Source organism: Filicampus tigris, chromosome 1, assembly GCF_054856515.1.
Source record: "Filicampus tigris isolate MCC_2025a chromosome 1, RoL_Ftig_1.0, whole genome shotgun sequence".
Taxonomy (NCBI): domain Eukaryota; kingdom Metazoa; phylum Chordata; class Actinopteri; order Syngnathiformes; family Syngnathidae; genus Filicampus; species Filicampus tigris.
The window spans coordinates 26,079,756-26,223,934 of NC_141217.1; the positions used below are offsets into that span (position 1 = coordinate 26,079,756).

The following is a 144,179-nucleotide window of genomic DNA, read 5'->3' on the forward strand; positions in this document are numbered from 1 at the left end:
GTAACAAATTGGTGCATTTTGCTGCTTAACTTATATTGCACAAACACAATATTAATCAGAATGTCATATTTCAACTAGTGGGCCTGGAAAAAAAGATATGTTATATGTTTGGGTTGACTTTCCCATGAATATACACTTCTACGCTACATCACGCACATCAAGTAACCTCCCAACATTATGCTCTTCACATCTTATGGTTTCTTAAAATCACAACACATTGACCAGAAAGGGCCTACTGCGCAAAAGCATCTCAGGCAGCAAATTTAGCCCCGTGTATGTGTGCTTGCTGCATCAAGATGGTTTGTTTACCATGAACACAAGTACCTACCAAATAATGTTTAATTATAATCATCCTGGAATTTTCAATATGTTGCAACATGACTGGCTCAGAGTTCAAGCATCCGAGCCAACACGGCTTGTGTCGAATGGTTCCAAAAAGTAAAGGATAATGATGTTAAAAATGTTTGTTTCTTCACACTTCCTGTGATTTCAAGAGTGACAACATATGTTTTCTGGTATTCCAGTGTTTTTTTAAAGATCCAACATAGTCTTCATTGGCGCATACGACATGCATTGTATTACAGAGCTCTTATTTTGCATGAGGCAACAATTTCACATATTTCACCACAGGCGGTGTTTTTCTTCAAAGGGATTAAGTGTTTTTCATATTTAAAAAAAAGTCTCACTCTTTAGCAGTTATTCTTAAACCATTCGAACCGCTGACTACATTGGAGAGCAGCACAACAGAACGGCGAAACACACTCAAAGCTTTTGAGAGATTAATAGAAGGGGATCATAAAACCGCCTTTTGTGCCTCCATTTATATTAAGACCTAAAAAGCCCATTGGCTGATTAAAAGCATTATTTTAACTGGCAGGACTCCACACATGCACGCAACCATAGGGACACACACACACACACACAAACTCGCAACCTCCCCACAACCGTGGACAGGTCACTTGTTCAGAACAGTGATAAAGCTTGACTTTCAGGCTGGCGTATACGTGGACACACCAACAAATTTAGTCAAATTTTCTTTCCATTTTACCTTTCAACCAAATTTCTATGATTGTGAAATCTGAAAAGGTTTTCACCTCTGCAATATTTTGAACGGCATCTATCATTATTTAAAGTACTGGCACATTAGCAGAATAAATTGGAGAAATGCAATTTAATTAAAAAATAATTTCATATCAGAATCTGTCTTGAAAAATGATCTCAAAGGCCAAAATACTCATACAGAGACATGCACTAGCACACACACACCCCAACCCCCCCACCACACACACATCCCTGGCTATGATTCACTGCCCTTGCTACACGTCTGTGACATGTCCACAGTTGCACTCAGTTCCAGGACTCCTCATCTCCCAAATGGCGCCTTCTGCTCTCTTCGGATTTTTCATGAAACGATGGCAGCTAATTTGCTCCACAAAGGTGACCAGGTTGAAACAAAGAAAAACTGACACTCAAAAAAATACCCAAAAGATTTCCCCCAAAAATTGAGCTTTTCACATTTGGTTGTTACATTTAAATAAACCTTACAGAGTGAATTTAAGTGGGTCAACTACATAAGTTGTTCATTTCCTAAAACCACATGCTCGGGATCTTTCCTCACTGAATTCGAATAGCATACATTGTAAAAGCAGCCAACTCTGAATCCAGAGGCAGTGCATTGTTATTAGAATCTACTTAAAAGAATAAAAAACAAAAATGATCTCACATCCACTCCAGTGAACTTGCCATGCTCTTGAGTATTAAGTTTGACTCATTAACTGGAATTCATGGTTCCACACCTTAGAAAGAGACTGGATGCACCTGAGTGAATAACAGCTACTATATTTTCACCCGTCCACAACATAGTCAAGGTCCATTTATCAGGGCTCCAGACCGCCCTGAAATGGTGGAATTTTGCTTCTAAAATTTGAGACAGTGCAACTGCAGTTTTCATCCACTCGCGCCAGTGCAACCAGTAAATTTAGTGACGATTTTTTAGTTGTTCTTATAATTACTAATCTTAATATGTTTTGTTGCTGACAAACATTAATATTTACTTTGCAAGAAAATTTACAGTGTGTGCCACTAAATCTACTTGCACCCCTAAAATTACAGGTTAGAGGCCACTGTGCTCAGAGAAAGAAAAAAAAAAGTAAGTCTGGAGCCCTGCCTTTTATATTGGATTATTGGATTTTTTTGATTCTTAAAAGTAGCTTGAGGCTCACTCCAGTTCCACACTTGACAATGGCAGTATTTATATCTACACAATATTCCAGTGTGGGACTTTAGGGGTACACTTGTCTGTCACAGGAAATCATTTCCTCAAATTATGTTTTTTTTTTAATAATCTTAGTACTTGTGTTTTCATCTTGAGAACATTTTGGTACCTTTAAATGGTACAAATTGTTACCTTGAAGTCCATGCTTTTATAATACATGTGGCCCTTTTGGCAACCCAATGTGCCCTTGTCCAACCCCCCAGCTCCTCATATTGTCACCAACAGCCTTGCACTACACGTATCATGAGAACCGACATCATGTTTATTTGATGACAACAACATAGTTTGGTCAATATAGTGCAAGAAGTGCAAAGCAATCCAAAACATAGACTCGATAAGGGATAGAGATTCTGCCATTGCTTGTATAAAAATAGGTGTTACATAGATTAAAATAGCAACATTACACAACAAAATCAAAACTTCAAATATCATTTAGGATGTTTTGCTTGGATAAATCTATATATATTAAGAATCAATACCCCAATTGAGTTTCATATAATAATCTTTTATATGAGAGCTTGTGAACTTGCCTTCTAATTCCCAAAAAGTGCTGAACGCATACAAAGATACTTTTTTTTTCTTCTTCCTCAACAATTGGCACAGTCTTTTTTTTTTTTTTTTCATATTAGGGGTGCGCCACTTCCCTCAAAACTAGAAAGCCACTTTACAATGCCAAGCTGCAGGAAGTGAAACTATAAAACAAAAGCCTTTTTTTCTGCCTCCAGAAAATGGTGATGTATGATGACACATGTAATGTTGATGTAGAATCAAAAGTTTGATACTGAAAAGACATGGCAGGTTATATCAATAAATACTTACTTACAGACTACAGCAGGAAATAATCCTACACAGTTTTATCATCTGCTGTACAGTGTTTTTGTTTTTTTGTTTTCTGTTGTTGTTGATGTTTTGTCCAGGGGTGATTGTATTCTTTTTTTTTTTTCCTTTTCTCATTCGGACAATACACCCTATGCACGGTTATATTCCTGAATTTGAAACTGGGCATACTTACTTACATACACTTCAAATTTGTGAACATTGCTATATAAAAATAAAATTTGCATCATTAGTTAGCAATTGCGTTCATCCCCCATTCTTGTCACGTCATGTTGCACAAATAAGAAGAAGATTGTTCGGCACACACCGCAGGACTCATCCACTTTCCTCCTGCTTGTCCTTGTTTGTGTCAAGGCACCCAAGAAACGGAGTTTCCCTAAGGGTTAAAATGGGACAAAATGCTCCATAGCATGAACAACTCTGTGGCTCAGAACTGGCTGAAGGTGGTCTGTTTCTCAAGAACTTCGAGGTAATCAGGCTCAGACTGCAGTTTTGCTTTTAGCTCCAAGTATTCGTTTCTGTTGGGTTCCACATAAACAGTACTGGGTGACGTGCCGTAGAGCACCGTTTCTCTTATCCTGTCCGGGTGCAAGAACTGACGCCTGACATCAAAATTGGGATTATAAGTATATGACACTGGGCCTGTGTACTTGTACTCTAAATTTGCACCCACTGGGAGGGATGGGATGGACTGATGAGGGGACTGCTTATCAGCCTCAAGGATGCCCCTGAAGAAATGGTCTGCATCCTGGACTGGGGAGGGGTTGTCCATTGGTTCAATAGTGCTAACACTGTACGCAGGGCTCCTCATCATGCTGCGATTCCTCTCCTCATCTGGGGTATTTCTGTAAGTCACCTTGAGCTCGTGAAGGTCACGGTAATCCTCCACGGCATTTCCTTCTCTCGATCTGTAAATGGGGTTTTTGCACATGTGGCCCATCGGATGTGGAATGTATTCATAGACGTGACCGGCTGGTGCCTTCACTTTCGTGCCCGAACGGTTGCTGTAGAGGCTGTACTGCAAGTTGAAGGAGCTAACGTCAGAGTTGTTGGTGCTAGTGCGGTCGCTCTGGGATTTTTTGCGCTTCTTCATCACTACAACAAATAGACCGGCGGCCACAAAGACTGACATTATGAAGACAAGCAAGAGGCTCAGGATGAGGACTGATAGGGGGACGGTGCTGCTGGAGGGGTTGAACTTGTGTGGGGTATCCGTGGGGATGATCCGGTCGTCTAACGGCCCCTCGGTAGGAGGGGTCGGTGAGATGTAGGTGTCAGAGTAGTCAGGGCACAGCTGCTCCGATGAAATAGAGCGAAGGTCCATTTTTGCGTGACGTTTGGGTGTTTCGCACATGATCTCGTTGACCACTGTGCCTGCACTGAGCTGCTCAAGCCATATCTTCATACCCACTATGTCACAGGAGCAGTCCCAGGGGTTTTCAAAGAGATCTATCTGCAACAGAAGTTTGATCTGATCCAAAACACCACTCACGGGCAGGTTTTGGAACTGGTTGTTGCGCAGATTAAGTCGTGACAAGGAGAGGCTGGAGAAAACGCCCACAGGTAGTGTTTTCAGGAGGTTATTATTCAGAAACAGAAGCTGGAGATTGGTAAGGTGACGAAATGTGCCCACATCAACCTCCTTGATTTTATTGTACTCTAAATAAAGATATTGCAAGTTCTGCAACCCAAAAAACATTTCCCCCGTGAGCCTGTCCATGAGATTACCATTTAAATACAACCTACGCAGATTTGTTAAATCCCCAAAAGCCTTGTCATGGATCACAGTTATCCTGTTGTTTCCCAGGTGAAGCAAATCCAATCCAATGGCGTCTACAAAATCTGATCTTCGTACCACGGGGATATAATTTCCAGTGAGATACATTTTTTTCGGATTGTATGGCTTGGGTTTTAGGTCAGAGATGCTTTCGATCTTTCTCTCTTGGCAATTTACATTCAATCCAATTTCAGATATCTGCAGGTTGCATGTGCAGGCAGTGGGGCAGTCCAAAGGCACAGGCGATTTGGTCTGAAAAGCAATGATGGGGCCGTAGTTGTAAGGGCTACCACCTGGGAGTCGAGAAGTGGGCTTTAACCGAGTTCGGTTAAATTGTCGCGTGCCCTTGGTAGGTCTGGAGGAGGATCGAAAGACAGCAGATGAGGTGGCCGAGGCTGTGACAGCAGCCGGTGTGGTATGGTAATATCCGTTGGTGCTGCTAGGGGGCGCAGGCCTTACCGAGTCCTCTTGAGGCCTCCTTGGGCATAGTTCCTGCTTGGACACCTCATCCAGGTCCCTCCCGTGCAGCCTGAAGGGTGTCTCACACACTACCTCTCCCACCAGAGCCGTGTAGGCAATACTCTCCAGCCAGGCCTTAAGCGCAATCAGCTCGCATGAGCAGTTCCATGGATTCTCTTCCAGCTGTAATTCCACAACCTTGTCCATGTGCTCTAGGAGGCCAACGTATGGAAACATTTTTAACCGGTTCCCCCGCAGGTCCAAATGCGTAAGGGGGACATTGCGAAAGATGTTGGGGGGAAGGAAAGAGAGCAGGTTGTCATTCAGAATCATCACTGTCAGTTGGTGCAGTTTGCTCAAGGTGTTGGGCTCAATGTTGCTGATGTAATTGTAATCAATTTGTAGATATTCCAAACTCTCCAGTCCTGCAAAAGTGTCATCTCTCAGAATGTCAATTTTGTTGTTATTCAGGTGCAACCGCTTTAATCCTTGGAGTCCGTTGAAGGCACCTGTTTCTATCTCTGAGATGTCATTGTTCCCCAAGTGAAGGATGGTCACTCCAGTGTAATTGATGAAATCATTGAAGGACAGTTTTTTCAGCAGGTTTCCCGTCAGCAGTAGGTGGTATGTGGAGAATTGAACCGGGCTGATCTCCGTCACTCTAATGATTCCACGGTTCTCGCAGCTGACGGTGAGGATGCTTTCCTTCTCCTCACATGTGCACAGGTTACGGCAGATTTCCCCGTAATTGTCATACATCTCACCCAGCCTCAGAGATGACGCAATCACAAGGATTATATTCAAGGCCCAGAAATGCATGTTTCCTGGGAGAAGGAGCCCCAGCTCACTCAAGTGTGGTGTCAGTATGAGGTGTCATCTAGGGAAGGAAAGAGAAAGGATGGGTGCTGTTTTACACATGTACAACTGTCATGGAAAAAAGCACAAATTGCCCAAAATAAATATCGATGACCAGTGTTTGAACAAGCAAATTTACGCAGGCCTACTAACAGCAGCTAATTATGCAGACAAGGCATGTCATTTTATTTTAAGGGTACCATAAAAAACAACAAAGCACATATGCACAATTTCAATACACGGAACGATGGCCTGGCAACTAGCTCAGGGTGTACCCCACCTGCTAGGCGGTTCGTAAAATGGATGGATGGAACATATTAAATAAGAGTAAAAAACTTGTTACATCGTGCATTTATTGATAAACTCTAGCGGATAGGAGGGCACAATAACACGTCAGCTAAAATGCCAGGTTATATGAGGACTGCTTGTCTGAGCATCTATCCGTCCATACATAGATATGTTTGATTATATGCATATCATATATTTATTTGAGTTTTCAAACAAACACCGCAATCCACCCATCTCATCACCATAGGATTTATCAGTCATCCCACATACCAGACGTCAATTGGGGGGGTCCAACATAAAATAATTTGTGCACCAATGAACAAATCGGCTGAGATGACTATCTTAAAAAAAACCCCATCAGAGATGGAAACGTCACCAGCCGCTTGGTATTAAAACAAAAGTCAATCAAAAGGCAAATCATTGATCCCACTGCATTTTATTAAGGGGGTACATTTTCCAATCATGTTATCTATCTGGCATTTGCTTTCGAAGCCTAGATAGTTTCCTTCTCCTTTGCGCCTTCTCTCTCGTTCACACACGCGCAATTATACACGCACAGTCACACACACAAACACGCGCATACACCACCTTCCCCTCCTTAAAAGACCACAAAAGCTTACACACCGGCGCAGAAAACATCCCCAAATCTGCCCCGCCGTCTAACACATCAGCAACATGCACTTGCCATTTATGGGCTACCCGTCGATGAGGATTTTAAATCCAGTAAATCTTGCCGTCCTTGTGCATTGTGTGCGTGTATGCGCGTACGAATTTGCAATGCGTAAAACTGCCGTGGGCATAACACAGAGACGAATTTTTCTATGGCACACACCTATATTAACAGAAAAAACATCAACTTCGGTGACGTCAAAAACATTTCAGAACCATGGATAGCTCAGGCTTATTTTAAAGCGCATGTCTCGTTGGGTTAATAATGATCCGCTTACCGTGCAGATGCCTGTAAACGCCAACGCATCCCGCAACAACAACAAAAATTAAAATGAAAAACACATCACGCCCATAGCCCTTCTTTTGGGCTCCGGTCTTGGTGCAAACATGGATTTTGGTACACCCCCGGTGTCGGCTGCAGGAGAATCCTCAAGATTCAAGTCTGCTCTGCGTTTAGCTCCATAACACAGTCTCATTGACGAGTCAGCTGGCGCGCCGATATTGGCTCCAGTCTTCTTCCAGCAAATGAATTTAGCAGTGTCATTTTAAAGAAAGCCGCAGCCAAAGTTGTGAGGGGGAAAAAAACAAAACAAACGAAAAACAAACAAACAAACAAACAAATAAAAAAGGAGGTCGTATGAAGGGGGGTCTGGGGGCGTAGGAAAAAGGATCAATAATCCCACATTAGATGAGACTTTCATCCGCCGTGACTTTCATTCATGTGCACGGAGGGAGAAGCACGAATCGCCCCCTCCCTCCTCCCTTCCTCCGCGTTCGCTGCCACTGGTGCTGCGGCGTGCACCAGCCCGTGTCTTGGTGTGCACTTTCCCCCCCTCACGCCAAGCATAAGGCGTCTAATTCAGTGCATGCGTCCGTGTAAGAATGAGCAAATCCTCTTCCTCCAGCGGCGGCAACACAAAAGCTTTCCGCTCCTCGGCAACGTTGCAACTAGTGGAACTTGATTTTGGTTGATTGGTTGGTCGTTTCAAACTGGTGGTGCTCATCAACATCTAAAGCGCCAAACGCTTCATGGAACAATTACCGTCGTGTGGCTGCACCAAAATACATAAATCCTCCAATTCGCACGGCTGCCATTGCAAGGGAATGAAAAGCGATTTAATGCAATAGTCTATAAGGGGGCACGTTGAAGGAGGAGGCGAGATACTGGGGAAGGGAGGGAGAAAGAAAAGGAGGGGGCCTCTCAAAGACGACCCATAGGGGGCGATACAGTTATGAAGTAAAAGAAATTCCCCGTTCCTTTTGGTGTTAAAATTAGCTTGCTTTAATGCAGTGTTTGCTTCTTAATTTTAAGCCTCATCCCCAGCTTGTAGAGGCCAAGGACGCTCTTCATTTCACAGGCCGTAATTCTGTGAATTATTTTCTTCAAGAAAAAGAGGACAGCACAGAGGCAGTTCACAGCAAGGAGGTTGCAGGTGTGAAACTCACCTAAAGTGTTTTCTGAAAGCACAGTAAGTGGGTATGTTCTCCATTTTCTGCCTTCATCCATACTTTCAGGTTCATTGAAGTATTGATTTATTATTATAAGTATCATTATTATTATTATTATTATTATTATTATTATTATTATTATTATTATTATATTCTTATTTAGATGTATCATGATTCTCATAGCAGCCATGACTGTTTTGGTTAAATTTCAGAATTGGTAAACCACCAGACAGAATATTAAAGATATACTAGCACAGTGCAATTTGTAGATTGAAAAATCAATATTAATGTTGGGAAATATTTCAAATGAGCTAGAAAGCATTAAATGGTTGTTGGATAGTGGAATTCGTTGCATGCATGCAAACATATTCAACTTTTTTCACCTCTCGAAACATCAATTCAATTATATACACACATTACACTATTAATTTAAAATAAGCATAATTATATGTGTCTATTGTTAAAATAAGCATAATAAAATGTGTTTATTGTGTCCTTTAAAACCAATAAGAATACATTATTACATAATTTATTACTCTAGAACAGTTGTCACAAATTCACATTGTTATTCAACTTTTATTTCGCTTTTCCATGTTGGTGTGACAGCTAAAATTCCAATTTTATTATTGATAACTCGATAAGGCTGGATTTACACTAGACAGTTCAAGAGACACAATTACAATGTTCTGCTCTCAAGTGGCATATATTTGAATTATTCATTCATTATTGTTTAACTCTAGAATGCCCAGAAGGCGGTCATTTGACTATTTCTGCTTTACATTTGACTAAGTGTCCCCGCCATACCACCTGCTATTTTGGCAGGGAATGGCCAATTTACAAATCAAAGTCATCTACTTGAGTCATTTATCACCCAGATTTGTTACATATATTTCCACCTTGTTGATGATTGTCTAGTCTTTTACGTGCAATTTTGCATGCAGCATATTGCCACTTATATTGCTGATTTTGCATGCAGCATATTGCCACTTTTATTGCTTGGATGTGCAACAATCTGCATACTTTCTTACAACGTCTTTTGTTCACATGAGTGTATTTAATTTATTTTCCAACCCTCTGCATAGCTAAGCTCATAATGCGACATGAGCTACATGAATTTTGACGAGTCAATAGAACGGTGGTGTCCTATACTTTCAGCCACCCCTGGGCTCCACCCACCCACCACCATCCTCATCTGCTGGGAGCTCAGTATGCTAACCGCTAGGCTAAAAGCCTAAAAATTGCCGCGTTAGTGAGGTTCACCAACATACTCGCACAGCAGTCTCTATCCACCGTTACACTAACATCCGATTAGACATCAAAGGTGTGATCCGACTTTGGTCAAGAAAATAACCATTTATGTACCTCTTCTCTTGACAAGGATGTTAGCAAATGCACGGATTAATCTTATATTATCACACACTTACAAGAGATATGCTTTGAAAGAAACACATTTTCTGAAGGATTATGCTTAATCCACTTTTGCATCAAATACTCAGTCGCAACGCTGAGAAGCACGACCAAAGTGCAGCTTATTTGTCCCATGGTGAAAATGTTACCCTGTTACCCCTTTTGGTGCAGAACAAGAAATGTTTAAGTACTTAACAAGAACCGTAGAGGAAAATCAAATTAAAGCAAGCATATTTTGGCCTACCCTGTCCAAGAGATTTCCCACTTAGTTGGTATTGTGTGGAAATAAATAAACTCTTCCGGCCTTTTTTTAGCATATATGTAGAATGGCAATAATCGGATGTGGCATACTGTTCATGCCACCCCTCAAAATTTAGCCATGTAGATGTGTGGGCTTATATTAAAGTCTTAGGCACTGTAATCGTATTAAGAGTGGACTATCCCATGGAAATGGGCAGGCCCGAATCCGAGTAATTCTGTCTGGGATACCACAACAAAGAACTTGCAGGGTTCTTGCCCCAGTATCAAGCAGCACACAAGCACACTGTATGTGTGTGTGTGTGTTAAAAGACTTGCAGCAGCATGACTTAATAAAAGCTAATAGGTTCAGGCAAACTCTAACACTATTATCATAAATCAACTTCATAAAGCATCCTATGATAATTAGGTCTGGGGTTAAGTCATTAATGCAAATGAAGGTTCACGCTAAATTTAACAAAATTATTGTATGCATGAACTCCACTTTCTGTTTTATTTTTGCAAATGCTTTGGAACTGTAATTATTTATTTAGTTTGTCTGGAAAAGATGGAAAGTACTTGCATAATGGAAAAACACTGTGTCTAAATCACAGTCATTTCTTCAAATATTTTGATATGCTAATGAGTTCCAAAGGAATAAGTAAATAGTCTGCCCATGAGATTGATTTGACACTGCTATTGATTATGTATGGAACCCATTACAAAGTGATGAATATGGGTAATATCCAGTGGTGGGCACATCGGTAAATTTCTCCGGTCCATCTTTCACCAGTGGCCAGCAAGCCAGTCTGTCATAATCAGTCCGTCATTGTTTCAGGCCAGCCAAGTCCGTCAATCGTCAGTCCGTCACTCCATCATCGTTATTTTAACTGCACTTCCGTCACCGCTATATGTTAGGACAGTCAGTATAACACTGTGTACAAGAGTAACTAACAACACGCAATTGTATTTATTTAGGAACAGTTTGGACCACTTTACACACACACACACACACACACACAAATCCAAATTCTTATACTATTCCTGCTTTGCCTCCCCAAGCTGCCCCTTCTAGGATGGGTATCCCAACATGTTCCCCTTGAGGAACACCAGCTTCTGGAAGTTGGCGCTGGCCAAAGATCGTCTTTGCTTTCGGGTAAGTGATGGTTCGGGTAACAGCCAAAATTCGCTCTTGTCTGAGCTTATTCCGTCAATGTTTCAAAGTTTCTGTCAGTTATCAGTCCGCCAGTGAAACGGGAGTCCATCAGTGATGGACTGACAGACTTTCTGTCGTTACTTGAGGACTGCCCACCACTGGCGAAGTCACAGGTCACATATTTTGTCATTCAGAATCAAAATTTTAATACATTACAGGAATTTTGTTTTTGTTATAACAATTACTAATTAACAATAATAACGACAACAACGATAATAAAAAATAGTAATCATTATTATTATAAGTGCTCTTTTGTAGTGTGCATGTGTAGTTGATCAAAACGAAAACTTTAAAGTTTTGAATTAACCAGGAAATGCGAGTGGTTAGCTGTGTTTTCCAGGTTCACGGTCAACTGTGGGTACATAGACAGCGGCGGATTTATTTGTACAGTGAGTACATACACACAGAAGAATGGCAAGAGGGTAAAAGTGATTGGAAGTGTCCTTCACAGTTATTTATTCATGAGTTAAGTTGATTACATTTTAAATTATTATCAGTGTTTATATAAATGACTGTAGTTTAAATACATTGTAAATCTTGGGTAAAAGATGTTTTTTGACGTGCTCGGTAGTGTCGTTTTGCTCTAGGCGTGCTCTCTCTCTCTCTCTCTCTCTCTCTCTCTCTCTCTCTGTGTTAGTTGCAGCCCAGCTGGAGTGGGGGGCGTTCCCTTCAGCTGCGCACCTGTGGCGTATCATAATCTGCTAGGTTTAAAAGGACACTGTTCACCACCGCATCTTGTCGGATTAGTGACCTTGCTGGCTTCACAGCCCAAGCTCTGTTTTCTAGACGTCACGTTCTCGTATCTTGTTCTCGATTTTTCCGGTAAGGTTTTGTGATATAAAGTTTTTGTTCCTCGTCACTTTGACTGAGCGCTTTGTGTTTTGTGTTATTGCAGTTTTTTGCAATCTCATTTTGTTTTTCGGTTGTCAATATTTCCTTGCCTTTTGCGAGCGTTTTGTGTTCCCTATTTGATGTTCCCTGTCCTTGTTTTCGGCAGCGTCCTTTGTTCATACTTTGTCTGTCATTTTGGGATTTTGTAATTAAAGATTTTTCTGTTCGACGCTTTTGTCTCATTCTGCATTTTTGGGATCCACATTTTTTCCTGGTCGCTTTTGTCAGACTTGACAGATAGTACCGACCCAAATAGCTCCATAACCAAAAAAATACCGTCTTCTGTACCCATCCCTAATCTGGGTTGAGAATCTTAAATTCAGGAGGAGCAAGCAGCGTGGTTTTTGTTCTGGCCTTGGAACAGTGGACTAGCTCTATACCCTCTGCAAGGTCCTGGAGAGTGCATAGGAGTTCATCCAGCAAGTCTACATGTGCTTTGTCTACATAGAGAAGACATTTATGTCCGTCAGCGAGCCCCGTGGAGAGTGTTCCAAGACCTCCAAATACGGCCAGGTTGATCTTTGTACAACCGGTGTCCGAGTTAGTCCACATTGCCGCCAGAATGTCGGAATCGATTCCTGTGATGGTTAGAGTCCACCAAAGCTGTGCTTTGTCACCGATTCTGTTCATAGCTTTATGGACAGATATGCTAGGCGCAGCTGAGGCATTGAAATGGTCTGCTCCGTTGCCCGCAGTATTGCATTTTGCTTTATCCAGGTGATGCAGATGAAAGCTCTCAATTTAATGGTCGACCTACTCGCCCAATATCACCTATTGTTACAAGCTATCAGGCCAAACTGAATTTCCTACACCGGGGATCCAGGCTCTCCCTTAGAGAGGGGAAAAAACTTTATTATCCAGCAAAGGCTAAGAGTAGAGTTTCCACTTCTCAGCCTCAACAGTAGTCAGATGAGGATACTCATGGATGCCTCCTTGTTGAGTTGTTCTGGGTTGGCGTGTTTGGAGGGCGGGGCCAACAGGTCGAGAATCGGCCTGGAGGGGCACCCAGAGCCCCCTCCACACTCACTCATCAACATAAATGTAATTAGGTGCACGTGTCGCCGATCAATAATACATTATTGTGCATGTTGAAAGCTATCCTACAAGGATAGAGTGGCCACATACTTAGAGAAAGGTCCGTCCCCACCCAGTGCCCCTCGCCACCCGTCGACAAATAAAATATTCGGGGGCATTAAAACCGGTAGCCCACACCGAGCATCAACTCTGCTTCACACGGCCCTGGTTCTGGGCATAACCTACGGGGAGGAGGCCTCGGGGAAGACCCATGGCACAACGGAGACCGTATGTCTCTCAGCTGGCCTCTCTAATTATCTATGTTTTGATTTGAATGTTTTAAAGCACTTTGAGTTGCATTTTTATGTATGAAGGTTGATTGGACACTCTGAATTGCCCCTAGGTGTTACTGTGGGTGTGAATGTTTATCTATTTGTGCCCTGCGATTGGCTGGCAACCAATTCAGGGTGTCCCCTGCCAACTGCCCAAACACAGCTGGGATAGGCTCCAGCACACCCGTGACGGCGGACTGGTTAATGGATGGATGGATGGATGGATGGATAGGGCGAGAGGCAGTGTAAACCCTGGACTGGTTACCAGTCAATTGCAGGGCATATACAAACAACAACTATTCACACTAATATTCAAACACATACACCATTTAAGTCCTCAATGATCCTGCCATGTTGTGTCTTGAATGTGGGAGGAGTATCCAGCAAAAACTCACACCAGCACGGCAAGAACATGCAAACTCCATCCAGGCGGCCTTGAGTCGAGATCCTATTTTCATCCTCAGGTTTAACCAGAATTTTCAAAACACAAGACATCAACACATTTGGGCATCAGGGTTGAATGTTCCAATTCCTACATATTTGTCAGAATGTTCTAATTTTTCAGCACATGGGATGTAAAAGATGGGCTGCCGATTTGCATGGGCGGTCGCTACACAGAATGTAATGAATCCAATTCAAAATTTGATAATATTCATTTGCATTCAAACTACTGTATACTGAAAGATTGAATGCTCTGTGGGACAAGCATTGTATTGTATACAATGATCTAAAAAGGTACCATTTGGCCATCTGGCATGGTGAGCCATTTCTGCCAGACTCCAGCAGGTCTACACTCAACCTAGGAGGTTGGAATGCATTCAAATGAATATGGAAATAGAAAGCACTGACAGTGTGACAGCATAATGTCAACAAGATATGGTGACAAATTGGAAACACTTGTATCAAGCAAAAATTACTCTACATAAACAATGAATGGGCCAAGAATGCATGAAAGCTAATGAGACAAGTGAGGATGGATGGGAGGGGAAAGTGGAAATGGTCTGTTGTGCCACACTGGTGTCACTCCAGTAATCATGCTAGAAATTGGTTTAGCCCTTGCTCTGCACATTTTCGCACACATGCACATTAGCTGTATTTCATTCTGACAGCTGTTTAGCATGTACAAATAAATATTAACTCTAATAATGTGTGATGTTCACAGAATGCCTGAGTGTCTGCTAGTAAATATCTGCTCATTGTCTCCCTATGAATGTGGTTTGCTTCGATGAAAAGAAACAGAGCGGCATTCACATTGTGACTGACAACAAGGGAAACAAGTGAAAAACAAAAAGCTACAGAAATCAGTGTGGCATGAGTATCTCACAACATGAGAGTTGGATATTTGCCAACAATAAAGCTAAAAAATGCTGCAAAGCCGCACCGTTATGTAAGCAGCACCCACTCTATTTTTAGAATATTTGGGAAAAAAATTAAATAAGGTGACCTTTTATACAAGCCGCACCTATTTATGTTGAAAACTTTTATATTTACTGCATTTACAGAATGATTATGAACTGTAAATGTACATGTATGTACCTGAGCAGATTCTTTCCTAACAGTGCCTTTTAACACTGCAGCAACGTTGCTGATTAAAACAGAAGAGAACCAAGAGAAAATAAGCAGTACTCTTAATTTCACTGCCGACTGCCGCTGCAGTTTGTCAGTTAATGTCCACCGGACTCCACCATCTATTGTTCTACTACATTCTACATGTGCACCTGTCTTGTTTTATGTTTGTTTTTATTAAAGTCAGCCAATCTAACACACGACGTGCTAAATCAACAATAGCATTTCACATCGAAACAACAGAAGAGACGTAACATCAGTCAATCGCATTCATGTGCACTTCACGGACCTCTAGGAAAACATAGAATCAAAGCATTACAGCACCTAATGCTAGTCTATGGTGCCCCCGCCTGTTGAACTCCTCCACCTGCAGTTACATACAGTTAATGGGAAATGTATTGTATTGAATTGTACTGTCATTCCGGTTGGAGCGCCCCGAGCGGTGGAGGAAAAATTCACCGAATGGCTGCACCAGACTATAAGCCGCATGGCTCAAAATCTAGGAAAAAAGGTGCGGCTTATAGTCTGGAAAATACGGTATATATATAAAAAAATATACCGAACCAAAGTTTCCAAAAAAACGAACCGAAATGTGATTTAGCGTACCGTTACACCCCTAATATATATATATATATATAACGGTACGCTAAATCACATTTCTGTTCAGTTCGGTTTTTTGGAAACTTTGGTTCGGTATATTTTCGGTGCAAAAAAAACAGATTTTTTTCTTTAAATATGTTTTTTTTAAAAGATGACAAGTAAATGGTACATTTTTTTAGAAAAAATAAGTAATAGCAAACCATTCGGGTGATATTTTAAGAAATTACACCAGAATAAAAAATACACTAACAATAAAGGTCTCTTGATTTTGTAAATTATTAAGACAATAAAATCTTTAATCACTCAGCAGCAATAGCCTATGACACACCTAAGTATTCAAGTTAAACACAAGTTGTCATAACAGTACATGTATACACTTTTTGTGATGAAAAAAAATACATACAATAACAGTTACAACTATTGCTAACTATATTAAGACTCTTTTTATAATGAAAAAATACAGTAACTTTAAAAAGTTTTTATGAAATTGTGTACACTTTTTAGGCATTGAAATCTTTGAATTTTCAACAGCATATTTTAACGAATTGGGTTATCTGTGTTGTGGTTAGATTTGTGTCTTGCTGAGTTGTGATCTTTCCGAGGTTCATGAATGCACCGTATGGCAAGCGGTGGGGCAGCGGAGAAAGAAGAGCGCGAGCAGTTGTACTTGGATTAGTAAAAACGTGATTATTAAACTACGTCTGACGGCGTGTGCCTGCCTGATAAATCTCGCTGTTTAAATGTAACGTTTTTGCTCCCTTGTCTAAGAAACATTCACAGTCGGATGATGCCGTGCATGATTGACATGCTTGCAGTATCTGCAACAGAGCCGCCAATCTCATGTAGCAATGTCGGCACACAACTTTGGAACTCCTCCACGTACCTTTCCCCATCGGCGATTTTAACAGGATAGCTAGAATGTTCCCAAACAGGAGACCGCAGTGTACGTGGGGACCTTCAAGCTCTTTTCTGGCTCTCTGTTTCGTGCCACCACTCTCGTTTCCCGCATGCAACAGTCAGCGTCCGTGCGTAAGGTCGCGCTAGTGGACCTAACCGAACGCAAGTGGACCGAACCGAACATGCCATACCGAAATGTATTAATATACCAGAGTGTACCTTAACACCCCTAATATATATATATATATAGATCGTTAAGCGGTTCAACGTGTTGTTTACTTTTTTCAGTGTATGGGCGTATGAAAACAACATTAACACCATTGAAGGCATAATTTAATCATCTTTTTAACCAAATTATAACATACCATTGACATGAAACTAATTTCTACCCTTTTCATTTACCCTTGCTGACGTTGAAGTTTTCCCCTTAGCCCTACTGGTAGCTAATCTCACGTGACCAAGCTCCCTTTGAAATGGGAATCAGCCCGTGTGACGACATCACCGGCGTGTGTAAGTGCCTCGCAACCCCCAACTTCATGGTTGGCTTCATCTTGGGTGAGTAGCCTGAAGAGTTGTCAGCAAAGCGTGCTAACTTATTTTTAATGTACCCGTAGCTAACGTCTACAGTTGTTGGAAGAAAATAACAGACACTAATAGCCAGCCAGCCATACAGTTTTACAGAAAATCGGAGCTTCCAGTATTTCTTCAACATCTTGAAACTCAGGTACAAAATACCAAATATCTTTTTAGTGTTTTAATCTTTTTTCTGTTTTTAATTTCTCATGATAGCCAAAGCCAAATATATTTAATGTATCAGATCGCTGGTAATGTTTCGAACTACATATCGTATCAGCAAGAGACCAGAAATGCACAACCGTAAAATATAGTATAGCAATATCCTTTTTTTATCCTGCCCCAATTTGACCTTGATACTAACCCATGCGCACTTTTCAGCACATTACTAGTCAAAAATTCTGCTGTCCAAGCAAGAGTTCAATGAATTAGGAATTTTGAATGTAGATTGTGGCAAATGTCCATCCATCCATCTTATCCATCCATTAAATGATACCCCTGGTCAAGACTTCAATTAACTGAGCATGCATGATTTTGTTGCGTGGGAATGAAGCAGAGTACCCGTAGAAAATCCATGTGAAAGCATAGGGAGACATTCAAACTCAACACGGAAATGTCCACACCAAGATTTGTACTCTTGGCTGTGAAACAGATGTGGCCACCACACTGCCATGGCAAAGTCACATCAGTGAGTCTTTTCTCTCCATCAAAAATAATGTGATATTTTACAATACATTCCCATTATTCAGCTTCTGTTTCAGTGACTTGATTGTCGCTGATGCCTGCAAATACATCAATCACATCTCCGGTTGCTGCAGAGTTTCGCAACTGGTCCAGACGTGCACAGAGTGAACGTGCTGTCTCCCAGACAGCGAATGATTGATGGCGGAAGAAGGGCGACAGGCCCTTCACTTTTGTTTTCCCGATGGCTCTGCTCGTGTGTTAAACGTTGATTCGGGGAAACGCAAACTTAACCGGGGAGCTTCGATGAAACAAGCTGCTGATAATGCGACAAGTGTATCTTGGTCGTATCGGGGAGTGGATAGGATTGACTTATGGAGCTCTCCCCGCACGGAAGAACAAAAGCGACCAACCATGGCCAAGTCAAGTGCACTCATTTACACTGCAGTTGCTGATGTTGAAGGCTCTTAAGGTTAGTAGTGCAGAAAGAAATTTAACTCACCCATCTATCAATATTTCTCTCTGCCAAGCATTAGCTGAGTAAATGAAAGCTGGGCTTTTAGGGCTATTTTCTCATTACCTGAAAGATGATCATTATAAAAGGACGCCCTGGATAATTGCATATAGAGTAGCTGTGTTCAATATGAATAACTGCGTGAGTGCACATTATCCTTAAGGTTCAACAAAGGGGAGGAAGTGGAAAGACAGTCTGGGTTGGATGCACTCTGGGCAACCTGAGTCACCTCATCAGCACAGAGTCTCTCAATCCATTCACAAAGTGCAACGGTCCACTTCTGGTTCATGTGCACTTGTCTGAAAAGCGTCCACTAAATCCAAACCGAGCGCCACCAGCTGCCTTTTCATGGAACCCCTCCGGGGCAAAAACAACAACAGGTTGGATGTGAGTTTGCGAGGTGGATCTATGCAAACTGACAGGCTGTTTTCTCCAAAATATGCAGCAGCTGCCATGCACAATCCCCTGCATATCAAGATGCCTAAACATGCATAGAAGTGTCCTTAAATACTCACGTTTCCTGTTAATTCCAACAACTGCATGTACTTTTTGTTAAGGCTCATTACTTAGATTGCACTGTCTTCCATTTGCAAATTAAAGAATCACCGGATTTTAATCTTTGCGCGAACAAGCAAGGAGAAGAGGGGGCGAGGCTTGCCAAGCCAATTAGGCAGGCAATAATGGATTTGCAAGCCACTGGAGGAACCATTTGCCCTCTATTTAAACAGTCAAGATAATTAAAGAATATTCAAAAAATAGAAATGGGAGCGTGTACAAATCAATCCAGTTAGTGGCTCTCTTTGATATTTCAGACTCAATCTTAAATCAGACAGAGACGTCTTTTTTTCTGAGAATGTGTCAGCACCCTTGCGGCTTTAAACATTTTTATCAAAGCTGAACACCAGCGACTGCTCAAAGACGACGACATGCGCAATTAAACATTTTCCACGATTAACCAATACAAACAAAAGGAAAGATTGTTTTGTACACAATAAGTACTGGTAATAGTAACTAACCTGATAAAACTTCAGCGATGCATTTATGATGTAGCGTTTGTCCAATTTGACACAGTTGGTGTGTGTTTTCCATTTTCTTTTCTTCCTTTCATTTTCAGTGCATCAATTGTGTGGGAAAACCTCATAAGGGCTGAAAAGATTGGGAAGCAGCCGGCCAGTGGTTGACTGTCTGGGCACTGGATCATTCAGAGGATTTGGATGCAGTGGGATGGGCCCAAAGGGCTGCTGGCTGAAAACGTCCCCATGAGGTCCACTGACAGAGCAACTTGCTCTATGCACACTTTGAGCTTGTATGTGGATGAATGTGTGTGCACCAATGTGGCTAATTTTACCAACTCCATTGGACTCTCAGATTATCAGGGTCTAAACAAACTGCAGGATTAACCAAGAAAAAAAAACATATTCATTACATGATCTAAGAATTAGTCAGCATTTGGAACTTTTTTTTTCAAAGGTACTTATTTATGCACATTTTAATTTTGATTCATATAGAAACTAGCATATCTTGACATGACTTTTGACTCAAATGTCAACTTTGCAGGGATTGAACTCCTTCTTTAATGTTAAAGCATGTGAATTAGAGCCTGATTGAGCGCTACAGTGCCCATTTAACCTAATTAGTATAACAAGTGTGGTGCAAGTTCATGCTGAAAATCTGCCAAAATGAACAAAATAGATGTATAAGCGACTCAAAAATAAAATAAAAGAATACCTGAATCATAAACAAAGATGTAACACTATTTGATTGGTAATTTCTGTCATATCTGTGTAATATGGAACAGACACATAATCAGAAAACCCTCTTATAAATATGGGGCATGTAGACTGTCCCCATCATTACATTTTTAATCGGAAAATTCAGTTTCATTCATTTAGACAGTTTAACGGTAAAATGGAACTTTCCACTCCAGTCTACATTTCCATACTTCCTAGAGTAGCTTATTCTTTGATGAATATTAATTATAGAACACCGATAGTCAACTGGGGACTGCGTCATCTTGGACACACTACAAAGTATGCCTCCTCTCCAGACACCAGTGACAGGGCACAATCGGACAACAGCAGCTGTTTGTTCTGGACAGCAAGTGAACGTCTGGGCTGTCTGTGTTTCACGAGCTGGTTCGAATTTTCTTGCACAAAATGCTTGTTGAAATAAAGCGACATCAGTAACCTCTGTACTGCTGCATGGTGGTGTTTGAAGTCGGCTAATTGAATTTTGGTGTTTTTCCTGCTTTCCCTCCAGAGCTTTCCTCCCATCTTGTGTTTTGTTTTATGTAAGAGCAAGCACCCATCATACTTGTATTCTGAATGGTAACTCAACACGTATGTGTTGAACCATCACAATCCACTACCACTATTAAAAAAAAATAAATGTGTCAAAGCATGAGCCAAGTGATTCTTATCAGACATTTGGGTACAAGGTGAAATGGAACACATTCATTGTTACCGTTTACCAGACATGACAAACCACATATTTTACAGATATGGTAGGCAACCTCTATCCATGCAACACCTTGACCTGTATGTCCTAGCATCTGCTTTTAACCTCACCGGCAAGCAGACATTGTTATCCACCTGTAATCGATCCATTGTATTACAAGTATTACAAAACACAAATTGCCCTTTGACACTTTTAAATGAATTCACGCAGAATAAATACAAATGTTGTTGCCTGATTTGGAAACTAGTTGTCTCTATCACTGCCTAGCCTTCTCACTGGAAATAAAACGGGGTTAAAGAGAGAGTTAAGAGATGGCAAGAGAAGGCCTCCCAGAGGTAATTACATATTGATCCACGTCACAGAAGATCTAAAGTGTGACACCACGTTTAGTTTTATCTTTGAACGGAACGTGTCAATGTGTTCCTGACTTCTCTTCCATTAAATTCAACTGCGGCCAAATGATATTTGGCTAATTACATTTTCATGGAGCTGTCCCTCTTTGCTTGTCTCCCACTCCGGTCTCACTTGTTATGGACTTTACTTAATAATTAAATGATGGAGGGTCTTTCAGCTCTACTGTTGTCAAAATCCTTTCATTCCTTCTCTGACTTTTTAAATTAGTCAGCCTCCTTAATTTCTATCTAGCGCTAGTCGCTCTCTTCCTGCCTTTTATACTACAGGCGTCGTCTGACCAATGATCCAGAACAGCCTTCAATGTGACCAAAACCTCAGTGCTGATAAATTAAGCGTGTTCCTTTTGCATTTGCCTGGCAGAAGATTCAAAGGCAGTAAGCATATTCGGAAAATCAATGAGAAATCGTTGCACTATACTTTGCTTTTACCATTACTTAATGTGAGGGAGGCAGTGACATTTCAGGGACGCTACCATTTAAGTCAAAAAGCTCTTAAAAAGGCCCTGAATAGTGGAAGAAAAAAACAATAAAGCTGTCAAGCTCTTGAAGCGAATAGTTGCTGACAGTATTCATGGTCATATCACTCAAACAAGGACCAGCCAAATTCATGTTATTTTTTCAATTCATATTTTTTCTTATTCAGAGTCCTTCCAACCGATTCAACGCCGGTTGACTTAGTAATTTCAATTGTGCGTTTTATCCTGGATATTTTCTTTTCTTCAAAACTCCCCAGGCTTTGTTTCTGAATCATAGGCTGCATCACAAAGCCATGGGTGTCTGGTAAACCATTTGTCTACAGTGTTATAAAATCCAGCGCCAATGGGAGTTTGAGTGGGTGAGGCCAGCACTATTAAATCTTTCGGATTTCATCAAACAGTGACCTCGACTCTGATACATGCCATGTCTCAATTAATCTGTGGGTGTGCCTCTCCACAAAAACACACCTACATTTTCCCAATTTTCTGCTAGTCGTACCGCCCTGTGTAGTTTTTAAGATTGTTTTTACGTTATGTGGAGATGGTGTGGAGGTGAATAAGGCTCCACTTGCATCTATTCTGGCACCGGAATGTTGTGTGCATTCCTTCTTAAGATCTGGGTAGCCAAGTGTCTCTTAATTTTGTTGGTGACTGAGACTAGCAGCAAAGAGTAAAATACAAATAAAGAGACTGAAATCTACATTATATAAAATAAATTCCAGAGAATGTAATTATGCTACATCTTACTATCCAAAGGTCTATATTTACACTTTATCATCGATGCTCTATTTTGTATTTAAAATGGTTTAATTTCAAATTTTGTAGTCCTTTTTTTTTTAAATAACCATCAGGAATAGTGAAAATGCACTGATTACATTGGCCACACGCAAGAAATCTTTTATTTTCCCCTAATAACATCACAGGACGCATAGACACAGGAAGAAAAAAACATGCAGGAAAAAAGAATACTCTGACAAGCACTTAAAAGAACAAAGTTAGCTAGGGTCCCAAGGTGTGCTCGTTTTGGGTGGAAGTTAGGGCCAGGGGGGTTTCCTTGGCCACTGGGAACATAATGTAAATTTAGCATAAACTGTAAGGTTAAAATGAAAAAAAGAAGTCAAAGTGCAAAATACTACAAGTTTTTAATGAAAAACTATGTAATAATGTGGCAAAGTCTGTTAAAGCTGAGTCCTGAGATGAAGAGACCGAAAAAAAAAAATGTTGCTCAGATGAGAGTTGCTAATCCCTGGAAAAGGTCAATTTGCAATTAATGTTTTCGCAGTTTTTTTTAAAAATGAAAATACAAAGGATAAATGAGATAAAGCATCACCTCAGTAAACAGTAATTTAATCAACAATAATTCTAGCTAATGAATACAATAATCATTTTTGATTGATTGATTCTCAATGAAGAAAAGGTCCAACAGCTGCCTCAACTTACTTCATCATAACACCTGTCAGAGTACAAATGTATACTTAGATCCCCTCTTGCTCTTTTCTGACATGAACAACCTTACAGTCACATTGTAATCACTGCATTTTTTTTTTTAATATAAACGCAATTTCAACTTGGCCTGAATCAAGGATCTTGCAGAGCTACTTTATGCATGTGAGAAAAGCAATTCGATAGAGAAGAGAGAGAGAGAGAGAGAGAGAGAGAGAGAGAGAGAGAGAGAGAGAGAGAGAGAGAGAGAGAGACCCTCTCTTGCCATAATTTCTTCCTTTGAGGACAATAATGACATCTCTGAAGTTGAAATGACATCTTTATCAAAGAAGGCAATTTGCACCACTTTTGGAGCTTCTTAAGACATGAAAAAAACCTGCAGCGATGAAGAGGAGAAGCAGCACAAGGGTGTCAAAAACATTGTATTCACTTGTTAAGCACACTCCAAAATGATACACCTTCAGGCGAGTACAAGAGGATGAACATATTTAAAGGCTGTGCTACTTTAACCCAGACAGTGGCTCATGATTGCAAGACGCTGAGCATGAAGAGCCCTTTAATCAACTCCGCAAAGACACCAAATGCAGAAAAAGGAGATAGCCTTCTTGGACCCATCGTTGGTAGGGCAATAACAGAACAAGAACAAAACATTATAAATCAGCATTATAGCAGCTTCGCAAGACGCAGACGACATTTAACTATTGTGGTAGTGTGCAGTTACTGTTGATTGGGTTGTGTATTTTTGGAACTGATTACATTTCAGGCAATTTAATCTGGCAAGCATATGTGAGCTACATGGGCAGACCATGTCTTTGTATTCACAGAGATGGGCACTTTACCCTTTTTTGCCGGTCCCTTCTCCGTCCGCAACCTAGATACTCTTCCATCCTCGTCCATCCATCCTTGTTCATAAAAATAATCGTCCTCCGACCCCATTCGTACTCAACCTTTTAAAACACTTCAGTCCGTGGTAGGATGCCTCGACGGGTACGAAGGAGGACATTGGAGCCCGTCAGTGGAGGTCATGAGAATATTATATAGATTGCCTTGTAATTAAATACTGTTGCGTTTTATTGCCAAATGTTTCCATCACCATACTGCCCCTGGGACGGAATGCCTATCCCCGAGTCATTCTTGTCCAAACAAGATGAAATATGTAGGAATATTTGCATGGTTAACACTGCACCATTTAAAGATATAAGATATTCCCAATGAGGGAATGCCCTTTCTGTCACCTCACACGTGCACTGTATATTCTCAGAACCGGTGCAGGAGTCCGTCTGCCGCATGAGGATAAATGAAAGTGAAGAAATGATGGCAAGCAATGGGCAGAAGACATGCTAATCCTAAAACAATTCTGCGATGCAACATATTGTCAAGACTCCCGGTTAATTATGCCCACAGTGAAACACTGATTCACTTTAAATCCCCCAGCACTAGCTGACCAGCAAGTAAAAGATATTAGTCGGCAAGTCTCTGCATACAGCCCAAATCTGTCAAGAAAGATTTTAGAAGGCCCTCTTTGTGTTTTGCTTGTCTTTCTCTCCTAAACAGCCATTGTCTTTGGGGGGCTCAAAAATAAGAAATCCCTTTATGCACATATAATTAATCACTCTGGGAGACCGTGTGTGTAATTATTCAGGTTACCAGAGACATCCACAAACCCCTTCACTCGACATCCAAGTGAGGCTTTTAGGCAATATGTAACAAGGGCCTCTGCTGTGGCTCAAATTATTCTGCTGCATCTTTTCGCTGTACAAACTACTAAGTTAAGGAAAAGATAGAAGAGTGAGGCTGGTAATGGTCTGACACAGACGGTAAGAAATTAGCAGTTATCTTATCAGCATGACAAAAAAAAAACAGACACATATTCCACTGCTCTACTAACATGAGCAATACAGTGAAAGACTCTTGTCTCTGTGTTCTTCCCCAGCCGTTCTCACAGCAAATCATGCCTGTCCCCCTTGCTGATAAAAGAGTTCAGCATCAGTTCACCAAAAGATTACAATGGCACCAAGAACACACCCCTTGGATTGGTTTTAGGCATTCTGGATTAGCATCTAAATTCTAAAGAGTTGCCACAGCTGAACTCCCATTAGTGTATGACAAAAAAAGTTGGTAATTGTGCAGCATCAGCAGGTATTCTTCATGAAGTTAGTAGAGAGAAAGGGAGCAACAGAGAGAGAGAGAGAGAGAGAGAGAGAGAGAGAGAGAGAGAGAGAGAGAGAGAGAGAGAAAGAGAGATAGAGAGAGAGAGAGAGAAAGTAAGCAAGACAACTGCCTTAAGAAATGTAACAATAAAATCACTGTTTCATATAATGTTAATGATATTTATCTAGACTGAGACCCTGAACAGGATAAGCAGTAGAACATGCATATATTGATGCAATTGGAGTACATTAAGTGATTAGCACAATTTGATATATATGATCTATCTAGTTTGATACATGTGTGAACAGAAAAAAAATCCATGGAATCGCAAATCCTCAGATCTGAATCAAAGCCTTAAAGCCTAGATACACCAATCCGACATCGGAGGTCGTGAAGCGTCGTGACGTCTGATTGCGCCGTATGGTTGTTGTAGTGAGCACCGTCGTAACTAGTCAGGAAGAATCTGTGGGCTTTTGAGCATGTTGAATCGGCGTCGTGAGTCGTGTCATTTGCTGACTCTGATTGGCTGTTTGCTAGCAAATCAGGGCTCGGAGCACGAATGGGAAGTGACGATTCGATTTACGACAAATTCCCCCGCCCCCAAAATGGGCGCGGTTTATGTTATGTTTTCGGGCTCAGCGGTGTACGTCACGCGAGGAAGGCATGCGTGGTAATATTGCTCGCTTTTTTCTTGTCCAATTGCCATTATTACTGGCAAAATGCAAAGCTGGGCATTTTACTAAAAATTCAAGGTCCGTTTATCTGCCATTTTGCCCGGCTGGACCAAATAGTAATCAACCCCACGGCACCCCCCCCCACGCCCCCACCCCCCGTAGCCCGTCACGAGATTGACAAATGAGAGCATGGGTGGATTGATCATTATCGCAGCCTCACCCGGCATTTCCGTTGTTGTATCTCGCCAGTCTCTTCCACACTAATAAATGAATGGCATTTTTGAACAATGTTCTGTTCGGAAACGTATAAAGTTATTCAATATGCCGTTCAGTTAGTCAGAATCGATCCTTGTGAGCGAAGCGCGCTCAGGCACCCAAGCACGACGCATTCAGCACAAGGACGACGAAACAAGTGTTTGTTAAGGTTTGTCTAAAAATAGCTTACCTTTACTAGGATCCTGTGTTGCATTTTATCCAAAGGTCCTTGTTGATGTCAAAATCGAAATTTAACTTGCCATGATTACTTCCGGTGACAAAGTTTCTTCTTCTTTGTCGTCTTATAAAAACAAAGAGAAGAACAAGATGACAATGAAGAAGAAAAAAATATATTTTTTAAATAGTTGCGAGAATGGTCAGAGAACTCGACAATATATTTAAGTTGGCAACACCGGAAACCAAGTCGCCAATTTTGTTTGCTTGCACTGCTGACACACATGCACATTAAAATAAAAGCAGCGCATCCTTGCCGTTTTAGTTTGACTCCCTAAAGGATGCAGAGACTGCGGACACTACATATGTGGTCCGCGTGCCCTACTTTGCTCTGATGAGCTGTAAATCTTTACGTTCATCCATGTTTCGGGGAAAAAAATGAGCACCAAACAACAATCTCTGGTGCTCATTTGAGAAGCACACCAACATTTTTATGTGCGCCCCTGGTTATAACCTTTAATCACAAACTTATTGTTAAGTGGTGCGATAATTTGTATACATTGGGGCCTTTCGGTGTTAAGTGTGGGGTTCCTGGCTGGCACGTTCTCATCTCATGTGTCTCATTAATGCTTACATGATGTGGTAATATGCCAGCCGGGTTTTGCATGCAGGATGCTGCAATAAATGATGTAAGGTGATGTAGCTGTTCCTGAAGGTAATTAACGTCATTGGATAACAGTTGGGATGAATTGGTTAAAGGAAATTGTTAGGATTTATGGTAATTGTTGGATAAGCCATGACAAATTACAAACTTGGGGGACTGTAGTCATAAATACACACACACACACACACGCACCCCCCCCCCCCACACACACATGACTTTAGTGCACATAGTTTCATAACAGTCAGCTCACTAGCAGTTATTACTTGCTACTACTCTGTAACCATTTTTGTATCATTACTTAATCAAAGGTTGTAATAGCTCATGTTCATATTACTCACAATATGATTCATGTGATTAGACTGGAAGTAGTAGGACCTGTCAATGTTCTGCGAGTACTTCAGCATTGATATGCATGTGAATACATTTATGAGTTTGTAACTTTGTATTTTACACTTAGTTACGTTTATGTGTATGCTTGATCACTGCACATGTATACTTTTATTTATATATATATATATATATATATATATATATATATATATATATATATATATATGAAGTTCAAAGTTAAATATTTGAACTTATATATATATATATCGAGGTTGTACAGAAGTTCAAATATTTAGGAATCATGTTGGACTAAGTTGCAGTTCAAACAACACTTAAAAAGATCAATGAATCACATGAAATTTAATCCCTCTAATTTTAGACATTTTAGGAATAACTTAACTCTTGATTCATCAAAACTGTTCTTAAATGCCATGATAATGCCACCTATTACTTATTGTCTAACCAGTTGGGCAATGGCATGTAAATCCACACTAAAGCCTGTTGAAATTGCATACAAACAGTCTTTGAAAATCTTGGATAAAAAGCCCAACGCATACCACCACTGTGAAATTCTGAAGAAATATGAACTCCTGAGCTGGGAAAACATACTCAAATATTCTGATTGTATCCTTGTATATAAAATACTCCATGGTCTGGCTCTGCCTCCACTAAATGCATTTGGAAAGAAGAATACAGGTCAACTAGAGCAGGGTCTAGAGGTGACTGTTTAGTTCCATTCAGAAAAGTACCTTTGGCCAGTCAGTGTTTTCATACAGAGCATCTCACACCTGGAACACAGCACCTGATGCCATACAAGACATACCCACTCTCACTTCATTCAGTAAACACCTAAAAACCTGGCTTCTTGAGAATGAAGCCTGTAATCACATTGCTTCCTAGTGTATTTGATTACTATAGAGTGGGAAATCATCTTCTTTTGAACTGTTTGTAATTTATGTGTATGAATGTCTTGGGAAATGTTTGTTGCGCTGTAATTTGGTGTTTAGTTTTTTTTTTGTGACATTATATATAAACAAAGAAATATGTAGGTGAATACTGCTATTAGTGCGTGCACAAACATCTGTGTACATTACTTGAAGTGCAATGGTATTGTATCTTACTACTTGAGACATCAGCTGGCTCTAGCACCTAGCACTTTAACATTCAAACACTTTGCCCTACAGCACTTTAACATGTATGAAACCTAGCACTGTAGCACTTTACAAATCATACTCATACTCTGTCTTATTCAATGTATTTATGACTGTCCATTATTGTGTTTTTTTTCTTCTCTGAAATTGTTCTGTATTTTAAACTTTATTTCCAATAGTAGAAGGTAGAGTTCTTAACCAGAGCTGGACATTTTACAAAAAAATGGTGGTCCGTTTATTGGCTTCTGCCTACAGTCTGGGTACCCTTCAATCCATTTATCCGACGTCCATTTAGCCGCAATTTTGTCCGGCCAGACCAAATAGTAATTGTCTAAAATAAACAAAAAAAAACGTGTCACGGCGCAAGATCGACAAATAGGAGCATGGGTGGATTTATCATCATTGCATCAATGCAGCCTATCAAATAGAAATTAAATGTTGAAGTGTTTGGTCTCAAAAAAGATTACCTTAACTAGAATCCCGTGTTGCATTTTATCCAAAGATCTTTGTTGATGTCGAAATCGAAAGTTATGTTGTCATGATTACTTCCAGTGACAGAGCTGCTGCTTCTTCTTCTTCTTCTTTGTCATCTTAAAAATAATAGAAGACGACAACGAAGAAGAAGAAACCACCGCCGCCGCCACCAGTGAAGAAGAAGCAGGAACAACAGCCGAAGTCGACTTAGACTTCACTTTATTGATCCCTTGGGGTGACTCCCTCTGGGAAATAAAAACTCCAGCACATGATAGGACAGCAGCACGCAGGTAATTAATGGACAGATATACTTTGCAAATTAAATGATAAATACTGTATAAGTAGATGTATGGCGATAAGTGGAATAAGGTTATAGTGTTATTAATGTTATTGCACACAGTGAAGTTATTGCACCATAGGAAGGGTGACTAAGTGAGTGTTTGTGGGAATGAATGGGTACCCCCTACACCCCCTTACTGTCCTCAATACTCAATACCTATTCCTTCCCCACTTGAGTGAGGAGTTGTAGAGTTTGATGGCATGATGGATAAAATTGTTTTTGAGTCTGTTGAACCCGCACTTTGGAAGTAGCAGTCTTTTGCTGAAATGGCTACTCTGGTTGCTGATGGCAGTGTGCAGAGGGTGGCTGGCATTGTTCATAATATCCAGCAGTTTGTCCAAAGTCCTCACCTCCGCCACCATTAATAGAGAGTCTAGCTTCATGCCGACCACGGAGCCAGCTCGCCTGATCAGTTCATCAAATCTGGATGTGTCCTTGGATATGCTGCCCCCTCAGCATACCACAGTGTAGAAGATGACGCTGGCAACCACAGACTGGTAAAACATCCGCAGAAGTTTGCTGCAAATGTTGAAAGACTGGAGTCTCCTCAGAAATTACATCCTGCTTTGTGTCTTTCCATACAGGTGGCTGGTGTTTGTAGTCTAGTCCAGTTTATTGTCCACCCACAGCCCAAGGTATTTCAGCTTTCATTCAGCTCCCTCTATCAGCACCGTGCCCTGGGTGTTTCCAGTGCAGCTGACCACTGTGTCAGACATGATGTCCTACAGCCCAACGTACCGTGGTCTGTCAGTGAGGTAGTCATATATCCAGTTCACAAGATGGGTTTCGTCCACTGATAGTGTAGTGGTACACACGCCCGAGTTGTGTGCGGGCAGCGTGGGATCGATTCCCGCTCAGTGACGGTGGCTGTGTGTGCCCTGCGACTGGCTGGCGACCAGTTCGGGGTGTAGTCTGCCTTCGCCCGTTGACGGCTGGGATAGGCTCCAGCAACTCCCCGCGACCCTGAATAGGATAAGCGGTTTGGAAGATGAGATGAGATGAAGATGGGTTTCCAATCCCATCCGACTCATCTTGTCCCGAAATAGAGGGGGCTGGATGGTATTGAAGGCACTGGAGAAGTCCAAAAATATAATCCTCATTGTGCCACTTCCCTAATCCAGATGGGTGTGGGCTCAATGGAGCAGGTAGAGGATGGACTCCACACCAACACCTTGTTGGTATGCAAACTGCAGGCAATACTGTTGCAACTGGGGTCTGAGAAGGCAGAGGAAGAGTCTCTCCACATCAGATATGAAGTGAGTGCCACTGGTTGGAAGTCATTTAGCTCGCTGGGCCATTTCTTCTTTGGAACTGGAACGATGCGGGATGTCTTCCAGAGAGTGGGCACTCTCCCTGCAGGCTGAGGTTGAAGATCCCTTGCTGTGGTTCTCCCAGTTCAGCAGCACTGGTTTTCAGTACTCTTGGGCACACTTTGTCCGGGCCTACAACTTTCCTGGGGAGGAGCTTCCTCAGCTGTCCTCTGACCTGGTCTGTGGTGATGAGTGGCGACGATTTTGTTGTTGTGGGGGAGGAGGAGTGGGGTGGAGAGTATTGACACTCTTTTGCTTTGCATAACAACAACAGGGGTTTAAAAGTGCATTCATCCACTAGGATTGTACCTTTGGCTAAAATGCATTAAAGGTAAACCAATTTTAGGATAAAAATAAAAACTTGAATTGCTGGGCGGTATTTGAAATGAAAGACTCACCGCCTCACCGGAGACTATATGCATCTCGTTTTAGCACCTTCCAGAGATGACACACATTTTTCCAATCAGCATAACTCATGAACCGTTTAAGACCGAGCAATGTAATTGCAACTGATTCTGAAAGCATAGAAGTGGAGCTTTCTGTTGATACCACGTAAAGGTATGGGGGCGCGTGAAAATAGACGATTACATAGATGGGAATAAATGGGCTTCCGACTATGCTAGCTTTGTCCGACTATTTTTTTAAGCTTCCTGTTTATCATTTATCACTGCCAAAATGGGCTTCCGTCATAGGCAGATAGGCGGACCCGTCCGTCACATCTCTGCTTTTAACCCGTTGCAATTCCACCTGGCAGTTTTACCTGAACGCCTAAAAAGGTGCATCCAAGGTTAATTTGAAGCTGTACTTGAACCTTTTGGAGTATCAGCATAGTTCTGGTCTCTTTTTGAAGATAACACTTTGAATTTTTCTCCTCAACTATCAGAATCTTTTTAAGTGCTACTGGCACTGAATTGTGGAAATTTGAATACATAAAAGAAGGTTTTATGTCCACCTATTTTTTTTTCTTCAAAAAATCTTTCTGGAAAACTATGTAGTAGCGTGGTGGACTAAAATAACAACTGAATTACAGCTAAAAGGCTCCTCCAATTCCATTTAAAATTTGACAACACCAATTCCATTTAAAATTTGACAACAATATCACAGAAAATGAACATTTTACACAAGTTTTACTATAGGGCATATCCAGACGAACCAAAAGTGTGCCATTTGGGTGATCCAATTGCAACCACGGTCACATACATAGGGGAAAAGGCTGCTATTTGGGAATGCTTCAACAATCATGAGTTATAATGAAAAGTAAGACTTGGCACTATCATATTCTACATCCATGTTAAAAAAAAAAAAAAATCAAAGAAGGTGACGCGATATGACGTGCACTCTGACGCAAAGCCCTGATATCACTGCCGGCAGCTTTGAAAGCGTGTGTTACGCAAGTTACGCACAGCGTTTGTTTTTGTTTAAAGGAGTTTCCATGTTTTTTTTTTTTTTTGAAGAAGAAGAATTTCATTGGCTGTTGAATGCGTCAATCACCATCTTAGCAAGTTTGGTTGTGACTGCAAACACAACTGACGAATCGTCCATATGCAGGGGTGGTACTATTTACGCACATAATTTGTTCATTGGCTGTTGTTGAACTCCTGACACGGGAAACATTTGTTTATTGGATCAAGTAAGCAATCAATCAAACATAAGGTCCAGCCTATGTTTTGAAATCTCGTGTGGCTAAATCGTCAAAGGTAACTCAATGTATGATGGAAAATATGTACAAAATATGCATATCTGATAGCAACATGAAACGGTTGGAGCAGCTAATAATTTGGCTTTATGGATGTCAGGCTTGTTGTGGACTAACTATATTACTGGAATACTTTTACATGACCCTTGTCGATGTAATATGATCATTTCTAATGCATTATGAAATTGTGTCTGACATTTGAAGCTGAAATGGTGAGTTCCATATTTTTTGTGTGCTAGTGATTATTTTGACTTAAATTCTCGCCGAGCCTGCTGATATGATTGTATCTTATAATGTTTGGTATCATTCGAATCTGCGGAAACTCAGTTTTCTAACCATTTACAACATGCCCAAGAATGCTTCGAAATTGTTCTGTGTATAGCAAGTCCCACGGGCACGACGCGAAAACCCACCCGTGGGCCGATGGAATTGCAACGGGTTTTATTCTCAAGTATTTACATTGTGTACTTGGCTAGTGTGTGTACCTACGGTTTTACAGATTTACATTATTGCTGTGCGTGTACTATTCATGCACTCAAAAATGCTATAGTGAAGTTAGAAGTTTTTATAGTTACCACTTTTTATTTTACTTACACTCACGACGTTCTTTTTCGTATAGTGAAGAAGAACGAAACCTTTTCAATAAAGTTTAAATTAAGACAAAATTAAACACCAATACAAGTGTTTATTTTAGTTTTCTTTAGCACAGAGCATGTTCCCAATTTACTCCTGATTTCACTACCTTCTATTAAAAAAAAAAAAAAAAGTCTTGGTGCCCAAGATGAGTGAAATATGTATACAAGTACTTCTTTTTGTATTCATAGATAATTTCACTATATTAGTGCAACTCTGCATAGTGTATAGTTTTGGTTCCATTTTAAAATGCACTAAAGAATTACAGCTAAAAAATGTTAAGGCCAGAGTATTGCCATCAATTTAAGTCGCTCCCGTATTTATAAACATGTCAGGAATGATGGCTTGAGTTGCAAAGTTTAATACAAGTTGAATGTACTATTGCCTTAACTGTCTTCATGATTAATTTGTACATGAAGAATTCAAGCTGTAAGCGAATGATGCTTATTATAAGAGCAGCAGCGATTTATATATTATCCGATTAGTCGACTAATTGCGACTACTGTTAGTGATTAGTCGACTAGCGAAATAATCATTTGTGGCAGCCCTAATATATATATATATATATATATATATATATATATATATATATATATATAAAAAGTAAGTATCCCCACCTATGGACCTTTGTCAAACGGAAAATCCCTCACCCGGAAAAACAACGTATGCATTAGATTTTCTACTCCTATATTACATTCACGATCGATTCCTGACAACGGAAGTTCCGGTATCCGGAACCCGGAACCAATAACGAAGCCCGCAGTAGGGCAAACTCAAGCACTCTATGCTACGGAAAAACTTTGACCGTTTTGCCATCATCTGTACTTTGAGTACAAAGCCAGTTTTGCAGAGAAATGTTTGTGAGTTAAGTTTTACATTTCTATTTTTATTTTTGGAAAGAATGGGGTTAAGAGGTTGTATAATGGTATTTTTTCGACCCCCACACTCCATTTCAGAAGATGGCAGAAATGCACCAAAAGTTGTTTGCCAACCGCTAAAAGACAGAAGAAGAAGTACAAGAAGAAGAAGCACAAGGACAATGAAACATTTGAATCCACCAGGGTTGTACCTTTGGCAACAATGTGACACGGGATTCTGGTTAAGGTAAGCAAAACTTTAAGGGTTAAATTGGCAGCAGGCTCTGCTGGCATGTGAAATGTCAAATGTATGTGAGTGTAGAGCTGTTTGAGCAGCAAGCCGGCACATTGTGATGTACATAGTGCACTCCATTTAACATTTTAATCAAATCGGTTCAAATAATGAATGGTTGGGTGGATTTTTCATCCGTTGGACCTTTTTTTTCTTTGGATTGATGATAGAGGGACTGCCCACTTCTAACAATCAGTGAGCAACTAGTGCCCAATATGAGCAAGCTTGTGCCATGCGTAATCGCCTTCAGTCTTAACACACCTCACATCACAAGGTAATTTTTCAAGCCTTCGGATATATGTATATTCCTCAATTTACGAACGGGTTCCGTTTCTACACTGGCGATGTAACCTGAATTTTGGCGTATGTTGAATTTCATTCACTGCTCAAGTGGAAATTTACATCAAAATGCTTGGTATAAAAAATACCAAAAATACATTAAAATAAAAACATAAGATGCTGTACTTATTACTGCTGAGAGGTGGATGGAGAGAGAGAGGATGGCAAATATACTGCTGGCGCGCACAGATACGATCGAGACACTCTGCGCATGCACAACCACAAGGAACACTGGTCTTTGCAGCACAGGAAGTGCTTGTATGCAGAAGTGCTGTGATTGGCGCGCAACCACCGCAAATACACAAGCAGAGGTAAACACGCTCAGAGACGCAGCACAAAAGCAGACTTTTGAAGCGAGGAGGAAACCGGCTGCTTCATTCATGTGAGTGACATGAATATCAAGTGTTTTATTGACAGTTGAAAGTAACAAGCGGAAATTATGTCCAGTTGAGTCATGACGCCATGTGTCGCCGTACACAGTGAGTTATTCAAATGCCGGAGCAACTCTGTCTGCTCATCCATGTAAACGGGATATTCAGAATGTTTCAGAAATCGGAATTTTAACCCGAATCTTGACTGCATGTAAAAGTAGTCACTATAGTGCTGGGGACAAAAGAAAAGTGGAATAGGCACGGTCGCCGTAAAGTCGAAACGTCGTAGGTCGCGTATGTTGTAGTTCAAAGACTGCCCGTATAAGCCCTTGCTGGCTTGGGTCACAATTGGGGTATCAGGCTTAAAATCAGTTTGATTACCGTATTTTTCGGACTATAAATTGCGGTTTATTTCATCGGTTGGCCAGGGTTGCGACTTATACTCTGGAGCGACTTTGTAAAATTATTAACACATTATTACTGTCATGGCTTGTTAGTGCTGATGTTTTGTCGCCCTCTGCAGACGCTTTAGCGTAATTGACTCTGTCCCCAATATTTCTAACTTGTTTTCTTATTGGCAGATTTCATCACGTCACCTCCAGTTCATAGTTCACGTAGTCTGCTAAGCGACATGTTAGCTTGACGTGTTTACAGCTATTTTACAGCTTGAGGGAGAGAAAACATCATATCCTCTGGCGCCAGCCTTTTATTTATTCCAAGGGTGAGGACCAAAATGCATGGCGAGGCTGCATTCAGCCGTTTTGGTCCTCACCTTTGGAATAGCCTGCCAGAGGACGTCAGGTCTGCAGAGACTGTTGATATTTTTAAGAGGAAGCTCAAGACACACCTTTTTAGTTTGGCTTTCAACAACTTTTAAATAATTTATCTTTTCTTTTGATTGAAGATAATTCTATGTTTTGCTTTGAATGTTTTAAAGCACTTTGAGTTGTATTTTTATGTATGAAAAGTGCTATATAAATAAAATGTGATTGATTGATTGATTGATAAATACAAGTCAGCACTAACAAGCCATGACAATTACCTCTACATCATTTCACATGTTATTGTAACCCACATAAACAAACATAAGATACATCCTAAAAGCTATTAAAATGCAGGAATAATTTAAATGGTTAAAATCTAATATTTTATTAAATAAGTAATTAAAATAGTATGATAAAAAGACAATTTGACTGTTAAGGCCTTGCTAGTCGAGGAAGCTATCTTATACAAACGGCTAAACATTCACAAACAAACTCCACAGACTCCAGGTGTGCAGCGAAGTTGCGTGTTTACATTGTGAAATTGCGCAAGAAACAGAAAATGCTATCAATCTACGCATTACATACACATGTATTTTCATAGACATGAACAAGATGAGCCTATGCTAATCACGATTAGCATTAGCGATAGCGATTAGTATGTTCAGTCAACAACCCACAATCATCCACAATTCAGCTCATATATAAATGTTGCATGCTCATTACACACAATTGTTGAAGTTACTTACAGACGATGGTTGAACAAGAATGAACCACAAACAGACAGTTGCCGTGCCTTGGGGGGGTGGGGGTTTGTGAGTGTATGTGTGTGTGTGTGTGTGTGTGTGTGTGTGTGTGTCATCATGCAGCCACACACGTAAGGAGTAGAGCGCAGGAGACTAACATAGATTATTACGACCGAATACATAAATACTTTTGGAGACTTGCAAACATTCTACATGGTGGACGATAAATAAAAGCCTTATTTAATCGATCTACAACCGTTTGGGTGAGTTCAAAGTTATTTTACCGTAACTTTCTTGTATGCTAGATGTGTGAATGTTAGCTAAATGTTACCGTCGTAGCTTGATGGAAATGATCTGTACTAAGGGCACAATTTCCCCCCCAAAATGCGACTTATACTCCAGTGCGACTTATATATGTTTTTTTTCTTCTTTACTATGCATTTTATGGCTGTGCGACTTGTACTCCGGAGCAACTTATAGAAAATACGGTATCTTGAAGTGTTTATTGCTCTTTGCATGATTTTATGTCCCAAATCTGGAAAGGTGCTTTGTCATAACTGACTGTTTATGTTGCCCAAACAGCTTCACTGAGAGTATCAAACTGCTTTTAAGATGTACAATTTATCCTTTTTTTTTTGTACCCACATCCCAACATCAAGTTTTAGTGATTAGCACCAGCAACTCTATAGCAGCAATGTTCTGCTGATTGTGCATGTTATTATTTCCCCATTAAAAGTCCAGGGTAGCAAGCCATTCTTGATCTACCTCTCTTCTATAATGGGAAAAAGCAGCTTCATTGATAAGAACTGATATGATCTTGTGTTGCAGCTTTGATTAACTCTCACTTTGTCATCAAGCCATTTCCACGGTTTAGGCTTGCGAACACAATCAATATATGTCATCAGTGTGGCGCCATCAGCCTTACCAGTCTCATGTAGGTTGAGAAGGGTACAGTGAAGTGATGACTGGATCAAAAGCAATGTGGGAAACAGTGAGGGTGACAACAGGCGAAAAGTGCATATTGTTAGAGCATACAAAACCAAAAGGGCAAACGCATCAGAGATCACCCCAGAATAGAAGGGAGGCGTCATCCTAATGGGTGCAAGAAAGACGATGAGGAGATGAAGGTGCTCCAATTTATTTCATGGCGTGTTGAGTGCGATAAAGGTCAAACAAAGTCATCACCGCATAAGGAGTTCATTCAGTGCAGAGCTGATGTTATTTTAAAAGCCCCGCCCACTACATGCAGATTATTTAACAAGTGAGCAAGGAGAGGTTGGAAAAAGATATTTAAGGTCATTCGTGAAAGAGCGTGTTCAGTCCCACAAAGACTCTAAATGCTGAAAGTGAAACAAGATTGTGGATAAATCCCCAGGAGAGAAGAGAGGTAGCGTTTCATTAGAATGCCAGAATCACAGATATGGAACAAAGACAGGTCAGTAAAACTAAGCTATGAAGATAAGTGTACATTCCCTTAACATTTATTTTTTGGGGGGACTGAACTGTGTTCTGAATTCCAGGAGACAAAAAATAGTCATGTACACACATGGAATTTGACCGCTGCATTTGACCCATCACAGTAGTGGACACAACAAACTCACACTGTTAGTGGCATGCACTGGAGCAGTATTTATTTATTTATTTTTTTATGTCGACGTCATACTTTTGCACTCTAAATTTTATCTTGAATTTGCACTGTTTATTCCTTACTTTGTCAAAATAGGACTTATTATTTTTCAACCTCCACAGAAGACAACACAACATAAAAAGAATAAAAATACTAAGGTTGAGATCTTGATAAAGATCATGGGGACTTGTAAGGCAGAGAAAGGGAAGCAAGATATTCCCCATCTATGGCCTTATTTAAGAGCGTTGTTCTGTTATCGGCTCCAAGAATGATTCATGGCGATTACTTTGTGTCCTGTGCCAAGTTAAAAGTGAGAAACTATTTTGTGTGCTGAGATTTTTTTTGTTTTTGTTTTACTGTGCTAATTTATCAAAACTGTATCGTGATATTGGTAAACAGAAGACAATATGATTTTTTCCAAAAAAAAAAGCGCTCAGGTAACGACCAATCACAGGTCACCTGTTTTCTGAAGCTGAGTCATGATTGGTCGTTACCTGAGCCCAGAGCAACTGTGATGTCATTTTCAGTCAACAGAAGTGACAAAGTGGCCGCCCGGGTGTATTTTACTGCTTAACTCATATTCAAAAATGCAATATCAATCAGAATGCCTTGTTTCAACTCACGGAGCTGCAGTGAACATATTTTTGAAAGAAAAAACATTTGGGTTGACTTTCTCCTTAAGTAATAAAGTTAAATCAGTACTTCTATTTCACCAGAGTTTTTGCACGTTATATTTATATATTACATTTACCTAACGGGGAAGTCAAGTCGAAAATGTTCTTCACAATAATACGTTCTATGTGCCCCTGCTAGTCTAAAAATGGCATTCTGATTAATATTGCGTTTGTGGAATATGAATTAGGTTCATTGTCCCCAGAATTTACTTGAAAAACGAGTCATTTTCAACCCCAACACAATACAATGGTTTTTTAGCATTCTAAGCAGAAAAATCCACCCATTTTTAATCCATCTCAGGGGGCGGTCATTTTACCACTTGCTGTCAACTGAAAATGACATCACAGTAACGACCAATCATGGCTCACCTGTTTTCTGGGCTCGGTCATGTGACGTTTGCATTTAGAATGAAGGATTCTCCAGCGGGAACACTTTCAAACACTCTCTCCAAGAACTTCAAAAAGGGTGGGTACTCTGAGCTGCTGGTTGATGCATTGGCACAAACAACAGTCTGCACCCATTTTCCCACCCAAAGGCAGAGGGACACTACCACCTTATCCACTGGGGTAAACCCCAACGTACAGGCTATAAGCGATAGGTATGCTAATGTGGGCATCACCAGGGTGAAAGAGATTCCAACCCCACCTTCATCCACCACCGAACTCAATTTTCAACCGACCCCCTTGCCCCTCCCACAGGTGGTGATTCCTATGAGAAGGGGTAGCCACATTGCCTCTTTGGGCTGCGCCCAGCCAGGTCTCATGGTTACAGACCCGGCCACCAAGCCCTTGTCATCAAGCTCTGCCTCTGGGTCTGGCTACAGTTTGCGGGCTTAAGTGACCAATGCACAGATGAGGGAATATGTTGTCCAATAATAAAAATATTCAACCTAGCTGGGGATTCTGAGCAGTGTTTTATCTGGTTCCCCAATGACCTGTTTGTCATGGTTTACCTTGACAGGGGCCTTAAATGAAGCCGCAGACAATTAAGTTGCGAGGATCAGCAACCCATAACCCTCCACCTCGATAAGGTGACTAGTAGATTGGTGGTGCTTTTATCAGTCTGGGGGTGGACGGTTCCATTGATGCAATAATTACACCTGCATCTCTGCTTCTGTCCAGATCCAGAGTTAAATCATTTAATCTTTGGACCCTGAGCCTCTCCCAATAAGTTGTCTTGTATTTTAGTGTAATTCTGCTAACCATACTATACTATGTAAATCTAATCACATGAAAATGACTTTTTTTAAATAACAAAGTTTAACAAAACAACATATCTAGTTGATGGCCTGATACTTTCATACCCATGCTTGGGGCTGACGACACTTTTTTTTTTTTTCCAAGAGTTTGAAGACATCACGTGAAAACATAAGTGAGGGTAATTTATTATTTGGAAAAATAATTTCTTGAGATGACTATTAGTTCCTTGCTGGTTTTCAGGCATCCCAAAAAAATGTGTGGATGTAGTGACCTAATGAAAAGTGCTGGGTAGGCTCTGTGCCTTTTGGGCAGCCACAATAAGTGACAGTGTCCCAAAGACTCTTTGGCAGGTCCACTCAGCCATTCACAGCAGCCTCGGAAGCAAAATAGCTGCACCGTCTTGTGATGATAAGTACCAAACGTCAGACTGTGATGATAAGAACCAAACCTCAGACAGGGTGCTCTCCTATCCTTATGATCATTTTTGTGTGTTTGTATATTTTTCTTTGCAGTATCAGAAGTTGTAAATTTTCAAGGCATAAAGTTATAAACCTAAAAATGATAGTGGTCATTCAGTCAGGGAAAAGGAAGGTTTGTGAAGAATATGTACTGTGCCACAAAAAACTACTTGATGGAAGTCTTGCAGGCAATGCTCTGTAAATCTCTTACTCCCAAGTTCAATTGACCTTATATGAAGACAGATGAAGTGCACCTATGAATGTAATAAAACACTCGTGACAAAAGACTGCTGGATAAAACAATCAGAAATTGATTTACATAATGTCTCTGAGGTATTCCATTGAATTGCTCTGGAAGAACACAGAAAGGGCATATGTTATTGGAGTCTTGCATCTGCTGATTATGGCCTGATGTGTTCTCCATCCAACTTCCTGGTCTCCCTGAATACACCGAAGCATTTTCCAACAAAATACTAACTGAGAAAGTAACTGCCAAAAACATAATGCAGAGTTGATGTTCCAGTGAGCACATGATTAGGTTTGACTTATAAGAATGGGCCCAGCCTCAGACATAATGAATATGGGGGAGTAAAAAATAAATAAATAAAATCCATGCGGTATATGAACAATAGGCCTCATCTGGAGGCTGACTATGTAACAGAAACAGGTTGCATGTTGTGGTGTTACGCCCTCGCATCCCAATCGACTCCATGTTTCATCAAGAAATACAGTCAAACCTTGAGTTACGAATGACCATTTTTACAAACTTTTCAAATTATGCACAACATGTTTGGCGAAAATATGCCTGTTTCAATATACGAACCGTCCCAGCATGGATGAGCGGACGGATTAAAGCTGTGCTTCTCGTGCTATTTAATCATCTTTGGCTCTGTGTGTAACGCATTGCGATAGTTGTGCTGTTTTTATTTGTACTCTTAATTAGACCACAGAATGATTTAAGTTACGGTTGGCCCTAAACGCCACAAAACCCACATAAAACTCGATGTCTCCTCTGTGGCAGCAAATATAAAGCTGTCGTGTGTGCAGCCGGAAGTTTGGCTCACACACACATGTTTCTTCCAGTCACAATTCTCACAGAGGCAGCCCCAATTTCTGAATAACGTGGCAAAAACGTTTGACTTTATGCATGACACGAACAGTATTTATTGTATTTGATAATCTCTTAAATTGGGCTAAATAAAAGACACAAAACTTGATGTCTTCTCTAATCACTATTCTAACAGCGGCTGCCTTAATACCATTTAACGTGGCAAGAAAGACACGTTTCCCTGGATTGTTTTTCGTGTCAGAAAAACAGAACAAACAACAGAAAGAAATAGACGCTAGACAAGAAAAACACCAGAATAGCACCGTTATGTTATTTTGGAAGGGGATTCTATTTCAGTGGAGGCTGTTGTCCTTCTCTGCTCCACACTTAAAGTTATAGCACAATAAGCACCTGTTTAGTGTGTTATTTTTTCATAGTGAAGTATATTTTTGTTTATTTTTACATTGTATTGTTTTAATGTTCAACCACACACTGATTAGAATTAGGAAATAACTTTAATAATTAATTCAAATTAATTAAATTAATTGCATTTAAATTAAATTCAGTGGGAAAATTTACCTCGATTTACAAATGTTTCAAATTACAAATGGGGTCACGGAACTAATTCAGTTTGTAAATTGATGTACTACTGTATTTCAATTCCTTAGAAATATTCTGGAGAAACCACTTTTATTATGACTGCGAGACTACAAAGAGACAAAATTGACTGATCAAACGGTCTTATAAATATGCAAAAAAATGTATGTACAATATCTTCCCAAACTACGATTACAAAAGATCCTTTTACACTTTTTGTGCAACTTGGCCCCCTTCCAAATGAGATGCACTTCACCATAGAAAGTGTGAATAAAGACATGCCAAGGACAATCTCTCCCTTTCATAATTCACCCCTCTGGGTGAAGTTGCTAAAGGTTAGCCCTGCAGATATCAAAATGCCATCGACAGCAACTTATTTTTTTTGTGAATGCCAGGGGAAGATTTTTAATTATAGATTGAACTGTAACTGCCCTAGGATCTGAGATTGAATACAGTGCTATGGAAAAATACTTGCCTTGAGCAATTAAAAAGAAACCCACAAACACATTTTCTTTTTGTGAAGCTACTTCAAAAAGTATATACAATTAGCAAAGGCTTATGAAACAAACCAAGTATGGTCAAGCCTCTCAGAATGAACACTGGAACAATCAAACAGTGTGTACAACAGGGGTGTCAAAGTCAAATGGACGGAGGGCCAAATAAAAAAAATTGCAACAAGCCGAGGGCCGGACTGATAGAATGTTCATTAAAATTGTTTAAAATGTCCAGATTATATATCTGTAATATATTTCTTTGCGTCTATGTTTGTCACCACCCTGGCTGTTGTGTTTTTATCTTCGGAGTTACTAAATAAAAAATAAAATAAAGTACATCACTGCTACTTTTGCGAGGCAGCTTGTACGTCACTTCCGTTTGAGTTTCTCCGGCCAAACTGGAAACAATTTTCTGGTTGACTCGGGCTGCAAGATTGTATGAACTGTGCATAATGTGAAGTAAAATGGAGAGGATCATATGATTGGTATGATGTCTCCAGCTGACCCTATTTTAGAGTGGCAAGGTATGAATGTGGGTGATCCTGTCAGAAAACACAGGCCCGTATTCCACTTGACGCGTCTATTTATTGTGGTCTGCAACAACACAGACAAAGAATAACCTAGCAACATCATCCAATGCATATCCATTTGTTAACAATATGCCTAAACAATTCACTGTCTTAAGAAATTAATCAGCCAAACAATACATACAATACACATTTGCACGTTTCATCACTAGAATAGTTAGCATCTGAGCCAAAATAACTAACTAGTGTTCATCAATGTAACATCACTCACGAGAACATATCTAGACTATTATGTACAGCAGTTACCTGACACGAACTTAAATTATTAAACTCACCTTTTAACGTGCGGCTCGCTGGATGGGAGGGCATAAGAGCGAGAGTAGCGGAGAACAAACAGGAGAGCCGTTGCTCTTTTTTGACTGAACGGTTGTCGTACTGTATTGGCGTCAGCTGCGGCCCTTATTAGCAGGTTGGACTAATAAAAACATGATAATTAAACTACGTCTGACGGCGTGTTCTTTGAAGTCGCTACAATATATTTTAAAGTGTGACGTCTTCGGCAGACGCGAAGAACCCGATCAGATCTGCTACCCACACCGGCTTGCTGCGGGCCGGATCTAATAATAAAGAAAAATCATCCCAGGGGCCGTAAAAAAGCCACATCCCGCCCGCGGGCCTTGACTTTGACATATGTGGTGTATAACAATCTATGCAGGAGCAAGATGCAGGTTGACATTGCTGCGGTTGATGTTTAGGCTTTAAAACTCAAAATCTTAAACATGATTATTAGAGTAGATGGTAAACGGGCTGTCACTTGTATAGCACTTTTCTACCTTTGGGACTCTAAGTGCTTCACACTGTACCTCATTTATCTACTGATGAGGCAGCATCAGGAGCAACTGCGGCTTCAGTATCTTGCTCAAGGATACTTCGACATGGTCACAACGGCCGGGAGTTGAACCCACAACCTCTGAGTTGGGGGACGACCACTCCGTTCACACGTCTTCTCGCCTGTGTCTGTTTTAATAACATTTAAGACATTATGACAACAGTTTTGTATGGTTTTACCAGGGTATTTTCCCCAAAACTTTTAGATGAATTTCAAACAAAACAATCTCAGCAGCATTCAATTGCCAGAGGTTCCACTGCATATTTTGTATAAAAGAAATAAAACATTGCCACAGCAGTCCATATAGGGGATTATATATATTTTATACCTCCATGTTCACTGCCTGGGAAGCATTTATATTTTCCTAGCATCTCATGTTCTTTTCAAATTTGGTCACTTAATTCCAAATCTTCTGTGCTTTGTCCAGTTTTGCCACGACCTGTCATGGCTGTCACCACAAGCTAAGCTTTATAGAACCTATTTCATGATGTTCAATCACAGAGCCGTGCTGATGGTTTAAGTGCCCAACATATGCTAGGAACAGAAGGAACAGTAAATAAAGCATTTTTTTTCTTTTTCCATGAATTTAGCATTTCAAACCTAAAACAATCTGTCCATGTCATCTGACTAAAAACCAACTGTTTGCTTTTCCCTTCCAAAATATCTCCTATCAGCTTTTGACAGAGGGACGTTGGCTTTGATCAAAACAAATACCGTGTGAGTTGGATTCATTTTCTCGAAAGGCTTTGAGCTGAGTTGTATTTGTGGTGCTGTTGAAGCGTCGTTCTCTGTCAAGCAGGAGACTATGTCCAATGTCTCCTGGCACACATTCACCTTCTTACTCTGAATCCCCCTGCCACCCTCACAAAGACTTTGCCACTTAGCTGTTTTATACCTCCATGTTCACTGCCTCAACCAGCCTCTAAATAGAGGTGAACAATAGCTGCCTCTGGAAATAGTTACTCTCCTCTTTGACTTGATGCTAATAGCAACAAAGCTCATGCCATCGCTGCATGAATGCAGATTGCAGGTAAAAGGCGGCTTGAGCAATTGGCCTGTCACTAGTTGATAACATGCATTATCCCTGCCTACCATCAGTGAATCGGGCTTTCTGTGTCTTTTGAAGTTGTGGCTCAGAGTCTAAGAATGTATACCCACAAGAGCCTGTTTTGTTTCTTCCTTTCCTTTGGGGCGGCATACAGTGCCTTGCTAGTTTTCAGTCTCTTCATTTTATCCACAATTTATGTTAGGTTGTATTCTTAAATCCAAAGGCATATTTACAGTATATGTCTTTTCACAGACTAGCCATTCAATCCCAGGAATTTATTTAGATTTTTTTCCCAAAAATTCCAAACATTAGGGTAAAAGAGGGTCTGAAAATGTCTGGTAATGAATGATTTAATAAGAACAAAAATAAAGATGAAAAATAAACAATTACACATTGCCCCTTCATCGCTTATCCTGCTCATGGTGACGGGGGAACAGGGGCCTATCCCAAGTGACTTGAGACAAGAGAGAGGGAACTCACTGGACTGGTTGCAAATCAAACACAGCGCACATTCCGTATACGCAAAACAACCATTCACCCTCACATTCACACTAAAGGGACAATTAGACCCATCAGTTAAACACTGCATGTTTTTGGAATATGTAAGGAAACCCGAGTACTCTGAGAAAATCAGAACCTTTTTATTGTGACGCAAACTATTTCTACTCCTCCTCCTCTCCCTCCTATTGAAGACATAAAATATCACTTATGCACTCCATTTAGTCCAACTTGACAACCACCACAAGCTTTTGACCATGATGCTACATGATTGGTTCATCTGTTTCTAAGGTGGTGCTATCGTTCTTTACGGAGCATCTGAAGTTTCAACTCTGTACAGCCACTTTCAGACATGTTCCTTCAGACTTAAGTCTAGGCTTTGGTTGGAACAATCAGACATGTTTCTCTCCATGCCACTCCTTCATTTTGTGTGTCCGAACGATCCTTTTTCTGTCAGAAGGTCAAACTTGCCCCAAAGTACAAGTAGTCAACAAGTAGTTTTTCTTCTATTATCTATACTGATGGACTTTGCTATGCTTTGCTTTCCCTCAATCCCAATACGTATCTCTGATCCTGCTGGTGGAAAACATCCCCACACCATGATGTTGTCACTATCAAGTGTCATTGTCTAGGCTAAATTCAATAGGATGATTCTGATGAATATTACCTTGTTTCCTCCAGGTATGACACTTTCGGGTTGGAGGATTCAAATTTGGCTTCATCAGATCAGAGAATTTTGTTTCTCTTTGTTTTGGCGCCATTCAGCTGTATTTCAACAAATTTAAACTGGGCTGCATGTGCCTCTTGCTGTTGAGTGCGGATCATCTGAGGCATTCTACCATCCTGTGTAAGCCTTTTTGAGAGAGCGTCACGGTTGTCCTTCTGCAAGGGGCTCATATCCCCAAGAGGCATGCTGGAGCTCCATCAAATTCACCATCAGGTTCTTGGTCACCTCCCTGACCAAAGCTCTTCTCTCTTAATTGTTCAGGTGTGTTGGAAACCAGCTGTCATGGCGATTCCAAACATCTCTTACATTCATGGATGTGCTGTGCTTATTGGAACATTAATTGGCCAGATGTTTGGTGCCCTTTCCCAACCTATCACCTCCCCCAACCCCCAAACTGTTGTCCCTGAAATCAACAGACAGTGCTCTGGAATGCACTGTCAACTATGGTACCTTCTAAAACAATGTGAATGCCTCAACAGATCTAGCTATCCATTTTCTATAGTGATTTTCCTCATTAGGGTCAAGGGTCAGCCGGAGCCTTCTATCCCAGCAAATGCACCTTTTTGGAATGTGGGAGGAAGCTGGATTACTGGCTCTCCATATAGGAGAGCTAAAGCAAAAATTCTAACCCAGAACCTCTTGTCTCCGAGGTAGACATTCTAACTGTTAAACTATTACACTGTCCCTCAACGGCTCATGCCCAATCAATAGAACTGACCCCATGTTTACTCACGATAAATTGTCGAAAAGAATGACAAGCTCAATTTTAAGTGTCACAGCAAAGAGGGTGAATACTCCTGGTGATATTTGAGTCTTTATTTATATAAAAGTTGCTGCAATCTCAAAACTTTATGTCCCATAATGGACTTGTATGCATAGAATTTTACAGGGAAAAAGATTAAATCCATTTTGGTCAATACAGCTGTAACCAAATTTGGGGAAAACTGAAAGAGTCTATGTATGCAAGGCACGGTGCACAGAAAACTAAATGTGCGGAAATCTGCAAGGATAGTTAATACATCAACATTTATGGGGATGTGAATCTTCTGAACAGGGAATAACCTTTATTTTGATTGGTGTTTTAATATTCAAAATTATGTGGTGTCAGACTTTTTGGACAATCAGTATCAAGCGGTAAGTGGCCAAGGTTAGGAAGTTCCAAATGAGACACTGACGAATAGAAAATTACTTCATTACACAATTACAAACCATTTACATCTTTCCGGCGTCACTCATGTTGTGTTGACGGAAGTAAATGTGGTGCAGCGTGTTGGGGCATTTCGACAGTGGAGCGATTCGATCAGAGGTAGAAATACAGTATTTGGGGGAAATGATGAGGCGAGGCTTTTTCGATCTCATTTCATGGGGATGTCACTAAAGCTGACGTCACATTATAACGCATGTAAAAAATGAACCGATCCAGCCGTGGCTGAATTACTACTATCACCATAAATGTCCACTTTATGTTTTATGTTTCAAGTAGGATTAAATTAAAGTCAAATATAAAGTCAATACTGTTACTCAAAACAACTGCAGAGTCAATCTGCCCGCTGTCCCTCCGCCCCGGGTGGCGAAGCACATTTGGGGCTTCTGACGTCAATGTTGGATGTTTGCGACCTGGAGGTTCAGACTGCGGTCACATTGCAAAAAAAAAAAAAATAAATAAATAAATAAATCTGATTGGTATGCAACCTAAGACCACATATAAAAGTGTCCAAAAATGTGACTTACTTAGAAGACATGATGCACGTTTTTGAGACAAGTAACATGCACTTCAATCAGACAATTTAATTTCCCATGCCACGCAGAGCCGCAACATAAGGATGAAAGAGCTGCGTGTGGCTCCGGAGCCATGGGTTGCTGACCCCTATGCTAGACGTTCCCAGCATGCGCCTCACAATACGTTTTGCTTGCTTGGACGCTGGTCATTGGCCATTTGCTTAAGATTCACGAGTGAGTGAAAGACGTTGCACTTTCCGCTCCCAGTTGAAATGCTTGCGGCTGAGCTCAAAAGAATCACTTCCTGAAGTGATCCGTTCAGTCACTTATACTTGAGTCATTCATTTGAACAAAAGACTTACGAATGAGACAACACCCCCCCCCATTCATCTAATTGACTTTTTGAAGAAACAATTCAAGAACATTGTACAAATTGCTGGATCAAGCTCATTGTCTCCATCCTTGGAAGGTTTCGGTGTGGTTCGCTCAGTGAACATAATGTGGACTTAAAAGAACAACGTGATTCAGATGGTCAGACAATTAAAAAAAAAAAAGAACAGAATAAGTCATCAATGAGTTATCATATAAATTACATGTACATGGGCACGCTTTGTGCCATGTTTGAACTTCTCGAGACCTAAAAGGCTGTCCTTTACTTATTCAGAGGGATTTCAATCTGACCCATATTTTTAGCATTTTGAAAGTTTGCTCTTTCAAAATGTAGTCAGCTCTGCATTTGAGGGCATAGCTGAAGTAGTGGAGCTCCAAGATTGGCGTTGATTTTAAATGCTGACTGATGGAGGGGGAAAAAAAGCTGTTGAGCAGAATTCCAGCTCCTGTCAGTACATACAGAATGAGGAATGGATAAAGAAAGAGTGAGAGAGAAACATGAGACAACATGGTCTTAGCCCAGCTGTTGGAGTAACGTTTAACATTTTGTGTATGTGAATGGGTAGAAAGAGAGTACAAGGCATCAGCCAAATGTGATTCAATCAGGAGCGATTTCAAACTCTGCTTTTATCGAGACATCTAGCAAATCTACGTTCTGCCCAACAAAAAATACAAGCTGCTTCTCCTCGCAAGGACCAACAAAGACTTGGCATGTTCTGCCGCTCTTTGCTTTACTAAAATTTGGCTCAGTGAATGCGTCCCTGACTCTGTGTTATAATTGCCTGGATTACAATTTATTTGAGCGGACTATGTCATGGAGCTTTAAGGGGGAAAAAAAAGGTGGTGGAAAATATTTTGTTTTTTGTTTTGGTGAGCTGCATGTTCATCCACAACGGTGAATCTGTATGTCTTTGTATGCTGAAATGTTTTTTTCTGTGCAACAGAGGAGTTTCAAATGCTCCTTCTGTGGTGGTTTATTTTGAGATATTCATCTGACATACAGCCGGACAGAACAAGGGCCGTGAGGAGAAAGTCATAAGTAGAAGAGAGAACAGTACAAAACATCCATCCAACTGGCCATTTCAGTCACTTCTCATTTTGCGCAGAATTTTTTTTTTTTTTTTAGTATTTCCTTGCCCTCCTGGGGGTTAAGATCAGGCAATGTCGTTAATATTTATCAACCGTGGGCAGTTGAAGCCCTTTAAGACTTCTGAATAAATTTGATTTGACTTGATTTGAAAACTTTAAAGCCTGTGCTGAATTCAGTAAAGAAGTGTACCAATGTAGCAAAACTTGAATTACAGGAATGTTTGCACAGCACAGATTGAAGTTTTTGTGAAATTTTAACTTGCAGTTTTGGATGCATATAAGGTCTCAGTGACATCAGTGGTCATGAAGCCCTTTGAATAACTTACATTACAGGACCTCTGCTGGAGCCCCTGCACTTTGCCTACCAAGCAAAAGGTCAGTGGATGATTGCAGTTGAGATAAGGCTGCATTTCATCCTGGAAGACCTTGAGGGTGCAGGGACCTTTGCCAGGATCCTGTTTGTGAACGTCAGGTCTGCGTTCAACACTGTCATCTCTGAACTCTGCTTCTGCAGCCCTGCATCTCTCCTGTCATCTGTCAGTTGATGTTAAGCTTCTCTTCAGGGAAGGGAATGACAAAGTTTTACTTGATGGTTCTACTTTAGAGAAAGATTTAGCAGATGGCCTTTAACAGTTTTTACCTCAACCAGGATTTTACTGCACCAACAGGTGTTTCTAATGATACATCGACCATATCTTCACCTTTTTATGTTGATGTAAATGATGTGGCCAGTCTTTTTAAGAAAGCTAAGGCTAAAGTCCTGGACCTGACTATATATGTGGCAGAGTACAAAACACCTGTGCGGTGCAACATCCAAACCCCTTGATGCTTGGTACATTGGTACCTGCATGTGTGTGTGCGTGTGTGTTGGATTCCTTTTAGTTTGATAATAAATCAAGCTAGACAGTATTGTGTGACTTAAGTATACAATGTTTGTTGAATCGAGACATCTGTAAAGAGGTGTGGCGTAAAAACGTCTGACCAACAAATCTGTGATTTATCAATTTGTTTCTTGAATTTTTTTTTTAATCTGTGGAAACATTTATGACCTCCTCAGACCATGCGTACACACAAAATGAAGGGACAGCTTTCGAAAAAAAAAAGTTCAACATGGCAGTTAATTTTAAATCATAATGTAATGTTAAATGTTAATTTTATTTCCCCCAAGATGCACAATCTGACAAAACGCACTTAATTAATAAAAAACGTCGCATATAATTGAAAATGGGAATTTGCTAATGACCTGAACTGTGAGCTTGACACTTCTCATCACGTTCTCCCTCATACCATTAACATAAGCGAGATTTCCCAATATGAGAGCAATTTCCTCATCCTGTGAAGTGAGATCAGGTGGGCAGTGTAGGGGATGCCAACTCGTGCAGTGCAAAGTGTATGTTAGTCAAAGCTCACTCATCAGACCAGGATGGTGAGCCCGGTTTTTAGCCGGCTTCCAACCAGTGAGGCAGTGGTGGCACATGCTCAAAGCCAGGTAGATGTGACTGGACAACACAGGATCACCACTGTTACACTTGTCCTCCTCTGGTTTCCTTAATTTTTCTTTGTTCCAATATTATTTGTTTTTGCATCCATCTTTGCATCTCTTCATCCATCAAATCATTTTTTCTTCAAGTGAGCAACTGAAGACCAGTGATGTGTGGTGGATGCTAAGGTATCATTGTTGTTTGTCAACAGTCCTCCAGTGGAAAGGTTTCAAGAAAGTGTTGTTTTCCTTCCATCTCTCGTAATTTCAAACCTCCTTGGCGAACTTGCATCAAGCATGTCCTTTCGTTGGGAAACTAACATATGCAGCGTGTTGAAAAGAAAATTGGCTGGTGCACACGTGTCATGGATCTAACAGTTATTTTGTGTATATACGGAATTTGTGCAGAGAAAGTACATTTCTACACATTTTTGAGTGAATGAGACCAAATCGGAGTAGAAGCACAGACATTATGCTAGCAACAAGGACCAGCGCTGCAACACTACATTTCACTAAAAACTAAAACCATCAAACAAGCATAAGTAAAATATGAAAACTGATGCATTTCTACAATGTAGACTTCCTACAAATGGGATTAAATCAAACATTTAAAAGGGGGAAAAAAGCCAATGTTTTTTCTTATATTTAGACTTAACAGGGTTAAGGGGTACGAAAAACTGATTTCTTCTTTGCATGTATACACATATTATCTAGGGGGGCCTGCTCATGCAATAAGTGTGAAATTACGCAACCAAATCATTTTATGAGAGATTTGTCCATTTCCAAAAATATGTCTGTAAAGCCCGTATCTCAGTGAGCAGCAAAGGTTTGCGAGTGTTTGCAGAGGTAGCAAATCGTCAGGATTCGTTCAAGGTCGCAAACGGTTGCAAGGTCGTTTGTCAGACAGTTTTAATGGCCGCGAACAATTTTTCTTGTCACCAAGGAACTTTGAACATTTTCAAACAAACCAAAAAGCAAACAGTTTGTGACCATTACAACGGTTTGTGAATACCTGGCGATGTCTTTGCGACTGTTTGCAAACTTGAACGAAAACAACACTTCTTATGTTCGCAAACCTTCGTCGCTCACTGAAATATGATGGAGTTAAGCAAGTCGTTAAGACTTTATCCTGACTGACTTCCCAGTCTAAGCCAGGGGTGTACAAACCTTTTGCTTCAAATCAGACCTTGACACCAAGCAGAAAGTGAAGGAAACAATTTCCTGAAAGTGAATTAACATTATTCTCCACAGTGTTATGATGAGAAATTCTATTACTGTTTTAATTTGTTTGTGTCTTTGCATATCTAGAACTGTTTATTGAAGTCGACGTTGAGAGTGGAGCACTACATGCACAAATCTTCACACTGAAGCTGGATTTACACTGCAGTCCATTCACCACTGTCTATGCACCTTCTTCTTTACGTGTTACAGCGACAAAGACATTCTTATTCTTATTTATAATGACTAAAATGGTTGATCAAATTACAATTTACAATTGATTTGACTTTTTACTGTAATATTATATTTACCATTTTTAAATCCACATAATTTTCTTTTTCTAAATTCAAATATGATTGATTGATGATATGAAAGTGACCCTTTCAAAAAGTTATCCTCACTGCAAAATATTAAGCTGTGGATAACAGTTTGGAATCTGGAATGAGTTTCTAGCTTTACTCAACTCATCTGTTGTCAGGCAGCAGGATACATCATCAGCAAAGTGCACAGGCTACATACAATGACAGCTCTCCTCTCATATTACTTACCACGTTCCTCTTTTATTCCCTTGCCGGGAAAAACAAACTGGAAGATAACAACACTCTTACTTGTTATTCTACGCAAGTGAGGCTCTCCCACGTTCCTCGGACTCTTTGTCACAGACAATCTCGTGGATATAGACGCTCACAAATGTGCACTGATGCACAATGTCAGGGACAATCGCTTTGACTAGGCACAGGGCCAAGGGCTGTGTAAGAACTGTAATTTCATCCTATTGCCTAGACAGGTCACCGTATGCTTGACCTACAGTGAGCGTGTGTGTGTGTGTGTGTGTGTGCGCAATATTGAAATGTGAATCTACTGGCAAGGAACCATGGAAGGTTTTATGGAGTGGTAAAACACTATTGGTCTCTGCGAGCAAAGGCGAAAGCAACATATTGGTACGTTGACATTATGGGCTCATAACCCCTGTTGCTTTGTGTCTGTTCCATCTTCTCATAAGACAAGACAAAGACTGTACTGTGCTTTGGTGCTGTTTCAACAGCATTCTTCTGCAGGTTCATGATTTTTGAGGTTGTTGTTTGTGTACTCAATTCTGCATGCCTTTAAAGCGTAATATAAAGGTGACTGGTCTTGTACCCACACTAGTTTTCACGTTGAAGGGGTGCATTCATTTTGCTCGCTGCTACTTTGGTTCTTCTATGTGATGGGCCTGAAAAAATTGACACAATGGGTCCAGTTTTCCTCCATGGAATTCCGGAATGCTTTTGATGCATTTGTGGACACATTCAAACCTAATTTACCATCTGTATCAACACAGCAAGGGGATGCATGTGCTTCATTGTGACCTGATTGAAAAGGTATTTATTTGACAATTACAAAAAAAAAAAAATTAATAAAACCCATTTTTTTATTATTCTCAGTGTAGTTTGCAGAGGTGTACAACTGCTGCACTGTACTAAAAGCTGTTTGCACAAAATATATTTTTTTAAGAGTTTGATTATCTCATTTGTCTGTGTTAGATGGGCAAAACATTTTCAGTTGTACAGTTTTACATCACTGCTAACTACAATAATACATTTTGTAAGTTTAACCTGACAGTGGCAATAAAAATTAATCAGTTGTCTTTGTCAAGGTAAAACTTTATCTAGAGCTTGTATAGCGATTCCTTACATACATTAAAATATGGAGGTCTGTGACGGTGTTTAAAATATGGAGGTCTGTGACGGTGTTATGATTGACGAAACAGAAGTCGAAGCTGAGATGAGTCAACAATTGACTCTCCACCAAAAGTAAAGATTAGCGGCTTGTTTGATGTTCCGCCTATCCTAGCTGTCTTTGGGCAGTAGGCGGGGGACACCCAGAGCTGGTTGCCAGCCAATCGCAGGGCACACAGAGACAAACATCCGCACTCACAATCAACCTAGGGGCAATTTAGAGAGTCCAATCAACTTACCATGCATGTTTTTGGAATGTGGGAGGAAACCGGAGTACCCGGAGAAAACCCACGCAGTCACGGGGAGAACATGCAAACTCCACACAGGGAGGCCGGGGCCGGGATTGAACCCATGACCTCTGAAATGTGAGGCGGACGTGCTAACCAGTCGACCACCGTGCCGCCCCGAAAGTCTATACTCTTAATTAATCTTGATCATGAAAGCTGAAGACTGAAAAAACAGATGGAACGCACTGACAGTATTTTGTAGAGTTACTATTTAAAATCGCAAAGACAGGAAGCCTCATTATTTAATTGCTCTGTGGCTCGCAAAGACATTTGCATTTCTATTGGGTGTCCTGTTTGGAGTTCACATGTTTTTGGAATGTTTGAATCTCACAGGTGGGGTTGGTCTTCACCCACTTTGGAGACAAACCAGCATCCTCTTTGGAGATGATGACAGGAGTCTCATGTGGCATGTGGAATGGTCAATCTGAAAAACTGTCGATAATTGTTACAGTATCAAAGTCAAAATGTTGGTATCGTGACAACACAATATCACACCAACCACGGTCAGGGTTTCATGAAATAAATGCACACACATATATATACAGAACCTTCACCAACACCTAGCAGTTTTAATTTCAAGAGTATTACGCTTTGGCTGCAGCTTTTGCCAAATCAACTAAATTGGCTATTTTCCCCAATCTTCATTTTTAAATATACAGGACAAGGATTCATTTTTTTCCAATAATTTAGTTGACAAAAAAAAAAAAAAGTTTTGAGTTTCATGCATGTTGTGCTTTGAAAGAGTTGCAGAGGGGGATAGTGCTGTGGATGTTATCCGTTTCAAACACCATGGGGAATTTGAAAATAATGATGGCGAGCCACAGATTTTGTAGTTCCACCTTGCAAGGAAACCCAAGTTGCAAAAAAATAACTTGGTGCATCTTTTAGATCGTTTTTTCTGTTCCATTTAAATATCTTCCACATCTTGTCCTTTGAATTACATTGTCATTCTTGTGTAAGGTTGTCATGGCAACAGCTCTCTAAGGTCATTTGTTCTGTCTTGAGCAGGAGCTTTTATCCTGCATAGATGATGTAAAAAAAATATATCAAATTTATTTGGCTGAAATGTATTATTTTGCACGATTATTGACATCTGCTAAACCTTATTTGTTCTGGACAAGGAGTCACCAACATGGTGCCGCGGGCCGTAGCTACCCACCGAGGACCAGATGAGTTGCCCGCAGATATGGAAATATAAAGATGAAGAAGACTATTTCAAACGCACACCGCACTCTCGAATTGACTGCATAGCAATTATCAAAATGATAAACTGACCACGTGTTAACTACCTACTGGTATTTTACTGTAACCCAATCAATGCTGTTTACGGGCAGCTACTGCAACAGTACACCAATAGCATCCAACTGTGAGGCCTGGCAGTGAACAAGTGAAGTGTTTTCCACTTCTCCCACTGATAAATGGTTCCAAACACTCAATTCATTAAAACACAGTTGTTTTGGAAAAACAAAAAGCCAGAAATCTCCCTCAAGTCATTGTACAAGGCAAAATCACTCTGTGACTTGAAGCAACAGATTTTCTCCATTATTTCCTGTCAAACCATCTGCACTGTTTACTCAAATGGGCTCAAAAGAAAACACATAATAACTCTTGGTTAGAATTAGAACAGATGCAGTGAAAACCCTTCCCTTGCTGGTCTTCCATTTTTACACAAGTCAATTAAAAAACGGAATTACTATCTAACAATCACAATATAATCAACACTGACAGCCTGGTGGAAAATGAAAAAGACTAGACTACCAACTCATCTATTGTGCTTGCAGACACACACCAATCTGGCATAACCCGTACTTCCAACTACATAACAGTGCTAGGAGTTCAAGTATAATGGGAATTAACTTTTGAATAACAGAGTTACGGGCGTCATGGTGGTCGACTGGTTAGCGCGTCCGCCTCACAGTTCAGAGGTCGTGGGTTCGATCCCGGCTCCGGCCTCCCTGTGTGGAGTTTGCATGTTCTCCCCGTGACTGCGTGGGTTTTTTCCGGGTACTCCGGTTTCCTCCTACATTCCAAAAACATGCTTGGTTGGTTGATTGGACTCTCTAAATTGCCCCTAGGTGTGATTGTGAGTGTGGTTGTTTGTCTCTGTGTGCCCTGTGATTGGCTGGCAACGAATTCAGGGTATCCCCCGCCTACTGCCTGAAGACAGCTGGGATAGGCTCCAGCATGCCCCGCGACCCTTGTGACGATAAGCGGTATCGATAATGGATGGATAACAGAGTTACCTAATAATAATAAATTACATATCAATGAAGTAGTTGCCATCTCTGATGATGTAACATAAGGTGTTTGAACATAGTGTTCAGGTATCAGCTGTACAGACCACAGCATTAGTAATTAGATCCTTCCAGTTTACTTAGTGCTTAGCAGTATCATCACCTTCACATGATAATGATAGTTAGCAACATTGTTTGTTGTCCGGTAATCAGTCATGGTTTCATAAAGCGGAATGCATAAATCCAAAAACCTGGGTGGAGGTAGGAACAAACCTTACCTAGAATTGTGGCGAAGTAATAGATGTTTGTGTCGTGGTGCTTTTTAGATATGATTTGAATGAATAAGCCACCAATTTCAGTATGCAAAGCCCTGTCAGTGACAATCACTTTGATTGGCTGTTAGCCAGCCACGCGAGACAATAGGCATTCCACCAACTGTTTCTCATTCATTTATATGACATAATTTGCATTGAAAGATGCACACAACATAATCGTAATCAACAAAATACCTTTCTTAGACACTCTTGTAGCGAGTAATAATCATTTTAGTTGATTACGTTATTGTCAGAGAGCAATCCGTCAAAATGAAGGCGCTCGTAGTTCTAATAGTTTAAAGATTTTGGGAGTCCTACTGTTAAATGAAGTATGTGAAAATTATTTATTTTCAGTATTTCAATTTTTATTACTGAATTTATATTTCTCACCAATGGGCGAACTCATGGCTGTTTGAAAACTGCAGATGTTAATTTATTTTCAAATTTCAGTTCTTGCAAGATGAGTGACATCATGCATGCTGTGATAATGAGATTACAATTCCAGCATCCCGGCGCCCTCTTATTTGTGTGTGGAGAGTTCTATCTTGTTTTTCACTCTCAACATCATGTATGCTATGCAAAAAGAGAGTATGACTCGTTGGACTTCCTGTATGCCAAATGCCAATGTGAAGTGAGCTCTTATTGTATATTTTTATTTCTTTATTTATTTTTATTTTTTATTATACATGTTTGATCTTATACATAGTGCTTTTTTAAGGTTTTTAAGGCTTTTTGTTTTTTTCAAGTGGTCTATAAATAAAGTTGAGTTGAGTGCCCCTCTGAGAGTCCTGTGGGGGGTGTTCCAGGAGTGTGGAGTCATATACAATCAATCACTAAAACAGCCTTTTATCAGTTGAAAAATATATCCAGACTGAAGGGTTGCATGCTGCAAGCAGACCAGGAGAAACTTATCCATGCTTTCAACTCCAATAGACTTGATTATTGTAACGTTCTTCTTACTGGTCTCCCTCAAAAGAGCATCAAACAGCTGTAGCTCATTCAGAATGCTGCAGCTCGGGTTCTTACCCAAACAAAGAGATTGGAGCATATTACTCCAGTCCTAAAGGCTTTACACTGGCTCCCAATTAAGTGTAGAATAGATTTTAAAATGTTGCTACTGGTCTATAAATCACTGAATGGTTTGGTTCCTGAATACATAAATGAAATGCTAATTGAATATAAACCCTGTCGGGCTCTGAGATCTGCAGACTTGGGTCAATTAGTGGAACTGAGAGTTCAAGGTAAACATGATGAAGAAGAATTTATCTGAATAAACAGAAGTGAAGTCAGCCCCGAGTGTAAATGCTTTTAAATCCAGGTTAAAAACGTTGCTTTTTTCTCATACCTTTGATAAAGGTCCTCTAGACAATTTTAAATATTTTACCTTTTATGTATTTTAGAAACCCACTTTTACTTCTTTAGTTTTAAACGTTTTTATAGTTTTCTGCTAATGTGCTTAAATGTTGTCAATGTACATTCTAGTAGTTTTGTTGGCCACTTTTGTTTTCTCTGCTTTTGAAATGAACTGTTGTGTTTGTAAATGCTTGTAAGTGTTGTCTTTGCTTGTGTGAAGCACATTGAGTTGCCTTGTGTATGAAATGTGCTATATGCTATTGCCTTGCCTAATGAAACTCCCAAAAACTGGCTTTTTGCTACCTGTACAACAGGTGTCCGTTTGATTGACATTCCAGGGACCAAGTCACATTTGTTTCTACTGAGGTTTGACTCTGTCAAGGCTGCCCTTTGTCACAAATTCTGTGCATAACCTTTTATGGACAGAATTTGTAGGTACAGACAGGTGTTGAGGGCCTCGATTTTGGTCGCTTCACTATTTCGTCTCTGCTTTTTGCAAATCAACCTGTCAGTTTCAAATATTTGCTGGAGAGGTTTGCGGCTGAGTGTGCAGCAGTTTGGATGAGAATCAGTGCCTCCAATTCTGAGACCATGGTCCTCAGTCAGAAAGGGTGGAGTGCCCTCTCCAGGTCACAGATGAGATCCATTCCCAAGTGAGTGAGAGACTAAGGAAAAAGTTCACCAGGAGTTTCATAGGTCATACAGAAGAAGTTTTAAATTAGAATAATTCAAATAAATTAAAGAAAATACATTTAAAAAAGACGTCCGCTTCACAGTTCAGAGGTCGTGGGTTCGATCCCGGCTCCGGCCTCCCTCTGTGGAGTTTGCATGTTCTCCCCGTGCCTGCGTGGGTTTTCTCCGGGTCCTCCGGTTTCCTTCCACATTCCAAAAACATGCATGGTAGGTTGATTAGACACTCTTAATTGCCCCTAGGTGTGATTGTGTGTGCGGATGTTTGTTTGTCTCTGTGTGCCCTGCGATTGGCTGGCGACCAATTCAGGGTGTCCCCTGCCTACTGCCCGAAGACAGCTGGGATGGGCTCCAGCACGCCCGCGACCCCTGTGAGGATAAGCGGTATAGATGATGGATGAATGGACATTAAAAAAAGAAATAAAAGGTTTATACATTCTGATATGATGATGCATAAAGGTCGAATGTATGTATTTATGTACCAAGTATCAACTAGTGTCTGAGTCAGAAGTAGAATAGGTCATTAGGTAAAAGGTCTTTTTTTTTACTTGTAAAAAAAAATAAAAATAAAAGTGGACTAATCTTTCACAACCTTTTAAGTGTAAAAAGCATAAAATAACACACCTATTTAAAATGTGTCTTGAAGTTTTAATTCATTTATTGTTAAACAGGGACAGCGCACATTAATCAACATTTGTGTAAATGCGCCAATTTTAGCTGAAAATCCAGTTTCCAACTGTAGTCCCTTACATCATCAGTTAATATAAAAACATAATAGCATACAGAAAAACACATCTCATTACATACACATTACCAGAGATGGGCACTTTACCGTTTTTTGCTGGACCGTCCTCCGTCCGTGACCTGGGTACCCTTCCATCCTCGTCTCTCTTCATATAAAATAATTGTCCACCGACCGCATCTGTTCTTTTTCTTTTTAACGTGCTTCCATCCTTACATTCCGTCAAAATACTGTATGGTTTGTATGATAATATGCATATTATTGATTTTCCATTGTAACTGACCCTCATAAAACAAAAATGTTGGTACTGAAGGCACTGGGGGAGTCAGAGAACATGAATCTCATAATACCACCACTACCATACAGGTGTGAATGAGCATAATTGAGCAGATAATGTAGATGATAGCGTAATCCACAACAACATAGGGCTAATAGACTGACTGCAGTAGGTCCAGAGCAGGTTTCGGCAATCTCTCCATTACCTTTATGCTAAGTGATTGGGCATGGAGTGGTTTCCCAGTGGCTGGGACAATTTTTACGGCCCATGCGTTTGTTGTGAAATCAGACAAGAAAGTGCCTTTGCTATGTCCTTCTCATTCACTATCCTCCACATTGTATAAAGGAAGGCCATTTTAATATATATATATTTTAATATATATATATATATATATATATATATATATATATATATATATACTGATTGCACTGCCTTTGTTACTAAACCCTGGTTCAGAGAGCATGATTTTAAAACTGCCGACTTCCAAAAAAAATCATGGGTATAACGGTTTTGAGCACACGGTGTGTGGTGCAGCCAAATGGCAAAATCAACACATCATACACAAATCAATTTCACTCACAAATATTCCCAGGTCAGATGGGAAATCTCACACAACCTCTCAAGATTAAACAAGATTGAGAGTGAACAAACATGACAGACGAAGTGGAGGCAGTGGCAATAGTGTGTGGTTTGTTTCTAATGGAAAAAAAGCGAGACAAAAAGAAAAGGTGTTGGTCAAAGGAGTGGAGACAGCGCAAGCAGAGACTTTCTGTTGCGTCATGACTGATTTGATTTTGGATTCCCCACCGTGCTTACTTGCTGCCTTGTCACATCACTTTCTGATTGACTGCACATCACTCTCAACCAGCTGCTAGCTCGTTTGTCCTGGGGGCACACCACACACAGGCCAAAACAATCCAACATGTTGAATATCCCCGTTTTGAGCCCAAATGTGCTTCAGAGTAGTGGCGATCATTCTGAACACACCACACACGGTAGGAATATCTGACATTATCATCTTTGGAATCATTACGACATTTGGATCTTCCTTACGATTGTCAAGAGGGGGTAATCAGGGCTAAAATCAGGCTAATTATCCTGCCGTGTAAACAAGGAATTTGGGTGTCACCAAAAGTCTCAATAATGTAATCCCATTACTCTCCACTTACTCTTTACGTATCGTTTTCAGAACAAGCAGCAAGCTACTCTCCTTCAACCCATTCAAAGGAATTCAATTATATCACTCACTCCCCTCCTTTAAAGCAGGGGTGTCAAACTTATTTTTCTCATGGGCCACATTGTATGGTTTCTCTCGAAAAATTATCAGGTATACACAACAAATTGATGGATATCTAGTTTTGAAATCAGAGGCCAGTGACTTTTCTATTTATGTTAAAACAGGGGTTGGTAACAAAAATCTTGTAATATCTCATATCTCAGTGTTGTTAAATGTCAAGACAATTTGCAAGAAACATAATGTTGACAAACATGATTGGCTTTTGCGGGCCACATATAATGATGTGACAGGTCAGATCTGGCCCCCGGGCTGTCAGTTTGACACCTGTACCTTAAAGCTACAGGTTCCAGATGAATGTGTCTCCCTTGTGGGTGACACAGCACTCCCCCAGAATTCACTATACAAAAGTGGATAATCATGAACGTCAAGAAAATCAGTCAATGCGGTGGAGGGTGGCATAATCAGCCAAAAAATGAATACATTTACATGCAGCCAATATTCTGGTTAAGGTCAAAATTTTGATTTCTGAAACATTCGGAAAATCCCGTTTACATGCGTGAGTGGACAGAGGTACACCCGCATTTGAATAAAAGTATTGAAACGGTGACGCACGGACATCGTGTCGCAAATAGACATCATTTCCGCTTGTTACTTGCTACCGTCAATAAAACACATTATATTCATGTCACTCACCACAGGGATAGAGCAGTCAGTTTCCTCCGCGTTCCAAAAGTATGCCACCGTGTTAGACCTCTGAGTTTCAGCATGATTGTTTACCTCTTGGCAAGTGTATTTCCGGCGAGTTGCGCACCAGACACACGGATTTATACACACGTTATGTGTATATGTGTCTATATACACACTGTGTCATTTTTGCCGAAGAGACAGAAAATACAGTGAAAATGCCGCAATGGAATCATTGTATTCAAGTTAGGCACGCTACGGCGAGGATGCCGCGCTTACAAGCATTTCCTGTGTCTACAAAGACCAAGATTCAATACAAGCACTTCCTCTACTACAAAGACCAAAATTCCATGTGGTTGAGCCTGCGTAGTGTGCTGTGCATTCAGGATATTGCCGTATACATGCACACATATTCGGGTCGGAAAGGAAGTAACCCAGGCATGAAATTTTAAAAACCAGGATAAGGGCATATTCAGGTTATTTCACGCGTGTACATGGCTTTTAAAAACCAGAACACTGCCAATATTTGTGTTTTAAAAGGTTCATTGGCTGCATGTAACCATAGCTAACGGTTGCGCTTAGCAGGTAGCGGGTTAGGGGCCAGGGATGGGTCTGAAGAAGGTGCCGGGCTGGAGACTACAGGCTGTTTGAGAAAAGATGGGCTGCCTTTCTTTGGTACTGGAACTAAATAGGAGGCTTTCCATTGCACCGACTCCCAATTTTGGAAGTGAAAGATCAAATAAACAAAAAAATAACAATATAGTTTGCAGCTGCATCTTGCTCAGTTAGGATTGAATAATCTTTTCCCCACCAATATAATGCATCTAAATATACTTGATTTTGCGACAACTGTCCTTTTTCAAAGGTTTTTGCTAATTTGCAGAGACACGCTCCTCTGTGAGCATGCTCAGCAGGTGGTTGTCAGCATGTGAACCAAACGAGACCGTCATTTTGAATGCAGCATGGAATTAGTCAGGTGTCGGCTCTGCAGGGGTGCGCCTCTCCCCTCTCCGCCACCTTCCTCGCTACCACAAGTAATGCAAAGTAAACAAGTGCATCTAGCTAAAGAGCCATCATGCTACTCAGATGATATTTGCTAAATGCCTAATGATTATGTGTGTCAAAATCTAAATTTAGCTTGAATGGCAACAGATGGATACACAGGTTGGTTGTACATTTGCCATCCACGTGAATAGAAATGATTTGTTATGCCTGCCACTATATGCCAAAGACATAGCTAGAAAAAGAATAATAATTTCAGTAATAATAATATTAATGGCGGCACGGTCCTCGAATGGTTAGCATGACAGTGCAGAGGTCGTGGGTTCGAATCTGGCTCCGGCCTTCCTGTGTGGAGTTTGCAAGTTCTCCCTGTGCCTACGTGGGTTTTCTCCGGGTACGCCGGTTTGCTCCCAAATTCCAAAAAGCATGCACAGTAGATTAATTCAACACTCTAAATTGACATTAGGTGTGATTGTGAGTGTGAATAGTTGTTTGTCTATGATGTGCCCTGCACCCAGTTCAGGATGTACCCCTGCCTACTGCTCAAACACGGCTGGGATAGGCTGTGAGTTTTTCCTTGCCCTCCAAAAAACGCAAAAAAATGGTTAACGCGATGTTGGGGGTGTACTAGTAGATGATAAAAAACGATTTAAAACGATGTAGGCATCAAATTAGTTAATCGCAAGTCGAATCTGATGAATATCTCCAAAATATGCCATATTTTTCTGTAAATTGTTGTTGGAATGGAAAGATAAAAGACACAAGACGGATATATACATTCAACATACTGTTCATATGTAATATATTTTTTTATTACAATAATAAATCCCCATGAGATGAAAATTTAAATTTTTAAATTAAAATGATTAACATTCTGTCTGTAGTAGACCGTATTGTTATTCATTACAAAAACAAAAAGACAAAAGGGCCTCAGAACAGTGACAGAAATATGTGCAAACAAAGTGTGTGTGTGTATGTGTAATGTACACATGTATATGCGGCACTTATAATCTTCTAAGAGTATATGTTTTCTGAGTGGTCCCTGAAGTGCACACAAAGGTGATTGGCTTATATGATGTGAGCGTGAGTGAGAAGCAGTACAGTTATCAGCACGTTGTGTGTTCATTCTTTAAACTGACTTTAATACCTTGGTATGGGGGTCACGGTTCGGTATGGGTTCGGTACAGCAATAAGTCTCAAATGCATAAGACTAGCTTGTTTTTTTAAAATATAGTTTTAAAGGAGAGCAAGCTATAATTTAATTTGGTATAAAGCAAAAACATTCCCTGTTATAAAAGCACAAAATAGAATAAAAACTTGCGCATTAGGGTTATTCATTAATAATCATAATAATAATAGTAATAATAATAATAATTAAACGCAGGAAACCCCCCTTTCTTGTATGGATAGAATGAGGCTGCAGATAAAGTCAGGTAGCACTTGCCAACTAGTAACTTTTAACTTCGTTCTAAGAGTTATGGCGCAGCAGAGGACAGCTCGCGCTCCACCACGGCTCTTGTGTGATTGCTTATGTCAGGCAGCGCGGTCTTGCTAATATGCGCCCGGGATGGAACGGGGCTCCAGCATGTTTAATAAATGTTTGAAGCCCGGCTCCATGACTAAAGCATATGGGCGCATAGATGTTGCTATGTATATGCTTCAGAAATTACAAATATCATTGACTCTGCTTTCACTTCTCCAGGCTGCTTAAAAGTAGCGGGGATAAGTTGTTGGTGTTAAACGGGTTTCTTTTTTCCACCTGTATCGCGGTGATGTTAGCATGTTTAAAGTGTTACCTTTAACATACCGAACGGAGGGCTAACAACGCCGATACACAGTTCTTGTTCGCTCCACCGCTCGCTGCCTGGCACTCCATCGCCGCCGTACGGAAGCCGAAATGTTCCCGGCTGATTATACTATATATACAATACACTATACAAAGGGCTGATTTGTATAGTGCAGACGGCTCCTCTAGCTCCATGCTTTCTCCCGCACTCACCATTGTTCTTCTACATTACATTTGTTTTGAACTATTTCTTCTTAAAACAACAAATGTGGCGGTCGCTTGGTCTCAGGCACCGAACGGTGAAGCCTGTACCGAGAAGGTTCGGGACGAATACAAAAACCGTTACACGCTTAATACACACGTATATACATATATTGTACATATACATACATACATACTCACACACACACACACACACACACACACCCACGCACACACACACACATTTCTGCTTTGGGGTGAGGATATGAATCAAAGACAAATGGAGGGGGAATGAATCAACATGGACAGTGCACACTGAGCAGTGGATCTGGTTCTGTCAGCCACACTGGCTGGCATTGCTGCAAGGCAAGCAGGAGTGATGTGTGGCAGAAACGGAAACATCAATCACCTCCACCCTCGCATTCTTGAACCTTGTGGGCACTGAGGGCATTTTCTCAACTTGGAGAAAATCATGTCTCTGCATGCATACATAAAACACAAAACCCAGATGTTTCAAATAAAACATGTTTAAAGAAAAATATGATATCCTGTCCTTCACCTCCAGTGTTGACCTGCTGTCATCAATAACTTGTTTGGCCATGGAAATCAGAGTCCTGTGTATCAAGTAATGTCATTTACTTTGCAAATAGGAATAGTACAGGCAGAGTCATAATGATGTAGTAAACTACATCTCTGTCTTCCTCCTCCCCTGCTCATGCTTTAGACCTGTTGCTCAATTGTAGGGCCAAAAAAAGATATTTATTGGTTTTGTCTGCAGGCCTGTGACAGCACTGCCTGCAGCACTGTCCTGGGTTTGTCCCCATTTTCCTTCTTGGCACTTGTAATTACCTCTGAAGTCGACAGAGACACCTGCAGGATACCTTTCTGGTGTGTATGTGCGTCTGAAAGTGCCTGACCATTCCCGTGTGAGCTGGACTGATTGTGTTTTTGTGAAAATGTGTGCAGCTTTCAGCATCCTCTGGGGCCCGAGCACTGTATAAATAATAATTACATTGATTACCCAAGAGTAAAAGTGCTTGTACTAAAGTTATTATGAAGGGTTCCAACCTGTGCGCTGCAGCATGTGTGCACAGCAGAAAGCCTGGGGCTCCTGCTTAACTGTTAATTAAAGGGATCAATATTCTGGGTCACGAACAGTTTGGCACAGCAGGTCAAACCACATGGATTTGATATAGGCTCATGTTAATGTACCAATGGCAATCAGGAGATGATGGGATGACCAAATCCAATTTATAATGAAGATTATTTGACTTTAGAAAAGGGGAATACCTCCTAATGTGTCCATTCTGGACCGAGAAAGGGGCAACTGTGGCAAAGCCGAAGACGGGAGAAGAAAACAGTGGTGAAAAGGAAGTAATGCTGTTAAAGTTATCCAGTAGAATTACCCAAGTAGACGTGCACCAAATCGAGACAGGAGACGAAAGAACCAAAACAGTCAGAACTTGTCTTTTGCAAAAGGGTAGACAGTCGCTTTCAGCTCACCAAGGTCACCCAACATTTTGTTTCCCTTCTGCTCATTTTATTAATATAAAAGAGGTGGGCACAAGTCACAATAATACCTAATAGGGGGTATATGTTTGCAGTGGTGAATGGATCAGTGTCTGAGTTTGTGGGCATAGCGCAATTCAAAGCTGTTTACAGCAAGCAATATGTTTTTATATGATCACATATGTACAATAATATACAATTATTCCATCAAATGATTAAACTTGCTGCGAGTCTAATTTAATAATTTCAAAGTGTTTTTTTAAGAACTCCCTGGTGGAAGGAGGTGATGTTTCCATGACCTTGGGTTTATCTGAAGAGTATGTTTGATTTTGTGTCTTCGCTTTTTCCATTCAACTTTAGTGACAATCCATACTTTGACAATGTATCCAATGTGATGACATGATTGGGATTCTGGGGTGCCTTGTTCATCTCTTGGTTGTTAGTTTGAGTTTAACACAGCTCATTAATTTGATTATGTTCCTAACGGGTTATGAATAATCTGTATTATTTTTCAATGTTTCTTGCAGAGCTGGGAATCGCCTATTACCCGTCTGCCTATGTAATCAACCCACGTGGTCCGAGTCAGCCGAACGAACGACGTCAAGAACGGACATAACCTGCACCGTGTCATACGCAGGTGCCGCACTCCTGACACGCAGCCAAGTAAGGAAAAAATGAAACAGTGCTGTGTACTTTGCGCTCCCACAGACACAATAACATGTGCCCCATATTATTTTCATTTCACCGATCACCACGCTGTGCCTGTGTGTGTGTCTATTGTTTTTGTTTGATATTTTTTCCGTTTGGCGGTGTCTGCTCGTGACGTGAAGATTACGTTTTCAACGCCAACTGGCTGTCAAGGGATGGAACGGGGATGGAACGATTAATCGACCCACATTGTCCCAGTCGGTCCGATTCAGCCAAACGACGTCGAGAACGGATTTAACTTGTACCAAGTCACACGCAGGTGCCACACTCTTGACATGCGGCCGAGTAAGGAAAAAATAAAACAATGTTGTGTACCTTGGGGTCCCACAGACGCAATCACGTGCTCCATATTGTTTTTGGTTCACCGATGACCACGGCGTACATGTGTACCTGTTGCTTTTGTTTGATATTTTTCTTTGTTTTTTTTTTCTTTGTTCTTCTTGTACGGCCCCTGCGTGTGACGTGAAGATTATGTTCTCGACGCCGATTGGCTGTCGCCAACGAGAGATGGACCGTGACCACGTGGTCTATTAAATATGCAGGAAGGAGCGCGGTGGTGGTTAGGAGATGCCCAGCTCTGGTTTCTTGTTCGTGCCTTTCCATGACTGGCTCCTTATGTCTTTGTCTCCGCCTGCTCCTTGTCAATTCTCTCAAAGCACATCTGTCTTGTCTGCGTGTGCCTCTTTGCCTCGTCAGTTTGTTTGTAATTTAGTTCCCTGTTTTTCTGCACTCTGTCTCCATTTGTTGTCCTATGTCGCTTCATGTTGCCTGTTGTTAGTGGTGGGGAGTCCCTCCCCTGTGTTTTGTTCACTTAGTTTCTTGAGTTTTAGACTTAATTAGTTTTTTTTTTGCATTCTCAGTGACTGAACAGAACATAGCCAGACAGAGCAGTTATCACAGATCTTCGGCTTGCCTGCTGTCACTCTGCTCAGCATCAGCCTTCCGACCAAGCGACTCCTCAGCCAGAAAGCCCTCTTGTGCTTCCCTCTCTCTCTCTCTCTCTCTCCCTTTCAACTGTGTCTTCCCGCCTCCCCAGTGTCTCATGTGGTAATTTTCATGCTATTTTGCTGTTCAAAGTTGGAAACACTTCCCTTTAACACGGTTCCAGCCATATCATATCGGACTGCTTTGTTAATACTTTTTAAATATTCATATTAGAAATCTATTTTTATGGTACCTTTTTTAATGATGTGTAAATAATATTTTATAGTAAGGCATACATTTAACACCTAGGGATAGGCCTCAAAGAAATATTCTTGCGATCCTGTGGAGGTTTTTTGGGGCATCTAATGACCCTTAATTTTTTCAGAATCCTTTTCAGAACGGATAAATCCCCCAAATGCCTTTAGTGTGTCTTTGTGTGGACATACCATAAATTACCATAAATTACTTTAGAGACGTGATGTCACATTCTGTGCCTGGCTATAGTCTGTAGTTGGTATTGAACGTGACTTTCAGCAGTCACATGAAATCAATCACTTAAACAGCCTTTAACCAGCTGAAAAACATATCCCGCGTGAAGGGTTGCATGCTGCAAGCAGATAAGGAGAAGCTTATCCTTGCATTTATCTCCAGTACAAGTAGTTATTCTAATGGTCATCTGACTAGACTCCCTCAAAAGAATATCAAACAGCTGCAGGGTTCTGACCAGAACAAAGAAATCAGAAAATACATTATTACTCCATTCCTAAAGGCTTTAGGTTGGCTCCCAATCAGCTGTGGAATAGATTCTAAAATTCTGCTACTGGTCTATAAATCACTGAATGGTATGGGTGCTGAATACATTAAAGAAATGCTAATAATTGAATATCAACCCAGTAGGGCTCTGTGGTCTGCGGCCCCAGGTCCATTAGCGGATCCCAAATTTCAAAGCAAACACGGTGAAGTGGGAGTTACGTAGCTGTTATGTTGCAAGCAAATGGAATAAGCTGCCAACAGAAGTGAAGTCGGGCCAGAGTCTAAATGCTTTTAAGTCCAGGTTAAAAACGATGCTTTTTTTTCCTAGGGGTGCCCCGATCACACTTGTTTTGGAACCCGAGTCTGAGTCTTCGGTTTGAAGGATCTGCTGTTCCAGCCCCGATCTAATACTTAAATAGTCCCGATCCGATACATTTTAAAAAATGAATAAATTAAAAAAGCGTGCACACAAATCATCTCAAGTTAATATATGAATATGCTACATGTATATACAGTGCATATGTTATTATATGTACATTTATATTATATGAGCCAATCCACCCCATCAGTGCCAAGTGCTTTTTGTACCACTCTGAAAATAAACTAAAGTCTAGCTTTTTTTCCATATGCATATGTAAGAGCACAAGATCTACGAAAAAGTCTCTTGGAGCCATAAGCTAACCCTAACAGGAACCCCGCAATTTAGAATTTTCTTTCAAACTAGGCCCCATTTTTGGTCTTTTATGAGATTACATTTGATAGAACTCCACCTAGAGATTATATTTGATTGTATTGAAACTGTTGGTGTTTCATCTGAAGGTGTTAAAGATGAAACATCAAGCAAAGCTTTTTATTTTGTTGAAAGCTGTTGCCATGGCGACTCGCTTTTCCCAAACTCAACTCGAGAAAATGACGCAGATTTTGATGGTCTTAACATTCATGAAAACATGGATCTTCTCCCCCCCCGTCCCCCCACACACGTCACACCTGGTGGAATAATCAATATTTTCTTAATTTTTTGGTGCGGTTTAAACAATGGCGCACCCCCTAAATATAACTCAAACCGAATATTACACCAGGATCTACCAAATGTTGTAGGCATATATAATGGTCCAAGACCTACAAAAACTCTCTGGAGCCCTATTCTAAACTCAACCCCTGTTGAGTTTGGAATAGGAAGTCAATCATTTTAAAATTCCTTTCAAACATTGCCTCATTTTTGGCCTTTTGAAGAGGCTATATTTTATCGAAATAGTTTTAATCATAGACTTAATTTCCCCAAATTCCAATGTGCCAGTATCCCAACGCATACTCACACTTAGGTAGTCCACACCAATTCAGCATATTGCACTGAAGCGAAGGGTGGGGGGTCAAAGAAGGTGTTTTTGAAAAAAGTTGTGTATTGACAAATGTATCCATATAAGTATGTATGTGTAAGTCTGTGGAACTCGCTCCCAAAACACACCGTCTCTCCTCTCTGCTGACTGACGACGCAGTAGCAAGGATCACAAGAGAAGGAGGGGTAGGGACGGAGATAGGCAAAGGTGGGCATTTTACTAAAGCTGGCAAGTCCGGTCAGACGGAATGCCCATCTCTGGAGATAGGGGTCCGAGCATCTAGCATAACATCCAGGAGATAAAAAGCCGTCTAAGGCCAACATCAATAACTATTGATAACTATTGTTTGAGATCAGCCTAACTTTAATTTTCTGTTAGCTTTGAGCCAGACACTCAATGAGCATCAATTAGCCAAATTTGTGGTGCATTCCACGCCGAGGTGAGTGAACAACCTCTCAAATTTGGCATCTAATTTGTGAAGGAACTCAGGAATCTCATACAGCCTGCGATTGAGGTCACTCATCACCTGAGTCTGAGTATTGACAGCCCAACACAGACCTTCAGTCATGACGGGCAGCCTCCCCATTTCCAAAAGTGCTGCTAGCGTCTTCTGAACTTTGCGATAAATCAGGAGACTGCCAACTCCAAACAGCAGAATGCCTGTTATCAGAATTCCAATTATGTGTGCACCTTCCACATCCTTTGTGAATAGAATTGTCAGGCACACAATCCTCCATTCTCCCATGAGTCTATGGTGTAGCCGTCTGGACAGGCGGGCTCACCTCTGCCCAATATTCTCATCAAGACAATTTGGTTGATTGCTTTGACAGACCATCTGATCAATTCCACGATTTTACATTTTCACTGGAAAAGGTTCGGGTTGACAGTTTACACAAAAAAAGACTACATGAGACAAAGTCAGCAAGGTGAGAAGATAAGGGAGGGAGGGAGGGAGCAGAGGAGAAAGTGTCAGTCTTTGTTAAGAGCCAGAAGAAAAAAAAAAAAGTTCGGGATATAATATATCCAGTTTGGTCTGGTTCTCAGAAGAGCCCCGGGAGTTATTGCTCGGTGCTCATTTTTTTCCAAACCAACTGACCTCCCTTGATAAACTTGTAGAACGCTGTTCACATATTTATAAATGAAGTTTTGTTTTTTTTTTAACAATTTTAGTGTTTCATTTATTTATTTATTTTATAATATATGGAGTAATTGTCAAATGCAAGATAAAAAAAAAGTCACTAGGTATTGTGTAACAAAGTAAACAATTATCAAAAGGCTATTTGACCTTCCTTCTTCTAAAACGGACGTTTTATAATAAATACAGTAGGTATTCTCTACTAAGGAATCCTATTTGCATTGTCCAATCTTTCCTTATAATGGAATTTCCTTATGTGGGAAACGACTACGGTACATGTCCTGTATAAATGTGCAAGTATGTTAACAAAATACATGTGTAACAAGTTACCAACACGAGCAATATAATAATGATAAAAAAATTATTAAACAAAAACTGCACTATAAAGTACAGGTAGATGAACAAAATACAGTACAGTATAACAAACATGGTCCAAATACTGTTGAAAAAATATACTGTAACACCAATGCAGTACAGTACTGTACTTAACTAGAGTAAACTGTACTGTATTTTAATGTTGACTTTTCTCAGACTTAGGAAAAAAATAGTCTATTTTCATTTGTTGTGTTGGCTTCATTCTTTGCTGTATGAAAATGTTTGTCTGCGTATCATACAGTTTTGTTGCTAATTGCAAGTAACTGTCCCGTTGATTCTTGTGCATACAAAAGGACACGTTCATTTACGCCACTATACTTGGAATGGCGTGACTTGGAAAAGGCCACTAAGTGTCCTGCAACTCCTCAGAAAAGACAGAGCACACAAAACATTTCAAATAAGATGGATTCTGACAAGCCTAGGTACTTCTCAACCAAGCTATGAGTCGCAGATAAGCCTACGCAATTAATTAACCAAATTACACATCCACATTAATTTAGTGGGGAAAACAAACAACAACAACAACAAAAAATACTGTAGCGATTGCTGAACCTTCTTGGCACAGAACTTGTTTGAATCCAAGGGTGATGATTTTACAATCACGTGTGCTCACTGTAATTTGACAAATAGAACTAACCGAAATAAAATGACAAAGAGTGGGTCTGTATTCAGGTTTCCACATGATCCCAAGTACAAATATTAGCAGCTTATTCGACTACCTGAATGTGCGCGGTGACTACCTTTATACCAATGTGAACTCTTTATCAACCTCCCACATTCTCTCCAAGCCTGATATTCAGAGGCATAAATGAGCACAGGAGGAAAAATGAATGAAAATACTTAGTAAAGTATAATTAATGGCTTGAAATTATATTCATTAAATGAGAATTAATGACTATTTTATTCAAACAGAACTTCACTTTGCCTAATCGACTCTGTAAATTGATTGTGAATTTAATCAAATGCTATTCAAGTAATTTTGATGAAAAAAAATCTGCATACCTCTGAGTTTGACAGGAAAGTGATTTTACACAGTGATGCCATCATTAATGATGTTATATATTCGATTTAAATATGTAAATTCTAACTATTTAGTGATTCCGAAACCCAGAACAAAGCATTTAAAATGTTCAATAGTCGATAGAGCAGGGGTCACCAACTCCGGTCCTCGAGAGCACCTGTCCTGCAGGTTTTCTATCTCTCCCTGCTGTAACACACCTGTTAAAATGATCAGGATCGTTATCAGGCTTCTCAAGAGCTTGCTGATGAGCTGATCATTTGAATCAGCAGCTTGAGGACCGGAGTTGGTGACCCCTGCTATAGAGTAATCACAGGATGGGACTCGTTACCTGTTACTATCCTGAGTACATAAACAAAGTCCACTTTCCAAAATAAGTTTAAAAAATGCTTAATGGAAAAAGAGTCATAATAAAGGTATGTTGGGCTTCATACATACCTGGGTGTATCTCGTGGTGTGAAATATAGGGACATGAATGTTTTGTTTACATAGATACATGTTTTGTTTGGTTTCTTCCATCTTGTCTGTGGTGCAAAGCACATGGATATTTCAAATAAATGCTTATTAGTAACATTATTATTATTATTGTTATTATATAACATTATTAACATTGATTGCGTGGGTCACTGATAGTGTAGTGGTACACACGCCTGAGTTGTGTGCGGACAGCGTGGGATCAATTCCCGCTCAGTGGCGGTGTCTGTGTTTGCTGTGCGACTGCCTGGTGACCAGTTTGGGGTGTAGTCTGCCTTCGCCCGTTGACGGCTGGGATAGGCTCCAGCACCTCCCCGCGACCCATAATAGGATAAGCGGTTTGGAAGATGACACATGACACATTGATTGCATTTGGGTCATTCTTTGGTAGTTTTTTTTTGTTTTGTTTTTTGTTTTTGAAAATTGTATTATCGGCATTATGATTTCTTTATTAGTATTCAACAGTATTATATTATTGTAGTATTATTATTTTTATTTTATAGTTACTAATATATACTTACTTATTCTTACATCTTGTTTTGTTGTGCCTTTCACTTGCATGGACCCCAGGAAGATTTGCTCTTGTATACTGCGAGAGCTAGTGGGGACCCAATAAACATAAAATAATGCAACTTCTGTAATATTGAAATACTTTCTTTAAAACAAGTGTTAAAGGGATGATCCAACCGAGATGGTCCATTTTTCACTAAAAAGCTCAATTTCTGTTTTTTTTTAATCAGGAAAAGTATATTAGCGTGCACTTTCAATTATATCAATTTGCTTTGGTCAAATCAATACAAAACTAACGCCTTGAATAACGCAAATTTTTAACGGACAATATGGCCACGCCACCCTCCCATCCCTCCATTTGTTGGTGGGAGTCACGCTATAGTGACCGATCACGATTTGCCTATTAATTGTAAATACGTCGCTATTATGGTCAAAATAATGGGGCTCAATTGGCCCCAAACTGTATGTGAACATCTCTACTTAGGACCACTTCAACCTCTGAAACATCACAAAACGATTAGCCTTTCCATGGCTCACTTAAAAGAGCAAGAAATGAGCAGCCTAATTGCAGCATAGGTGCAATTTCTGTGACGTCTGTCATTTTCCTTCAGAAGTCACCAAGATACTCTAACACAATGTGTTCCGAGAGGCCTTTCGTAAGCTGAATTGGTCATAGCTCGTGAGAAAATAACATTTAAATCTGTAAGTGTCAGCTTGACTTACTTTTTCCCTGAAATCCACCTCTGTTACTCCTTTCATCACCTATCTGTAAACGAGGGGCTTTAAATGCCCACAATCGGCTGAAAGGCTGGCCGCTCTGAAAGTCTGATGCTCTGAAAGTCCAACTTTGACAATTCGACAAGCCGACTTCCGGGGCTTGTCTGGCATCTAATTCAGGGAAACTTGTCTTTTTCTGTCAAAAAAACAAAAAAAATCATTAAGTGGGATGTCTCATTGTCATTTAAAAGATTAATTTGATCCAAATTTCTTTTGATCATTTTTATAATTTCTTTATTGCCTCGCTCATGCTACCACCAATGTGTGCTTTCCCATTTGTGTCGAATAAAAATCAAAACATCACATACATAGCCTGTTTACAAAACGCAAGAGGAAGAGCACAGATCGTTCTACTCCTGTATGAACAAGCACTTGCAAAAACACTCCCTTTAGATCAGGTGTGGGCAATTCTGATCGTCGAGGGTCGGTATCCTCCATGTTTTCTTTGTCTCATTACTGCAACACAACTGATTAAAATGGTCATAATCAGCAAGGTCTGCAGAAGCTGGATACTGATCCTGATCATTTGAATCAGGTGGGTTGCAGCAGGGTGAATATAAAACATGCATGATACCGGCCCTCGAGGACCAGAATTGCCCACCCCTGCTTGAGAAGTTTCCCTTTTCTTAAAGGCCATTCCGATTGTTTAGCGCTTTATTTACGTCTTTGGGAAAAGTTCAACATGTTTGTCAGCACGGGACCGGCTTCCTCATTCATTCAACGGGGCCACTTCAAGCATCTCTTATTGGGTGAATGTATTGCATGTAGGTCGAACGTCCGACCCACGACAACATACGGGGAGGCTATATGACATGATTACACCGACATTAGCCGTTCATTCTCTTTATTAAAATCAACGCTACATTTTAATAAATAAAACACATTTTAAATCATTTTTATTCTTGACAAAAATCAAATGATTTTCAGACGTCACAAAGGCAACGGCGATTTGTAATTGATTATCATGAATGAGGAGGTGGAACTTCCGCTTACGAATGCATTTTACGCCTTCAGCCGCGGAGGGATTACACTAGTTTTCAGATCACAGCAATGCGTTATGCACCTTGCCAATGATGGTTATGCAAAGCGAGAAGAATTACTACACAGATCCATCCGCTCGTCCATGCCAAGACTGTTCGTATATCAGAAATAGTACATAAACATTTGCAGAAAATCTTGTACGTAACTCGGAAGTGTACATAAAAGGGAGCATTCGTAGCTGAAGGTTCCACTATATATATATAAAAACATCAAGAATATTATGATCGCAGTGCATTGTAGAACAAAAGTTAAATTATGTTGACATACGATGGATATTTTATTAGACAATTGAAAAGCAATGCCCATTAATATCCAGGCATGACTTTTGTAGCAGGTTTCAGTTTTCAGTTCACACAGACCCTTCCACAGCCCAACATCCTCACTCCAGGGAAACATTACAAAACACGCACGCTCAGCTGTTTTATCCTCAGGGAGACATTCACTGCCTTGTCTGTTTGGTGGTGCACCAATCTTCCTAGATTTTGAGAGCTGACTGCTGGGCACGATTGAAGTATCTCTTTCAGTGTGCTTGATCTTGCTTTTTATTCAGGCAGATGACTGAAAACATTCCCCAAATGTTGCGCTACTTCTCATTACAATGTCACTAAAATGTAAACTATTTCAGCAGCTAGCCTCCATACAAACAGCAGTTGAGGCTCTCTGACATCATCTTGGAGCAGAGAGCTTGTTACGTGGAGCACGAGCAGAACGAAAGGTAATCAAGGGGGATGGTAAACGGGGGAAATGAGGAGGGGAGCAGGAAAGAGGAAGATAGGAGCAATGAAGGGAGGGAGTCGATGGGGGTTTGTTTTAAGGGAGAGAGAAGCAGCCTAAGAAAGACGAGCATGTTATGAAACAGCAATGGGCCGCATTCCGGCTGGCTTCTAAGATTGATTTATAAATGTGAGATGACAGTTGAAGACGAGTGAAAACAAACTTTCTGGTTTTGCTGCCAACAGTCGTCAGAGCCTTGCAGGCACATTATTCACTGCCATGTGATGCAAGTGATTCTGACCCAGAGTGAATTTGAGTGTGTTTGATTACATTGACTACATATAGAAAGGGGGATTGCACTATGATGATGTAGTGGTTGGTTAACATATCTCCCTCATAGAATAAAGGTCCTACGGTGGGGGGCGGGGGGGCTTGCAGACATTGGTTTTGTTGGTCAGCATCCCATACCGGTCTAGAGAACCCCCAACCACCCACGCGAATCCAACCAGAACATGATATGTATGTATATACGGGAATAAAATAGTAGTCCTAAAGAAATATAATTAATAACAGCAAATTAAATATAATTAAAAATCTGACAAAGAAAACAATAAAGTGTAACAAATAAATCAAAAATCCTAATGATAATAATAATTTGTATCACTCTATGACTAACATGTCAAGCCCCGTTTACACCGACGGTATCTAATCTGCCGTACTCTACTCTTCACGGCTCTACACCAAAAAACATTACGTCTCCACTGCCACTGCCTGTACCCAGTCCTTAAGTATCGTTGAGTGTCATCATACCTGTCAAGTTGGACACTTTCGGGGTAATTTGTACAGGTGGAAACACCTTTTCAAACATGTACACCGTACATCTCTGATTTCCATTCACATGACAGCAGCTATTCAAAAATAATGTGTACCATAATTATATACAGATATGTAAGGGCAATTTACAGCTTTCGTAATATTCAGTACACCCCGGAGTTGAGAGGTATGTGTCATCAGCATAGCAATGGAAGGAGATTCCATAACTGCTGATGACACATCCTTGTGGCAACAAGTAGGTGATGAATAATAGGGGTCCTAGGACAGAACCTTGAGGGACTGCACAGATGACGGGGTCTGTTTTGTACTGGGCACAGCCAAGGCTGACATACTAGGTTCTGTCTGGTGAGATTTGAGGTGAACTAGGCAAGACTATTGTGGGAGAGACCAGAGTCATAGTGGAGGCGGTCGTCGATGTGGTGGTCAACAGTGTCAAATGCTGCAGTAAGTCGAGTAGGATGAGTAGTGAGAGGGAACCAGTGTCGGTGGACATGAAGGAGGAAGGTCGATGATGACCCTCACCGAAGCAGTCTGAATGCTGTGGGCAGTGCGGAAACCAGATTAAAATTTTTCATACAGTGAGTGAAGTTTAAGATGGTCTTGTAACTGCTGTTTTTCCAGCCCCATGGACAGGAACAGAAGATGATGATTGGATATTTTTTCAAGGGGTTTGATAACTGCTGTTTTGAGTGAATGGGGGACATGGCCAGACTGTAGCAAATCGTTTACAAGGTATGTTATAAGCGGGGCACGGAAGTCAATTCGAACATCTACGCGACATTACTGGTGTCATGGCAGAAGCCCCAAAACAAACAAAAAAACAAAAGTATTGTTTGAACAAAATTAGATTCATTAGCTCATCGCTATTCATCCTTCACACAGCCACTGGAAATAGAAATGCAATTCAGTCCAACTTGCAGGCCGGCGAGAGCTCAGGTTTTCTCGACACTACGCGATGACACACATGGGAAATGTGGTTGGCTTCTGTCAAAACACTATCGCATTTGTCCACATGGCCATAATCATCAAAAACTGACATTTGACACAGTGTTTCTTTAATAATGTTGAATGTACAGTATCCTGCAGTGATACAGATGGGTTCTATAGGTATAAAAGTAGATTGTCTGCGTACAAGCTTATGTTGTATATCGGCTTCTTGGATTCGTTTGACTTGACTTTTTTGCCGTGTTGCTGCTGCTAGTGATAGTGACGGACTACTGATGAATGACGGACTAAATAAAGTAGTGCTTAGTCTGTGAATTTTTCCCGTCAATTGTCAGCAAAACGGGCATCCGTCAGCGACGGATAGACAGACCAGTCCATCACCTAGGCGGAGCACCCAGCTCTGGTAATAGGTGCATCTAACGTGTTTGCTTGTTCATTGGTTAGTGAAGATAAAGTCAAGTTGTTTTAAAAATTGTCTACATCTGGTTGGCAGGGTTCATGATCCGATGAATAGATTTCTACGAAAATTATAAAATACAAAATGTATTTCCTGTGGGTTTTGTGTATTGTACAAAATAGCGGCAATTGTTTTCGGCAATGAAGAAACGAGGATTGCTGTTAGAAAACACCTGGAGTTACTGTCCTTAGAAACCAAAGACCAAGTCTGAAATCTTGCGGTGCTAATAGACTCAGACCTGACTTTCAGCAATCATATTAAATAAGTCACTAAAACAGCCTCTTACCAGCTGAAAAACATATCCAGACTGAAGGGTGGCATGCTCCAAGCAGACCAGGAGAAATTAATCCATGCTTTTATTTCCAGTAGACTTGATTATTGAAACTGTCTGCTTACTGGTCACCCTCAAAAGAACATCAAACACCTGCAGCTCATTCAGAATGCTGCAGCTCGGGTCCTGACCACAACAAAGAGATCAGATCATATTACTCCATTCCAAGGCTTTACACTGGCTCCCAATTAGCTGTAGAATAGATTTTAAAATGTTACTACTATAAATGTTACTGGTCTATAAATCATTGAATAGTGTGGGTCCTGATTACATTAATGAAATACTGATTGATTATAAACACTATAGGGCTCTGAGATCTGCAGGCTTGGGTCAATTAGTGGAGCCCAGAGTACGAAGTAAACATGTAGAAGCTGCATTTAGCTGTTATGCTGCACACAAAGGGAAAAAGCTGCCAACAGATGTGAAGTCAACCCTGAGTGTAAATGCTTATAAATCCAGGTTAAAAACTTTGTTTTTTTCCCCTTATACCTTTGATTAACATCCTCTAAACAATTTTAAATCTTTTTTTTTCTTTTATATATTTTAGAAACCTTATTTTATTTATTTTCAAATGTTTTTAAAGTTTTCTGTTAATGTGTTTGAATGTTGTCAATATACATTCTAGTATTTTTTGTAGATAATTTTGTTTTCTCTGCTTTGCTTTTGAATGTTGTTAACTGTTGTGTTTGTAAATGCTTGTAGGTGTTGTGTCTTTGCATGTGTGAAGCACATTGAGTTGCCTTGTGTATAAAATGTGCTATTTAAATAAAACTGCCCTGCCTTGTTTATTGTTGATTGCTGGGTCCAGTATTGATGGATTTTTTTTTCCTTTCTGATGAAATAAATTTGCCAAGAATTTGTCTGATTTATTATTGTATTGGAATTTTTCATACTTGAGTTGTTGGATTAGAAATTGTGTTTTCTTGATGTACTGAAGCACCATCTTGTTGTTTAATGGGCGATTAGGTGCTAATTAATAGTGAAATCGGTGCGTGATCACTGTTTCTAATAGAGTGAATTGTCACGGTGTGTTATTCAAATGCCGGATTAACTCTGTCCGCTTATTCATGTAAACGGGATATTCAAAATGTTTCAAAAATTGGAATTTTGACCTTCCCCCAAATATTGACTGCATGTAAACGTAGTCACTAGGGTGCTGGGGACAAAAGAGAAGAGGAAGAGACACAGGGGTCGCAAAGTCGAAATGTCGTACGTCGTAATTCGAGGACTTCCTTTATAATACTTTCCGTCATTTGTTTATTTGTCGGGGATATTGATCGATTAGTCCCAATATGGTGCCTTTGAGTTCTTTGCCTCTGCATTTAACCAGTTCCTTTTGCTTAAAGTGTTTGAATTTTGCAATGATCCATTGTCTAGTCATTTGCCTAGACGGTGAAGCAAAAACAAAAAAACATGAAATAATCAATTAATCAATTTCTTTTATAGTTCACTAGTACTGGCCATGATGATGTTCTCAGATGAAGACAAAATGTGTATATATTGTGAGGTTTCTGCAGAAAATATCATTTACATATGGTACATTTTGGAATAATAATTTGCCTTGCATTGAATTGCATGGTGACGTCAAGTTCGGTGACAAATTGGTAACAGCGGATGACGTTCTTTTCACTTTGTTCTCTGCAGGTTTGGTACAGGATGTACCCTGCCTCTCAACCAGTCAGCTGGGACCTGCTCTCCCAAGACTCTAATGAGAAAATGGATGGATAGTTAGATGGATGAAAATAAAAAAATGCTGGTTAGCCCTGTAAATATACAATAACCATAGACAAATATAACACATACAGTAGTTTTCTTTTCTTATATATATTTTTGGAAACAAACAAATTAAGAATGAGAGTGGCAGGCTCAGTGCACAGCGGGTAATGCTACAGAAGCATTATTACTTGAACAAACAAATCTTGTGTTGACAATCAGTTGTTGAAAAATAACAACAAAATAAGCTATCTATCAGATGCACCAAAATAAAATGAACATACTCAGTCACTCCCAAAGAGTGATCATAGGTCGGACAAATAACTATGGCCAGTGGGGGAAAAAAAGCCATGTCAGCCATGCTCATTGTAGGTGCCTGCATTGTGTCTATGGGCCTGGACAAAGAAATCAGGAAGACTCCAAAAGCACCAGAAAATGAATATGACTACTTTATCGATGTACACTATTGAATTGAGTGATAATTGAATCACCGTTGTATTCAATTGAAAAACAGAAATAGATAGAGTGGGGCATTGCCTTCGTTCCACCAGATGCATATTATAATTTAGTTCTTCTTGGTCTGACAAATGGGAGCAAAATCCCATCCCTCTATTTTTTTTTGATTTGACACCGTTTACCGTCCATAGATAAACAAATAAGTTATTTGTAATTCGAAACAAATCCACTAAAATATAGTTAAATCTGATAGATTATCCCAATTTTTAAGGTGGTATTGCACGATAGGTGTGTTTTTCTGTAAGACCAGAAGATGTCACGGTGTAGTGATGTAAAGGGGAAAAAAAGGTCATCCCCTTATTTGACAGCAGTGCTATGTAAACGTCGCGTTTCACACACCTTGGCACGCTTTGCCAAGCAAATGTCAAGTGGCTTTACGCACTGCCTCCAGTCTTCACTCACATTCTGTCTTTCTCCCTTGCACGCTCAGCAAAGAACCCCTCCCCCACCCGGGTAGCCATCTTGGCACTCTCCTTGGGAGACTGATGCAGTGGCTGATTGTGTGGGAAGTTCCTCTGTCACCATTAGCTGAGGTGGAGGCACCTGTCAGAGGGCGGATTAGGAGTTTTTCTGAACTCCACTTTGCCTCGCCAGCTGTGAAGAAAAGTGGTGGGTCAGCCAGGTATTCCAGTTATTCATCATTTGAGGTGAGATCTGGATGCTATGAAACAAAGTCTGACACAACCATTGTAGTAAAAAATAAATATGTATAGTGCTCAACATAAACGAGCCTTCGCAAACAGATGTCAGAAACACTTGAGATTCCACAGGAAGAATTTTCTATCGCAGGGATCTTCAATTAAAATTTGGAGGGGTCCGATTGCAAAGGATGTTTGGAACTGACATCAAAGTGTCAAACAGTATCACAATAGCACATATTATTTTCCATTTCACAACATTTATTTGTGGTTTTGCAAATATGATGTACTTTCCAAGAAAAAAAAAAAAAAAAAAAATCTTGATCCTACTAAAGACAACAGTGCCCCACAATTTGGGGGCTAAAACACATAAAAACTTCATTTTAAACCAAAATCAAAATGCTGAACACAACAATCCATTCACTGTACTGATCATCTTTACTAGGGTCATGGGTGTGCTGGACGGAGCTGGGCATTCCGTCTATGTGACGGACCGTCCCGTATATCCGCCTCTGACGGTTGACGAATGATGGGTAAAATTTTAAAATAGACGGACTAAGCATAGTCGGAGGGGCATTGATTTAATCTGTCTTTCGTCTGTAGTTCGTCTTTAGTCTATTTTTCATGGCGAGGCTTCAATGTCCGCAGTGAGGAGCAATAGTGAGTTGTTGTTGCTTGGGGGACAGATTTGAGTAAGAGACCAGGCTGTGAACAGGCTTCCACAGCGTGTTTAAAATCAGAGGCGGACCAGCCTATAGGCAGGTACTATTAATTAAAAAAAGCAGAATGACGGACGACGGAAGGGTACCCACGCTGCAGACGGATGACGAATAACGGATGCTCAAATAAAAAATTGGCACAAACACGTCAGGCCTACATTTCACTACAAATTGCATTTGATGCCTGTGACTCAAAAAAGAAAGACTTGCATACAATTTTAAGTAAATTAGCACAATCATCCCAGGTTTAAATTACAAGCAACACAGGGCAGGCAAATTTACTTTACTTTCTTAACTGTAATTAACTTTCATGTAAATCAGAACAGGTTGATGCAAATTTCAAGTACAAACATATTTTGTTAACCTTCGAGTAACGTCTCAGCAGCTACATTGACACATTTCTTTATGAACAAAATGTTGCTCAATTGTCCCACACTATCCAGAGGGAACATGTATTTGCCCTTTGTTAGATTGTAAGTCGTGTTGGTCTGCTGTCCTGGGCTCTCGGTTCAGTTATTTTGTGAGTTCTGCTCATCGAGTTCAGTGGCTGTTTGGTTGAAACGTGTGTTTCATTTGCTTCTTAATATTCACTCTTTTATTACCGCCACAATCTTGCAACATATGAGACACAACGGTTTTGAACTGGCCCCATTCATTTAGACATTTTCAGTTTTTATAAAATAATTATTGCAAAATAACGCAAGGTTATTTTAAGAGGAAACAAAGACTTCCACTTCCGGGTCATTTAAATGTATATGCTGGTAGAGATTTTTACGGTCTAAAGATGTCCCACTCAAGTACATACTTCACATGCAAAGGGATAAGGTACTAAATGTTATTAGTTAGTTAACAAAACAAAATTGCTATTGCGGATTACACACACAAGACAGGCTGGGCGTGTTTCTGTCAGTCAGTGAAATGGTGTCCTTGACTCCTGTAGCATTATCCATGGTATTACATGTGTTGAACCACTAGAGGGCACACTATGCTTATGCAATGTGACTACTGAGAAGCACATGTAAAGCATTGTGCAAGCAATTAATGAAGGCAGCTCCGTCGAAGAGAACATGCAGTGGTCTTGCTTTTTAAAAGAACCTAACACAACACGTTCAGTCGGTACTTGATGTATATAGGAAATTAGCCAGCTAATGATGTTTAAATAATGTTTATGGGTGCAGCGATTTGGTGGGTCTGGGGGGGAGGGAGTGGTTTGGCAGGGGGTGGATCGACGGAATGTAAGGACAGAAGCCCTTTAAAAGGATGAGGACAGACAGGGTCAGAGGATGATTATTTTTATGAATAAGGACGGAGGGACAAGGACGGATGGGGTACCCAGGTTGCGGATGGAGGACAGACTGGCAAAAAAGGGTAAAGTGCCCAGCTTTGAAAACCACATAACAAATGCAAAAAATAAATAAAGAAATAAAAATACGCTGTGGAAGTCTAAAACACCAACTGAAAAACGACAAGAAAAAATTATGCATGTTCATGCCACAAAACGGAAGGACTGGTACAGCAGTGACCCCTAGTGGCTTGGCAAACTCCATTTTAGTGGCGTGAACTTGCATTTTTCTTTGCTTTTGTTTTGTGGTTTGAAATGCCTGCTTCCACTTTGTTGTTGTGATTGCAGCATTTCTTCCTTGTGTTTGTGTGGTGTTTTATGTATTTATGTTAGGGCTGCTCGATTATTTTGGTAGTAATTGAAATCAAGAATCACGATTGTTCAAATGCTTATTTATTTTTTGCTACAAAACAAGAATAGGGTTAATCATGTAAAAAATATTAAGACAAAATTCTTTGAAACGCTATAATAACTTAAGTTCATTTTGGACCCAACAACATTTATTAAATTAATTATTAAAAAAAAATAAATAAAGCATTTCAATGCAAATGTATACATTAAAGTATGGATTCCTTGTATAAACAAACGAGTTAACTAGCTATGCACTTATAAATTGCCAAAGTAGTAAACTGCTTGGAGTAAAATGCCAATTTTGACGGAATAACAGACATGCTATTCATCTATACATTTAGACCTTTGTCTGGAGCCTTTTTTCCTTTGTTTTTAAAGTAATATTTACACAAAGTAATTTGCTTCTGATAAATTATAAATTTTATATGCTGATTAGCTGAAACAAATTTAAATGTTGACTGTTACATACTAGTATGTAATCTATTCAATACTTCTATATTACAGTAGGCCATATATAAATTTTATTACAAGATAATGACCAATAATATGTTTGCAAATTGCATTTGAAGCAATTTAAAACAAAAATGAACACAAAACATTTGACTTCATATTATAGACTACACAAGAAATGTAACTTAAGTCACAGTAATAATGCTTAGCATGGTTTCTATTTTTGTGCTAGTAAAAGTAATGTATATTTGCATAAGATATGTTATTTAAAATAAATCCCTCGTACCAATTGCGAAGTGGAGTCTGTGTGCTAAACATTTGGAAGCCTTGTCTGGGCAATAGATTCTGTTATCTTTTTGTGTCCCTCCGATGTTGATGGGTGGGGGTTGCTGCGTACAGTGTTTCAACGACTGAAATTTGCATTGCAGACGACGCCAAATCTAACTCGGTGTTTTCTTGCTTTGGTGTATCATAACATCACCGTAAACCAAACGATGGTTTAATAGATTCGTTGTGTTGCCGGTGGATGCGGAGACAATTTGCACTTTATATGTCTTTGCTCGCCGTCTTCCACGGCAGACCGAAAATGTAACCAAATAAGCGATTTTGACTTGCCTTGCTTGTTTACAAGTCGTTCCTGTGGCGGGTCTTGTGCCATTTTTAGGTCTGTCGAAATCGTAATTAAATATCGATTAATTGCACAGCCCTAATTTATGTGTTCATGTTTTTTCTTTGCATCATTCCTATTCCTGATTGCATTATAAGGCATTCATAAAAAAAGATTAACAGCCTTTATGCAACTTTACTTGAGTAGCAAGAATTTTTGTAAGTGACATTCTGTGTTACAGTTGGTTCTTGGCTGTGTGTTTATGAGCTTAAACCAGCTGACAAAAAATAGACAAATATTCTTTATACAACTAGGACACGTTGAGAGGGAACAAATATTTCCTTCATTTGACTTCACCAAAACCCTACTTGGAGTACTACAATGGCCATGCCTGCACTTACCAAAACGTATAAACACACTGTATGATATATCATAATATACTTTACTTTTCACCTTGGAATTAAACAAGCCCCAAATTCGCCAGTAGTCATAATTATTGCAGAAATCAGACTACATGGCTTTTTTGGGGGGGGTCGTTCATGACAGTCACTATGTTCCCCAGCGAATGCAGATGCCGGGAGCATGCGCCTGATATTTTGGGCAGAAAAGGGAGCTAACGCGCACTGGTCAGGGAGTGATAGGCGTTTCGCTACATCACAGGAACAAACTGTGGGGCCACGTAGGGCATGTCACACTATGTGGTAAAAAAATTAATAAAAACTGACACGCCAGACTTTCTGTGTAATGGGTGTGAGGCGTCCTAGATACGAGATCGGCACAGGGCTAATGTTATGCTAGTGTACATTAACATATCTCACTTATTTGCGGAACGTTAATTTTTACAGTGTTTCGGGTCCTCCGTGGCTTCACACTGGGTCTCTTTGGCAGAAAGCAAGTTCTGTGTTACAACGATTGCACGCCACGGTGGTTGCCTTGCGTTTTAATCTGGAATACTCCCCACACTTCTGTCATCTTCCCGCGGTGTCAACCAAACAGCTTCACTTCTGCCTCCAACTCTTTGCGCGTGTCTGACGCAAACACGTTGTGCCTGCTCGCAGTTTTATTTTTTAATGTCAATAAATACACATTTTGAACCGCAAAGTGCGATGCAATAGCGCTTATTTCAAGCCTTGCACACCATGAAATGTAAGACCAAGGTATACAAATTCAAGACTTTTGAAAGGTTTTATTTGCAAATTCATAAATATCATGCTTAAAATACTTTTTAACACTCTATGGGAACCCTGCATACTAGTCACATATTAAGAAACAAACTGAACCCTAACATAATTTATTATTCCTTGATTTTTCCCTATTTGTCCTACGGTGTAGAATTGTGGGTATCTACCCACAAAACTACAATAAATCCAATTGTAGTTTTGCAAAAGAGAGCAATATGAATTATTAATGAGAGTTATTACTATGCCCATACTGATCCATTATCGATACCGCTTATCCTCACAAGGGTCGCGGGGCGTGCTGGAGCCTATCCCAGCTGTCTTCGGGCAGTAGGCGGGGGACGCCCTGAATTGGTTGCCAGCCAATCGCAGGGCACACAGAATCACACCTAGGGGCAATTCAGAGAGTCCAATCAACTTACCATGCATGTTTTTGGAATATGGGAGGAAACCGGAGTACCCGGAGAAAACCCACGCAGGCACGGGGAGAACATGCAAACTCCACAAGGGGAGGCCGGAGCCGGGATCGAACCCACGACCTCTGAACTGTGAGGCGGACGTGCTAACCAGTCGTCCACCGTGCCGCCCATACCGATCCACTCTTTCTAAAATCAAACATTAAGAAGTTAAAAGAATCATTATGTTAAAATTAGGCAAATAATGTTTAGAGCTAAAACACGATATCTTCCTCACTTTATACAAAAAAGCTCTTTGTAATGCGGGAGACTCAATGTGATTTGAGTGCTGCAGAAATTCTTTTGTAACTTTGGCCGGATCTGCGCCATGCCACAATATCTGTATCTCCTTGGGCAGTTCTTTTGACCTCATGATTCTCACTTTCTTTGACATGCACTATGAGCTGTAATGTCTTATATAGACAGGTGTGTGCCTTTTCTAATTAAGTCCAATCAGTTTAATTAAACAGATCTGTACTCCAATAAAGGAGCAGAATTATCTCAAGAAGGATCGGAAGAAATGGCCAGCATGTGAGTTAAATATGAAGGTCGTTGCAAAGAGTTTGAATACTTATGACCATATATTTCAGAATTTATTTTTTCATAAATTTGCAAACATTTCTACATTTCTGTTTTTTTCTGTCAAGATTGAGTGCTGAGTATACATTAAATGAACTTTTGGCAAATGGCTGCACTGACAAAAAGTTAAACATTTTGAGGGGTCTGAATACATTCCCATTGTATTACCTCCGTAAAAGGAGAAAAGGCCAGGCTTAAATAAGCTTTATCTTCTGCTTGTGCCAATCTGTCACTAATATTTGACTGTGAATTGTTATATTGTGGAATGTACTTGATGATGACAGAATAAACAATGTACAAAACCTTGTGCAAGCATGCACGAGGCAACGAAAGCAAGGAAACATTCACTTGAAACTTCAAAACCACCTGAGGGGGCCTTCTGCCTCGACTGTTTGGGTTGTGGGTTGTGATAGAGGAAATGGTCACACCAACGTGTGTTGGATTTATGAAGTTAGAGGTGGGACGGCCAGAAAAGAACTCTCCCTGATTTCTAACAAGCATAATTGCAGGCAATAAGTCAGCAGCCCATGCAGAGTAATTTCCCTTGGAACTGAAAATTAGCAAATCATTGGGGAGGTGGGCTTTCAACAGGCCACAATAAACCTTATGGGATCAGCAAAGATTCTAATGATCTGCAAAGGTTACCTGCTCATGTTGCGGCTGAAGCTTACTGATTTATCCACCAAAGACAATTTTATTGGCTTTTACTGGCTTCTAATTTTGCACATTGAATTGGTATCATAATGTCAGCATTTAATCCACATAGTAAAATCAAGGATTGAGTAAATCTCACTCAGACACCCATGTGCATGGTGATTTGGATCCAGCTGCATGGACAGGAGCAGAATGAGCACTTGCACAATGCTGTCGGCCATGAATGCAAATTGGTGTGCTGCTGAAGCAGCGCTGAGAGAGCTTCTTCAGACCAGAAGGCGACAAGGATACAGTATACTCTACGTCAAATCCTGATCGGACTATCAAGTGGGATTTATAAAGATCAGGTCCACAGCCGACAATATGAGCAGGCTATTGCATTTGATGTGGATGAATAAGGATAAGCCCTGTCCGGTTTCACCTACGGTATATCACTTGATGCTCAGAAAGCGTTCGATAAGGTGGAATGGGCCTTCCTATTTGCTAGCAGGTTAAACTTTGGATTCGGAGATTCGGATTTTGCAAGTGGATATAAATTTTGTATTTATGCCCGAAAGCTGCAATTTTTTACTAATGGCATTATACAGTGAGGTAAATAAGTATTTGAACACCCTGCAATATTTCAAGTTCTCCCACTTAGAAATCGTGGAGGGGGCTGAAATTTTCATCGTAGCTACATGTCCACTGTGAAAGAGATAATCTAAAAAAGAAAATTCCAGAAATCACAATGTATGTTTTTTTAACAATTTATTTGTGTGATAAGCTGCAAATAAGTATTTGAACACCTGTCTATCGACCCTCAAAGACCTGTTAGTCCACTTTAAAAGTCCACCTCCACTCCATGTATTACCCTGAATCAGATGCACCTGTTTGAAGTTGTTAGATTCATCAAGACACCTGTCCACCAGTAGGACTCAAACTTGCAACATGGCCAAGACCAAAGAGCTGTCCAAAGACACCAGAGACAAAATTGTACAACTCTACAAGGCTGGAAAGGGCTACGGAGAAATTGCCCAACAGCTTGGTGAAAAAGGTCCACTGTTGGAGCAATCATTAGAAAATGGAAGAAGCTAAACATGACGGTCAATCTCCGAGTGGAGTTCCATGAAAGATATCACCTCGTGGGGTCTCAATGAACCTATGAAAGAGAAGGAATCAGCCTACAACTACACAACAGAACTTGGTCAATGACCTGAAAAGAGCTGGGACCTCCGTTTCCAGGGTGACTGTTGGTAATACACTAACACGTCATGGTTTGAAATCATGCATGGTACGGAAGGTTCCCCTGCTTAAACCAGCACACGTCTAGGCCCGTCTTAAGTTTGCCAATGAACATTTGGATGGTCATAATTCCACTAACCGTGTTTGGAGGAAGAAGAATGATGAGTACCATCCCAAGAACACCATCCCTACTGTGAAGCATGGGGGTGGTAGCATCATGTTTTGGGGTGTTTTTCTGCACATGGGACAGGACGACTGCACTGTATTAAGGAGAGGATGACCGCGGGCATGCATTGTGACATTTTGGTGAACAAGCTCTTTCCCTCAGTCAGAGCATTGAAGATGGGTTGTGGCTGGGTCTTTCAACATGACAATGACCCGAAGCACACAGCTAGGAAAACCAAGGAGTGGCTCCGTAAGAAGCATATCAAGGTTCTGGCGTGATCAAGCCAATCTGCAGACCTAAACCCAATATATTTGAAGAAAATCTTTGGAGGCGGCTGACACTCAGTGTTTCTCAGCGACAGTCCTGGAAACCTGTCTGATCTAGGGAAGATCTGTGTGGAGGAGTTGGCCAAAATCTCTCCTGCAGTGTGTGCAAACCTGGTGAACAACTACAGGAAATGTTTGACCTCTGTAATTGAAAACAAAGGCTACTGTATCAAATATTAACTTTGGTTGTCTCAGGTGTTCAAATACCGGTACTTATTTGCAGCTATATCACACAAATAAATTGTTAAAAATCATACATTGTGATTTCTGGATTTTTCTTTTTAAATGATCTCTCTCACAGTGGACATGCACCTACGATTAAAATTTCAGACCCGCACCCCCCCCCCCCCCCCCCATTACTTCTAAGTGGGAGAACTTGCAATATTGCAGGGTGTTCAAATACTTATTGTCTTCACCATCAGACCTTTTTCAATACAACCAGAACAAGTAGACAGGAGTGTAATTTAAGTCTGTTACTGTTCACAATTTTTTTTAACCATTAGCTACCTTAATAAGGGCTGAGTCCAGAGTAGGAGGTGGTGGAGAACATAAAGTGTTTCTCTATGCAGATGATATCTTAGTTTTGAATCAGGATCTGACAACTTCTGTACCAGCCTTGCTGGAAGTTATAGACGCGTACTCTAAAGTATCTAGCTATTGCATTAACTGGCACAAATCAGAAGCTATGCCAGTGTCTCTAGCTTGTTCACAGGATCAACTAGCAGCCTTTAATTTCAAATAGTCACCAAAGGGTATGATATATCTGGGTACCGGTACATAATATACAATTAGTTCCAGATGTAAAAGGGGTTATATAGCGCAGATTTATCCCTTAAAGATTAGCTCCCCTACAAATGCTCCTATGTCATTTGATTAATGATTACAAAGGCTGGGCCTACGTGAGGAAGGATTTCAACATGCTGTATTTCAAATACACTTGTGTCTTGTGTGTGTATTTCTGGAAGTGTACTGCTCATTCTTTGTTTCCACAATGCATCGTGTATATGTAGATCTACATGCACACCTGGTGTCACTCTCAAGTGTTTTACTTTAGTTTCACTAAAGTTGTGTGAGAGCGTGTGCGTGTGGGTATTTGCATGCGTGTATGTGTGTGTGTTTGAGAGGAGGGGGGGTATTTAAAAGCCAAAGCTCAGCATGTCAAAGAGATTTATGTGCCTCTATTGTCTCAGCTCTCGTCAGAACACTTTTATCTGCAGAAAATGACAGAGCTTGCACTTTTTATTCTGTACGTTAGCCAGCGAGTTGCATTCCACAGCCCTATCAGCCTAACGCCACCAGTGTCTCAGCCCATTTCAGAAAAGAATTACTTGGAAATGTATTTGAGTTTGTGTTTGAAGTGTATTAGTAATGTAATGCTGTTTGGCAGTGCGTTTGTATGCATTCACACCTCATTTGTTTTAAAAAAAAATGTTATTCAAGACTTCTGACTATACTATGGCACAACAATTGATTCTCACTGTCTTGCCCAAAACCGATATGGAGAATGTGGATTTCTCCGGAGATTGCATTGGTCACTGAGTTTGTATAACCTTAGCATGGCCATCTTCAGAAGCTGAATATATTTATTCTGTGTGTCACTCAGAATAAGAAGCAATGGGTTATAATATAGGTTGTGGGTTTGAATCAGGCACCGGCCTTCCCGTGTGGAGTTTGCATGTTCTCCCCGTGCCTGCGTGGGTTTTCTCCGGGCACTTCAGATTCCTCCCACATTCCAAAAACATGCATGGTACGTTATTTGGACACACTAAATTGCCCCTAGGTGTGATTGTGAGTGTGAATGTTTGTTTTGTCTCTGTGTGCCCTGCGATTGGCTGGCAATCAGTTGAGGATAAAGCGGTATAGATAACGGTGTGTATATATATATATATATATATATATATATATATATATATATATATATATATATATATATATATATATATATATATATATATATATATACACACACACACACACTCACACACACACACACACACACACACACACACACACAGAGCTGGGCACTTGACCCTTTTTTGCCAGTCCGTCCTCCGTCCGCGACCTGGGTACCCTTCCGGCCTTGTCCCTCTGTCCTTAAAATTATCGTCCTCCGATCCCGTTCGTCGTCGTCCTTTTAAAGCGGTTTCGTCCTTGCGATGCTATTTGCTAAAATGCCTTTGTCTGACTACTGTATTTTCATGTCCAGTACATAAACTGGTGTAAATGCCTTTCACAACCTATAGCAAGACGTCTGCAAGCCAAGAGGTAAAATTAAGTCCAAAAATACCTTGAAGGCATGACAAAGTAATAATTTCAAGGGTGTAGACTGTAACTGCCTATGAATGATATTAATGCAATAAATAATAATGTGCATGTGTCAATCATCTTGGAAACAAGATCAAGCAATTATGCAGGGATGCAAACAAAGAAAAGCGCTCAGCAGTAGTCGCTCAACACCCATTTGATCAAAGGTTGAGAATCAACAGAGGGAATCTTTGATGATAGCACAACAGCCAAGCAGCTAATCATTTTGACAGTGATCATCATGTTTTTTTTGTTTTGTTTTTTTTTGGAGTCAGTGCACTTTACAAGGCATGCATAATTTGCTTAGTTTTTCTACACCCTTTTCCACAGCACAACTATTTACAGATTTCAGAATAATGATGCACATCACTTTCAGTATTTGAAGGCCTTTGCTTGGCTACAGCATAAGGGCATTCCTGTATTTTCATATACCCAGCATCAATTTAAAGCAACAACATCATTTGAAATTGGATCCTTCCTTGAGGGAAGACCGTTCTAAGTTGAGCATTGGGGCAAATTGAGCCACCCTTTGTTCCTAAAAGAAAAACATTTAAAAAAAAAAGGACATGAGAGTAAATGTTTAGGGCAGGGGTCTTTAATCCTGTTCCTTGAGGTCCGCTGTCCTGCCTGTTTACCATCTCTACCTGCTGCAACACTTCTGATTCAAATGATCAGATAATGAGCAAGGTATACCTGGGGTAGCGAGTGGGTGGGAGGAGGTTCAGTTGGGAGGGTGGTGGTTATAATCAATACAATAGACATGAGATCCACCTATAGAGCCGTTTCAGGGGCAATATTAGCTAATTTGCTTTAGCGGTCTACAATTCTGCTGGATCAGCACCTCTTTTGTCTTTTAGGACAAGCATTGAAGAAAATGTTATTGTTTAGAGTTGTATTATTCGGACAAGCATAGGATAAAATGTTATTTTATTTGTGTGAGCTGCTTGTGCAAATTGGTCAGCAGTGCTTCAGTTGGCTGCTGTCACTTTTTTAGCTTCCAACAAGGTGGAGCCCTGAAGAAAAAAAATCCCACTGCTAGAAATAATGATTTCAAGATATATAAGTCACCATGGGTTTGCAGTTGTAAATTGGCAAAAATAATTTCCAAAATCCTAAAGTAAAGTAATTGTTGTGCAAAAGACACTATGAACAGCCTTGCTCAGTGTGGAGAAATTTGCTGTGCGCTTCACATGCATTAGCAGTCTTGACACTGACAGGAAAAGATCACCATTTTGAATACTGGCAAGCATTCAAGGTTTGTGAACTGCTGGCTTGATTAAATTTCATACAGACAGTGTATACATCTTCCTCTTGCGCAGTAGTGACTTCAGGGAATGTGCGAATTCAATTGGGGCGGAGAAGTGCACTTAAATTGCATTGTTATTGACAGAGAGGGGGCTGAATGGGAGGAAGATGTAGACGCATGAGTTTTCTAAAGTGTCTACTGTTACGATTAGTTACTGGTCGGACTCCAAAATATAGTGAAAGCATTGGATGAAAAAGTAACAAACAAAAAAGCAAACTAGTCCAACCCAAAACAATAGAGAATAACAGAAGAAACCAAAATGCTAAACCAACAACGCAGCAAAAAGCCCCTCTTGAGCGGCCAGGGCAGACCAAAAGTACACATGCTGGCTGTTTTCCCCTCTTGCTCTTCTGCCTTTCCTTTTGTCCATGACGTCCGCACAATCATGGCCGACAATGAGGCACTCAAAAGCCTATTCCAAGGGAAGATGCATTTTTGAGGCGTAGGCATAACTAGCTAGCCATAACTTCAGGTTACAGTTGCGCAAGATAACCAATGATGTGAATGAAGGCACTCAAATTCTTATATAGTAAGTGAAAGGCAACATACCAACTCCAAAGTGTGGCAGCGTTTTAGCACTTGGAGACCACCTTCCACCCCGACTCAGTTGGTGTCTGTGTGTGAACCCACCACTTTCTGCTTCCCCCATCGCTGTGCCATGAAAAGAAAATATAACAAAGACGATAATAACAATAAACATGTGCTCAATTAATTGATTTCTACAATGTTTCAGATCATTCGATGTGCGCTGTTATCATATTTATGAATGAAATACAATGGCATCCAGCACACATCTGCGGAACGCAGAGTCTGTTTGCACCCCTGATCTCATTCACAAAAATCACATTAAACTCCTTGCACCAATACTTAAACCCGGTTAACTTTAGCATACTTTTAGCCAACAACTTGTCAGGTGTACTGGGGGAATTTCAAAAGAAACCCTCGGTATGCATAGTATGGTGCAGAGCCGTCTGCGTTTCAGTTGTCTAGGAGTTACCGGATTATATAAGTCGCTATAAGACTATAAGTCGCTATAAGACTATAAGTCGCGTTATTTTTCCATAGTTTGGCCGGGGGTGCGACTTATACTCTGGAGCGTTTTATGTGTGAAATTCTTAACACATTATTAGCGGTATATCATTTCACATGTTATTTTCACACTAAACCGCAAGAGGGCGCTCTAGACTAAGCGTCTGGATGGCTTCTTTAGAGTGGTCCCCAACTTTTTTTCTGCCACGGACGTCTTCATACAAGTCTATACCGTTCGCGGCACGGCCCTGTAACCATTCACCGTCAGCGGGTGTGGAGAGTAGGTTTGCGAGTGGTGCCCAATATGTCTATTTCTTCTACTCATTTGCTAGCTTGTACATTTAATATTAGCATGACGCGATGGAGATGCAAGCTTGTGTATTTAATATTAGCGTTACACGACGGAGACAACTTGGCTTCCCTGGGGGCGTTGTGTAATGTAACCAAAGCATACCGTTCAGCCTGTTGTTGCCTCTATTCTATTTTTATTTTTAATTGTTCGTCATTTAAATTTTAAATGACATGTCTGTTCTTGGTGTTGGATTTTGTCAAATGAATTTCCCCCAAAAATGCGACTTATGCTCCAGTGCGATTTATACATGTTTTTTTCCTTTTTTATTATGTATTTTAGTTCTGATGCGACTTATACTCTGGAGCGATTTATAGCCCGGAATTACGGTAATTCCAATTTAATTTGAAGGAAGTCTTCGTCCTTATTTATTTCATCCACTTTATGCAGGGCACTATTACAATCGACAACCCCAGAGCGTGACGCTCCCACCACCACGCTAACATCTCTCCTTGCATCCCTGCATGTGTTTGGTCTGGTTCTCTGTATGATGAGCAACAAACGCTATAACACATACTATATGTAGAAGTTCCACAACTTATATGGTATTTGAAATTGGATTTGCAGTGCACAAATTATTTGGGATTTCTTCAATGAGCCCGCAAGCAATTTTTTAGAGTAAAACTATGTAAAAGTCTGTCTTTGCACCAGTGACTCTCCTCCAAGTTTGCCTGCAAAGTGAGCAGAGGTCAGCTGCCACAGGAAGTACATACAACTGAGTTAATTTTTTTAGTGTGTTACAAAATTTAAATTAATCATCATAATCCTTTAACTTTGACAGTCCTACTTTATACATAATCGCATTGTGCAAATAACACAATGTCAGTTGTTTTACTTGTTGCTCGGATTCATGTGGTGCCACGCGTTCCCCATCGCTTGCTGCCCTTTTGCGCCATAGTGCACCATCTGCATTGACTCTGTGTGGGATCACTTCGCGCTAATGGTAAAAGTTGCGGGCAGTGTGACCGTAGCAGAAGCCTAAAAAAGGGAAACGATGACCTCAGTAAATACAAGTTATTCAATCCTTCTACACGGTTTACAGAAAATTCCTAATAAATTAAAATGTGTACACCTAATTATTGTTTTTAAATGTGTGTATTACACTACTAATTCACAGTATAATAAATCATCCCTAATTTTTTTTTTAAATGCATCATTCAAATCCCCGCATTAATTGTGATTTTCAAACTGATCACAACAAAGCTGTCTGTTTAAAATGACTCCACTCACTTCCACCCTGCACCCAAATTTGCAGCCTCTGATGCTTTGTGTTGTTGCATCTATCAGTAAAAATTCAAGTCATGGTGCATGAACACTGAATGAGAACAGCATGAGTACGAATACATCAGGAGGCAAATGAGTCTCGATTAACTTTACTTTTAGCTACTCAACCGGAAAATACAATTTTGTACCAATTTACCGCAGACTGTCACAAGTTGTATCCCAATTAATAACCTGTGCCAATTATTCACAGAACGATTGTTCTAAGTTAATGACACAGAAAGATAACTGCAGTATGTAAAGAAATGAAGAAATGTCTGCATCAAATTTCTCAATGAGTATGCGGATCCATGTATTTTACACAAGCATTATGTCGACATATTTTCAAAACAATCAAGCGTGTGCCACTTATCAGAATCTTAAATAATAAAACCTAGCTAATGCTAATTGTACAGGGGGGCATTCTGTCAATACTTACGGAAGGACCGTCAGTCCTTCACTGACGGACGGACGTTTTGCATTTTGCTGACAATTGACAAATGACAGGAATTTTTTTTTCAAAATAACGGACTAAGCACTGACGGAAGGGTTTTCATCCATCAGTGTAATTGTCACTAACCAGGCCATGTACCGAGGGCCCTCTCAGTCTTGACATGACATGAACACGTCACACGCATGTGGTCCAATTAGTGGGCCGGACTAAAATCCACCTCCGCTCTTGCTTAGTCTGCCCCTTTTTTAAAATGTGTTACCCCCCGTCCTCCGCACCCAAAATAGGCATCCGTCCGGGATGGACCGTTCCGCCCTGGGACGGACTGCCCAGCTCTGCTTGTTCCTGTCTTTAAATGCTTGTCATCTGCTTCTGCTTCTTCTTATTATTCTCCTTCTTCTTCTAGGTCTATTGTCAGATTACAACTCTTTGGTGCATATCGCCACCTAGTGTACAGGAATAGCAAAGTGTTTCCAAATAGTCAATTGAAGCAACAATGCTCGTATTCAGTTCAGCCCTGCAAACAAACACACAAGACAGTCTTGAATATAAATAATTTCACCAAGATTTAAAAGAAAACTACAACCATAAATGTCTATATGCAAATACACATACATAAAATATTAGACTCCACTTGTGTTGTCATAACGAAGTGAAATGACGTCATCTGGTTGCCAATCACAGCCGGCCATCATAGTCCCTGCAGAGATCCTATTGAAAACAGGGCGTCCGGCATTTAACATTTATTCAATTGCTTTCTATTTGGTTTACATAAATATTTCAGTATGTCTATGCTCCACATTTCCATTAGGTAGCCGTAATGCAACCTTTTTGTCGACAGCATTTTAAATTGACAAGAAAAAGAAGGACTTTGCCAGCCTGTCTGAATAGTTATAGACTAATAACGACTTTGGTTATAGCTAATTACGTTTTAGCATTACTGTTTCTTCTTATTTGTGTTATCCTGTTGCATAATAGTATTTGTGTATGTTTTACTTACTTCTTGTGCATAATTTTGAGGCACCGTAAACTAATTTGGTGTTTAATGACTCCCCTGATCATGAATGTACTTAAAGTGGAAGTCAACGCAAACATATTTTTTTCAAGAATATGTTTTATGCATGTGAGTTTGTGTAATTAGTGCTAATCCACTCGTTTTTAGCCATCTCTGGGGGCGGCCATTTTGTCTTCTGTCGACTGAAAATCACAACTACTCACAATGACCAATCACGGCTCAGATTCAGAGAACAGGTCAGCTGTGATTGGTCGTTGTAAGCAGTTGTGATGTCATTTTCAGTCGACAGAAGACAAAATGGCCACCCCCAGAGATGGCTAAAAACAAGTGCATTTCTAATGCATGTCTAATTTTCTATTATTTACATTACATTGAAAAGATAGAAAGAAATATTTTGTTAAAGGTGAAGAAGTTATGTACATTTAAAATATACCACGTTTTGACATCTTATCCTGAGTTCTCCTTTAATGTCATGAAGGTAATAGAAGTGAAAATAAATATTAACCACTATTCAATGTAAAAGTAATCTTAATTGTAATGACGAAAAGCATAATGCCTATACTAATGCCTTTTACTGTGTCATGCTGATTCTCACAGTTATTTTGTGAGACTTGTGAGAAGTCAATTGTTTTTGAAGGTTCCACTTTACTGTAATTAGGAGTTTAGTCAAAGTGATAGTAAAACTAAATTAAAAATTCATTTTATTATCTTGACCTAATGAAGACAGATGGACGCTGTCTTAATTCTGTTGAAGGTTCTTTCTATAGAAGAGAATTATCTCTTCACACTGTGACCAAGTGCTCTCTTGTGTGACTATATTAAGCATTTTGTATAAAGAGTGTGGTTCCTAAAACTCTTACTCTAAATGAAATGTGTCTCGGTTTAACTTTGGCATAGTCAACATGCGAAATAACAAATTAAATGGTTGTTGAAGACACTGGGTTTCTTGCAGTTTTAGTTGTTAGTGCAATCAAGTTTTTTGCCTAATCCCAAAAGCAAATTGGACCCACTTGCTGATACGAGGTCAGCTATTCATTAATTGTTCTACCAAAAAAGAACTTCCAATAACACTAATGTCAGTGGAAATCTCCAGGGGGGGAGAAAACCACATTTAGATTCACAGTGTTAGCAGCAGCCCTTCACTGGTTGAAGAAAGTTCAATATAGCACTTCAGGGAGGCAAATAGATTTAGGCCTCAGTGGCATTTTCCAAGGTACCACCCAATATTGGGGACATCCATTTATGGAAAGCCATTGAGGGCAGCGCTTGAGAGATGGAGATTGAGGAAAGAATGAGAAATATTGGGATCAACCATGGCTGGAGAATATTTGGACGGTGACCAGGGCAACGCGAAAGGTAGTTGACGGAAAATAACTTTTTGGAATATTAATAGCTATTGCAGCGTGTCTCTGTAAGGCTAGAGGATTTAGGTAAGGGGAAATTCTGTGTAATATATTAAAAGTTATTTCATCATAGCAGATTAGTAGTTGAGGGCAGAAGTACAAAGCGACATCAATGGGTTTCATTAAATTGGGAAATTCAAGAAGTGTTTTGTTGTCAGTGACTGTTTTTTTAAAGTATATTTGTATCAAATACTATTATTATTATTACTATTATTATTATCATCCATCCATTCTCTGAGTCGCTTATCTTAACTAGGGTTGCAGGCGTGCTGGAGCCTATACCAGCTTTCTTTGGGCAAGAGGCAGGCTGAACTGGTCGCCAGCCAATCATGTGTCATGTGTCATCTTCCAAACCGCTTATCCTATACAGGGTCGCGGGGAGGTGCTGGAGCCTATCACAGCCGTCAACGGGCGAAGGCAGACTACACCCCGAACTGGTCGCCAGCCAGTCGCAGGGCACACACAGACAACGTCACTGAGCGGGAATCGATCCCACGCTGCCCGCACACAACTCAGGCGTGTGTACCACTACACTATCAGTAACACGCCAGCCAATCATAGGACATGAATTTATAAACAACCATTCACACCTATGAACAATTTCTAGTCTTGAATGAACCTACCATGTATGTTTTTGGAATGTGGGACTATCTGCCAGAGTGCTCGTCCCACCTGAGGCTGCAATTCAGACTCAGACCAAAAGCCACAGAGGTCAACTGGGAATTGTTTGCGCAAGTGATTACCCAGATGGCGAACTCACCACTTCCACCAAGTGGTACCGATATGAAACTCCATCTCAAATTAGATCTCAGTTTAGTTTGTGATCCGTTATTCCTTATCTTATCTGATGGTCCCACTTAAAAAAAATGCCTCAGAGCGATGATAAGATGTAGAAAGACGAGGGAGGATGATGCAATTCTGACAGATTAATTCAGAGGGCAGAGGGAAAACTGTAACATGACAACTTTGATAACATTTGTGATTACGGCAAGGGGAAAGATGGAGATGTGCCTACAGCAATTGATTTGTATTGTACCCAAACAACAAGCTCCTGACCAGCAAGATGGAGCCACTATGATTGTCAAGGAAAGCAACATGTCAAAACCTGGATGTGCTAAAATCACAATCTCAGCCCAATTCATTTTTTTTTATTTTAAGATGGATCCGCAGACAGATAATTGATTTAGTTTAATTTAGTTCTTATTTTACCTAAAGTTTATAAGTTTCAGTATTCAATAGCCAGGTTATATATGCGAATACTATTCTTAATATGACACTAATAAAATGTTCATCAACCAAAGAATGTAACCAAAAAATTATAGCATATATACTAATGTTTGACCTCCACTCATGTCATTTGATAGTTCATATAATTTTTTTCTACATCTACAGCTGGAAACACAGAAAACTTCATTTTCTAGTTCAAAGCAGCAAAATGTAATACCGTATTTTCCGGACTATAAGTCAAGTTTTTTTTTCATAGTTTGGCTGTGATTTATACTCCGGAGCGACTTATGTGTGAAATTATTAACACATTATTAACTGTATATCATTTCATATATTATTTTAACCCACATAAAGAACATAAAGATAAATCCTAAGAGCTATTAAAATGCATGAATAATTTAAATGGTTAAAATCTAATATATATGTTATATATATATATATATATATATATATATATATATATATATATATATATATATATATATATATATATATATATATATATATGTGTGTTGTATAAGTAATTAGAATAGTATGATTAAAAGACAATTTGACTGTCTATCAATCCATCTATACAAAATAGTGTACTGTTCCTTTAAAAGGCGCCGTGCCTGGCAGTGCATGGTCTTGCATCATCAGCCAGCCACACACACACACATGCACACACGAGAGCGGAGGAGAGAACAGATAACTACGACAGAATACAAAAATTCTTTTGGAGACTTGGAAACATTGTACATGGTGGGCGATAAATAAAAGACTAATTTGATCGATCTAATCTGCGATTTATACTCCAGTGCGACTTTCTGTTTTTTTCTTCTGTATTATGGATTTTATGGCTGGTGCGACTTGTACTCCAGAGTGACGTATAGTCCGGAAAATACGGTAGATAGAAAACAGGAAGGATAAATTAACTAGCAACTCAATGACCATGAATATTTAAACATTAATAATAACAATTAGCCTATTGTAGATATAGAAATTACACCGAAAGTCAAACTTTTGTCATGCACTATCCTTCCAATAAATTGAGGCCCTGGATATCTATTGTACTTCCATCTATGTATTGAAAAGGCAGGAATAATAAATCATTTCTTATTTTGTGGTTCTCGTATATGAATGAAAACTTGTGTAACCATTAATAATAACCAAGCTTAAGAAAAAACACCTTATACTTAGCAATAGATGTGTTTCCAATGCCCGCAGAAATGAACTAAATGTATTTATAGCAAACTGGTATTGGAAACCAAAATTTTGAAAAAAACTTCTCAAATGTCACAAAAAATGTTTTAACGCGCTCATAAATTTTTTTTAAGTGTATCAATAAGTATTACGCAGAAGTGTAATGGAAACACATTTTTCACATTTACACTAGTCATGTGACCTCGCCCGCAGTCGATCTCGTTCAAAGGGAGAGACCCAGTACTCCAGCCCCCCCAGCAGCCACAACGGAACGGGCACTTAAAGACCGTCTTATACTCTACCTCCGATCGTGCATCCGTATGTGACAGCTCCCTCCCTAAGCCATAGTCGTGCCGTGGTTGGGGGCTGATTTCAAATTAATTGATCGTTACAATGGCAATCCCAACCCTAACCACAAATGTCCACGGAGTTCAGAATCTGTCAGCCTGTGCCTCAATCAAATCCACCAAAATCACATTCCAACACCTGCACCACAATTTAGACTTGCTTTTAACTGGTCCAAATTATAGTCTACTTTCTGTCACCTAATTGTCAGGTACGCCAGCGGCATATAATAGAAAACGCCCTCGGTCCACCAGAATTCACAGTGAAGCGTAGCTCCATCTGCCAAATCCCCAAACACAATAAAGTAGACTTGGCCTGGCACAAAAAAAAAGATGCAACTGTTTTTGCGCCGAGCCCACGTGTACCTCTCTGCGAAGATATGGCCTCTAGTGTCAATGTATTTTTCCACTTTTTAAGTATTTGCAAGTTGGAAGAGTTGAGTGGAAAACAAGTATTTTAAAATGCACATCCTAAAGCCTAACTAAGGGCCATATTCTCCCGTTCAGACTTAAGTCATTTTTTTCATGCCTGGTTTGTGCACTTTAAAGGTGCTCTGATTCTCCTGTCCAGACTTCTAACACACCCATCATGCATAACCTGAAAATTTGTGTTCCACTACGAAAGAGGCGTGACTCAGAGAAGTCTACGGGTGGCCTTAATTCCCGTATAATGGAGTTTTACTGAGATGCAAATTCCATAGAGATTGAAAATGTAAACTACACAAATCTGAGAATCAGGAAGTTATACTAATTGTGGCCAACTCTGCCTAACCCATGTAACAATGTGTGACCCCACAGTCTTAACTGAATTCAATAAAAAATGTTTGACAAGGGGTTCATAGAGAAGAGAAGCCAAGTAAAAGCGAGAAAGACATCCCAGCAAAATAATGGCCTAGCTCAAGTCACCTATTTAATCATATGCGCCAAAGAGGCCTAACCTAAGAAGTATGTGTTGGTGCATTCTGTATTTGATAAATGCAATAGAAGTAATTTAATTTGAATATTGTGCTCATGACTGAACACATGTGTGGAGCTGTTGCAAAGTGAGTGACTGCTAATCAGCTTGCTCAATGCTGAGCCTCAAGCAATCAAGTACATGTGATCAAATAATAACCAGGGTTTTTCCTGCGTTCAAAATTTCAAGGCGGCCGCCTCGTGGGTCATTTAAATATGCAGACGGGAACTCAGTGGCAGTTAGGCGATGCCCAGCTCTGGAATTCAGCAAAGCCAAAGCGTTTGCCATGCTTTGTGGAGGTGGTTCTGCACCAACTGCAATTTCTTCAGATAAAGTTTAAATTGGAAATGTTGACTGACCTCACTGCCAGTGCAAAGGATATCATAGACATTAACGGTGCATTGCACTAATGAACATAGTTGAAAGATAAAGATTTGACACCAAAGCTGAGGACAACCGAGGGGAAATGTAAGGATGAGAAGGATAGAAACCACATGCTTTTCATTTAGTACTATGAAAATCCTTCTAAGTGAGCTATTTGTGTTATCTGTCTTTCTACATAGAAATACAGGATTATCAATGCTTAGTAAAACATCTCAATGTTAACTCTGTTTTTTTGTGCATGAAACGATAATAATGTGTTTGTCTAAAATGGAAGCTTGAGCGGGAAATCAGCATTAAAATCTTGAAACCCTAATCCAGTTCCTTGCAAATTGTAGCAACAGATAATTCCCTAAATCATGTCAAATCTACCAGCTGGCCATGACCAGTGCTTCACACCGCAAACAGCTGAGTCACTGAAATAAAAGAAATAAATAAATAGCTGCTATCAAAAACAGACTCCAATTATTTAGCTGCAGAGATTAATCACATTGTTTCATAACAGGCCTCATTTTGAGAAAAAAATAAATTGTGAAATCAAAGCACAGGGGTAAATGTTGACACTATGACAAAATGTTTACTGCCTTTACCATCCATAATTGCCCCCAAAAAATTGTGTGGATGCAGTGCATTTTGCGCATGCTCATGCTGCAATCCATGTCTGTAAATAAACAATCACCAGAGTAATTAGTAGTTGATAGAATATTTTCAAAGCAACTGGCCTCTCTCATCATTGCTTTGTTGAGAAGCCAAACAATAGCTGCAGGCTCTGTAATTCTCTCTGGGCTGTATACTCTGCAACTGGCCGTTTAAAATTATGTAACATCATTTTGGCTGCAGTGTCCACAACAACTTTCTCACCCCTACGGCTTCCATATATGTTCTCTGTGTCTTCATCACCCTGCACAATAAGCATTATTCACAGTTTCGTACAGTCAAATTTGTAAATACATTGGAATACTCCAGATTCTCATAAGAAAAAAGCAGGGTGCACCACTAGTTGAGCAAACCACCACCTCTTATAAACTTTGTCTTCAGGCAGAGTGCAGTCTCCTATATAGGCAGAGGAAAGAATGCTGTATGAAACAAAAAATGGCCTCCCAGAGGGAACAAGATGCAGTAGCCAGACCCCATAAACAAAGGAGAAGCAGACCCTTCATTCCAGCAGGTCTACAGTAAAGCTTGCCTGCAAAATAAATGAATGGTGGCAATATATTCTATTAATCAAGGTAAATTGACAAAATTAGGTTTTATCAAGATCCATAATTCTTTCTGGGTTAAACAAACCACAATGTAACTGGGATAGCACTCAGTGGAACACATACCTCCACCGAGGCTGGACAATCCTAAATCTGTCTCAATCTGTCTGATCTGCAAGGCCCCACTGACAGAATGTAAGGACGGAAGCACTTTAAAATAATAACGATGGATGGCTTCGGAGGACGATTATTTTTATGAATAAGGACGGACGGACGGAAGGGTGGCCAGGTCGTGGACAGTGGACGGACCGGCAAAATACAATAAAGTGCCCATCTCTGCATATAACAAAGTAAAAATACTTTACTGAAGTTACAATTTGGGGTATTTTAATTTGAATGGAGTAGTTATTGTTCATTCTACCTTGAATGAATCTACTCCTTACATTTTTACGCAAATATCTGTACTTTGTACTTCTTACACACACACACAAAAAGCCTCGTCAATGAACTCGTTCATTGTGTACCTGCGGTGAGTAAATAACATCATGTCAAAGCAAGATGAGCATTTGCCGCAACGCGCCAAGCCCCCAAGTTGAAAAACTGTTCAATTGAAGCAGTTTCACAATGACGTTCTCTCTTGAACGAGATGCAAGTTAATTGTTTCCTATGACGGGTTATGAAACAGTTCAGATGATCAGGAGTGTAGAGTTGTGCAAATGTGTCTTAATGGCCCAACAAAACTATCTTAAGCGCTGGAGGAAAGTCGATACTGTTGTTGACAATAAATTATCTGAAAATGAAAGTGACAAAGACTTCATGGACCAAGATTTAGATGATGAAGGGGTCCTTTCAGTGGATGATGGCACGGACCTAGAAAGACAGTACATGGCCTGACTCCGAAAATGAACAAATGGAAGAGGCAACTGAAATAGGTGAAGAACATGAAATGGATTCTAGACTATCTCGACTAATAATCAGACTCACACATCTGTCAATGACCTGCTCCAAATACTTCGGAAACATGGACACATTGAGCTACCCAAGGACTCCCGAAAACATCTTTCCACTCCAAAAGTTATTGAACGTCAAGCCAGATGTAATAGAGAGGCTTTGCATTCCAATCAAGGACTTTAAAAGACAGCGGCGCCGAAGGCTCGTTGTCAGTTTATTCTACATTGCTTGCTCTTGTTGCTCCAAATTTGATTTTCTTGACCAAGATGACTCAGATTCTATTGTTCCCGTGTTTTTCCGGTTCCAAAGGAACCATAACATTTTGTTGTTGCTTTGTTTAGTGGCATGGCAAAAACCAGAACCACTTCAAGACTACTTTGAAGGACTTGGTGGATGAAATGGTGAGGCTGAAAGAAAATGGAGTAGAGCACAATGGAGGAGTTATACAGGTGCATATAAAAGCTATTACTGTATATGTGATTCTCCGGCAAGGGTTTAAAACACACAACCTACCACATTGGATTATCAAGCTGTGAAAGGTGTGAAGATGGTGGTGAATGAGGTGGGAGAGTAGTGTTCAACAGCAAGGAACGATTCTCAGGAAGGACTGAAGAAAAGTTCAGCAGGATGTCCTAGAGAGGAAAACATCAGAATGGGGGGACACAACTGATCAGCGCAAGTGTACCATGTGTCAGCACTTTTGTCCTTGATTATACATACTTAGTTTGCCATGGAGTTGTGAGGCGCATCCTGTATTACTTGTCTCAGACCCCCAACACTCGCAGACTCCCCCACGACAGAGAGCTGAACTCTCAAACAGTATTGTTCAATTGATTAATGCAATGATCAGGGATGTAGCAAGGGAGCCTAGATCTCTTAATGAATTTGACAGATGGAAAGCCACAGAGTTTTGACAGTTTTTGCTCTACACTGGTGCTCCATTGAATTATGGACCCAGATTTGTACCACCAGTTTCTCTGGCTCACAGTGGGAGAGATGATTCTTCTCACAGAAGATCATGATAGAAGAAACTCGCTTCTCCCATATGCAGCTGAACATCTCAAACATAATTTTGTGGTCAACTGCGCTGAAGTCTATGGAAATAAACACATGCTATAAAGCACCTCAATGAAGATGCTGAAAAGTTTGATTGCACCTTAAATATCTGATTTCTCCTTTGAGATGTTCAAGCAATCAAGAAGCTTGTGACCAGCCTTCTCTTTCGTACGCTTTGCAAGTGGCAAAGCGTACGAAAGAGAAGACATGTTTACAAAATAAGAAAAGAAAAGTCAAAGCCACTCCCACCTGTGGCGATAAAGCTATAGGGACAGCTGTTTTTTGTTCAAAGAGAACAGCATAGCATTTGTGACAGAAGTTCTAATGGCAGATTGGTTTGCAGCATGATTCCAGATCGTCAAACCTCTGACCTCTTTCAGAAGCCTTGCCGGTCAAAACTCCTGGACCTTGCTTTTGTACACAATACCCACATCTTAGCTAAAGCACAAGTCCTACTTAGGCAGGATTTCAAAAGGAAAAACTTTTGTTTACCATATAATGGAAGATATGCCATCTTTCCTTTCTGACATGAAATTTAGTGAATCCGACCATCACCAATCAAAATAGACATTTTACCCCTCACTTAAAATTCTCCACTTGCTCATGTTTCAGACAATGGTTTATGCAAAAGCTGTTCGGCTTGAGGGGCACAATCCGTTTGAAGGTGTCCGGAGATCCTGAGGATGACTTATTCACTGGTCAAAATGAAGTTAACATCAGCAATGCCACTCTTGTTTACAATAGCATAATTAAAATACACTACTACTGTTACTACTATTACTACTACTGTCTACAACTATTACTACTAAACTATTCATTTAAAAAGGGTGTTCCATAACCGACTGAGTGAATAAGCTCTGCTGCGAGTGAATAAGCTCTGCTGCCGTGGTGATATTGCAGTGATGTCATCGAGTTGAGAGAGGCTCTAAAAAACCTCTGTGAAAATGTCATGCCATGGGACCTTTGATTTAGGATTGTCGAATGCTTATCTTTATATGTATCTGCTATAATTAGTCAGGCTATAAGAAATCCTGTACAGGTTTGCTATTGCTATACTAAGCACACCTTATGCCCAAATAGGTTCTCCACCCATCCCTGGGTACAATACAGTGTGCCAAGTTTGGCTAAGTCCAGCGTTTAAGGATACAAATATGTTACAAATATAGTCATATAGTAAAAATAGTATGAACGCTATTTCACACAGATTGTTCAATCGAATTAGAGTAAATAATGTGAGAGACTGCACCACCAAAATTCTGGACAGGTAAATGCAAACCTCACATTCAAATTGCAGTCATTATTTCCTTTTTAAAGGCTAAGAATAAAAAATGTTCTCAGTGCCCCACTTTATCCACCTCTCCTTCCCTTCTCATCTCTTAGTTCTCTTAGTTTCCATTCATCCTTTATTTCTCACTGTGTGATTTCACAGTCCCTCCCCAGTTTTTCTTCCTTAATTTTTCCCGCCCTGATCCCCTTGCTCCCTATTCTCCATTTCTACTAATACCTGCCCCCCTTACCATACCTCACACCATCACCCTTCCTTATTCCGTGACTTTCCCCTTAGTTCCTATTTCTTCCAGGCCGCAAACGTCACCTCTTATTCTTCCTATCTGTCTCTTTAATAGTACAAGAGGTTTATTATGATTAATAATGATGTATTTAGTTTTCAGGATGATGACAAACGGTCTGGTGGCACAATTCAACATGATTGGCCATGGGTCAAAAAGTCCATTCAAGCATGTACCTGGATGTTCACCACGGTAATAGGTGTTAGATATTTTTTTTTCATTCACTTGATTATTTTTTGTTTTTAGGAATAAATGTTTAGTTTTTTTGTGTTTGCACCTGCTGTCAACAAGTGGGATGGCAAGACCACCGAACACAAAATTTCTCATGCCATGGCTGACCATCTCAAACGTGCCCCTTCACAGTCTCGGGATGGAGGCTACCAGAAAAAACTTAAAGGGGTGAACGTTTTATTTCCTAGATTAAATTTTCAAGTCTTTGAATAGGTGTTTTAATGTTAAGTGTTTGCATATCAACTAGTGTTCTTAACTATACATGTTTTATGTTTTTATTTACTGGTAGTATGTTTGCCCATTTTTTTCAAACATTTGTTAAAAACTATTTTCAAAATGTTAACAATACATGTTGCCTTTTGTTTTTAAATTGTCTAATTCTTGACTGAAAATCCAATTATGACTTTGTGATATGTTTTATTACATTGTAATAATGAAGAATAATTTAGGAATGTCTTTTCAACAACCTGTCAACAAAATTCAGATTCTACAGGGATGTTAGCATCATCTTAAAGCAAATACTGACAACTTGATGATCCAGTCTTGGATCATGCCAGGAACAGCTAATAACCACTAGCGTACTAACAGCCAATACCCTTTGGGTGATTGCCCTTTGTGTACTTAAATAATCCATCCATCCAGCTGTCTTCAGGCACTTAGGCGGAGTGCACTCTGAACTCGTCGCCAGTCAATCTCAGGTGAGAATCCAATTGCCAATTAACAGCTTCTAGAACACATTATGTAGGAAGTGGTCCTGAGCACATTACGATTATATGGAAGCATTTTGCTGCTGCACCAAAAAAAGTAAAAAGATCAACGTTAGGTTTAAACGTAGTAAGTTGGCCCTCGGCATCCAGTCGGCCATCCTGCTCCTCCAAATCCCACGGTTGACAGAAATGGTACGTGTATTAGGTGCACGTTTATCGGCGGATCAAAAATAGATTAATGTGCGTGCTGAAGGGGCATCCGGCCGGGATAGAGGGGGCATACACTTTGAGAAAGGGCCGTCCACCTCCCCAAATATGAAAATATTTCAGGTTATGTGTTACAGATTGCAGTTGTAAAAGCTCACTTTGCATCCCTTAATCAGTGTCAGTTCTATGTGCTGATTTCTTTCTGTCCTTTTCTTTACTGGTGTAGTTATTGTAATGTTACTTCTTTTGACCTGCTAGGGACTGCAGATGGAAAGTAGCCGTTGGCTAATTCTGGCATATTTACATGTAAATGTTCATTAATATGCACTGTCCTTTTTAAATGAATAAATTACAAATCATAATATGGTTATAAAGAAACCTGGCAGCCCGAAGTAAAATCGTCACTGGTTACACATGCCTGTCGCCGATAGTGAAATGAAATCCGAATGAAAATCCGCTTATGTTGGAAAACTAATTTTAAAAAAAAGACACACACCTACATAAAGCGCTACCTGAACCGGAAGTAATTGCTTAATTTTTTTATGCCGAAGCCAAATTTATAACTTTTTCACGTGATAACCACAGCTGGGTGTTTTATCAAAAATTGAGCGTCCGTTATTCGTTATCTGCCTGCTGTGTGGGTACCCTTCCGTCGTCCGTCATTCTCCTTTTTTTCCCGGGCGAAAAAATAGTACCCGTCTATAGGCCCGTCCGCCTCTAATTTTAAACGGATGTTTGTCGGCGAGTCCGACTAAACTTTCACACACCTTAAAACATGAATCCTATCACATTAAAATTTGATGAAATGTGAACTTTTTTTCTGGGGTGGTAGCAATATACATCTGTACTATTAGCCTCATGTGTAAAAAAAAAAAAAGAATAAGCACACAAAACCCTGATGTGGTTGCAAAGCATCACGGATTTCCACTGGGAAATCATCTGCCTTGCACATCGCCATCAGTGAGGCTAAGGACCATTTATTACATTTCATGAAGATGTGCTAATCTACTAGAGAAGCATCTTCACCTTTTCAGTAATGACTCATGAGATACAGCCAAGAAGGCTTGACTAATTTGCATGAGTTAATAGATTTTGTGCTCTTACTTTGGTAATATTCAATGAAAGACAAGTACAAGGCACACTCCTTTTACATCATTTTGGTAGTTGTCTATGTTCATTTTGAATACTTTGTAGAGAAATGTCTCATTTCACAAACATCCCTTTTTGTGTTCCAATTTCCATAATGTAAGTTTCTGATTCAGCAGAAGAAACAGGATGCAACAAAACATTAGCACTAATGAAGGTAAGATGTGTGCCTTGCATGAAGGTGATATCACTCTCTACCTCTATTACGCTCCTCCTTTTCTTACTATGACATTGCACGACAAATTATTTTCCTTAATTTACAAAGTTACACGCTCTGCTAGCAACATAAGCCATCAAGGCTAATTTGGGTCTTAGAAACTGGAAGAGAAATTCCCCACCTTTTTCACTCTTTCAATCCTCTTACTTGACTGTGTTCCCATTAATTTTCCCAAAGAGGCCTGCCAGATGGGATTGCACATGATTCATTCATCACCACATCATACCCAGCACTACTGCACATTGGCTACCAGAAAAGGTCAAACAACAAAATTTGGTGTTCTGCGCCCTAAAGTGCGCCCATTCAGCATTTTAATTAACAAGTCCTGACGGATGAAAAATGAATACGCCGGGAGTCATTAAAAAGGGGGTGCGTGAGGAGTTCAGTGCACAGACATAATGATAATGTAGTGAGTTCAATGAAATAGCACGCTGCTAATGATGAGAGCAGAGTGGCTAAATGGCAAAGCAAACAATCTGTGACAAGCTTGATGAATGTTACACCTTATTGTTGCCTGTCACATTAAATGAATGTTTTCCCGTTATTCAGCACCACAAAGGGGCTTTTTAACACCAAGACATTTAAAGGCTCAATATTTGAAGTAAAAGTGTGACAATTCTACGACACACTAATGAAAAAGCTCATCCCCATATTAGCCACTGCAGAGATGTGAGGACAGCAGCTTTGTCCCCTTGGAAGGTAACATGATGTACAGCAGCCATATGGATTTGTTAAATTAAATACTATCAACGGGTAAAGATAAGCTTTAACAAATCCATCCATCCATTATCCACTCCGCTTATCTTCACAAGGGTCCCTAGCGTGCTGGAGCCTATCCCAGCCAGAAGTTAGGCGACGTTTAGCTTCCTGCGTTACGTATTTAGACTATCGTGGTGCGTCGTACTACGTCCAGCGAGGAGGGACATATTACATGTTGTGTTGGTAACCAAACAGCCATTCGAACCCGAAGCCGTTGAAACCAATGGAATGAAATGAAGATATATTTTCTTTTCCATTTTTCTTCTAATTTCTGCTGCAGACACAAGCTGAACCGGGTGGCCCGTTTGAAGCCGTCATATTGGATGTGACTGTTGTATTTGCCATAAAATTGGCAAATAATGACTTAATGTAAACGATTATTTTGTCGAATATACGAGGTAGAAATGATTTTTTTCATTCTTTGTTTTTTGTACGATGTTCAATTACTTTACTTCGACTTCATTTGGAATTTTCTGAAATTATTTCACACTTGAGCTTTAATATCATGGGCCAACCTGTGTACATTTCTGTTGTTCCTGACCTAAAACCAAACTGCATTGAGTACATGATGATTTCAGATGCTGACATGAATATTTAGGAAGATCTGGATTGTGACATTGGAAAAAGTCTGTGCTTTGTTTGTTTTCTTTTTAGCCTTCAGCGCATACACACACACACACGCATGTACACCCCCACACGCATGTACACACACGCACACACACGCACACACACACCCCTGTTATTAAAAGTAGGACAACATGGAAATTACGTTCTTTACTATAATTTCACAGGTTTTTATGTTAATGGAGGTGAGGAGGCTCTTTCTGATATAGATCATTGCTTGGGGGATAATTTCAATAAAATCTTGGCAGAGGGTTAACTGGATATATGGTGGCCCCACCAAGCCAAGCGCTGGGGGGGCTACATTAGGGGAAATGAGCCCCAAGTGGAGTTATTCTGCCTTTAACTTGCCAGTGAACTTTATTTGCTTGAGCTTGCTGTTAACCTTTTAGTCAATTATATAATTTGGGTAAGTGGTGTGTCTTTTAATTGCTTGCTTTAATTTTAGAACAGCACTCAGTAATTGGAGCTATAAAAGGTTCCACTTGCCAGCCGTAAATGCACAGCATGCGGATAGAAACTGGAGGGCAACAGTTTTAGGACTGGAGCCAGCTCAGCTTCAATGACCATAATACACTGGACAACTCTGTGAGAGTTTAAATAAGCAAATAAGTGTTGCAGGTCACAGAATGATGACCTTATGAAGCCTGTGTGCAACTGTTAGAGCGCTAAAGTAAAACATACAAGATGTGACATTTTCTTTCGCTGCTTGGCTCATTCTGATTGAGATTTGATGATTTATTTCCTTGTTTTGGAATGGAACACCAATTACTTGAAGTTTGAAAAGGAGTTGAATAAAAGGTTGAAGACAGACAATGAGTAAGAATCAATTTTATCTGCAACTTCAGCTAAAATATCAAATGATTCATTCATGTCCGATGTAATGGTTGTTTTTATGGCGCAACACTTACAAATATGCAGCTACACCATGCTTTCATGGTCATTATCAGAGCTGGGCATTTTATTTTAATTGAGCATCCGTTATTCATCATCCATCCGCAGCGTGGGTACCCTTCCGTCGATAATCATTCGCCTTTTTTTCGGGCGAGAAAAACAATAGTACCCGCCTATTGGCCAGTCTGCCTCTGATTTTAAACGGGCTTCCGTCAGCGATTCCGACTGCAAACTTCGATAGCACCCCCGCTGGCCGATATTGGAACAGAAAGAGTGACTCGCAGTAACTCTCTGCGCCATGGAAGTTTAACTTAATGATATGCTGTTACCCGCCCACTGTTTTACCTGGCAACAGTCGAATAAGGGGAGTACCAGCACTTTTTTTTTTCCACTTACAGCATTGCCGATCACCACCAGAAATTTGTACAGTATTTTGAATATTATTTTGCCGAAAAATTAAGAAAGGGTCAGATTAAATAATAGTGTTTTAGTACATTAGAAATAACTGAAATATGCTTACAGGGGAAATCAACCCAAACACATTTTTTTCAAGAATATGTTTCTAGCAGGTCCACTAGTTGAAACACGGCATTCTGATTAATATTGCATTTGTGGAATATGAGTTAAGCAGCAAAATTCACCCCTTTTTAGCCATCTCAGGGGGTGGCCATGTTGTCATTTCTGGCGACTGAAAATGACATCACAACTGCTCAGGGCTCAGGTAACGACCAATCACGGCTCAGCTTCAGAAAGCAGCCGTGATTGGTCGTTAGCTCTGAGCAGTTGTGATGTCATTTTCAGTCGACAGAAGTGACAAAATGGCCACCCAGAGAGTTGGCTAAAAACGGGTGGATTATTCTTATTCCACAAAAGCAATATTTATGAGAATGCCCTGTTTCAACTAGTGGGCATGCATAGAACATATTCCTGAAAAAATATTTTTCGGTTGGCTTCCGCTTGAATGTTTTTTCAATGTCAAAACGTGAGCTCAAAGTAGCGTAGTATGCCGCCAGGAGCCGTGTTCCAAAATGGGAAAAATACAGATGAGAAAAGCGAAAAAAAGGTTAAAAGGAACATTTTTGATCGCCATGACACCATCTCAGCTTTTCAAAATGAGATGAGATTCTGAATATTTCATCCTACTTTTGCATATTAATAACTTCCACAATACATCACCTTAACAACATTTTGTAAGAGCTCATCCAAAAGCAGAAATGCACACTGCAACTTCTCTTTGCTGGTTATTAAGGAAAAGCCTGAAGCACAAGCCATTTTGATTATTTTAAAAACATTTCATCTCCCCTTATCTAAAACAATGCACATAAACTATAACATGTCCACATACAGTATATGCGCCATTCAATTGCCTGAATGCGCCACACATCCCAGACATAGCTTGATATAAAACAGTTACACAGCCTCGTATTGTACAGTAAGTAGTCAAAATGTGTTGAGCATGTCTATCGATGGCACACCCTGAATTAATAACAGTCTGGCAGGAGGGTGTCGATGTAATATATTTGGAAGGACCAGTAATTATAAAACTAGGCCATATTGCAATGGGAGATAATTAATGTTTGCCTGTCCCTGGGAGGTTTTGGTGGAGTGGGGGAGATTTTGACATAGACTATTCAATTATGTCGTTCCCTATGGGTCTGGAAACTCCAGAATGTAGAAGATCTAAATTGGGCACGTGACAAATGTCTCACCACGTTTGATGGAGCACGACACAGATGCCAGTGTTGTAACAAATACACTTACATGTTCTGTATCTCGTACGCAAAAATAGTCCTGCGTAGTGAATGGCCTGCACCAATTGGAAACAACTCGCAACTTTCAGCTTCCTGATGAATTGTACCCATTAAGTTGGCAATGCTTCATTCTTCCTGTATTGTCATGACAACAAACTAAGTAGTAAAATATCCATCAATGTGGAGAATATTTCTTTCAGTTACAGGAAATGTAGGCACAATGTATTTAATCAATGTGTAATATTTGTGTGAGCTGATGCATTTAATTTAATAGAACACATTTATTGTCATTGGATGTTGAATTGTAGCAGCGGAAAATGTGAATGCATTTATGAATTATTGTAGCAATGACTTGCATATCGTCACACTCCTGTGAAAAACACTTATGTCCAATTTTGAAAAAAAAAAAAAAAATTCACGCTAATGCGATGTCTGTAATGCGGAAACATCATCCATGGAAAAATAAGGGGAAAAAATGGACATACGTGTTTTTTACAGGACAACAACGATATATTTGTTCAATTTTTCCAATAAACATTTTCCTTCCTGCCACAATCCCCGACCACCTGCATGCTCTCTGCACTTTGAATTCTTTGCACAGCTATTTATCGAAATAGACTTTTTAGGAAAAGTACAATATGAAAAGAGGGAAGACCAGATCAATTGATGAGATGCTATGAAACCCCCAAAATTGCACTATTGATTTAGTACCAGTACTAGTGTAGCTGTAATTGCATTGGAAATCCCTCCATTTGATGAAATTAGGAAGCGCTTTCTAAATGAATCTCATAAGTTGACAGGTTTTAATAAGGTCGCAAATATAGACAAGATGCAAGCTGTCACATTTACCCTTGAAACCTTGTCTGATTTGCAGTTATGAAACAGATGGAACAGACTGCGCAGACAATTATCATTGATCAATGAATTGAAGGGGAATACAATATAGCATGCTTCAAAATCAGAATTATTGTATAACACTCCGTGGGGGCTTCCCAATAATGTTTCTCTTGCCTCTACATTGCGTCTACTACAGTGTAAATTAAAGAAATAGGTCACTTATGTGAACACGGGAATTGGATCCTTCTCATTTGACCCTGCATTACAAGCCACCTCAACACCTGCATGGTGGATACTGTGCTAAAATGCTAAAAATATCAACCAAGACACTGGAGAGGAATGCGAGTGGAGGGGTGGCTGACGTATAGATGGAAAGAATAACCGCTAAATAGGTCAGGCTTTATTGTTGTGTGTTCTATTTTCAATGTAGCTGCTCTGTGTGCCATCATGTCCGGGTACCACTTAAAATGCTCTAAAGGACATTAACAATGAACAATAACATGAAAGAGGATTATCAATTTTTAGTTTGACGTGTCGAATGATGGCAATTGTGATGGGTAAAAAATAAAGGCCACATCCTGGTCATTTATACCATTATATGCGAGCAGCAAAATCTACAAGGTAACATAGAACGGTATGTAGCAGAGGAACAAAACATTGAAGGGGAGATTACAATTTGAAAAGAAAACATCTGCAATATTAAAACTGTCAGTATGACCTGACATTGGAACTTGAGTAAATTGATCTGTGGGGAAAAAATAAAATAAAATCAGGCCTCAGCCCATCTTGTGCCTCTAATTTGATTTGCAATTGCGCCCCAGGAAACACAAGCAATCAGAGAAAAAAAAGGTGTTACTGATGAGTTGTCATTAATTTTTCATGCACTTTTTAGGCATGTTTGCTCTTGGGTTCCAGCAAACATCTTTTTTATTAAAGTGTTAAACACACATTTTTGTCATTTTTATCTTTGTTGATTTTGGCTTTGGTTTAGATTATAGTTTCATGTTCCTTTGTCTCTGTCTCGTGAGTTGATTGGGTCCACCTGTGCTTGTCATCCCGGTCTCTTCTGTTAGCCAATCAGGTCCCTCCAACCCAGGTGTTCCTCGTCTCATCAATTTTTCTGCATTTAGTTCCCTGCTTTCTTTCAGTCTGTGTTGGTTCATTGTCCTTTGTCCATGTCAGGTCAAGTTGTTGTTCGTTTGAATCCTTACCTTTAGACCTTTACCTGGGGCCTCCGCGGGTTGGTCAACATAGGCGCCCTAGTAAAGGCTCTGGTTCATATTGTAATCCCACTTGGATGCTCTTTTTAGACACAATCATGACACCCACGTTTCCAGTTAACCTGTTCACATGTGGAATGTTGTGAACAGGTGTTTATTTATTTATTTATTTATTTATTTATTTTTAAGCATTCCTTGACTTCCTCAATCTTTTGTTGCCCCGTCCCAGCTTTTTTTGTAACGTGCTGCAGACATCAAATTTAAAATCAAACAATATTTGCAAAAGAACAGTAACATTCATCAGTTTAAACATGAAATATTTTGTCTTTGTAGTGTATTCAATTGGATATACACATGCCTGAAGATTGGAGCATCGAACAAATTCTATAATAATTACTGTGCACAAGATTTAAACACCAATAAAGGTCCTCTCCATTAAACGCACAACACTGCATATTCACTTTAAAAATTAAACAAGCAGTTCAAAAGTGCTCAGTTTTTTTTAGGGTGCATTTTTTTATTTTTGTGAAATTATCTTAACTTATTACCTAAAAAAACAGGAAATACATTCCTTTCCCATCCTGAATTAATTATGAAAAAGGTGGGATTTACAAAAATGCAGGTTGGCCAATGTCCACATGACAATTATGCAGAATGCCAAATAGTACATGCATTTAATCTGTTTGGCATTTAGCTCTTAACAAGGAGAATTTAAACTACGGAGCAGGTGTAATGTAGGAACTGTTTTAAAATGGCTTATATTTAAGACATATACTCCGATCTCTACACCATGAAGTGTAAATGTGATTTCACTTGTGTAGTGCTTTTCTACCTTTGAGGTACTCCAATCACCTGGCTCCTGCAACTCGTGGTTCAGTATCTTACTCAAGAACAGTATGACAGTCACAAGACCTGAAGATCTAACCTACAACTTTTGGTTGGGAGACCACCACTCTACAATCTGAGGCATGCCGCCCCGTCATGAAAGTCATTACGAGAATACAATATGCCAGTATACTGTGTTTTTTTTTTTTTTTGGGGCGGGTTATCCTACACTGACAGTCAAGGGAAGATGAGCCATGCTGACACTGTGCCAGGCTGATTTTTTTTTTTTTCTCAAATGATCCTCTGGTTTAGGGTAGGCTAGCAACACAATGACACGAAGCTTATTTGGGAGCAGTATGCTCAGAGCTGTGTCCTGCGATAACACATATCACTTCAACTATACATCACAAGCAAGGAGTGCTTTCGAGTTTTTATCTCTCAACATTTCCCAGGTGAAGTCTGAGTCGGCCATCTGGCTGAACTCGGCCTCTATATTTTACACGTTTATTTAGGGTACACTTTTGCCCCAGGTCGGAGAAGAACGGTAAAAGATGCCAACCCTGCAATCAGGTCATTGGATTGCACCTCACAAATCTGTTGCCTGTAAATGCATTAGACCATTTATCGCTTGAAAAGTGACAGTATTCTTGAGCCTGTGTGTATGTGTTTCAAGAATCATCTGGTAGTCATAAACAGTTATTTTCCTTTTTTGCAAACCAATAAAAAGCAGATTATTGCCACATTTTCACCTAACAATGCAGCTCAGTTCACTTCACTGGACTAGAATATTAAGCCCTGATCTTGCTTGTTTCTGTTTGTGGAGGCAGTATGGTGTAAGCTGCATCAACTATATAAACCGTAAGCCATCACCACTGGCATAGTGTGGGTGGCCAGGCCAGCGCCTAGATGTTGGACCACTAGTCTGTTATTGAGTGTGTGTGGTTTTTTTTAACCATTTAAGGAAAATATACTGAACAATAAGGTTTGGCAACACAGATTTGAGTCAATAGAAATCCAAATTGGTGTGTTGCACATACTGTACACATACTGTCAAGAAAAAAATAATAATAGCAGGTGTGAGAGGTTTAATAGTTATTGTCATTATGGACAGAGACTTAAAGCAAACCGACTTTTTAATTGCTTCCATACAAATATTTGGGTCTCTATACTGCCTGATTGCCCATTAAGTAACATCATACATTAACATATTGGTACTCAAGTGTGATTACCTGGCCTGCTGTTGAAGTGCCACTACAAGTGAAAATATAATTGCTGCATTTACTGTCTTCATGGGTGCCCTGGTGACTTTTCTCTGAAAGCAAAATGTATTTTCATGGGTCAAAAAGGGGTTTAGTGATGGAACGCCCTGCAGTAGATGTGTCTGACTTTGGGGCTTTTAATAGAGAATGGTAAGTGTGTTTTAATTCATGACACTTAGGTTATTTTGACTGGAGCGTTGTAAGGGATTTTGTGGGGAAATATGCGTAATATACCTCTTTTATATGCATATAGAAGAGTAATGAGTAAAAGCATAGCTGTAACTAATTTAGATGAACACTATCACTGTCTACAAAAATATGTACACATTTTTTATTTGATTCACCCTGTCCATGGGAAAGAGGGTGCTAAGCGGCTCATGTCAATACGACAAGGTTCTTGCACCGTGGCTGAATTTTCTGTTGCCTTCAGAACACATGCTGCTGAGAGACATTTTAATGATGAGGTGCTCCAGGAGGTTTTTCAGGGGGGCATTAAATAACTCTCTTAAAGGTGAGCTACCTTCCGGAAATGAGGCGACAAGATTTGACCAACTTATTATATCTCTGTGAGCGCCGGAGAGAACATTTTACTTCCACAACAGTGCACGTCAACCCAGTTGCGGACAATAATCCTATGCAGCTATAGGATGACACCTGTCTTACAGTAGAGGAGAGAGCATGCAGACGTAAACTTGTGTCTTTACTGTGGACACAAGGGCCACCACATCAAAAACTGCCCGACACGATCAGGAAGAGCTGTGGGCTCACTTTTCGGGAAGGGCAGATTGGTGAAACATAATTCGAATTCACCTTCCTCATTTAATTTTAAGATCTCTGCTACTCTCTGTTGGAAAGAACTATCAATGCCTCTCTCTTTACTTGTTAATTCCAGTGCAGATGACAACATCATCAATTGCAGCCTGGTAGAGCAGATGGGTAATGACCTATTGCTGCTATCCACTCCCATTAAAGCCTAATTTACTCTGTCAACCAGGAGACTGTACTGGTGTCCCTTGTACTCTCGGGTAACCATCAGGAGGTAATCAGTTTTTATGTTTTTGACAGTCTTCAAGTTCATAGTTCATAGTGATATATATATATATATATATATATATATATATATATATATATATATATATATATATACACACACACACATACAGTACAAACTTCAATCATTTTAGGTTACTCTTACAAATGTTTTAGTCCAAAGTCCTTTTGATCTTTTAAACAGCTGACCTTGCATAAAAGCATGATTTTCAATGCTTGAGCTTTTTGAGAGTCTGTTTCCATCAAGTTCCATGGTGATCTTCTGCAGAGTTTCAAAGGTGTATCTTAGCTCTGAAGGGTATCTTAGGTTGACTGTGTAGACCCAAGTGAACTGCATCGCAACAGCAAATGGGACATTCCCCAGCTCATCCAAAATATTGACACCCTCCAAGATGATACCCACATCATCTGGGTTATCCTCTGGCTCTGCACCCTCTGTTTGAATGACATGAATTCCAGAGACCACATCCACAGAAACATAAGAAGCCACATTTTAAATAATCACCTTCTGCTCTGCAGAGGTATGTGGAATAAGAGTTAATCCACCTGTTTTTAACCATCTCCGGGGGCTGCCATTTTGTCAATTCTGTCTGAAAATAACATCACAGTTGCTCAGGGCTCAAGTAACGACCAATCACAGCTCACCTCTTTTCTGAAGCTGAGCCATGCGTATTTTAATTTCTTATTTCTTCATTTATTCTTCTCTGGGCCTTTTTCCTGTTGTGATCATTTATTAACAATGTTCATGGGTCAGTGTGACCTTCTGTAATAAGGAATAAGGCAATGTTTTAAATCGCATAAGGCAATTTAAAAAATGGCCTGCAGACAAAGTTAAATCATTTTTTTGTCCTCCTTGGATTTTAAAATGGCTCAATTTAACCCACAACATAACGGGAGGGTTAAAAAGGTTTTGACCATTGTTTCGTTATAAAATAATATTAACAATATGAATAATTATTACAATAATTATAATAACAATAAAAATAACTATAAAAATTGTAACCGAGGGACCACTGTACTACGCAACTCACATTTTGTCAAAAATGAGCAAAAGTACAAGGGAGCGGGGGACTCTGACTGTTTGCCTTGGGCAACCAAATGAATAGCTACAGCCCAGGCCTGAGCCAGTCAAAGTGTGCTCATTCACGCCTTGTGCATTGATGACGCGAGGCAGCTCGGAGCTGCAAGAACGGTAATATGTTCCAACTCAGCAACGGGGTACTTTTCGCCGGTCTGTTATTAGGGGATTGGTGAGTTGACGAATGGATAGCACTGCACAATGCCGTGTCTCCATCTGACGTGTTGTCAAACACAGAGCAACTATTTTTGTTGGTTTTCAACTTGTACTGTATGAGTACACACCCATGATTTTTATATACTGTACATGTTGCCAGTCAATCGCAGGGACAAACAAACAGCAATCTGTCAACAGTGAAAATAATATTAGCAATATCTTTTTTTTTTTTTTTTTGGATTAACCAGACTCGCCCGGTTGGTGGAAATGGGATGACATGAGATTTTGAGCCAGTATAAAGTAAAACCTCACATGGACAAGGAGAGCTATATGAGCCAATTTGTTTGGCAGCAAAGAGAAAAAAAGGTTTCCATGTTGCTTGGTCAGCTCATAAGGCATGAAAAAAACTAACTTAAAAGTGACAGTTTAAATGTAGCATAACCTCCATGTCGTATACTGTAACTCAAATGCAATACAGAGAGTAAGGCTGCAGAATACACATGAGCATCTCCGAGATTGCGTGTGAAAGGCGAGCGGCTGCGGCCGCTTCACTTGCAGTGACAGTACTCCGTGAGCCATATTCCACTCCTGCTCTGGGCACGGTGACATGCACCGGTTCAGTCCATCACACGCACATAACAGGCGCACTCCTGCGGGCAAGTGAATCATGCTGAGGGCCCCAGCAGAGAGTCCGTGTGTCAGACCAAGGCAGTGAGCCTCTTGAAGGCCTCATCTTATGACACACCACTTACTACAGATAATATTCGAAGAGCTTTGTGATACTCGCAAATGACAACATGAGGTTAGTATCAGTACCTCATCGCTGAGCTCTGTCCACATGGGGTTGTTTCATTTGGTGCACTTATGTTTACTTAACTTGAAATGGTCAAACGCAGAATTTCATATATACAGTGGGTACGGAAAGTATTCAGACCCTTGAAATGTTTCACTTTCTGTGTGACTCAATCATGAAACCTGTCATTATCAAAAAAAAATTAAAATATGTGCAAAATTATATATATATATATACACATAAATATATATAGACATAGATATATATAGACATAGATATATATAGATAGATGTTTGTCTCTGTGTGCCCTGCGATTGGCTGGCAACCAATTCAGGGTGTCTCCTGCCTACTGCCCGAAGACAGCTGGGATAGGCTCCAGCACGCCCCGCGACCCTTGTGAGGATAAGCGGTATCGATAATGGATGGAGAGAGATATATAGATATATATATATATATATATATATATATATATAGGCCTATTATCCTGTCTAAGTTTTACAAGTGCTAAATAGAGCTCGGATGTCAGTCCTGTGTTGATGTTGAGTCTAACAGGGGAGTTTTTCGCGCAGTGTAAGTGGCATTATTGCCAAAGGGAGACGCATTGTAGGTCACTTGTGGGCAACACGACCCACTATATCATTTTATAATTGACAAAAAGATTAACAGTGACTTTTTCTCGTTGACAAATGCACAAGATAGTTTGTCAATGCACCATACAATAAACTAAGTCCCGAAGTCGTTTCAATTTAGGAACTCATTGAATAGTTTATTCGAGTGAAGCCTGCATGTGAATAGTTTTTCTACTTTGATTATATTATGAACCATGCAATGTTTAAGTGGCATGTTATTTATTTGACTTTTTGCATAATTAAGTCTTTAGAGACTGCTGATTATTTTGATCTGTTAAAAACGGTGTTACTAAAAGCTGGTAAATTGAAGTAGTTCAGTTATCTTTGTGATTGAGTAATTGTTGTATTGTGCTAGCAACGGTTTTGTATTCCTTCCTGCTTTTGAAAGTATATATAGATTTTTGTCAAAATTACGGCAATAATATGGCAGTTTTTTTTTCCAGATAATATTGCATGATAGCAGTCACCATACATAAATGGTAAAATATACAGATATTCCATGTGATCGGAATCGGTAGCGGCCGATCTCATTCATGCATGATCGGTATTGGTGTCATGAAACCTGATCGGAACATCCCTAATAGATAGATAGATAAATAGATAGATAGACAGAGTGTTGTGGAATTTTCAACAATTAGGCAAGTTCAGTAAAATGGTCTGGAAAACAAATTGTCTTTTGGGGTTCTTATTTGAAGCGTCAAAAAAAAAAAAACTCTAGCAGAACAGTCTTGTGGTCTGTAGGAGAGTGCAAAGGGAAATAGATATGAGAAGATTATTTTGCAGACACGGATACTAGGCACCTAGTACAGACAGGAACAGTGCAAAAATAAAACAAAGATGTACTTCTGAGTTGGGCAGACTTATCAGTCAAGGTCGTCTTGTTCTGCCCTCACAGAGAATCCTCATTTGCAAGAAGTGAAAGGTTCTTTGTTCAAAAGCAGGTGGCCACAATAAACAACAAAAATGTTATGCTGGTACTTGCTAAAAACATATTTTCCATAACAATAGACAGATAGATAGATGGATGGATGGATGGATGGATGGATGGATGGATGGATGGATGGACGGACGGACGGACGGACGGACGGACGGACGGACGGACGGACGGACGGACGGACGGACGGACGGACGGACGGACGGACGGACGGACGGACGGACGGACGGACGGACGGATGGATAGATAGATAGATAGATAGATAGATAGATAGATAGATAGATAGATACCGTATTTTCCGGACTATAAGCCGCATCTTTTTTCCTAGATTTTGAGCCCTGCGGTTTATAGTCCGGTGCGGCTATTCTGTGGATTTTTCTTCCACCGCTCGGAGTGCTCTAACTGGAATGACAGTACAATTCAATACAATACATTTCCTATTGACTGGATGTGACTGCAGGTGGAGGAGTTCAACAGGCGGGGGCACCATAGACTAGCATTAGGTGCTGTAATGCTTTGATTTTATGTTTTCCTAGAAGTCCGTGAAGTGCACATGAATGCGATTGGCTGCTGTTATGTCTGTTCTGTTGTTTCGATGTGAAATGCTATTGTTGATTTAGCACGTCGTGTGCTAGATTGGTTGACTTTATTAACATAAAACAAGAAAGGTGCATATGTAGAATGTAGTAGAACAATAGATCGTGGAGTCTGGTGGATATTAGCTGACTGTCGGCAGTGAAATGAGGATAATTACTGTTTATTTTCTCTTGGTTCTCCTCTGTTTTAATCAGCAACGTTGCTGCAGTGTTAAAAGGCACTGTTAGGAAAGAATCTGCTCAGGTATATAGATGTACACTTACAGTTCATAATCGTTCTGTAAATGCAGTAAATATAAAAGTTTTCAACATGCATAGGTGCGGCTTATATAAAGGTGCGGCTTATTTACATTTTTTTCCCCCCAAATGTTCTTAAAAAATAGAGTGGGTGCGGCTTATATAACTGTGCGGCTTGTAGCCCGGAAAATATGGTAGATAGATAGATAGATAGATAGATAGATAGATAGATAGATAGATAGATAGATAGATAGATAGATAGATAGATAGATAGATAGATAGATAGATAGATAGAGACATTAGGGGTGCACCGCTATGATTCATGGATAATAACTTAGCTTTCAGGTTTTTAATGGATGTGCATTTGCACCAGGTAACTATTCATCTGTCAAAAGTGGCAGATGTATCTGCCAAAAATGTATCCTCTCAGCACAGACCACTCAGAGATAAGAATAACCCTTTTCTTTTGTGGGGCATTTTTGACCTGCACATATTCAACGGCAGATTTGAAGACAAGTCAGACATGGGGTCCTTTTTTGGTAGACTGGTGCCCATGTGCTCGGCGTACAAATGGGCGTAACTTCATTTTCATGCTAGTGCAAGTTTAGTCTAGCATGTTTGGGGAAGTGTTGCGCTTGCCCGGGCTGCTAATTTGGTGACAGAAAGTAGTCTGTGCTTGGAGTAAAAACAGACAAATCTACATTTTCGTGCTGGGGCAATGGTCTCATTCAGTGTATTTGTAAATTTGGTAGACGTTCTACGCCTCACTGGGCTTTACTTCCGTGCCCCCCAGCGCATCTCACAGTTTGGTGACAAAAAATAGACAACATTTTAGACTGGTTTAAAGGTGGTTTATCTTACAGCGCGGTCTTAGTGTATTTAATCTAAGCACAGACATACAGATTCGGCACTCCCTAGATGTGTGTAATATTTCATTCATAATATGACAGCAGCGTGGGACAATCTCTCTCAGTCATTGTAGAAATCAGTTCATTGAACGAATTATAATGATTATCATCTAAAAAATATTTCAATAGCACCCCATGTCACTATTAGGGAAAGGGATTGATATCATGTCACACACAGACACATGATCGGGAGGTGCAAGGCAGTCTCCAGTTTCCCAAATTGCTCACACCGCCAACTACATCATCCAAAAGGGGAGATATTACAGATCACATGCCAACGTCAAGCACAAAATCCAGCGAGTCTAATTTCTATTTCCGTAATGTCAAGCCTGGCGTATTCGGGCGTGCGTTCCGTACCGCCATGATTTGATTTTAACGAGGGATGCGGCAAGGATCGGCCGGGAAAACGTTCCATCCCACAATGCCGCACAAAGACGCAAACGCACTATTACACCCATGTTTTACTGACGCAAAGTCTAGCAAAATACCAAAAGAAAGAAAACTCCACCCATGTGCACGGTTAGACTGCACTTTGCACTAGACTTTCATCCGGAATGAAAAGAGAGCCTATATTATTCTAAATGTTTCTATTCCAACCATCTGTTGTATGTACTGTACACATTTTTGCATGTGGTTGATAAGATATGCTCACATTATGCCAGAGTAATTGATGCCTTTAGGATGGTCATCAAATAATTGATTGCGTCTCAATGAAATAAATGGGTCTTTGCAATATTCTGTCTGAGAAATTTATGTAACTGCTTGGGGGAATTCTAACATTCATTAATCATCAGGGGACCTTCAGTCAAATCGTGCAAGCATTTTGAGATTTGTGTTTCTCCTTTTTCTCCCTAAGAAACAGAGCACTGTTATTATGGAGGATGTCTTGTCGCTTTCATTAAAACACTCTTCATGGTAATTTAGAGACGTGCTCAATCTCTGTGTCTCACTTTATGATTATTATGATTATTTTTTTAGCTTGCAGTTCAATTAAATGTTGCCTAAAGAAGACTATGGAGTCTGCTAAGATATACACTCAGTGGCCACAACACAAAAGTACATCTGCAGATCTTAAAGAGATCAATGGTACAAGAGTTGTATTAAATTCGTCCTTCATAAAAATAATAATGCTAAGTTTTTATTTAATATCCGATAGGAATTAAGGGTTTCATTATGCTACTATTGTGCTGGATATTAGTGTAGAGGTGTATTTACTTCAGTCGACTGAAACATTTGTATATAGCAGGGATCAACAACATGGTGCCTGCAGGCAGGGCTGAAGTCAAGTCCATCTTTATCAGTCCAAGTCAATTTCGAGTCAAAAAGGTCCAAGTCCAGAAGAAATCAAGAGTAAATATTAAGACAGAAATATACTATTTTTACAACCCCAAAAATGAGAGAAATTTCACTATACTCATCACTCTTCTAAAATGGCATGAAACCGTTTTCTTTGTTAACCATGTATGCAGATAGACAACAAAAACAATGACTTATTTTTGTGGTCCCTCTGCAAGTGTTGAAAAAAGTTGAATGTGGTGCCGTATTTTGAAATTGCCTTCTTACAGAATCTGCAAGTTGCTTCATTTTTTTTTTTTTTTCAGATGTGGTGGCTCGCGCCAGTTCTCAATGGTTCATCCGTTTATAGCCATCTCAGGGGGCGGCTATTTTGACACTTCTGTTGACTGAAAATGACATCACAGTTGCTCAGAGCTCAAATAATAACCAATCGTGGCTCAGCTTCAGAAAACAGGTGAGTTGTGATTGGTCGTTACCTGAGCCCTGAGCAACTATGATGTCATCTTCAGTCGACAAGTGGCAAAATGGCCGCCCCCTGAGATGGCTGAAAACGGGTGGATTTTGTTGTAAACTTATATTCCACAAACACAATATTAATGAGGATGCCATATTTCAATTCCTGGCTCTGCATAAAACATATTCTGGCAAAAAATATGTTGGAGTTGACTTCTTTTTTTTTTCTTCTTTAAAAGATGCAAGATCTGACTTTATATTTGGCTATGGGATAAAATCACAAGCATCTTTTTAGTCACAAGTGGAAGGGCTAATAGTTTGGTGATGTTTTCAGAGGTTGTAGTGGGCCTAAAAAGAGATGACTTCATAAATTTTGCGGCTGGTTGGTTCCCGTTATTTTGACAATATTAGCCATGTATTTACAATGACTTTGAATGTGTGATCGGCCCCTGGCGTGGCATGTCCCACCAAAACATGGAGGGAAAGGAGGGAGGTGTGGCCATATTCCTCACTTATTGGGGGCGGTTCCTAATTCCTTAGTTTTGTACTGATTGCTCCAAAACAAAGGGCAAAAAGTTAAAACTAAGAATGTTACGATTTATCGAAAATCAATTTTGACACAAGTACTGCCAAGATTAGACTACTAACACGACAACTTCAACGATCAAGATCGTCAACAGTTAATTTTAATAGCCGTTTATTTATATATATTATTATTTCCTGCTGTGTTTTTCTCCTGAAAAAGCCTTGTATCCCACAGCGTGCATGCTTGTTTGCAACGCACATGCAGAGTAGTGGTAATCCAGGCCATCTGTGATGTAAACAGAAGCATTGTGGGTAATGGTGTTATGGCTCCTGAGTTAGCCTTAGCATCCGAGTCCGAAAGTATTGTCGCATTTCACAAAATACTTAATGCGATGTACATCTCCCTTTCATAGCTAAAAATTCCGTGATAAATGGGCATCAAAAAAGGAAGCACGTTGTAGCTGATTTCATTTCTCACATTGGGACAGTCGTTTCTGAAAGCTAGCTTTAGTTAGCACACACAGGCTACCGTGCATGTCCTGTTGTGGTAGGCTAACATATTGTAGCGTCTACTACAGATCAGCGAACATCGAGCAGCAAGCAATGCTGTGCTGCCTCATGGTCACTGTGACAACGCACCAGTGTTGCCTTTACGAATCGGAAATCTCATTATTATTATGTCACTATTACTGCAACTCAACACTACTGTTGGTGATTAGTCGACTAGCAAAATAATAGTTTGCATACTATTAATAGTTATAATAATAAAAATAATTTGCAAACATCACCGCGTATTGCGTTTGCGAATGGCTGCAGCACCACATTAGCGCACAGAGACAAGCACGGTAACGATTAAAAAAAAAAATTTAAAAATTTAATAGGACCAACAGTCGGGAACTGAAAATGTAATCGAATCGGGGCTTGAGTGAATCGTTACATCCCTAGTTGAAATGCAAGCTAATATCATTTTCCTGATTAAAAAATACATAAACTGATGGATTGTCCTGGCTGGATGATCCCTTTTAATGTTGGTCTGTTGTTAAGCAGATTCATGCCATCTTTGAATGCTATTTTTTTTTTCACAAGAGCCCTTGGCACTAGAAAAAAGATCACAGTATGTGGTAATTGAGTTGTTTGCTTCAAACCCTTAGTTGTTGAAGAGTGGCTCTTTCATACATTCATTTGAACATGAAATATATTAAGATACTGTGATGTACATTCGTCCATTGAAAAAAAAACCACACACACACACACACATTTTTTTCCATGCTTAAAATAACATTTTTCTTATACAGTAGATCTGGTTAGAAAGTGTGCACCGGCGCTGTTTTTGGTGGCCGCCTGGTAGTGCTGATGAAAAAATTGTGTCACTCTCCACATTTAGGTTATTCATCCCTGCTCTGAAAGAACTACATTATGCACCCCCATTTCTCCCAAAATAAAAACTGAGCAGAGTACCGTGACTGAGATGCGATGAGGAGCATCCCAGTGACTTGGCCACGGTCCAGTGTCCTCTAAAAGACACAGTGAGAGTGTTAAGTCTGCAACAAGAGGTGTTATAAATAACCTTGTTCTTCGGAAAAAGAGTGATTACAGTGGTACTCTTTAAATCCTCACCCTAGGGGGGCTTCATCAGGAGAATGAAATGCCCTTGCACTTCCAGTGATGTGTGGCTACACTCCTTAATCGATAGATTGAGATTCTAGCGTTTTGTAGTTCTGACTGTGAGCAACAACAAACTCTTTGCTTCGCCTACCACAATCGATTGCAGCTGCTTTTATTTCAAGAACGGGGGGGGGGGGGGGAGCACAATTCTCGTTTATTGGTAATACATTCATTCACTTGCAGTTCTACACTCCTCATTTCTTATAAAGGTATAATTAGGGACCGTCTTTGAATGCACTATATCTCAGGAAGTATTTTACAGCATTTATTGCCCTCGAGGTGGAGGTTGGTGAGTTAATTTTACACCATGTTGGTCTTTTAAGCTCTGATTGCAATGCTTGTTGTGTAGGAGGGGCTGGCAGGAGTAGAAAATGGAACGCTGCCTTAAAAAAACGTTGAAACAATTCAGGCTGTTGTTTCTCTCTAAATACTGTTCAGCATGCAGGCTGCTGTAGCTCAACACAGACAATGACATAACCATCCCTTGGAGAGACACGTTATCGAAGTGTGCAACAAGCTTTTAACGCCCTCTTGCTGTCAGTGTTTAGACTACACGTTCAAATCATGAAATGCTCTGCTGGATGCTGCATGGCCCTCGAAGGCAGTGCTCCCCAACATTTTTTCTCTCTCTCTCTCTCTCTTCAGGGATCGGTCCATACAAGTACCGTTTGCCAATGAGGGGCTGGGGTGGCTGAAAAACATGCTGATACTCCTCACGACTTAACATGAATTGTTTTTAAATTTCCAGTTTTAAAGCATACCGAAAATTAATGAAACCTGTTGAGAGTACGTAAACACTTTATTAACGTATAAACTTTGAAAGTATTTTTAAAACAAAATGAAAAAGATGATTACCTTGAAAATAACATTGCTCAACAGTACAACAATTGTAAATACCATCCAACAGTGAACAAATTGCTCCCTCAGGAATCATGAAAACGCCTTTAAATGTCAACATTATATTTTTTAAGGTATCGTCCATACGGTGTAAATATCATTGCTACTTGCAAATGCGCTCAAGTCACCAAAATACCTTGCACATGGCTTAATTTGCTCCACGTTGACTTGGATATACCAACAGATGGTGATTAATTCGGTTCGATTAATCGGAGGAGAACATCAAGTCATGGCTGCCCTCAGCTGCGCGTTCAGTCACTGTTTACTTCTTACTATTATTTTCTTTTTACTCCAACTTGCAAACGAAAAAAGAGCAGGAAATGGTCGACTGATTAACTGTTGTCACGTACATTTCAGCCGCGTCCTATCGAGTAAATATGCTCACAACTGCCCACCGTAATATCATGATTCTCGATCATATAATCGCCCAGCCCGAGGCTGACATACAGTATGTCCCCCTTTGAAAGGTAATCGACGGGGTAGGGGTTATGTGCAGGCTGACGTACAGTACATGAACCGCTCTCTATGCGGCCTGGTAATTGGGGAGCTCTGCACAAAGATTTTGCAATTGTTTTTATTAATCTCAGACATTTCCCCCAAATTTGCCTTGGAAATGACTATTTTACTGCCATTCAAAGGGTCTCCTCCATCTGCTGCTATCAGGCTCTCAAATACTTTTTACTCAAATCTATCTTTTATCCAAATTCATGACTTTTTAAATGTCCTGGTCATTAGGCAGCTGAGTTATTTGGTAATAATCAATAAAGTGAATTAGTTATTGTTGCAGAGACGTCAGTTGAGAATGTTTGGTTTTCGTAGTGTTTCTCCTCAATCCTTTTCAACTCTGGGCAGTCAGGAAATTGTCCAATTTTAGCTCCCTCAAAGCCCCCAAAACAATTGTCTGAGAGGCTGAACTGTGATTTTTGCTTTTGTATTATACTATGTCCTGCTGCGATGTTAATTTATTGCACAGCTGTCTTATAACGTGACCCAGATTTATATGTATACTTCCACACTGCACGCAAAAAATACCAGCAATTGCCTTGGAAACTGGCAATTTGATGGGCAGCTTCCAGGCAACCACAGATCTTCACACATAAAATAATGAGCTGCAGGGACCACTGCAGTTCTTACAAAACATAAAAGGCAACACTATATAGTGTTCCACACCACGAATCCAAAGACTTAAAAATAGCTACTGTGCTTCATTTTGTCCAAAGGGGGTAATTATTGATGATCGCCGGATTTCTTAGGTCCTCTGACTGTTATTGAGCTGAATGTGAAATCAACAAATACAAGCAGTAGCATGCTACAAGCTCTGTGATACTGTGATGCTTCAAGAATACTTTACTGGATAATGTCCTCTGCCAATGACCTACGGGCTTCCAGGTGTCATTAGAAGCATACTTTGGTAGTGTGTCTTTTATAGCCACTGTTAATTTTATGAGCACTGTGAAGTGGAAGTGTATGCTACCAGCAACCCTGCTGCTTGAGATTTGCATTAGGCAACTCCCAGAGGCCTACAAGAGACTTTCAAAAGGATGTTTTGTGGCCATGAAATGAAAGTATGGATCGCTAAACTTGTCTTTCAGCCTTTTCTCTTTTATAAGGGCCACTGAATTGGCTCTTTGCCCCAGCGTTTTACAAAATGATCGTAACATATCATTAGCGAGGTTCTTGCTTAGCACCAGTGGCCTGAAAGGAACAGCAGGATTTCTGGTCTCTTAAAAGTCACACTCTTGATTGTTAATCGGAGCACAAACTCAAAAGTCAATACGAGGATAAAAGTTAAGTTGTCATGGTGCATGATGTATTTTGATGCATTAAGATGTAAGATGGTGAAGTGGAGGTATGCGTACCTATTAATATAGGTCAAAAAGAAAATGTACAAACAAGCCATGCAGCGCTACTGAATGCCATATGTACTTCAATGGAAAGTAGTCGGAGTAAAGGTGCTAAAATACCAACATTAAGGTTGGAGGTCACTGTGGCAGAAGTGTAACACATATTCCCCATAACAGGTCAGTGTACCACAGTAGTGATTAGTAGTGAAAAAAGCTTTTGTTTGAGGGTAAAATTACTACTGCACAATTTTTTGCTTCAAGTTTCACATTCATTATTCCGGACTCTGCAAGAAATGTCTCCAGACGTGGCATACACCAGCTGACCCTGAGATGAGTGCTCGAGGCCGCCGAGAGTCACTTTAGATGAAGGTGATGAGCAACATTTTACCCTTTCCTCTTGATTTGAGGATTAAACTCACAGATCCCTCGCCAGCGGCCCTTTTTCCTGGAATGACTTTGGCTGCCGTGTGCCCTTAGCACTCGAAACCGCTGTGCATTAACCCACCCTCCTGGCACTTGATCAATAAAGCTTTGGGAGACATACCCTCACACACAGGCAGGCAAACAGGAAGTCATGCCTTCCTCCATTAAAACGATTAACACAATGCCAAGATCGATCAGTCAACCCAGGCTCACCTTCTCATCTCCGCCCCATCACCCTGATTTCAGAGGGCATGTGCATGTGTGAGGGGATTCATGATAATTTGCACTCAATCACTTCAAGTTTGAAGGCAAGGGGGACAAATAACCAAACTGCAAGATCAAACATGCAGCGGGTGGATAAAAATGTCTCCGTAAATGAAGAGTTGACCTTTTGCAAGAGAAGTGTAAGTCGCGGAAAGATGGAACACATCCAACTGCAGGTTCACTGGGTAGCACTCAGCATCCGTCTCTTCCCTGGCAGTGTCATTAATAATGGGAGGCGATGTCCCTCTTTGCGCTGTGGGAAATGTAGTCATCTGTAGCCCTGTGGCATGGCCAGTTAACTGCTGCTAATTGGTATGGACGGTGGGAGCCTCTCTGTGTGCAGATTGCAAAGTGGCAGGATGCAGGAAAAGACGAGTACAGACGAGCAGAGATGAATGAATGTGTGGCACAAGCACTCGCAGTGGACGCAAGAACACACACACAAATGTCCATTTGTAAGCATGCAAAATTCCAAATGTACTTCAAGAATAGGCACGGACTCATTTTTTGTCATTGTGCGTGTGTGTCTGCTACTTGACAGGTACAAGACATTCTCTGTGAAGTCATGCTTTGCAACAAGATGGACAACTACTCCCCGGCCGGTGAGACAAATGTCTCCTCCAGGACTTGTCTATTTACCACACTTGACAAGCTTATAGTGTCTATTTGAGACAGATGTCCCATCGGCAGCCTTTATGACTGTCCATGAGTAATAGAGGTGTCCATCTCCCCATACAACTATGGAGGTACAAGACCTACAGGGTGCAGCTAGACAAACTGCAAAGTAGGGCTGTGCAATTAATTGAAATTCAATTACAATTACGATTAGTATTAGGGCTGTTCGATTTTGCCTGATAAGAAAATCCGCATTATTTTCTCTCAAACCCGATTTTACGATTACGATTTCTTTGTAAAATAAAAAATAATGAAATATTTTGGCTGTCTTTTATTTATTTATTTATTTTTTCTTTGAACTCAAAATGCCAGTCAATTTAACTTCATACACACAGAACAATCCATTGGGATTAACAGCATTTAACTTACACAATAGATTTCAGATCTGTCCTTAATTAAACCAATAATGAAAGAAGAAAGTCCATATTCCATCTGAAACGAAATCATCAACATGAGAGAAGGTAGACAGTCAAGTCTGTAAACCAAACAGTCTGTCAGCAAGTCATTTTGCCAACCAGCTAGTGACTAGCCTTTCACATTTCTCCCTGGTCTTACTTAAACATAAATCAATGATTAGTGCAAAACTGTCACTCAAAAATACAATGCACTGTCAAGCTTAAGTACGGATGCATAGTCCGGCGGACCAGAGGTCCGTTGTAGAGTAGAAAAAAAGGGACGCCTTTGAGACGTTGAGTTACTTGCTCACGGGTTGTATTGTACATGCGGGGCACACACTACACTACAAAAATAAGTGGTTGTTTGAATAATTGTGATTTCAATTATTACCAAAATAATCCTGATTAATATTTTTTTCATAATCGAGCAGTCCTACTGCAAAGCCATTTTCTTGTCATAAAAAGTCACATGCTAAGATGAAAAACCTAAACAAAATGCTGGCTATTCTACCTCTTGGTTATACTCACGACTGACACTTTGTGTGCTATTCACTATGGACACTATTCATACAGTATGAGATTGTGTTGCTTCCACCAAGAGGTATTGCAGCATTTGATTGGCTATACCGGAGAGAGTCACCAGTTCCCGCACGACCAAAATAAACAATCCCTGTTATTGCTGAGGTAAAAAATATTGAAATCATTTATTTGTGTTTACCCAGCAATAGAGAGGAGAGAGAATAAAATGAGCTTTTGATGGCGGCTGAATGAATGAAATCCATTTCAAGTGGTGCTTTTGCTTGAAGGAGATAGAGGGATTATGCGCACAAGTTCAAAGGAGCATCTTTCAGATTCACAGTGGTTAGAGTAGTGTGTGGGCTTTTGTTTCCAATCTGAGTAAGTGTCACAAAAAAGCCAAACAAACGTGCTGGGTTAATCTTCAACTGAAACAACGTTTTGTGCACTTAAACAAATATATTTTTGTGCACGTGCATGCTCACGGCATCTGTCGGCTTGCATGTTTTCCTCATTGTGTGAGCACATTCCACCCCAGCCCAAATCACCTTCATTAAAAAATGTGTCTCATTACATTAATGAGACGACTTCATTATCACTTAAACGACCTTGTCCCTTGTGCTAAACAAGGCCGGCTGCTTGCAACGCAATGGGCCTCTTGCGTAGGATCACGATGGGGGGCCGTCAGGCGTGCTCGTCGGCAGGTGTTTGCAAGCTATAATTTAAAAAAATGAAGAGATCTCATTTGAATTCCATATACATGCAAAGGGAATGCAGTTCAAGCTGTTCCGGTGGGTGGGGTGTCCGTCGAGGGGGAGTGTTAGTGTCATAAAAGCTTGTGTTTGAAGTTAAACCTCAAAGGTCAGGCACAAGCTCCAAACTGTTCTCATGGTTCTCTGTGGCACAAAGAGATTCTCCAAAAACAACAGTGCTAAGAGATTTGGGGTTAGCAATTCATACCGAATTTGGGCTTCTAAAGTCTGGATCATTTGATGATCGCGATTGCTCCAATTTGTGCTCGGGAGAGGAACGCAACCCTGAACACAGCACACAACACTGTCAAAACAAAAAAAAACAAAAAAAAACAAAAAAAAAAAAAAACACATACACACACACAACTTGTATTTTTGGGAGATAAAACAGTCATTTAAGTTGGGACAACTTCAAAATATAAATTATTGATATTCATGGAGATAATGTAGTTGTTTGCTCCAAAACAATTTGCTGAGTTGTTTTTCCTTATATCTTTAAGTTGGAATTTTATTGGAGTTTGTTGCCTTGAAATTTTGAGCTCACCGAACCTTAAAAAAAAAAATTATTACAGTGCATTGAAGAGAAGGTTCTGGCATGATTGCTCATGTACGAGCATGTGCATGAGCACCCAGGCCGAACGTATGGTTTAATCAAAGCGATTGATCTCCCAGCCAGTTATATTACATACTATATATAATCATAGGCACCTCCTTGCACTATAGAAATAAACAGAATCATTCACAAGAATTTACAAAGTCAGGAAATTCATAAAGTTGTATTAATGCAGTGTTGCAGTATGAAGTCATGCTGAAGCTGGAATGCAGCGGAGTGTGACTGCGGACCAGTGGGGGACAAAGTAAGGAGGGAGTAGGGCGGGTACTGGTGCAACCTGAAGTCTAATGCATCATGTGAGTGCTGTGTCCTTATCTTGTTCTGTAGAGTCAACATAACCATCATCATAACTTAGTTCTTCACCTTTTCTGCAGTGTCACCATTTTGTTTCGCTGTGCTCTACCTGGCTGCCACGAAAGATGTCCTTTCATCACTCCTTAGCACTCGTTCTGTTTGGGGAGTGACCTATCCCCTTGTAACCATGCATTCATCCTCTAAAATAAACACTGTCACCCTATTCCCCACTCGTCCTCACACACTGTTTGCTTTCGCTATAATCATATTCAAGTCACCAAGCTGCTGCAGGTTAATGTCCCCATTGCTGTTTTACTGGAGTGAATGAGTTGCTTCCCATTTCCCTGTGCATTGATGCATCATTGCCTATTCAGTGGTGCTAAAAACCTTGGCCAACAGTGTGTTTTCATTGTGCACACGCTGTTATGCGTCTCACTAGCGTGTCTTCCATGTGTTTGACCAGCATGGACAGGCATGGACTGGTGAACACACAACCATCAGGGTACATTTAGGAGGATTGCTGCCATACAGGAAGGGATTAGGAGCTCAAACCAAAGCTGCACTGGCACAAGCCCTGAATTAGCATTCAGCAGGCTTGAGGTGTGCAAGTGTGTGTGCCAACCCCAAGGGGAACAGTTCCTGGTCACAGTCTGTGGATGAAAGTAATTGCCAGTGGAGGGCAACCTGCAGCTGAGGCCCAGAGATTGGGGGAATGCATGACATCCAGGGCAGCTGATTTTTCCCACTTGGCCTGTACCTCAAATATACTGCACCTCTGAGCTCTGACTAACATGAAGCCAATAGCTTGCACATGATTGATTGACGCACCTGAATACACACACTCAAGGCACTGCTCTCAATGAACATAAATTCAAGCAAATTCACTTCAATTATCGCCTTCATACCGGGAATAAAAGGCATGTATGTGCATGGAAGAGGTAGCCCGTTTAAAGCAGTACTCTTCCATGGTGCCTCCCAAGGAAGAACACAGATTTTTTTCCCCAACAATTTTGCCATCAGTTCGTTTTTATTGCCACTCATCCTATTCAGGGTCGCAAGAAAGCTGGAGCCAATCCCAGCTGACTGTGGGCGAAGGCAGACTACAGGTTGCCAGTGAAATGCAGGGCTCACATGGAGACAGGCAACCATTCACGCTCTCATCCAAATCAACTGGCGTAGAGCTGGAATAGATCCTGAAGGCTGGATGTCAACACTGTGAACTGTTACACTATCGGTGACCCATTAATTGATGCATACCATATGAAGGAGGTGGCTATCCATGAATATGTTCAAATGGCATTTTTATACTCATTTTCTCCCTTATTCATTGACTTGGGTATTTCCTGTTTGAAATCCTGTTACATTGAAAACTGCTTCTGTTACATGTAATCACCACCAGGTGGCAGCCTAAACTAACAATTACAATAACACAGCCTCTCCACATAGATGCAGCTCACGAGTCTTTTTAATTCTTACTCTAATGCAGAGACAAAGTAAAAGCGAAACCAACCATGGAGATCAAGAAAAATCGTAGCTTGTAATTTGCTTTTTATGTAGAAACATTATATAATACATAACACAATACATCACTGTAAACAATAAAAGCAAGAATTAATATTATTCCTCAAACTGTGGCCCTTTTTGTTTGACCATCGCCGAGTGTGTGTCCCTTGTTTGGATTATTCACAATGCAATGTAGTACAAATCATACAAAATCTAAGTTGCAGCGCAAAACAGGAGGCAGTAAAAAAAAGTCAGTGAAAACATGGCTAACGACTACCAGCAAGTGTGCAATAAAACCCAAATTAAAGCGCAATGGGCCATGGACCATGTGACAGGAAGGCTAGCGCCCCTAGGCCTCTCTCTTACTAGAGCACTACTGTTCACCAGCTGTCACCTGATTTCTGGTTTTTTTTTTTTTTTTTTTTTTTTTTTGCGAGGCCACCATTTACAGTTACCTGGAAGTGACTCAGATCAACAGTCAATAGAGGAAGTCAACACAAAAGCAAAGGTGCGTCCCAAGTGCATTGTTTGAGACACAAAAGCAATGTTAGGCTTTAATTAGAAGTGAACAACAACCAGGATATTGGCCTCTTTTGTTCTGTTGAGGGTCAAGATGAGGGGTCTCCCGAGATAAACTAGACGGTGTCAGATGAACGCCTCTCCGGGGACACGAACAGACAGGTGTTCACAGGATGGAAAATGACGAAGGCCACATTATCAGCAATGTTCATATGACACGTATGACTCACACTGGGAAAAGATACGATGCTGAAGGGAAGGGCGCCGTGGGATGAAAAGATGGATAATAAGATTTAGGCTCAATAATGGATCAACGGGGTCCAGGCAACATGAGTGGTGCATTTGCCAGATGAGTTTCCTGCCTGTGTGGAAAAGGTAGCACGGCATACTCGTCCACTGGCTCTCATCTGATGGTCAAATCCTGAGGTCTTTTGGCAAGGATGAGGGCACCGGAGTTTCAACGGTTGGGGTTGGGGGCTTTACAAGACAGAATCGAAGCCAGTGTCATTAGACATTGCAAGGCACTCTGCCACCATGCCTGGCCACTCAGGGTTCCATCACAATTCAAGCATGTTTTAGGTTCATTTACAGCCAGTTGCCTTGACTGAGGTTCTCACAGCAGATCTGGCTATCCACTCTGCAGGAATAGGGTCAATGCAGTAAATATGCATTTTAGGCTAGGGGTCGGCTCTAGAGTCGCATAATGCTCTTTAATCCATCTGCTGTGGCTCTATGTGCCTTTGGTAATTAAAAATATATTGAAGCGTATTTTAATAAAATAAAACGTTTTTTGATCAAGGTGGCACGGTGAATGACTGGTTATCACGTCCGCCTCACAGTAGTGAGGTCGTGGGTTCGAATCCGGTCCCGGCTTTCCTGTGTGGAGTTTGCATGTTCTCCCCGTGCAAGTGTGGGTTTTCCCCGGGTACTCCGGTTTCCTCCCACATTCCAAAAACATGCATGGTAGTCTGATTGGACACTCTGGTGTGATTGTGAGTGTGGATGTTTGTTTGTCTCTGTGTGCCATGCGATTGGTTGGCAACCACTTCAGGGTGTACCCCGCCTGCTGCCCGATGACAGCTGGGATAGGCTACAGGATAAGCAGATTGGATAATGGATGGATTTTCTGGTCATTCAATATATGCATCACAGGTGCCAATGTCAGATTTATGTTATTTGGCCCCTGATAGACCAACAATGGATAAACACAAGAAAAGAAGAAAAAAAAATATTTAATGCTAATGGCCACACAAAGTATACGAAAAATTAGATCGTTCAGGCCTGACAGATGATAGCTTATAATTGTTTGTGAAAATTAACAGCCTTGCTGACGCTGTATCCGAGGTTCAGGAGCACAAATCAATCACATTAACCGGGTAAAATAAAAATTCAAATTGTCTATTATTGTGCAAATCTACAGTATATTTGACATTGCACATCTGGGAATACAACAGGACTTGTGTTCCTGTCAACTCAATCAGGAGGCTACAAGCACCTGTTTCATGCCCCCCAACACCCAAAGTGAAGTGTCTCACTCAAATCAGACACTTGCCATGCTTTCTGTCCCGCTGTGGTCTTTGCATCTGGCTGCCTTGTGTTTGTCAACCTTCTAGTAGCTTATCCTAGTTGAGTGTTACGTTTAACATACAAGAAGTGTGTAGAATGAAGATTTGAACGTGATTTCGATTCGATTTGCAATTTTCTTCAAATGAAGCTTCAGTGCATTTACAACATACAACATTTACACATATGGCAGAAAATGACATCATACCATCATATACATTAAAACTATTACTTTAATAATGCAAATACATCAAAGAGGTTTTGTGAGGGAGGCCATCCTTTTTCAAGGTTTTTAAAATGCTTCAAGTAAGGCAAGACCTGCTGTACTACTTGCCATCATGTATAAATATGCAATTATGTGTCATAGTATATAAACACAGTAAATACACAAATGTTTTTTTAATCCAAAAATGTTTACAAAATTACATTTTGTACTAATGTACATGTTCTTTGCACATAAATGTAAGATTATCGTATTTTCTGGACTATAAATCGCACATTTATATGAGCTGCATACACTCCATTTAAAAAAAAATATATGAAAAAACGATATATAAGCTGCACATTCATATAAGACGCACCCTTCTAAGTTGGAAAATTAGATATCTGCATTTAAAGAACAAATTTGAACTGCAAATGTACATTATGTACCTGAACAGATTCTTTCCTAACAGTGCCTTTTAACAAGGCAGCAACTTTTCTGATTAAAACAGAACAGAACTAAGAGAAAATAAAGATTACTTACCCTCATTTCACTGACTTTGGTATGAATTTTCACAAAGAGTAGGACATTTTGGCAGAACGGGTTGTCAAATCAGCCTTCGGTAGGAATTTTCAATGAGGTAGGACTATTTGGCAGAACACTGGTCCATAGTAGCATGCCGCTGATTGGTGAGCACGGGGGACAACAGCTCTTTTGAAAAAACGCAGGTTTGACGATATGGAAATTGCGTTGTCTGAGATTGCGTTTTCGGTTCCAAAACAATGTTTCATTCAGCCCTAATGCAGGATTATTATAACCATGTTTTTCCCCCCCCTTGTCGCTCAGAGTATTTGATTACAAACTGTAGCCTGTAATCTTTGCTGTGTGTGATCAATGGGGTACAAAACAAAGCTCTCACTTTTAAAAACTCCCAAAAAGAGCATGGGATGGCTTGTGCCAGTCAAACCGTCACAAACCAGAGTAAATGTTTTTGCCCCATCCAGCCATCCATAATCCAAACCGCTTATCCTTATCATGCTATAATTAATCTGACGACCCCTCTTTGAATTAAAAAAGAAAAAAAAAAAAAAAGAGCTAGACCTCAATTTCCATAAGGTGCTCATGTCACAGTATGTAACAACACAGATGTGTGTATCTCTGGCAGTGATAAGACCTTTCGTGTGTCGGTTGACAGAATGTGGCGGGAAAGCATGCTCTACAAGCCTGGACGTGAGTCAGCGAGGGAAATTAGCATGCTTCCTTCATCACAAAGCGCCGTCTCAGTATGTTTGTCAAAATAGGGTGCAGTGTCATGGCAAAGAATACTTCCTCTATGTCCGGGGTGACCCTTTGGAGTCTGCATGTCTCTGCAACAAGTGCAAAATTAGATTACCTAATTTTTGACAAGAGCTATTACTGACAGTTGAACACTACTAAAGAAAACAAAACAAAACATTATCATACATGAAAAGGGTGCAATGGCTTGTCTCTGCTGTGGCACCCTCAATGCTAAAAGTTGTGTCCCCTTGACTCTTTGGTTTGACTTTTAAAGTACACATAACATATATGGTCCTGGAAAAGGTTACCTTGGATTCCAATAAATTAGCCCTATGTGGTGCATACATTTTTTACTGCATTTTGAGGGACATAATGAGCCTCCAGTGTGTATTTCCATGGGCTTTTTTAACAGAAGATTAGGGTTGAGTACATGGGTTTCGCATTATGTGCCCTTAATTTAACCACAATTTGCAAGAGTAGTCGGGAGTGTTTCAACATGTTGAAGAATAAATTCAGATTATGTCAACAATTTTAGGGCGCTAGACTAAATTTTTGCACTGGTTGGACTCTAGCACCAAACTTTATTCTTTGGTGCACCAGCACAAAAGTTAGGTGCATCAAAACTTTCCACTACATTGCATTCAACACAGTTTTATAGATTCACACATTTTTTAAAAACAAAATTACTGCCTGTCTTTTTAGGTGATATCGACTAGTCAATGATTAACTAACAATCTGGTCACCCTAAAGTTCTTTATTTTAGTTACAATTCCATAATACAGCTAATTTATTCAAAAGTATTGGTGCTTAAAGTGCTTGGAACTTTTAAATATATTGGGCCTTAATGTAACAGTCAAAAAGTTGTCAGTCATTCTTAGCATCTTTTCATCCACAGCTATTTTCACTAGGCCCATCACAAAGACACAGTTTTTTTAACAATATATTTTTCCCAAATCTGTCATGATAAATGATACCCCCCCTGGCTGTTGTGTTTGTATGTTCTGAGTTACTAAATAAAAAATAAAGTACATTACTTCTAGGCATCTCGTACGTCATTTCCACCTGAGAAGAAGCTGCTGCCTGTCTTATGAAACAAGATCAGCGGGACGTTTGCGTTTCTCCTGCCAAACTGGCAACAATTTTGAGGCTCACTCGGGCTGCAAGATTGTATGAAATGTACATAATGTGAAGTATTTCTTAATAAAACGTGTTTTACTCCGAATAACTTTTCACCACAATCGAAAGCCACAAAACAGTGACGTAACGTCTTCAGTCGGCACGTAGACGACCGAAGCACGATCCTCGAAAAAGTAGTGGTAATGTTTGTTATTTTATTTTATTTTTTATTTAGCAAACGCAACAGCCAGGGGTTGGCAAACATAGATGCAAAGGAATATATTACAGAAATAGTGTAACAAATTGGGTTATCTGTGTTGTGGTAGAATTTATGTTTTGCCGAGTTGTGTTCTTTCCGAGGTTAATGAATACATCGCGCGGCTCGCTTCATGGGAGGGGATGCGAGCGAGCGGAGGACGAAGAGGAGAGCCGTTGCACTTTTTTGACTGAACGGTTGTCGTACTGTATTGGCGTCGTCTGCGGCCTACATTAGCCGGTTGGACTAATGAAAACATGATAATTAAACTACGTCTGACGGCGTGTTCTTTGAAGGCTCTACAATATATGTATTATAAAGCGTGACATCATCGGCAGGCGCGAAGGACCCGATCACATCTGCTACTTACACCAGCTTGCTGCGGTCTGCGGGCCGGTTCTAATAATAAATCAATATCATCCCAGGGGCCGTAGAAAACCTTCTCGCAGGCCGGATGTGGCCCGCGGGCCTTGACTTTGACATGTGTGGTCTATATGCTCTGTTATTAACTGGTGACCAGTCTTGGATGTACCCATACACCGCTCCTGTCAATTAAAGTCAGTTTGGATAAGCTTGAGCTCTCCTGTGACCCAGAACAGGAAGAGTGGTAAATAAATTAATAGCTTAATCTGTAAACAAGAAATTATTTGTTCCATGAGCACTTTGTTTAACCTGGATAATTTGTTTTCCCTGATATTGCATTCATCCTTGTGTGGCTGAAATACCTAGTGCCTCAAAACACTTTGTCCCAACGTGGTCTTCTGGTTGGTGTCAGTGCCCTTTCCTCAGCCTGATTGCCACTTCGGTTTGCTCAACGCTTCATGTTGCCAGTCAAAGTGATCCACATTCAGGGCTCTAGACTGATCCCAATTTGGGTGCCCAGGCAACCTAATTTCTCTCTCAATGGGATACCTAAAAAAATAAGAGGGTGCAGCCTTTCTAGGGTTGGCGGAGGAAGGTACGAGTGACTCTCTATACCTTTGTACCGATAATATTTGCTTGAGTGCAATTTTTGTGTACAGAGCCTGAGTCTCTTGTAATTACACATTTTTTTAAATTTACGTATTTTTGTACACATGATTTTTTACAATTTGTTTTTGTTTTTTAATTTTAAGATTTTTTGTTGTTTCTACATTTCACCGACACTGTCCACTGTTCTTGAGAATTAAGTTATTTACTCTTAAGAGCTAGGCAGTTATGTTATGATGATGTGTGGCCTGAAATGACCTCTACAGTTGTGCACACGTGTGCACTCTGAAACTGAGAGAGAAAAAAAGATGTTGATGCAAAAAAGGAAGTAATGCGTTTTGTCGACGACCAATAGCTGTCTTGTCTTGTACATCCCATCATGCAGCTGTGTATTACTCCTTTGGCTCCTTAGGTACTAAGATGCTCCCATGAAGATGACTTATAGTGACATCAGAGGTAGGGAAAGTAAGAGTGTGGCGGATGCAGCTCTGTGTGGGAAGCAGAAAATGAAGAAGAAGACAAGGCCTTGGGGTCCAAACAAAGGCAAGATTGCATGTGTAGCACGAGTTTTGCTAAAACCAAAGCGTGACCTAAAAAAAGATGAAGACATTGCCTTTCCAATATCCACTTTATCTCTCCCTCTTTTTTTTTAAATCACACATACAGTCCCCTCCAAAAGTACTGCAACGGCAAGGTAAATTCCTTTGTTTTTGACATTTAGGTTTCAGATAAAAAGATGAATGTTTGACAAAAGTTCAGAATTCCAGCTTTCATTTCATGGCATTTACACCTACCTGTAGATGTGTTAAATAACTCAGGACAAAGCACCTTTTGTTCAAAGCCACCTACTTTATGAGTGAGCCAAGTATTGAAGTGAATAACATTTAATAGCATAACCCTAACTTGCAATCACTGCATCAAGCCTGCAACTCATTGAATTCACCAGACTGTGGCTTTATTGATTTGAAATGCGTATCCAGGCCTTTTCTGCAGCCTCTTCCAGTTGTTTTTTGTTCCTGGAGGTTTCTCCCTTTAGTCTCCTCTCAGGAGGAAAAATGCAGGCTCTATTGGGTTAACGTCCGGTGATTGACTTGGCCAGTCTCAGACCTCCCACTTTTTTTCCCCCTGATTAAGTCCTTTGTTGTGTTGGCAGTGTGTTTTGGGTGATTATTATAAAATGATTTTTGTACTGTCAATTATAGACAGTGTGCATTTTGATAACTTGGCATTGACATGTCAAGAGTTTAAATGGAAAAGCAGACAACAGCATGTCTTGTTACTTGAATAAAATGAGTCTTTACAATTTCTGGTTACTTCTCAAAGTTAATAATTTTTACTTAAATTAACCCCAAAATTAAATTTGATTGCACTCAGTGTCAGATGTCAGTCATCTTCTTCGTTGTTGCTATCCTCAAGATCTTGTCAACCTGCTTGATTGTGACCAACATCGCCGAAGACAAAAGTGGGAAATGAAAATTACAGCCTGCATTGGAGTCTGAAAACAAGATGCTACGTGAGGTATACTGCTCAGAAGAGAGTAGTATACCTCACGTAGCATATTGTTTTCAACTAGAAGTTCAGATAATGGATGAATGGATAGTTAGTCAATCAGAGACA

The 144,179-nt window shown here is 40.2% G+C and overlaps 2 protein-coding genes across 7 annotated transcripts; one reads left to right on the forward strand and one right to left on the reverse strand.

The window, feature by feature from the left end:
* Positions 1 to 2,516: 2,516 nt before the first annotated feature.
* On the reverse strand, positions 2,517 to 26,748 carry slitrk5 (SLIT and NTRK like family member 5). Of its 2 annotated transcripts, none has more exons than XM_086029067.1 (2): positions 26,597 to 26,748; positions 2,517 to 6,225 (listed from the first exon to the last, which is right to left on the reverse strand). In XM_086029067.1, the coding sequence occupies exon 2, from the start codon at positions 6,165 to 6,167 to the stop codon at positions 3,540 to 3,542; it is 2,628 nt and encodes an 875-aa protein (XP_085885193.1). In that variant the 5' UTR covers positions 6,168 to 6,225; positions 26,597 to 26,748; the 3' UTR covers positions 2,517 to 3,539. The 2 variants fall into 2 exon arrangements, with proteins under 2 accessions (XP_085885193.1, XP_085885184.1); XM_086029058.1 differs by lacking the exon at positions 26,597 to 26,748 and adding an exon at positions 7,439 to 8,277.
* Positions 26,104 to 80,330, forward strand: LOC147153387 (uncharacterized). Of its 5 annotated transcripts, none has more exons than XR_015086597.1 (5): positions 26,104 to 26,575; positions 29,330 to 29,489; positions 34,135 to 34,282; positions 66,789 to 66,924; positions 67,830 to 68,184. XR_015086597.1 is itself a non-coding variant. In XM_086029079.1 (5 exons), exons 2-5 carry the CDS (start codon positions 29,468 to 29,470, stop codon positions 80,320 to 80,322), a joined length of 390 nt encoding a protein of 129 aa, XP_085885205.1. In that variant the 5' UTR covers positions 26,104 to 26,575; positions 29,330 to 29,467; the 3' UTR covers positions 80,323 to 80,330. The 5 variants fall into 5 exon arrangements, 3 of the variants coding, with proteins under 3 accessions (XP_085885205.1, XP_085885214.1, XP_085885223.1); XM_086029079.1 differs by lacking the exon at positions 67,830 to 68,184 and adding an exon at positions 80,239 to 80,330; XM_086029088.1 differs by lacking the exon at positions 67,830 to 68,184 and adding an exon at positions 80,239 to 80,330 and having other exon boundaries at positions 26,115 to 26,147.
* The last annotated feature ends 63,849 nt before the right edge of the window (positions 80,331 to 144,179 follow it).

Coding starts and splice junctions, on each gene's coding strand:
- slitrk5 (XM_086029067.1), bottom strand. CDS start 6,167: ATGCATTTCTGGGCCTTGAATATAATCCTTGTGATTGCGTCATCTCTG.
- LOC147153387 (XM_086029079.1), top strand. CDS start 29,468: ATGATAGGACAGCAGCACGCAG. Junction 29,490..34,134: donor GATAGGACAGCAGCACGCAG/GTAATTAATGGA, acceptor ACTCCATTTCAG/AAGATGGCAGAAATGCACCA. Junction 66,925..80,238: donor CACTCCTGACACGCAGCCAA/GTAAGGAAAAAA, acceptor TGTTCTCTGCAG/GTTTGGTACAGGATGTACCC.